This window comes from Lutjanus erythropterus, chromosome 18, assembly GCF_056507025.1.
Source record: "Lutjanus erythropterus isolate fLutEry1 chromosome 18, fLutEry1.hap2, whole genome shotgun sequence".
Classification (NCBI taxonomy): Eukaryota; Metazoa; Chordata; class Actinopteri; order Lutjaniformes; family Lutjanidae; genus Lutjanus; species Lutjanus erythropterus.
The window spans coordinates 32,816,091-32,945,575 of NC_139334.1; the positions used below are offsets into that span (position 1 = coordinate 32,816,091).

A 129,485-nucleotide genomic window follows, 5' to 3' on the forward strand; every position below is an offset into this window, starting at 1 on the left:
TAAAATGTAATAAATTCAACAGAAATCGTCAAAAAGTTTAAATAAGCTAGGCTGTACCGTTTTAATCGGTTTTCCTCACGTTTGAGGTTATGTTTGGCTTCTTTGATACTAATATATCAATGGTAATAACTCCACCGTAGTGTTCACGTGCTGCATTCCACCGATGTAGCAACGTGTGTGATTGGTTTAGACAAGATTCCTTTCGTGGCTCTGTCCAATCAGCTTCGTTGTTTTATCAAGCTACTGGCATGTTGTCCCCGCCCCCTGTCTGGAGTTGGAAATGACAGTCTGAGAGGAGAAGGAGGCGAGAGAGGTCTGCCGCTGCGTCCGACAAGCGAGCAACAAGTCTGTTAGAGTGAAACTGTGAATTAGAAGACTAAAGGCCGAAGTGCGACTGCCTGGATTAAAACTAACACTTCTTTACGAGTTCCAAGTTGGATTTAGCAGCTGAAGGAGTACGTGGCTGGCTTAGAAACAGAGTGAGTATTCCAGTGTTTTCTGTCCGGTCTGAAGCGGCTTTGTTATCAACAGGTGCTGCCTGCAGGAAGGAGCAAGCTAGCTAGTTAGCTGCTAGCATTAGCTTGATAACGTGAAGTGAAATAAACCCACACTTGCTAGATAAAGTAAGTTTTTTGTGTGTGGCTACTCGCTAAAATGATACGATAGTTTACACGAACTGAAGGCACCTTATTTCTACTGAAAATGAAGCCAATTAGCTTATAGCTCAGCTACTTGTGGGTTACTTTGATAGTGGCAGTGGCTAACCAAAACAGTCATCTCTCATAGCTAACGTTATCTGACATTCCGCCCTGTCAAATTCACAAAGAAACTAACTTATTAAAATTAAATGCAGACTTTATGTATCTGCTTACAGTTACAACAGAGAGGTGTGTTTAGTTTGTGTTTTATCATAATGTCAATGTGTAGCATTGGCCAAAATGAGAGTATTTTAATCAATACTTAAGTTACATTGGTATTATGAAGGATACTAGTTTTGATCATGCCACCTTTTAACTAATACGTGTTGTTTAAAATGAGTGTCAACACTTCCAGACTGAACTCCACTTTAACTAAAAATTTAAGGTGGTCTGTGATAATCAGAACAGACAAACGCCCACTGAAGTAAGACGTTAAGACTGTCTAACACGATAGTTTCCTATTCAGTATAAATGTACACTACAATGAATTGCTCCGGGAAATGAAGAATCTACAGCTTACCTGCCATGTACATACAGTATGCCATAAAGAACAGCCTGTAACAGCTGTAGTTCTCAAATAGAGCAACTTTCGATCGTATCTCTGATAGAGAAGTGAGAGAGCTGTACTGGGCTGTGCCAACATGAGATTCCACTCCTGAAAGCAGTATTAATGGCAAGAGAGTGATCTGTGACTTATCACAGTGTTCTTTCTTGATGTTTTCCTTCGGGCTGCTAATAACGATCATTCTCATAGTCAAGTAATCAGTCGATTATTATCTTGATTAATAGCTGTTTGTCTTGAAATGTCGGAGAATGGTGAAGAATGTCAATCAGTGGTTCCCAAGGCTTAAGATGACGTCCTCACACGTCTTATTTTACACACAACTCAAAGATGTTTAGTTTACTGCCATAATAAAGAGTTTTGACTTTTTTCTGAATAAAAGAGAAAAAATGACAAAACAATTCATTGATCATCAAACTAGTTGGTGATTCATTTAATCATCAATTAATAAGTTTCCCTGTGTTTTCACCTCATTTCAAATTAGGGCTGGACAGTAAAACAAAATATGATCAAAAATGCAATATAACCAAGTACATTATCCAAAGTGCAGGAGCTGGAACTTTTTGATAAATGCAAAATGTGTAACAGCACAACATTATAAGTAAAGCATTGTGGTGCTACATAGATGCCTTGAGGGAATGAGCGTGTGTGGCGCAGATCCCAGCAAAAATCGCATCATCATCATCGTTTTTTTCAGTGAAAATCAAATGCAAAAATTACTGCTTGAACTGTGCCACTAATTACAGGTATGCAGTTTGTCATTTTAAAACAGAATTTTGCAGGCCAAGACAGTCTCACTTTGTCGTAGGCGTGTCATAGTTGTAGTTTAGTTTTGTGTGAAACTGCTCAGTGAACTGCATCCCTTGTCTCACACAGTACACATCATCAACAGCAATCTTGCTGCCCCTTGCAACGTTATCTTACCTGAAGTGTTTTGTCACCTGGTGCTTTTATTAACTGTGAAGAGAAAGAACAAGTAAGACCCACTGTTGTGTGACTGCATCCCAATATGAAAACACACAGGTATTGTAGCCTCAGCAGCTACAGTAAGCTTTTAGAGGGAGAAAATCATGATGTCACTTACATGATTTCTGGCTGTGTCATTGTTTTAATTATGTATCTTCACTGCCTGATACTTCAACAGTTTTACAACCAGCTGCGGCTTTCTTGACTTTTAAGATTATCCTTTAAATATACAAACATCATATGTGTGATTAATGGCAAAAGCTAATTTGTTGCCATTGACTACAGTTCATATTTTTTCCAAAGTTAGGTCCCATGGTGGTCCACTGGAAGGGGTGTGACTTTGGCTCTCTATTTCAAGTCCTCAGATTATTCTGGATTGTAAATGTCAGACAGTAAAATGTTACAGTATCACACATCTTTTGACTGTTTTAAGTACCTCCATGATCAAGGGTGAAAAGCATATGTTATGTTTCTCAGATACTAACATTTTGGTTGGGATGCAAACAAGGATATGTTTGAGGACATACAGACACATATGTAAAGACAGAGGAGGAGAAGGGCAAACACGTTACCTAATGACTGTATCATTAGTCACAAGTTGCTGTCTTGAACAGCACTGACACTGAAACCACCTGCAGTATTGTCAGTGAGTGAATTCTGTCTTTGCAGTGTCATGATGTTAGCGTGAATTTGATGATAACACTGTACCACTTTGGCATTTTGTCTGAGACATGGTTCAGCCGTTCTTTTTAAAGCCAGTTTGTGTGGTGTGATTGGGGAAAGCTTACACATCAAACACAGTTGGAGTGCCTTTGGGCCAGAAAACTACTTTTGAAGAATTTAAGAATGTAAACTTTATCTCAGTCTGCCTGACAGGCCTGTCCTGTTAGATGAAAGTGAGAGCAGGAATGTAGGAATGAAACCGTCTCATGTCACAATGCTGTGGTTCAGCATGGCTACAACTAGCTGAGAGGACTCCAAACTGAATGTGTAACTGTATAACTGTGCAATACGATGCCAACTAGTGACAGAGAACACAAGACCCAACAGACACTGAGAACATCAATCATTCACTTTTTCAAAGGTCTTAACAGATTTATTTTGTGTTGTAAATTCTTTATAATCCATTGGATTTATTGAACAAACTAGGGTTAGTAGTATCAACACATATTAGACGATAAATATCAGATGTAATAATATGTGATGCAACAGATATTATTGTTGTTATTATTAAATTGTTCTGTAAAATCTGTCCTTTGTTTTTGTTGTAATAGTGATGTCAGATTTGGTGGAATATGAAATCATACATCTTTGCTGACTGCATCGTCTTTTTAAAGTACAAACGCGAAATGAGAAGCGGGTAATTATCATGATTTGTATTGGCTAAAAAAAATTAGCCATAAATTACATATTGTGTATCCCTGCACGAGATTTAGAGAACACATATCTGATGGCCGGTTGGCTTTAGGAACACACATGTGGCACCAGGAAAAAAATGTGAAAACATTTTTGTAAAGTGTGTGTTTGCATTCAGTCCAAAATTGGTTGGTTTGCATATTTTGTCTTGCAGTGAATTCCAGATAGTAGCATAGCTTTTTTTTGAAAGCAGGAAGCCTGTGTTATGACAAAAGATGATGCAAAACAAGCTGGACCAATGAAATGGTTCACACTTCTTGTTTCCTAAGTGATCATGGCCAGGGAGCTATAATATTAACATTTAATTTACTGATCACCTGTCTGCATCCTTTGGAAAAGGAAAAACAGATAATTTATTCCTTTTATTACAGCCTATTGCTGCACAAAGCATTGGTATTTTTCACACTAATGCATTACTAATGGACTATTACTTGTCCATGTCAAAGCAATACAACAGTGGGGGTGTAAATCACAAGTCATGATATGATATCATATTGATTGTTATGACAGTGATACAGTATTTGCTGACATCATAAAGTCTGCCATGATAGGGTTTCGATTTGATTCATTCAGGGGTCTGCGATTGATAACAGATGATATCATATGTCCATTTAACAGTCAGTTTCAAAATACAGGTCTGTCTTAAATATGATGATACAGACTTTGCGTCGTTTGTTGAACACTGAATTTATATATCAATCGAAATCGATATTGTTACACCCCAACAAGATACAGTACATATTTCATGTTTGCATATTATTTTGCTGTTTGCTTCTATCTGTGACCTTAATATGCTTAATATTGCTGTAGAAAATGTTTGGAAGAGATAACTCTGTTGCCAGTCTTTGTGAGAGTGTGTTCCTGAGACAGAAAGTAAAATTTCCCCTGATTTGTCTGTCTGAAAAAGCCATGTTAGTGTCAGAATGTATAGAAGATATGTGGCTTGTTAAAAAATGGATCCAGTATTTGCTTCAGTGAGTATAGGGTGAAAGAATCAGTTATAATCTGCGCCCACATTCACATCTCCTATTGGAGTGAATTGACTAAGGACCTGCCACTAGTCTCCTACAGGGACAGGCAGTGGTGAAACCCACGTTACGCAGATACAGTAAATGACTCTGTGCCATCTTCTTTCTGAACCGTCCCTGACTGTATCTGTGTCATATAAGGGCAGGGTTTTTCAAATGTTGCACAGTGCCAGAAATATTAGTGGCTGATGTTACTGACAAGTGTAGACTTGACCTTAACTTTGATATTCCCTGTTGCTTTTAACAGCAGCTACGGAGCCTTTTCATGTGTCATATTTCACAAGTTATTACAGTGAAAATAATTCTTGGTAAAGTATTTGGTGTTACAAAATGAGGAACAGGTTATTATAGGATAGGAATATGTTTTTAGATACATGGGAGAAATATCTGAACCTACTGAACCTTCCTTCCCTTCAGGTCTAGGCTGTGTTGTGAGTCTAGCCGCTGAGCTCCAGGTGCCTGTGTTTCTTCACCTACAGCTGTATATGTGAACACACTTGTACTTTAAAGCTGAACTGACCTTTAGATAGGCTGTAGTGCCAGGTATGAGGTCACATCGCTATGGTGACAGGGTCGAAGCTGACGTTTTACGGACACACCCATACACACACAGCGAGCTGGTGAAGTGGAGAGGTGAGGACGGGCACATTGGGCCACAGGCCAGCAAAATACAGAAGTCCTCTGTTCTCTGGAATGCTCTCTTGCTCACTCTCAGTCTCACTCTGGATCTCTGACCTGATTGGGAACCACTGCTAGACTGCTGCCAAATCAAAATGCGTCGCCAAATCAGGATTAGACAGCCACTGGGGCTGACATTGTCACCTGGTCAGTGTTGTTCACTGTGAATGTGTTGAAGGTTCCTTCCAGGCTGTGGCTCATCAGTGTTTAAGCAATAGTGGAGCAGTTTCTGGCTGTCAGTCAGCCTGCTTCAGCTAGCTCAAACAACAGTCACGTCATCTTAACGAACTGCTTAGCTTAGCTTTCAGTAGAGTTAAATATTGTAAAAACTAAATGCTGTTTCTGAGCATTTTTTCACCATTCATAAAAGAAAATTTTATTTTATTTTGTATTGTATTTGTTTGTTGTTCTTTATTATTTTATGTATTATTTTATTCTAGCCCTACCATCTAATGGTCACACAGCCAAATTAGGATCATAAACCCTGATAGTTCTGATAGTTTAAAGAACTAAGACGAGCTTAATTGGTTCGTTAACTCCTCGGAAAACACACTTAATTCAAACTTGACAGAAAAACATGTAAAACCATCTTTGTTAGTTTGTCCAGCAATCACCAACTGTGGTTGGGTCAAAATAAATCCTTAATTCACCATGTGAAAACAGCGCAAAGAGTCTGACTCTGCGGGCTGTTTTCCTCTCACTCGTCACCCAGCTCAGCAAACTCGTGGTCAGCTGAGTGGGTGTGTACTTCGCCACTAAATGAGAGCGCAGTGTAGAGCAGAGCTTGTCACTCCATAGACTATTACATTAGCAGAAGAAAATGACAAATGTCACCCTAAAAATCAGCCAAAAAAGCAATTGGCGATGGATTCAGCCCATTGTCGATAGACGATATATTTGTCCAAATGCCCAACCCTACTATACACTGAATTAATAAAAAAGGGTATGTCATTAACTAAAATATGTTCTATAGTCTCCGTCTCCAGCTTTGTGCCCTTTCCTCTAAATTTTTCCAGTTCCTAGTCTTAAGTCTCCCTAGGCTAGCTATGTATGCAAAATCCAAAAAACAAAAGGGAAAAGAGAATTTAATAGTTGTGGTTCTGGTTATTTTTATTATTATTTATTTATTTAATTATTTATTTTTGGCCAAAAAGGGCTTGGGAATGAGACTTGACAGTCAACTATCTCAGTGTTTCTCAACCCACACCTGATTCAAATGATCAGAGGCAGAGGCTTGATGACGAGCTGATCATTTGAATCAGGTGTGTTGGAGCAGGGAAACATCTAAAACATGCAGGGCAGGGGTCCCTGAGGACCAGGGTTGAGAAACACTGAACTATCTTACTGAACTGTGATTAGCCAAAGACTCCTGTCACAGGCTACATTTTCTAAAGCTTGAAAGCAAAACCAAGAGGAGGAGCTGAAGTCTACTTTTGTTTCAGACTACTTGAATTACAATATACAGAGAGTTTATTCTGGAAATATTTTCCACCTGGCACGAAAAAACTGCGTACCCCAGTTTTAAGTATGTCCAAGTGTTTTGATGACATTGACAAAAGATTATTGATTGAGATCTGTTAACTCTATTCATCTTTTCTAATTCAGTAAACCATAAATGACTTCAGGTATTCAAATAGAAACCCAGCTTGTGTCTGTATCCCCCCCCCCCCCCCTCCATTCTCTTTGTCTGGTACAGGGTGGTACAGCCCTTTTTGAGAATGTGTGTGTGTGCACACATGTGTGTTTTAGAGTGTACTGTTAAAAGCAAGATAAGAGGCAGCTCTGCTTCTGCTCCCAATGACAGTCAGTATTTACACACACAGACTCACTGCTTTACTATTCTCTTTGTGTCACATAATGATGGGTGATTTTTTAAAAAGAGTTGTCGTGCACTTTCTACTGTACATACACTTAAGTTGGGCATATATTTAGAGTTGGCTGCCCCTGACTAATTTTAGAATTGGGCCAAACTGTAGCCTGGACTGTTGTTGTTTGACATGCAGTTTTACAGTTTCACAACAGCTGACTAATTGCCTGAATCAACAGTGGCTGTCAGATGACCAGCTGGATTTGTGGCAGGTCAGAAATTTTTGTCAGTTTTCTGCAGGTTGAGCAGTTGTGCAGCCTGATTTCTCTCATGGATGCTGTCAGATGTTCCCTTAAGAACTGCATTGAGCTTGTTTTAATATTATTGGAGTGGTATTTTACATGTTGTGGCTATAGCTGTAATCTCAACTGAGACTGTGTTGTAACAAAAATAAAATTCCCAGCAGAAGAGAGAGTCCTTACCATTTGCATCTTCCACCCATCTACCCCTCCATTTTCTTTTTTCTTTTTCCTTTCTGCAAAAACAGCATTTTCTTTTGTCAGCATTGTTGAGAATTGAGTTTCAATAAACTTAATTGTAACTGACAATGGACAAAATTGATCTGACATTTTACAGACCAAACCAGTAATTGATAATGAAAATAATCGGTAGTTGCACCCTTACCAAGGAGATTCCTAATAATGTACAATGTCTGCTCAGTTGTTATTGCCATGTTCTTCATTAGAATGTTTATGGCTGCAAAATCTGAAACAATGATATTGATGATGAGTTCATCTGTTCATTATTGTTGTGTTTAATGATCGATAAGCAACAGAACCTGTAGAATTAACATGAAATCATTATTAATTTGTTGTTATTGCTTGCTAGCATAAAGAATAATGTAGTAGTAGTTGAAAATACCAGATTTTGTTCTCCTCCCCTCAGAAGAGGCCAGTTGCTGCTTTTCATTGTTAGACAGCTTAAAGAAACAAATTCCACAGTGAGATAATGCTCTACAGTATCAAGCCTTGAGTTTACACATCAATCCTGTTTTACGTCAGGCTTTGCGTCATGTCAATCACCCGACACCCACAGGAGGAAATGGAAGTTATATAAGCAATCATTGCAAAATCTATGCAGTGGAATGTAGCCTAAACTGGGTATAGGAATTTGTTGTGGAATTTTGTTGGTGCTTACAGTATATTGCCCTGAATGTTAACCTCCACTTATATGGATTCAAGGTGGCACGCAGGTTTAGTGTTGAGCACATCATTTACACACTATTTTCCCCTATATCTCACTGTAGTGCCGCATGATGAAGTAATTAATTTCCTGAGCACTTTTGAGCATTGTAGTTGAGTGGAACAGAAAACAGCTCTGAGCTCCTGATCCCCAAGGGAATCAAAATGAACACAGTTGGTTGACTCTGGGTTTTCACTTCAGTGGGTCAGACCATATATGCTTGACATTGGAACTTTATCACATTCTCCAGGTTGCACTACTAGGTGACTTTTGAGTCTTCAGTCACAGTGGGCAACACCAGGATTCACAATGAATACCATCCTGTGTGGGGCATTCCAGTCCTTAAGACTTTTTTTAAAATTTTTAAATTATTTTTCTTAGAGAATTTGTTTCTTAGTCCGCTATTCCTGGCCAACTTGGCCTAAAACTGTGGGCATAGATGGCAGCAAAAGACAGACTTTTGAAACATCATTGCCTGATATTATTTCATTTTATTATATTTTGAACAAACTGACTTTGATTATATATGATGAACAAAGTCATATGTCATATGTTGGTACATTTTTTTCATTGTAATTATATTATTTATTTTATTATCATTAACAAATCGACACTAAAATATATTTGTTTGCTATTTTGTCATAAATCTTACTGAATAATCATTTTACAGTAAACTATACACTAAACTAGAATTGCAGTGATTAGCCAATGAATCAGTTAGCTGTCAGGTATTAAATTAATCCCCAGCTATTTTGATAATTGATTTATTGTTTAGAGTCATTCTTTAAGAAAATATGTCAAATTTCTCTGATATCAGCTTCTCATATGTGAGTACTTTTTGGTTAGTTCTCTACTACAGTGAACTGAATATGTCTGTGTTGTGGACAAATGGAGGACAAGGACATTACCTTGGACCTTGAAAAACATTGATTGACACTTTTCACATTTTTCACGATTTTCTGACATTTAATTGACCAAACAACCAATCGAGAAATTGATTGACAGATTTATTGATAATGAAAATAAGTGTTAGTCGCAGCCCATAAACCGAGTGTAGGGACAGAAATAACTGCTGCAGATGGAAGCTGAAGTACGAATTTATATTGAGCAGGCAGGAAATACAAGGCAGACGATAAACAGACTCAGACAAACCGCCTGAAGCTTGAAGGACTAAAACTGAATCACTAGAGCTTTTGCAGTGTTCTCAACCCTTTATTCGCAGGGCTTTTTGTTTCCCATAGCTTTTCCTTGAACTGTTGCCTCAGCAAGACACATGCAAACACACATTCATACGTGCGCACCAGGGGGTAAGCTCTGGCAGCAGATGGTGTTGTGTGTATGGGGAGGGTACTCATGTTAGATTATAGCTTATCAACTCTGTGTGTGTTTCTTTAGCAGTGTGTAGGCCAGCAGGTCCTCAGATAGAGGCTTATTTAACTAAGTGACTGGTCTGAGGGTAGGGATCCAGTAGGAAACAGCTGCAGCTGCATCAGCAATAATACAGGATTTTCCAGCCAAACTGGGTGTCAAAACCAAACCCCGCCTCATCCTTTCCCCCGCATCTACAGCACATTCAGCCACAAACAGTGATCTTTAGAAGACAGCTTTCACTCAGAATGTATGGATCACTGCTCAAAGTAGGTCACGGCTCTGTTTCTGCTGGCTCTCCACATCATTAGAACAATAGTATTTTAATGAGCATGCCTCTGAGGAGGAGAAAACATCCATTCAGCTCAGGCACCTGCTGGTTAAGTGGCTTCATTTACATTTACGGGCAGTACAACTCTTAACCTGCCTCAATGTCCAAAATCAACACTCTAGCTCACTTACTAAGGGTTAGTGAATTGCACAACTATAGAAAATTCATTATAAAAGCCAACTTAAGGGGGAATCTGTAATTCATTCACTGTAATAAATCATAAAATGGTGATGATATGTCATCAGAAATCAAGGAAACAGGATACATTGAAATACTTGCTTCATTGACATCAACGTTACAGCTGCAGTGTCCTTTTAAATTTCTAGTTCAGGCTGCAATACCCGTTTTTGTCTGCCCTTTTCACATTAATTAAAGTTCAAATTAGTGCCGAATGATCGCTAAATGAGTCATTGTCTGTTTATGAGTTGCAAGAAATCATTAATAATCTTTTAGGAGCAGTAGATGTTTGTAATGGTTAAATTGAGCAATATGTTAATGGGTGTCTGGCAGGCAGTGAGACAGGCAGCCACTTAACTCAAACTCCAGAGTGTGTATTTTCGTAGCAATGGGCTTCTGTTTTCATGATAACGGGCTTAACTTTGCTTTAACAAGACAACTGTCACTTATAAACAACAAATCAACTTTCAATGCACGACTCATCCTCGCTTGTTATTGTCAATTTAAGATGCTGTGTGTGTCCTGAGCTCCTGTGGTGTTCCTGAAGCCTGCCTGAGAATCCCCAAGTCTGGGGAGGAGGGGTTGGTGGGAAAACCGCTCACTTCAACCATAGTTCATATATTAAATAGGATTTCTACCTGTTTAATATATAGTCTATGGCTTCAACTCGCTATTTTTTTTACTGCTGTCCTCATTTTTGCTTGTGCAATTGTTTTGTATTTCTCCTTTAATCCATACATGTATCTTCTAAAATGCATTCAACTCACTGTCAGTCTTGTTTAGTGTATAAAATCAGGTACCTTGTATTAAAACTTTAATATACATACACACACACACACACACATTTGAAAGAGAAATGTTTGACAGTTAAATAATAAATCCTTCTGCATTTTGATGAAGTGTAACATAGCCAATCACACCTTTGTCACAGCTATTTTGCTTTGATATGATTTTCTCTAAATCAGAGTGAGTGCAACGTGGACAGCAGACACAGACCAAAGGCTGTATATAAGTGATGGCTATGCCATTGTAATTTTAATGTAATTTGTGCTAATGTCAGACCCTGGCCTGGTTACTCAGGAAACGGCTCACATCAACATCATAAGTGGGATTGAATAACCCTGGAAACCTTGTATTCCAGTTGTAGTACTAAGATGCTGGCCCTGTTTCTATTAAACAGCTTACTGTGTCTTGGAAACAGCTTCTCACCATGTGCACAAACTCAGGCTTGCATAATATTATGAAGACCTTTAAATGTCAGCCTAGAAAAGAAAACATGCCTGTCTAATTAGATTATTTGTCAGTAATGCCAAGAACAAACATTTTCCCACTCAGGGAATCTAAGAAAAGTAAAGTAAAAGAAATGATCAAGGTTGATACAAACTCCAGCTGAATAGAGCTGTGTTCAGGACTTTACTGAGGTCAGTTAACACATGTTATGTCCAGATTCCATACTAAAGGCACGATCTGTGTCTATGACTATCACCAGCAGAGGCGTTCGCAGGCGTCAACCACACACATTTCCTTGCTATTGCTTGAGGCTATGACTTCGCCAGTCAAGATCAACAAAGTTGAACTCCATGCAAAGCAAAGATGTGAATTTGGGCATGTGTGACCAAAGCATAATTTTCATTCTTCTTTAAACTAGTGGTGTAACTAACAGTTACTTTCATGGTTGATTAATCTGTTGATTTATTTCTTGATCAGTTAAATGATAAAAAATGTTGATTATTGTTACCCAAAGCCCAAGATGATGTTTTTAAATGTCTTGTTTTGTTTACAGCCCAAAGATATTTAGTTTACTGTCATAAAGGAGTAAAGAAACACAAGACATTTACATTTAAGAAGTTGAAAGCAGAGAATTGACTTTTTTTCTTAAAAAATTACCCAAACCAATTAATCGATTTTCTGAATAGTTTGTGATAAATTTAATAATTGATCAATCATTGGAGCTCCAGTTTAACCTGGAAAAGTGACCTTATTAAATGTGCTCTGTGGAGTTTTATTGTACACAAAAAGTTAGGTTTACATTCATGATGTAGTACTCTCCAAACATATCGTGTGTATCTTTGAAGCCAGACAAACATGTTGAACAGAGCTGTTTTTTATGTGCTAAATCCTGCATTGTGTATGTTCTTCTTTTCTAGTTTCCAGTCTATCAGTCTAACTGTCAGTCCGTGAAATAGCATGAAACTAGCAGCAGGACTGTGAATAGCATCATGTGGCTTCTTGTGCACGTGCATTTAAAATACTGACTCACTCATTAAAACATTGGTCCAAAGTGCTACTAGAGTTTACGGGGAAACCCTCCACATTGTACCTTTAAGGATGCTCAGAAAAAGGCATGTTGCAAACTAAAGCACTTGATTTTTGAGAGTGGTTTTGGTAAAAATTTATAATTAATGTAAATGGATGAGATTGCTCCACAAACTATTCAGTCTTTCTATTATTTGCTTTCTTTGTAAAGTTTATTTGGCAATGTAATACCAAAGCAGTGTCCCAAACCTGCACCACATACTAATTCTGAGCAGGTCTTGAGCATATATTGTGTTCACACTGTAAAAAGCTGGTATGCATACTAAAAAAAGATTGATTTTGTGGGTGTTTTTTGTATTTCACAACAGACTTGTTGACTTGATACACACGTGCAACTAATATTGTTAATGATAGCTCTTTTCCTTTTAAGTGGCCCTGTAAGAGAAGCCATTGAGCATGCACGATACCTAGACCTCGCTACTGACACATGTGCTTTTGATACTCAAACTACTACTGCTGTGAAAATTTCTGCTGCAAAAATGACATATAAGTACACATATCATCACTGTCCAGTGAAAAACACTGAGTTCCAAAATGTCCTCTTTTTAGGAGCTAAGAAGAACAGCTGTGTTTTCAGCTTAGTGGCAATGCGTTTTTCAGATTTTCACAGACAGATTTTCATAAAGAGTATAAAAGTATAAAAAACAAGGTAAAGTATGTTGATATCTTGTATTCTAACTTTAAAACAATACACTGTTAAGATTATAATATAGTATCTACTAGGGTTAGGTAGGTATCTAAATCATAAGTTTCATCATGACATGATATTATATCAATTCAGTATTTGATTCACTGGTCACTGATCAATATCAGATGATATTATCATATGTCCATTTAAGATAATCCATTACATTCATATCATCTCACAAAAAGCAACAAAATTATGATGCAACAATTTTATGACTGAACTCTTCCAGATACAGACATGCCATGGGAATTTCAAAATAAAGGCATACCTTTAAGATGACAGTAGAGAGTGATATTTTCACTTTGCATTCCAAGTAATGGATTGTTGAACATTTAATCAATATATCAATTCAGACTGATTAATCATTACACTCTTAGTACCTACTGTATAGCAGTATGCAATTGTGACGCAGCAACAATGTCATAAAGCAGTAAAAGATGCAAACGAAAGTAGAAACACCTGTTGGTGGGTCTTGCTTGTGTTGCTGAGTATAATAAGCTTGTTTTTAATGGACTTTGTCTCTCTAAACTTTCACTCTGTTAACCATTGTTTCACAACTTTCAGCTGTTATTACCAACTGTTTTCACAATTTTAGTTTTTAAAGTTTTAAAGTTCAAAGTTAAATTGAACTTGCAGTAGCCTAATAACAGAGAATTATAAAGTTTTTTTGAGCTGGGTTTTTTGGAACTGCTGATATCCAGTTTCATCCCTTTGTTAAAACTTTTTTACAAGGGCTGTTACTGGCAACTAATTTACCTGTTGATTAAACACAAAATTTAATTTGGACTAGACAACTAGTCTAATAGAAACACTAAACACTGTCTGCAAAAATACTGTGTGTTAAGAGCCATTTGGAGCCGTTAATCACAGTCTACAATCGCTAAATTGTATTTTAAATGCCGCTGAAATGCACGCCATTTTGCGCTGTGCAATTCAAACATTAATAACAGTAACCTACAAAACATGAAAACTCACTAAATGCTTTACCTTTTCAGACCGAAGAGGATCACAGTATCGGTGGTAAATGACCCAGAGCTGACGTTAGCTGCCAGCCTGCTACACAGTGTGGCTAACGTTCGCAGTGCTAGCAACAGCACCTGCTCTGCTTACAGGTTAATGTCCGTGTCTGTGCTGAATGTGATCACATGTTGCTCCAATCGAGTGATTATATATCAGTGTATTTTGTCACAATCTAGATTCAACGTTATTTCCATTTTCTGTATCAAAACACTGCCAGACCACACTGGTTTAATGAGATGCTATCGTTCCAACTCTGCTGATTAAAACATCCAGGGTTGCCTGGACCATCGGGGCATACACGCTTACAGCGAGAGTGGCTACCTTCTGAGAGGACTGCAGCCTCGACTAGTGGCGGGTGGCTGCAGAACATCTTAGAGGCAACACTTAACTGGCATTGTGCATGAATAAAATATTGATAAATAGTTTAACCCACTAGGATTTCTGGTGCCAGCTAGCAAGGGTGGCGACATTTAATAATGTAGCTGACTAATCACACACATCCCTAGTTTTTACCTGATTATTTCAGTCGAAACAAACTTGAACAGCTGAGTTCAAAGCTTCACATACATAGCTTAAGTTAAATTATGTGCTAACAAGGTGCTAATGCATGGTCATGACCCATGTACACATTTCCAGTAGTTCTCATAACATGCTTAGCTCAGGCTGTTGACGTCTTTTTGTTTTTTGGAAACTAGTAATCCACTGGGATGATTTCCAGTCATTTATTTTCCTTGCCTAAGGCCCCTGACTGTGTTCAACAGCCTCATTTTGATCCACACTGTAGATTGTATCCCTCATAGTGGTGTTAGCAGCATACTGTTTATTGTTATAGGAGGATGGCTGACCCCCTCTGATGAGCTGCTTAAATCCTCCTGCTCTTACCTCTGCTCAGTGATGTCTGAGCATCAGACACTGACTACTCAGACTGCAGGGCCTTTATCACTCTGTTATGGCTCCACTGGCTCTTAGACAGAAACCTTATCACAGGCTTCCTTCACCTCAATTAACCTGCTACCATTTTAAGTCATGGCAACAGAACATGAGGTATTTCAGGCTGTGTAGTAACTGCATGGTGATTCACAGCTCTACAATAAAATATGCAAAATATTTCAAGTGCAAAATGTCTATTATTACATTTTATGCAAAACATATTGCTGAAAAAAAAACAAAGGTTTGCCCATAACAATGGCACTGACTAATTTAAAAACAGCACTGGCAGCAGTCACGTCAGAATTTAGAAATGCGAACTAGGACTAGTCTTTTATTTGGATTACACCAACTGTGCAGATACAAGTTCTCTAGAGGCTGGTTGACATCTCCGAGAGGGATAGGGTGAGAAGCCCAGTCATCCGTGAGCCGCTGCTGTTTTGCGTAGAAAGGAGCCAGTTGAGGTGGTTTGGGCATCTTGTTAGGATGCCTCTTGGTCGAGGCGTTCCAGGCACGTCCAGCTGATAACCAGGTGGGATTATATCTCCACCCTAGCCTGGGAATGCCTCAGGATCCCCCAGGCAGAGCTGGTTAATGTGGCCAGGAAAAGGATAGTCTGGGATACCCTGCTGGAACTGTTAGCTCTGCGACCCGACTTCGGGTAAGCGTTTGAAGATGGATGTACGTGCAAACACCAACTGTCCTGCTTCAACCCAAAATATAACAATAGTAATGCACCTCTCTAATAGACTGGATTTGTGTTGATGGTATTGATTGACCAAATATGATATGACCACACCTAATATGATTTCTTGGTCAGGAGAATAGTCAAATACTGTCATTTTTAAAATCTTCTTGAGCAATGAACATTAGACATTGTATCTTCAGCCTCATGTTAGCGTAAATATAGGGGAATGATCACAATCAGGAGCACACAGTGTGGAAGTATTTTTTAAATTTAGGAAAAAAAAGAACTGTGAATCAGTACTGGAAGAGAGAATTGTGTGGAATTACGCCTACTTTAAAGTACTATTTTTATATATTCTTACAGTGTTAATACTCACAGTTATCAATGCAAAAACACTGAGAATGTTAGAGTAGTGTGTTTTGATCGCTTGCTCACACACGGGCATACACGCGCGCACACACACTCCCCTCCCCCATCCGTGGAATTTTGTTCCCAGGGCTGCCTGGCATTCCTCACTGCTGCATCATGGGACCTCTGCCGTGTGTGTGTGTGTGTGTGTGTGTGTGTGTGTGTGTGTGTGTGTGTGTGTATGTGTGTGTGTATGTGTGTGTGTATGTGTATGTGTATGTGTATACAGTCCTGTTGGTTAGAGATAGCATATCAGACATGCTGTTGTTATTGTGGCTCTGACAGATAAGGCATCCATCCATCCCTCACCTGTTTATTTTTATCTCCCCTCTCTCTCCCCATTCATTTCTACCTTGCTTGCCCTCTCTTGTCCCTCCCTCTGTTTTGTCATCCATCCATCCACACTTCCCTCCCACCACCTCCCTACATTGTACTCCCGTCCTCTAGTATGTGTGTAGGTGGCAGGGGGACCACCCGGTCACTGACAAAGCCGTTGTCATGGTTATGTATGGAAAGTGGGGGGAGCTCTGATGATGTTGCCCCTGAACTACTAAACAGAAGGCAAGCAGTGGTGGTAGATATGATTAAGATGGAGGTAACATGGTATTAAACTAGTCTGTTAATCAGTCATCCTTATACAGACAGTCATACTCGGCCAATAAACCAGTTGGTTATGTAGTACACTAACTAGGTAAGGCTGTAAACCAGTAGTCAGTAGACCAGCAAACTAGTCAGATGTTTAACATTGCAGTCACTTCACTAGTTTGGTAACCATCAAAGGATAATTCTAATTTATTAGACCTTGGGCATAATTTTTGGTAGTTTGGGCTATCTCGCAAGGCTCAACAATAGGGTTTGCCTGCTTGCCCAGGGCAAGCGAAATGCCATGTCATGCAAGTAAATCTGGCAACTTAATTGCCAGACTGGGCAAGAGGTTGAACCCTTGTCTTGTCTAATCTATGCAAAGTCTAAAGATAAGTGAAATGGCCTGTGAGGCTGGAGCATGGGTGTGTAAACTGATCATTTGCAAGAAAATAATAAATCACGGTGCTGTATGTTAAGGCCCTGAAACTCATTGCTCTTGTTTGTTTTGGGGCGGGGCTAAATTCTTTAAAAAAATGACGTCATATACTTGTGTGCAACAATTACAGTATGTTGCGTTCCAGTCAAAGTTAGAGTTTGGAATTTCCCCACTTGAAGTTTCCAACGTCCAACCTCCAAGCATTCCAGTTACACTGCACCAAACATAAACGAAAACATTTCTTTTGCAAACATACATATAACTTAACAGGTTTTACCATATTATCTATTGTTTTAATTAGATATAGTAAAATATAATTTACATACCTTTTAGTCAATGGTTTACCATTGACAGTGAGCACTATCACTGCCATTACTTCCTTGTGAAGTTGGGGTAGATGAATTTGCTCCGAGTTCACAAACTCCGACTTTGAGTGACGTTCCATTGTTCTTTTTCTAGTAGGAGGTCAGACATGGTGAGTTCAAAGCATTAGTGTTGAGCAACATTTTAATCAAAATGTGATGACACTTGTGTAGTTGTTTACTACGGTTGCCAGGCCACTGTAGATCAAATTTGACACTTTAATTTTGCTGGTTGTTTATTTCTGTTAAGAAATACTTGAATGTGATTTGGAAATGAGTTTTCAAGGGGTATAATCTCTGTTTTTGACATGTCACAATGGGAAAAGTGCAGGTCTAAGTGAAAAAATTAATGGTGGCTGAATTCCACTTGGCTGCTTCAGGTATGGTTCGTACACTGTCATGGCTTGCAGTGTCACTTAACATCCCATTGTTAATATTAGCCTCTGTGCTTTTCCTACATTGTCCAGCCTGCTGGAAAGGCCTACTTTCAGCTGTCTCAACCAACTTTATTTTTATTTTCTTCATTTTCTCATGGCAATAATAACATTGTATTCACCAGGTTAATTGCTGAGATCTGAAAACACCTAAAACTAGCCACTTATTAGGTAGCTACATCATTTAATCAGTGAACTAATAAGCCATAATAGAGACCGGTCATTTGTGTGGTTTGCTTTAAATTTTGCTGAGCACAGTGCTAAAGCCACTTCTTCACGCAAACTGTTTTTGTTGTGGGTGACTGAACACTCAGTCATCCTGTGTTTGACCAATCATACCAGACTGTTGGTCACAGGTAAATCCAGCACTATCAGACCTGGGGCTGATAGTGTGCCTTCACAGCTCTTATTGTATAGCTGTCTTTTAATCCATATTGGAGGAATGTTGGGATGCAGAATGACAATAGTCAGACTAGATTAATGACATAGTTTTCCTGCTTTCTCCATAGGTGAAGGTATCATGGCCATCCTGTTTACAGAACTGCCCTCCTAGACCTGTCTGATATATTGAGATACATACCTAAACATCTCTGGAATCCACACAAACACACCCACGTTTGCCTCTTGGTGTGTGTTTGTGAGGGATGACAACCTCCCATCTGAACGGCCATGTGGCTGGGGAGGGAGGAGGAGGAGGAGGAGGAGGAGGAGATGAAGACCTGAGGGGAGGACAGCAGCACCGGGAAATGGCCGTCGACTGTCCAGGAGAGCTGGGGAGTCGAACGCTACCGGTCCGCCGGTCTGCACAGCTGGAGAGGATACGACAGCACCAGGTATGTACACACATGTGCACACACACACACACACACACACACACACACACACACACACACACACACACACACACACACACACACACACACACACACACATACACACACACACACACATAATCCACACACTTACTTGTTGATTTATCAAGTACACTGAATTATGGGGCTGAATTATGAAGGGAATTAATAGGTTAGCGAGGTATGTTGAGTCTTAGAGTTTTCATTGTCACAATGGTGGCTCTTTTTTTACCTGGCTAGATCACCGTGGTAACTTAGAACTCATAACCTGGTCTGGAGCAGGTTATGTTCAGAGTTTTGATTTTAAACCAGCTCTAAAATGCACCACTCATTAACTAATTCCTCTCCTGATGATGTTCTTTGTGAGCAATATAGATTCTCAGCTGCAGGAAGATGCCATATATACAAAGTTGCTGAGCTGTACTATAGTGATGTCACAGAACGTAGGCGTGTAATGTAATTACAGGTGTACAAACTATGCATCAGGTTACCATGGGAACCTCAACTGGTGATGCAGAAAATCATTTTTCCCCATTTGTTTCAGGTCATTTTAATACTTTAACTATCCTCATACTAACAGAATGATGAAGCAACTACAGACACTTTCAGCGATGTTTTTAAGCTTGATCCTCATTTGCTGCCAAGTCCATTTTGTACTGCTGATATCGTGGGGGGTGATCCATTCAGACCGCAGACCAGTGATGATCCATTACAACCCTTCTTGAAACTCCCTTTATCATTAAATCTTGTTCGGTTGTGTAAAATGTTTGTGGTCAGCTCAGATAATCATAATCATACGAATTGTGACTAATCTAGGAAGCATTTGCAAAAGAGTTAATCATAATGATATAAATAGTCCAGCAAAGCAGACAGGCTTTAACAAATTAAAAACCTCATATCACTTAAAATGGTATCTGTGATGCATTTGCTTGTTCGTGTGCATCAGGAGGATCTCCGTCGTCGCAGAGAGGAGGAGGGACGGCAGCTGGACCTGAACGCCTCGCTCAGACTCAGGAAGCTCTCCCAGCATCCCCACATCGGCATCGACAACCCCACATTCCTGCAAGACACATACACACCACAGCAGCCTGCGCTCGGCAGCCAGCACACACACGCATTGCTGGGTAAAAAATACACACACACACACACACACACACACAGATGAGAGCAGAACTGCTGATCGCTGGTGTTGTGAAGCTCTCAAGGGGAGAGGAAAATATAAAGAGGGAGATGTGAGAGGGATGTTAAAAGATCATTTAAATAAAAAAGGAGTGATGAAGAAGAGGAAGAAAGAAGAGAAGGGTGGAATAAAGAGATGGAGAGAGAGAGAGAGAGAGAGAAAGCTGGCTGGGAGGGAAAGGAATGTAAGGAAGTCATGGCTGCCATCAGGGAGGGAATTCCTCAGGGAGGGAGAGAAGGACACGAGAGGCTCTTGAGGGCGACTTAATTAAAACTTTGTTAGGGGTGGTAATGTTGACACACACAGACCATCACACAAACAGGAACACACACTGTAGAACAAAAGTATTAAGTAGGAAATGAGATGCAGTCTTTCACACACACAATCAGAAGCCTGGACAAGCAGGCTGTCTTCTGATAGGATCTGATTGTAAAGTGAATCTCTCTCTTTTTTTCATCTTTTTATCATTTTTGTCTTTAGGTAGTTTGAAGTATAAATGTCAGAGGTTATTCATGTGAGCGCATGTGTTTTCTTGCAGAGTTGGAGGAGCTGCTGCTGTCACTGAAGCAGGTCCGCGGCTGCCTGTCCGACCAGCAGAGTCAGAATGACATCGAGCTGGTTCTTGCACTACTAAACAAGGTAATATAAAAGGAATTAGACAGAAAGAGCTTGGAGACAATAAGTAATTGTGGTATTTTTCTGGCCTGTGAGGTAGAGGGGATTTACAAAGACGGAGCAGTGTAGTCACCGCTGTCTGAGCAGGAGCATCCATGACAACAGGGGCCTCACAAAGATTCTCACTGCTGGAATGAACGCTTCAGTATGGGGAGAGGAGGCTGGAGGCTATAGACACATGAATCAAATATTTTTGGATTTAAATTTACTGATGGGTGCTTTTTTGTGCCAGTATTAAATATTTTTAAGTTAGATATTTTTCTACCGAAAGCCAACAAATAATTCAGAGTTTCTGCTGGAACATTGTTCCCTTTATCAGAGTTAAAAAGCCTCAAATGGTCCTTCTTAGGAATATTTCCAGGAGCCTTTTTGAGGAAATCAGAAATGTTATCTGTATTTCAAAACCTAGTTTCCGTTTGGTTTCCCCAACATATCCTGTTAGAGTATAGTTTGCAGTACTGAATATCAGAGACTAATGAAACACAAAATATTAATATCAAATAATCAAAGTCTTTACTTAAAGGAGAAATCTGTCATTTGTTTACTGTAATGAATCATAAAATTACCATGTTGAGTCATCAGAGATCAAGGAATCATTTTAAGTTGGAATACTCACTGCACTTTACATGAATGCTGCAGGCATGGTGTCCCTCTTTTGTATATCTGTTTTACATACATTAATTCGTTCAAATTAATGCTGAATTAGTAAGTGTCTGTTTATGAGTCATAAGAAATCATTAATAAGCTTGTGGAAGCCATAGATGTTCATAGCTGTTAAACTGAGCAAAATGTTAATGGATTTGGCAGGCAGTGAGACAGGCAGCCACTTAACTCGTCATCCAGAGTGTTATTTCAGAGTAGTGGGCTTTTGTTTTCAGGATAACTGTACATTGAGAGACAACTGACAGTTATAAATAGCTGATCAACTTACAGTGGAGGACTCGTCATCACTTATTTTTGCCAATTTATGAGGTTGCTTGCATCTTGGGTCTTGTAGCGTTCATGCAGCTTGTCTGTCTCTGCTGTGTCTGGGGAGGAGGGGGCAGGGAAATGACTTACTTTAACCATAGATCGTACATTAAACAGAATTACAACCTATTTAATATACAGTCTAAGGCTCCAACTCGCTATTTGGACTGCTGTACTTATTTTTGCACACACACATTGCTCCTCTAACCTGCATTTAGGTTTGTTTAGTCAGACAACTTTGTGAATGTGAAATGGCCACGTCAGCAGAGCAGAAATTACTGCTGGTCAACAGGTAGCATTTATGAGCTCAGATTAAATCACTGTTTATTATGCTCATTCAGGTGTCTGACAACCAAAACATAAAAATAACGTAGTTGTGAGTTGGACTGTACTGAAACACAGTGTGAGTGATTACTGAACCAGTAGACTTATCACAATACTTGAATTTAAAACTTTGATGAAAAACTAGTTTTAAAAAATGATTCTTGATATAGCTTTTGACAGTATGGCAAAGAAAGTCCTCAGCACACAAAACAGGATAATTTTCTTCTTTCTTTTTTTCCATTAACAATGCGCTGTTACAGAAAAAGTCACCAAACACTGTCTAGTTTTGCTGCTGCAAACCAAATTTCAAGCAGCACTATAAAGCCTGAACTCAAAAGGTTCAAATGAGTGCTTTGGTCTTTTTTTTAATAGCTTTTGATACTATAATTAAAGCATAATGTATAGTTTTAAACGTGGTATTGAAAAAATATGGAAGTGTCAATACTTTTGGCAACCTTCGGAGCAAGTGGGGACAGGTGAAATTTTGCTCCATCAAAAAAAAGCGCAGTGACCTCCAGCGAAAAAGTTGGAACTTTTGCCACAGTGCAATGCAACATCATTTGTCAATGCAGTGCTTTGACCAATCACATGCATGCAGTCATATACCCATGGTAAATAACTTTGTAAAAGTAATTTCATAATAGTACCATTTATGTGGATGTTAAGTTTCTTGGGTTAAATCCTTCCTCAGAGCCGCAGCCTGGGTCATGTTTGGTCCTTTCACTGGTGTGCCTGTCACACTTCTTACCAGATGATGGCTGTGAGCCAAGATTTTGTTGTTTCCCAAGAAAGGAAGGAGAAGAAAAGATAAATTTCTATTATTTTGACATTTTGCTGTTTTTAAAATTAACTGAACATCCAGTTGATGGTTCAGGAGATCCACTGAACTATCAACTAACATGCAGCTGTGTTTCTAATGCAAACTCAAAGCTTTATTTGCAGCTACACAAAACTGTATCAACTCCGTGATGGGAGCAGTGAATGGTTTTCGAATGAAATGTACAGGCCTGGTGAAACTCACTCTGTTGTCGCCACAACAGTTGTATCTATTGAATTTTTAGTTCGATTAGCAGTGAGGCGGCAGCTTTTCTGTGCTCAGTCATGGTTGGTTAGTTAACAATGTCCCTCTCTAACTACTCTGTTATTCTGTTGTTGTAATTTTCCAAAAGAACTGCTAATGATCAAAACAAGTATTTCTGAGAAATGCATATTGGCTCATGAATAGTTTATAACCCAAAAACTTGTTTAATCGGTCAGTGATACATAGTAACAAAATTATTATATTTTCATTGCACTTTGATTTTACTTTTAAAGCTACTACAAGGACCTTTCATGTTTTGTTGATTTTTGAGGCCCCCCAAAAATACATTTAAAGACTTGTTGGATCTGATTGCAAGGAGAATCTGTCCCAGTGGTAGACATTAAGAATAACAATATAGAAATAGCTAATCTTCTCGCAGATGGTCTCATTTATATTTAGGTCATTTTGATGCATCAATATTAAAGTGAGACAGGTTCATAACCAGTAAAAGACTCCTTGTAGTAGCTTTAAACAACATAAATAAAAGGAGAACATGCATAAACTTAATGTGTGAGTTGACTGAAATCTGATTGGTGTCTTTTTTTCCCCCCCTTTAGTCTGACTTCCAGTCAGCGCTGAAGATCCATAATGCAGTTGCTACCAGCATGCACCGACCCTCTCCTCCATACCCACACACACAGCAGGCACTTCCGCTGGCCATGGAGGTAACACTTGGTTAACAAGATCTGTTTTATTTCAAATAAATGTCCAAATGGCTCCATGTTGTTCTGACAGTAAGCTAACACAATCACACACACACAGTGACAGTGACAGTCTAGGTCAGTGAGTGTATAATAACGAGGTTAGAGACAGAGCAGCTCTGTTCAGCATCAATTAGAGCTGAAACACTGGTGCTTACAGTATGCACATGTACATACACACACATACAGACATTCCTGTCAGCCAACTCTTTGATTTTGTCATCATATTTTGAAACAACAGCCTTTGATACCAATATCAGGTTTACCTCAAACTTTAGTTCATTCACCAAAAAGACTAAGTCTGCTCCACTAACTTCTAAAGCAAAGCAGAAAGTCTAACTCTGGTGACAGCAGGTTGATGATAACCAGTTAAAGTTAAGTCAGCATCTACGATGCTAGTCCGATCAGTGCTGTAATTATGGTCCTGCCCCAGTGTTGAGTTGGCTAGCTGTAAGAGCTATTCATGGCTCATTTCAGTGGAATCTCATTAAAAGAGCAACACATTATTTCTGCTCCATGTTGGCATCTCCGCCCACTGCCCTGCATTTGGCTTTACAGAAGAAAAACTTCGGTTCATACTTTATGAACTCCTACAAACATGTTCCTTTGTCACTGTTCATGGAGTGGAGAAGAAGTTTTTACAAAATAAAAACAGTCACAGTGGGCAGGATGAGCTTTAAGTAGTCAGATTTCACAGATCTTCTTCTCTGTCTTCACACACACATTCTCACGACATAAATGCATTCTTATTCCAACATGTTGTCTCTTTGTTGTTGCAATTTCAAAGCCTTCTTCCTTTACTTGTCTGTCACTGGAGCCTTCGCTACCAGTTTTAATCCAGTTTGGGTTTTTTTTTTGTTTGTTTGGTTGTTTGTTTTTGAGGTGGTCCTGATTGTTCTCTCAGTTCTTCAAGAGAGATCTTGTTTGTCAACCCCTCACATGATCACATCCTCTGTTCCTAACAATAATAAAGATCAAGGCCCCAGACCAGATTACTGGAGTGCTGTTAAAGCTGTAAACTGATCATTTGTGCCCTAGCCCTTTTCGTTCCTTGTGATTTATAATGTTTGACTTAAATAAATGAAATTGATTCTGAGTGAAGCTTTAGACAAACCTCATTATTTTGTACAAATTTGGTTTTGGGACATTTAACAGCAGTGAAATATTTTCAGTCAGAGAATCACTTACTGCGAAATCAGAAATATCTGAAGTTGCTACAGAGATAATATATGATGAGGATACCAATGATGTTTTATGTTGCCATGGTTTCAGGTCAGGAATCTCCTCCAGCCAAGTCAGAACAAAGAGGGACTTGAACTGCACAGCCTGCTGTCAGACACACACATCCAGGTATAGAGACACACAAACACAAACACAAAGCTGTATTAACAAATAAACAAAAGAATCCCATAGTGACTGTCATTGCTCCAATCTTGATGCTGAGTTGTGTGTGTGTGTGTGTTTTGCAGTCACTGCTCCTGGCCCATGACAGCATAGCGGAGAGGGAGATGCAGCCTGAGCCGCTGCCCGCCCAAGGAGAAACACTGACCCAGTGGGGAGGAGAGACTGTCAAGATAGTTCGCATAGAGAAGGCCCAAGACATCCCACTGGTAAGACCAACACTCACTCACTTAAAATCAAGGAGAAAGCTGTTCATATACAGAGCCGACACCCTGCCAAACGTCCACTTCAGCTTTAATTCCACCTGCTTTAAAAGAACACTTCATCCCAAAATCAAACATTTATATTTTTCCTTTGGCCTGTAGTGCTGTTTAGTCATCTAGATTTTTTTTTGTGTGAGTTGCAGAATTTTGGAGGTATTGGACATACAGATGTCTGCCTTCTCTCCAATTTAATGGAACCCAATGGCTTCTTCTTGTTGTGAACAGTTTGATGTGGGAACTGCTTTCTTTTTGTAGTAGAATCTTCCAGAACTATTTTTCTTCTATTAGAAAAAGAGAGAGAAGACAGACATCTCTTTGGCAGATATGTCTCAAACTCTGGAACAATCTAGCTGGACAAATAGCACTACAGGGCTGGGGAAAAATATGTGTTTTTGATTTTGGGGTGAACTGTTCAACTGTTCAATGTAATGACTCATTTAAGGATGACTGAGTTCCATGTTTTTCCACTGCCTGCTTGGGGTTCCTCCCACAGGCAGGTTAGATTCATTGGAGTGCAGTGAAATGGTAGTATGTCCATATATGGCAGCCCTGTGATGTCCAGGGGTCCCCCTGCCTCTTGCCCAATGTGAGCTGGAATCAGCTCCCACCCCTCTGTGACCCTTCAATGGATGGGTGGTTATAGATAATGTGATAAACAAAACCACCATGCGTCCATTCATATTTCAATTCTACTACTATACTGGCTAGCACAATTTGAACACTATCATTTTAACAAAAATAAAACACAAATTAATTTAGTTAGCCATGTAAAAAGCACTGTGCAAATTGAATTCACCTTTTAAGTAAATCCAGGGAAAAGAATTCCTTTTTGTCTGGAATGTTTTTGTTACAAACGCTAGAACCGCCAGGCCATAACCCAGATAGAGAAAACAACTCAAAATGTTTGCCCTGTCAGTCATGTGCACACCCCGTGGCTTTGGATAACGTGATACAGGACAAAGTGAAGCTAAATGTAACCGCTGTTGGAAAATAGTTGTGGCCTTAAAGGAAACCGGAGCAGTTTGTTCCATCACTTGAAACCCAATCATACAGAATAAAGAATGACCAAGAAAATCTTCAGATGCAGCAGTCTCTGACAGAGTCTTTGCTAATGTCACTCAAAACGCTAACATACAGATGGGATGAAATGACAGAAGCCATTTTAGCAAACAAATGTGTAAAGTGTGAAACTCAGTATGCCACAGTAATGTCTCCCAGAGTCATAATTATGATTTTTTTCTGATGTTAAATGAAAAGTAATGTCAGCAGTACGTGAACTCAGGATAACACAGAAAAATGCATTCTCTGCCTTCTAATAAATATTATACTCTGTTTTTTGCTTTGGCATAAGTGCACTAAGTAATGTCCCTGTAAAAAATGTATTTCATATAATAGAATCTTATTTTTAGCAAGGTAGAATCTTTTCCTTCCCTGGGGCCAGTACACTGTAAATAATCCACTGTAAATAACACATTGATGCAGTCATGTTAACCTATCTGTCTTTGTGCGTGTGCTGTGTAGGGTGCAACTGTTCGGAACGAAATGGACAGTGTAGTGATCAGTCGTATTGTTCGAGGTGGAGCAGCTGAGCGGAGTGGACTTTTATCAGAAGGAGATGAAATATTGGAGATAAATGGCATCGAGATCAGAGGGAAAGATGTCAACCAAGTATTTGATATTCTGGTAAGTATGTCCAAATAAATAGCCTTTCTAACATCAACATTGTACCTCCATCCCACTGATTTGTAATTAAATGTCCTATATATTGATATATTGATCAGCATTATCTGACACTTTGATTACATAGACTACAACACTAAAAGAGCAAAAGGACAATAGGATTCAATACAAAATTGAATTGAAGGCAAGCAGATAATAAAAGGTGTTTTTCTGTTTCTCTTTTTGTGTGTGTGTGTGTGTGTGTGTGTGTGTGTGTGTGTGTGTGTGTGTGTGTGTGTGTGTGTGTGTGTGTGTGTGTGTGTGTGTGTGTGTCATGTCAGGCGGACATGCACGGCCTCCTGACCTTTGTCCTTATTCCCAGCACTCAGACTAAACCTCCTCCTGTCAAAGAGAATGTGGTGAGTTCTGAGTCGGAGCAAGAATTCTGTCAAAGAACGGATCAAAAATGTGTTGACAGAAATGAGATTTGAAAATGTCTTTCTTTTACTCCATGTCACTTCTGTCTCTCCTTCAGATCCATGTGAAGGCACATTTCGACTATGACCCATCAGATGACCCCTACGTGCCGTGCAGAGAGCTGGGCTTGTCCTTCCAGAAAGGAGATATTCTCCACATTATCAGCCAGTCAGACCCCAACTGGTGGCAGGCTTACAGGGACGGAGATGAAGACAACCAGCCACTGGCTGGACTTGTACCAGGTACTACTGTCTGTCTGTCTGCAGCTGGAATCTTGGGTATATTTGTTCCAACATTTCAAGACTGCTTAGTCATACTTTTTTGGTCAAATGCATAAGATGGTTGGCTCTGACATGCCACTGTATAAAATTGTGTTTATTGCGCCATATGAATCAGGGTTCCTGTGCCGTGTAAAAAATATCATATGTGATTTTAGTAATTTCCAGGTCTGGATAAGTATGAAAAAAAGAAGAGAAATATTTGAGCTTGCATCTGTTTTGTTTTCTAATATCTAAAATTCAGAATTTGTAAAAAATAAATTGATCACACAAAAGGAGAGTTTAGGTGTGTGGAGCAGTCAGCCAGCCAAAAAGTTTACCAGTATGTGAGAGAGTGTCAGCCAGAGCACACTCTTTCACCGAGCTGCCTCTATACCTGTATGTCACAAGTCTGCAAAGAGCTCTGCCCCAAGTGTCCTATAACTGTAGAAACCCAGAAATCCAAGACCAGATTAGTTCAGGTTTGAATCACTCATATATCATCACAAATAACCAGATATTTAGCTTGTCTGAACATGTATTGGTCATGCAGTGATGTAGGTGTCAGAAAAGTAAGCTCTTTTCTAAGTAAGGAAACTATTATTGCTGCATTTATTGTTTCCATGAAGACAGTGAATAAACAAGGCTGTTTTTCCAACACATTTTCTGTTTGTATTTATGAAAGAGACTAAAAGCAGTTAATAAATTAAACTAAATACGTGAATATAGGTAGGGCTGGTTAGTTTTCTTCCTCTTTGAGAAAATGTTTGACAGTGGAACTTTGTCCAACTTTCTGCTTGGGAATGTGTGGACTGAACAGTCACAGTGGATAAATGGTAATAAGTTTTCCGAGGTCTGGCTTGGCAGTCCCAAATATAAAGCCTTGTTGGCCCAGGAATATAAATTTGAAAAGAAAGCTCGATTCAAACTTTGTATAAAATTGTTGACAACTCCAACATGGGTGAGACAGCTGTTGTAACTTGGAAGTCTGTAAATCTATGGAATTTTGAAATGGAAACTGTAGGAACCTGGCTGCTCTTTGTTTCCTCTCATATTCTCTTTTTTTCCACAGGGAAGAGTTTCCAGCAGCAGAGAGAAGCCATGAAACAGACCATAGAAGAAGACAAGGAGCCTGAGAAGTCTGGTCAGTTCCTCTATAATCTGATGACTGTGAATGACTAGTTTAAGCTTATAGTGTGATGATAGTTTAAATAGTTGACAGTGTGATGTATTTGATGTTTGGGTAAATATCCTGAGGGACTGCAGGAAATAAACAGCGAGTTTGTTGGTGTCACAGCCCAGCATTTAGCTGAAGCATGTTCTTCCACGACCACACATAAATTCCAAGCACAAGATGACATTGGGCTCAAATTCTCATGCCAAAATGAAATAATAGATGAAGTAAAATGGCTGTTGTTTCTATACAGTAAAACCAATAAGCCCTGTGGTTCAAAAGCATGTTTGAAATTGTCTGCTTGTTTACAGGGAAGCTGTGGTGTGCTAAGAAGAACAAGAGGAAGAGAAAGAAGCTGCTGTACAACGCTCACAGAAACGATGGTACGACCTGTTTGCCCGTCCTCCCGTGACTCTCAACAAAACATCATTGAATGTAAAATTGGGGAACAACTCTAACCTTCATAAGCTGCCAGTACTTGTAGTCATGCAGTCATGGATGAGGGGACTGAATTATGCAATGATGGCTGTTCTTTTTTTCACTTTAACAGACTAATATTTCTCCAAACAATATCATATTTCTTATTTCATTTTATCGTCATTCCCTCTTACAGTTTTTCCTCGGTACCTTATTGTAACTTTTTCATTTGGCTCTTTCTTTCCATTGGCCCAGATGTTGATAACGATGAAATTCTCACCTATGAGGAGATGGCTCTGTACCACCAGCCGGCCAATAGAAAGCGGCCGATTGCACTCATCGGTCCAACCAGCTGTGGGCAGGCAGAGCTCAGACAGAGACTGCTCAACAACCAACCAGAACGCTTCGCTGGAGCTGTGCCTCGTACGATTTAATACACACACACATGCAGTGTACCCTGGAGCTTCTGTGTGTGTATGTGTAGTAACCTTTGTGTGTTCATGTGTGTTGCAGACACCACACGGAGCCGGCGAGAAGGCGAGCTGAGCGGTCGAGATTATCACTTTGTGTCTCGTCAGACCTTTGAGGCTGAACTGGCAGCAGGTATGTTTTCTTGTTACTGAATCCTCATACTGACATACTGTTTATAAATGGATTATTTGCTCTGACATTCTTCTGTCAGTATGAGGACAGTGAGCGCTGTGACAGATGGGGTGGAAAGAGCGCTGCACCCGTGTACACAGATGTAGTGTATATGAAAGTGTTGGCACAAGTTCCTGTCTCTCCTGCCTCATAATACTCAAATTTAGATGATTTCTTCATTATCACTAACAAAAACATTAATCCAGTGTTTGTTGTGTGTGTATCCATGGTGATAATGCAAACAGGAACCGCTAGTTGCAAATACAGATGACTTTCAGTGGTGTAGATGAAACAAAATATGAACAAATTTAAGCATTAAAGTTGGAATTAGGTGTAACCCATTCTATAATTTTATACTCACTATTGTTAATGACAACGACCGCGGCAAGCAATATCACTAGAATCACTTTCACAGTGATTTCAATCAAAATATTGCAGTTTACAACTTAGTCATTAAATGCTAAAATAACCTAATATCAGACTGCAAATTACAAATAAATAAGTGTCATTTTAACTGAGACATGCTGCCAAAAAATGGTCTTTGGCGTTGATGAGGCCTCTGATATCCTTGTTGACGATTTCCAGGATACCATCAAATACAAAAGTATGAGTAAACTCTGACTTCAGATTTTCATGATCCCACTTCATTCTGGCTTTCTTATTTTGTTTCTCAGCGCAAAGCACAGCAGCAACAGATCATTAAAGGGATAGTAAATGAAAATTCAGTTGTTATCTACTCAACCTGTTTCAGATTGAAGTGGAGTGTCACAGGAAAACTGTTGCAGAATCTCCCAAACAATTTAAATGAATAGTGGAAAAAAAAAACAGAAAATGCCTCCCTACTGCTCGTCTGGTGTAATCCAAGTCTTTTAAAGCCCCAACATGCCAAGTTGACTTGTCATTGACACCATGTTTTTAGCCTGAATCTTCACTGTAGATCCACCGTCTGAACTGGTAGTGTGTGGTGTGACGGTGGTAATAAATTGACATCTTGGATCTGGCAGTTGTCCTGGTGTGATGTTAACACTTAAACCAAATGCGACAAATGACATTTTCCCTGCTTTTCCAGGAAAGCTGATCGAGTCTGGAGAGTTTGAGAAGAACCTGTACGGGACGAGTACGGACTCTGTGAGACAGGTCATCAACACTGGAAAAATCTGTGTGCTCTGTCTGCACACACAGGTTGGTACACACACACACACTCGCACACTGAACAGGGTGGCAGAGTGAGGGGAGAGTGTGTCTTTACATAGGTCAAGAAGTTCACTCCTAATGTGTTTGTTTCTGTGTGTGTGTGTGTGTGTGTGTCCACAGGCTCTAAAAGTGCTGAGGAGTTCAGATTTGAAGCCTTACATTATCTTCATAGCTCCGCCCTCCCAGGAAAGACTCCGAGCCCTATTGGCTAAAGACAACAAGAACCCCAAGGTTCCTGTCTCTCTGTCTACTTTGCCTGTTTACACTCGCTCAAAGATAAATATCACCGCTGTTTACATCTCCAAAATGTCTGCCTCAATAACGTGTGTCTCTGTGTGTGTGTTTTGTGGACAGCCCGAGGAGCTGCGTGACATCATCGAGAAGGCGCGAGAGATGGAGCAGACCTGCGGTCACTTGTTCGACGCTGTCATCGTGAACACGGACCAGGACAAAGCCTACAACGAGCTGCTACGACTCATCAACAAACTGGACACTGAACCGCAGTGGGTGCCCTGCTCCTGGCTGCGCTGAACACACACACACACACACACACACACACACACACACACACACACACACACACACACACACCAGTCATAAAGTAGACAATGGAGGACATTCTAGAGGTTTAACTGGAACCTGTCACCACCTTGCAGCAGAGTATCAGGACCACTGTGAAGAGAAAACGAATCTGAGATTTTAAGAGTTGCAATTTTATGTAATAAAGTTGTAATTTTATGAGAAATTATCACAGTTGTAACTTCCAGTAAAAGTCATAATATTACAAGATAAATCTAAAATTTTATGAAAACAACTGGAATGTTGCAAAATTGTAATACTGTGTGAGGAAAAGTTGCAATATTATGAGATAGATTTTTAAAATTTTCAATTTCATTTAAAAGGCAAGTCATAATATTACAAAATAAAGTTGTAATTTCTACAAAATTCCTAAAAATTTGGGAATTTAGTTGTGATTTCATGATAAAAAAGACATAATATAATATAATAGCATGGAAAAGGTGGTTATTTTGAGAACAAAATGCTGTATGTTATGATACATTTCCTGACAGTCCATGAATTCATACTGGACAGTTATTATATTTTACACAGGTCTGGAGACTCAAATTGCAGTGTCACTTTTCTATGATTTTCTAAGATTATTGTCTACTTGAGCTTATTTACAAGCAGAGCATCAGTGTTCACACAGTGCACAGCGTGCTGTGATAACAGTTGTTTGTGGCTGCCTTTCATATTTTTCTCTGATGCCATGAACATGTGTTCTGAGAGCTCAGCTGTCTGAAGTCCCAACCGTGCCTCAGCAGCTGTCTCAAACACGCCCAGTTGTGTGACCTGTGTATCATGGAACTGGTTTTATTTCATTATCCTGCGACCTGTGATATTTCAGGTTTTTTTGAAGTGATGTTGTATGAGGTACTTCTCCATAGTCAGTGTATTAACTACAGTAGATGGTGGTCGACACGCCCCCAGTTTGTAGAAGCAGCAGGAGTGCTGGTGTAGGAAGCTAAGCGCTGTACTGCTAAAAAGATCAACATCAGTTTATGTGTATGCTATATTAAGAATATTTTCACTGCTTTGCCTTACTGTCAGCCGGCCTTTTCCAGTGGGAAACTACTGTTTCACAAGCCAGATATCCCTCTCGGATGTTTACTATGGCTGGCTAAAAGTCTTGAAATTTTACAAGATAATTCTTCAAATATTTTTTGTAAAATTGCCATAGTATCCCAAATTAGGACTTTTTCTTGTAATCTATGACATAATTCTGTTACTGTATTCATAACATGGGACAATCTGTTCTCAAAATAACCACCTTTTTATTATACTTTATTCTCAAAATATTACAGTTTTTCCAAGTATTTATAAATCATTGCAGTCTGGATTTATTTACTTTTTACATCTTTGAAATTGAGGTTGTAGATAAAGACTGTACTGTATCTCATGATATTGTGAAAAAATACAACTCTATCTTCAAACATTGATACCACAAAGAAAACACTTAAATTACAGCCTTTTTCTTGTAGTTGTGTGACTTTTTAAAACAAAACTACAACTTTCTTGTAATGTCATGACTTGTTTTCTCCTACAACTGTAATCATAATGTTAGACATTATTAATAAAGTGACTATTTTTACTTATAAAACAACTTAATTGACATTATTTTGACCTTTTCTTGTTTTATTATGTCATTTTCTCATGGACCTATGACTTAATTCCATAGCAGAAATCTCAACATACATTCTATCTTCAAAATAACTTCTTGTAATGCTGCACTAATAATCTGAAAATGATAAAAATTACTGTATGTCAAGAGTTTTGCCTCATAAAACTGTGGTGTTTAGTGTTGCACTTTTTTATGACTTTTCCTGTAATTTAAACTTTATTTTCATGACATTGCTTTTTCTTGAAGTCTCAGATTTTAGTGTTGTTGTTTTTTTATTCACTGACCCTGATCCTCTGCTGCACTGCAAAGCACACAATCAGCATCTTCTAGAATGTATTGAGCTGGTGAAACTGGTGATGATAAATAAACACACTTTAGAGTTTTAGTCTATTGACTGTCCTGAAAGGGAGGAAAGCCTCAACAAACTGATGTTGGATGGTGCCTAACTGACCCATCATGTTTTTATAAATGACACTGATCTCTTTCTTATCACACTTCCTCTTAGTGAGACCAAAATATGGACCTTTTTTTTTCCTTTTTTGTTGTCGTTTGTTTTACTTTAAGAGTTGTTCTTTCTCAGAGATGTGGGGCCTCACTCATGACGCATCCTTTGACTTTATCCTGTGATCATTTCAATCATTATGATTAAAACTATTTAAATTATGACAGTCAATTATTTTATTTTTACTTTCACTCTTTTTGCAGTGCCGAGAATCAGTGTAAACATTTGATTTTGTATTCAAGCTTAATTTTTTATTAAATAACTCTGACTTGGAGGACAGAATGTGTACCACTGAGGCCCCTGATGAGTAGTAAATGTGAAAATAACACACACACACTGACATCAAGTACAAACTTAAATCCACACTGAGCCACCGCATTTATTGCTATGAAGAACACTCACTAACACACCACAACAGTGCATTAGACGCTGACTTTCCTGACAAATTTGTGGCCTGAAGCTGCAGCCTTCTGCACCCTGACTGACTGACTGACTGACTGACTTGTTGAGCGACTGGTTAAAATGTACACTATTGCAATAAACACTAAAATAAAGGACACAGCACTTGATATTTCCTAACTGACACATGACAGACTTTGTTGTCAGCCGACTCTTTCTGTCCCTGTCTGATCACATTGAGTAGAAACGACCTCTGAGCCTGACGAGGTAACGAAAACCTGAGAGTTGTAGTTTTTAGTCGTGTTCCTGATCGGCACGTGATGCTGAATTTATTATATATTTAGTGTGTGTGCGTGTGCGTGAATGTTCTGTATGCGTGTGTGTACCTGTCTCTGAAGACAGTGAAGTATTATTGTGACCTGAAGTAGACCTGACACCATATCACTGTTATCACTGGGTAGAGCATTTATATATTTGTAATATTAAAAATAGATTTATTAAGTCCAGAAAGCACCAATAGGATCGCAGGTTTTGCCTCCCTGCCATTGGTCCAGGAGGAAGACAGGAGGGTGGGGCTAAGTGGAATTAACTGTATTGAATGTAAAGTTTATTGATACCACTTCTTGTTTATCAGACATCACTTCTTCCTGAGAAAATCTGCTTTTTGTATGAATATTCACAATGAATAAATAAATAGATGATTGATAGAAAATGACTGACTGAGTTTTTTTCTTGATTTTTTTTGTTTGTTTGCTTCTGCCATATTGGCTGCCCTATATACTAAAAATGATTTGGCCTCTACGTTCCTTTAAACAGTTAAATAGTTCCCTGTGTGTTTTTATTACATACTTGTAGTAGTTGCACAGTAAAACAGTTTTAATCTAAATTAGGAGTTGGAACTTTTTCACTTTAATTGCCTAACGATTTTTCATCAGAATGCCATGGACAAATTTAAAATCTGAAAATCTTTTGCTGCTCGCCCAAACCTTGAATCACAGCTCTGATCAACAGCCAATGATGAGATATAAGATACATTCTGGTGTTAAAAGGATAGTTCACCCAAAAATTTAAATTGAGTCATTATCTACTCATCCTTACGCCGATTGAAGGTTGGGTTTAGGTTTTTAGTCCCTAAAACACTGCAGCAGTTTCTCAGGAAAACAGTTGAAGTGAATGGTGACCAATTTTCAAATGTAAAAAACATAAAATGCCTCCATACTGCTCATCTGGTGTAATCCAAGTCTCCTAAAGCAGTTACAGCCAAAGTTGACTTCAAATACATAATTTACAACATATTTTTAGCCTGAATCTTCACTGTACATCCTTAGCTTGCAAATGCACACTGTCTAAACTGGGTGTGTGTGGTGTGACAGTGTCTGAACCACATGTCAGGGCTTTAGGAGACTTGGATTATGCCAAACAAGCAGGATGGAGGCATTTTATGTTTTTTCTTTTGGTTTTATCCATTTGAAAACTGGTCACCATTCACTTAAATTGTTTAGCAGATTCTGTAACACTGTTTCCTGTGTCTGGTAGGAGATGTAGTAACAAGCAGAAGCCACAAAGTGGAGCTGTTCTCTGAGTTATCGATGCCATGTGTGATCCTGAAGTGGAACAATAAACACTGCCATGTTTACTCACTGTTAACTTCTAGATCCACTACTTCAACAAAAAAAAAAGCTCTGTTTCCACAAATAATTAACTTTTTTCTGCTCAGAAGAAACAGACCCTCATGCACTTAGGTGTTACTTATATATTGCAACATTTGTGTTAGCTACATGTTTGGTCTGGTTCTGGACATGAAGCTGGTAAACTTGCTGTTTCCTGTCTGATCCTGTAAAATCCAAAAACACACTATGGATGTGAGCAGAGTCTTCCAAATAAATGACTATTACAACAGAGATCTCCAGGTCTGATTCACACTCCACCCTCCACTCCTCCACATTCAGCACACTCTCACACCACTTTCCCACCAAATTCCTCTGGAAAGCTCAGCTACACTTGGACCAGGCCAGAGGAACGTGTTCACTACATGTTTCACTTTACAAGACAAAGACTTCAAGCCTCCAGAAACATTCTGAAGACTTTATAAAGAGTGCATTTGTGATAGAAATATTCCAGCGTCTATTCAGTTACAGCTTCCTCATGAATTTTCTGGGCATTTTGGTGAAAGTTCTTCATGATGCCCCTGACATGTCATCAGTTAGTGCTGCTTTGCATTTGGCCTTTGTGTCCTTTTGATCTGAGGTGATCTTTGGTTTCCTTTTCAACCTGTTTGAAGAGAAGTCAGAGATTTTCAAGGCAACAAGATAGTTATCCCCAACCGCTGTGTGTGTTGGCTTAAAGGGAAAGCCCACCTTAAAAACTCCAGAACTGTTAAAAACTTGACTTTGAAGCTTAAAAACTCTGTCAGACATAAGAAACACATCATGTGGGAAGAAGGACAAATTTAGATTTTTCTGGACTACTCTGAAGTGATTTTATTTTTGTTAGTGGAAGAAGAATTAGAATTGTCAGGTGTATAGTTATGGACCTTAGAAGTGGTTCACTGACTGGTGTTTTTTTTTTATGATTATTATTCTGTCTTTTCCCTCTGCTAAGAAAATTGTTCCTGTTTCAAAAAGGTGCTCATCACTTTCTCCTTCCTTACTGGGGATGTCAGTGGTCTGCAAGCAAGTAGTTTCCCCAAGCTGTGCTGTTTGATCCAGTGTCTCTATCAGCACCCCATGCTACTGTTTCTAACGGTTTGATAAGATAAGACAGGATTTTCTGTGGAGCAGGAAAAGACCCAGAATAAACCTGGAGAAACTACAGACCATCTCACATCCTACACATCACATCGGGTCTCATCTACAGGCAATATGGAAAAAAGTCTAATATATTTCATATAAATCTATATTTTAATTCTGACTCCACTATTATACAGACACAGCACCCATTCTATGAAGAGAGTGGTGAATTCATGGACTGTTTAGATTAGATGAGCTCAATGAAAATTGCGTTATAAAGTAAAAATCAGATTTACCTTTTCATTTTATATCAGGCAATGGTAACTATGCTTCCTATTTTTACTCAAAGATTTTTCAGCAATCATCTATAATATGTGCTTCCAACAGTATTGGTTAATGTTACATTTGAAGATTTGAAGATGAGGACGGTTCTTGTCAAAATAATGTTATAAATATACGTGGAGTTGGACAAAAAGAATCCTACAACAATATATAAACATTAGGCTTTACAGTCAGACCTTAGTGTAAGACAAAAGTGATAAAGAAAAAGATAATAGATTATAGATAAATTAACCTTTCTGGAAGATTTTCAAGAAAAAAATAACTCTCTTGCTATGATAATAATATAGACGTTTTTTCCACAGCAGAAATGTTGATATCTCTAGCAAGAAAAGTACAGGTGTAATGAAAAACTTCAACTGCATTCCATTTAGACTTCTCCATTCCTTATCCCTACACACATGCAATGACGTAATATACCTTTTTCATTGCAGCCATATTGAAATAACTGGCTAACCACAGGTGTTAGCAATGATATTAATCAAAGTCCTGTTCCATTTAATGTAGCAGAACCTTTCCACTGAACCAACATGCACAAGAGCTGCACCCTGACTGTTTGTTCTGAATGGAACAGAACCCTAATTAGCATCACTGATCACACCTGTGTTTACCCTAATATTTAATGTAAACATGGCTGCTTTGAAAACGGTCTAGTAGCTCTATATTGGCTGATAAACATATGATAAAAGTTGCTTTACTGGATAAAATTACAATTTAGCTAACCAGCTAACACAAGAAAAATCTAACTAGGAATGGAGCTGTAATTAATATGGCAGCATATCAAGATGATGTGCATTTTCATCCAATATTTTGTCAAAGTGCAGACACTCATATCATGATACGTCCATGGTTTGTTATGGTTATCTTTTGTAATGTGTTTTACAACATAAGAAAACTTTATTTATTCTATTAAAAATCTGAAAAGCCAACTTTGACATTCACTATAAAATTACTTAATCAACACTTCCTACATCACCTAACAGAAAAATCCATTAAGAGTAAGTAAGTCAAGAGTATCAAGTTACCAACAAACTTAAATTTCTCAGTTGGAAACTTTCGCTTGGTAGGCTTTATCTTGTTCCGTATAAACTCTTTGGCCGCTTCAGTCTGTGTGGTGGCGACGTCAGACTCAGAGCAAACGCTCCCAAATACTGCACTGTGATTGGCTGATTCATCGAAAGGGGCGGGAAATGCGCCTGCCCTGGTAGCGGACTGGTCGTTGCTCCTGTCAATCAAACCTCCCTTGCCTCTGGGTCTCACAGTCAGGTTGATGGAGAGAAGCACAGGAGAGAGGTAGAGAGACACGGGGGAAATGTCGCAAACAACGGAAACTACTTTTTTGAACGCTCCCTGCTCTCCTCTACCGTGCATTTGACTTTTCCCACTTAGTTTACTTTTCTTTTTTCAATTTCACGGCGGTTTCGCCGCTTTACGTTCCGAGTCGTGTATCCTTGGCAACGCGAACAACTGTCCTGCGAAGTTTGGATCAAGTGTTGAACCTTCAGCCTGAAAATAAACTGGATATTTACCCTCTAAACTAACGGAACTGACTCTGGTGTGGACGCGACCGTCTGGGAAAGTATTTTCAAGAGTTTGTACAAATTTTTAACCTGCTTTTTAATTTATACCCGGTGTTTAGGGAAACGGGACAGCGCGAGACAATAGTGGTGAGAGAGAGAGCTCGTGCAGGGGGGGATCGATGCCTCGCGGGGCTTTGTTCTGTCCTGTGTGGAGACCCAGCGCGAGCCCACTGTGGAGGACATCGACTGATTGATTGACCGCTGGATTGATGGTTGGTTGGTGATTAATAAGCGGACAAACATGGATGTGACTCTGTCCGAGTTGCTGGCTGCTTTCATGGAGTCACCGCTCGTGCTGTGGGTGAGTGGGAGCCGCACGCGCAAACACAGTTGCGCGAGGATGATGCACGAGCTCATGACCTCTGACTCTTTTTCACTTTCTCTGCTCTCTTTCGCTCAGCTGGGGGACATTTGATGAATTACAAGAACAAACTGACTAACAGACAGACAAGTTTAACCTCGACTGTACCATTCTACAATAGTTATTATTAACCCCTTTTATTGACACTTTTACGCTGCAGTGGAGGAGGAAGGACATTTCAGTGTAAAAGCCTCAGATTAAGTAACCATTGACATTAGATGGTATCTCTGGGACTTTCCAAATTTAAACCTCACACTAAGTATGAAACAAAAAGTTTATTCTGTCTGTTCTGCTTCATTGGTTACAGCTGCACGTCTTGGGTTGCTGCTGTTTCTTCAACTCTTCATTAATCAGAAATGCACATTTTCCTCTTACCTGTAGTGCTGTTTATCTGTCTAGATTGTTTTGGTGTGAGTTGCAGAGTTTTGGAGATATCAGCAGTAGAGATGTCTGTCTTTTCTTGAATATAATGGAACTAGATGGTATTTTAAAAAAGATACTCGATACCTCTTTAGATACCGTGACAAAAAAAAGTCCCAGGCACTCAAAAAAAGCAAACATGATTTTCTTTACTAACATAGATATAGACACAGTCACTGAACACTGTCTGGTTATGCCATGTTGCAAATTTCAGGCAGGACAATAAAGACTAAATTGAACTTTTGGTCTTAAAGGAGCATGTTGATAAATTTTTAACAGTTTCAGCACTTTCAGTACTATCAAATGTTAGTATTGTATTATTTTTAAACATAGTATTTAAAAGTAACACTACTTTGACACTTTTGACAACCTTATGAGGGGTGGATGCTATGGCTGCACAGTTAATCACAATCGCAATGAAACTGCAATATGGCCAAGGCCAATATCCAAATTGCAGGCCATTGAAAAGGGAAAAAGAGATGCCCTGGCCTAAAAATCTTATTCTCCACATGAAAGAAAACATGTTTGTTTGGTACAAAACTCAATAAATATTGCATCATCATCATTTAAGTTTCAGTCAGTGAGTATGGAAATTGTAAAGCAAAACTGATCATTTCCACTAAACGGACTGCGTATCACAATAGCAATTTCAGTCAAAATAACTGCAATGTGACTTTTTTGCAAAATTGTGCACTGCAAAATTGTGCAGTGCCCCAGGAGACACTAATATTTTTATGCCACAAGCCAAATTACATGTCCAGAATACATTTTTGGTGGTCCAAATGTAAACTTCTGTAAAGACAATACAGAAAAGGCAATTTAACATAGCCTTCTTAAACCGTGACACACTATGAATTGTGATGTAGTGTTTCTAATGAAAAATGAGCTTGACCTCTCGGCTAATTGAGGAAAGTGGTGTTACCTTTTGTGTTTCTGGTTATTCTGTAAAAGGATCATGCTAGCAGTTTGAGTAGGTTTAGGAAACCTAGATTTCAATAGTCCCAATATATCGGTGGTTAGCCAGCGATGAGTACTGCTCACTGTTTTTGTAGGATGTTGAACTAAAAACTGTGGGGATAAAACTTGGTGGCCACGAGGGGCCATCTACATGGAATATTTGGTGGCCAAAGATTAACTTCTTGTGGCCACAATGTAAAATCCTACACTCAGCTTGTGGTGTTCAAAGTGACAATACATTTGAAGTTGACAGCAGTGTCTCCTTTCAGAAATTCTGTCCTGGTTAGGCAAGACCACGATGTGAGCAGTTTCATGTAGGAACTATTTTCCTTCTATGGTAGACAGTAGTCTTGTACACAAGAATTTTCCCCTGCAGACCCAAATATTCTCACTGACTTGTGATTTTAGTTGTCTTGCTGATGTCCAAGAGGTGAATGTGTTAAAAAGCAGCAACTTTCTTCATCATAATAAGCAGCACTGCAGCTGATTCCACTAATCTGTCAAAGCTTTAAGCACAGACTGAGCAAATAATTGGTTAAAACTATTTCAAAACAAGTCCAGAGTAATAGAGCATCCCTTATCCCATAAAACATCAGAAATGTAAATTTTGTGCAGCCTATTTTATGCTTACTTTCATTTACAGGCAGATTTAACTATAATGATAATATATTTGTTTTATGGTGCTTTTCTGTGTTGTTAAACATGCATGACAACTAGGACCGGGTTTCTTTCAGATTTTATTGATAACACTATGACACTGCTTATTGATGGTCCTGTTGATACTCTTATTGATGCTACTTGCCATAATTTTGTGCACAAAATAGACATGGCATATGAAGATGTGAAAAAACTGGACACTGGAAGTTAAATTTTTGGAGTTACTGTATTTATTTTCATGGAATTTAGCACAGTGAGCCCACACTTTTTAGTTTTTACCTGTCAGCTGTTTATGTAACAATACATAAATGTTGATAGCAGTATCGTTTGTCCAGGCCACAGGAGCTAATTGTCATTTTGGTAATGGCTAGTAAGTTATACAACATTAAAAGAAAGCAAAATATAGAAAATATAAATCTTCAACTGAATTCATTGATTCTTTACCAGTGTCTTCAAAGTTTGCTTCTGATCCATTTTAATCTTCCTGCTGCCCAATATGGGTTCCAGCCCAGATTATCACAAGCAGCAGAGCAGCCAACAGCTTATTAACGCTGTGGTTCTTCCTGTTTCCCTGTGACCTCACATCCTGTTGACCTGATCAGTCTACCAACAACTTTTCCCTTCTTTGTTGCTCGCAGACAAACACAATGAATGCAGCCGCACAGTAGAAAGGCTTTCACCTTCATACTTTCTCATTCTGCTTTTTCTTTATTTGAAACTCCAAAGGTTAGACAGAAGGGTTTTGTGACCAGAACCTCTCTCTCTGATCTCTGGACCAGATTTCAGGACATGTTTGCGTGGAGAATATGAAAGAGTGGTACTTGCCTTTAGCAAGGCCCTTAATCCTCAACTGCTCCAGTGGAGTTGCTCAGTGGCCAGCAGATCAGACTGTGGTTGTACTGGGCAGCTTCCAGCTGTGTTACTGTGTGAGTGAGTGTGTGTGAGCAGGGCGTTTCGCAAGAAGAGAGCGGTACTCTCAGCAAAGCCCCCTGAACGACTAAAGATTGAAAAATAGCACTGTACAGTATATATTTGTGCTGTTATATTTGGCATTTTAATGCCAGTGTAGCTCTTTAGGGAATGGTTGATATTTTTCAAGCCTGACATGGTCATATGCACATTGAAAGGGTTATTGTTCCTGCTGCCCATACTGGCCACAAAGAGGTCCCTTCCAGAAACAATTTCAACTGAAAGGGGGAGAAAGCGATTATGGAGAAAGACAGTTGATTCTTAAGTCTCATTCTCTGTTTTTCAAATTACTGGTACTTTGGATTGGGCCCTCAAAGATGGTTGAATGTAAAGTCTCATTCCCAGGCCATCAAATACTGACTTTTTGGGAGTGAGACTTAACAATCAATGATCTTTCCGACCTGCGATCAGCCAAAGTCTCCTTCTAAAGTGGAAAAAAGAGCCAAGAGGAGCAGCAGAAGTCTAGTTTCCTCAAAACCTAGGGACAAAATCCGTAGTCCTTGTTTGTAGAAAACTTTAATTTGTGATACAGCACAGAACTCTTAGATACACTGAAAGCACATAAGATAAACAAGATAATCTTTAACAACTATTGTAAGTGTCATCACAGTCCAGGCAGGTGTTTTAAGTGCATGTCAGTAACTGTATATCAACAATTATTATAAAGCCAAATCATAAGTATACTGCACAGCCACTAGTTCTTGTATTTCCCCAGGTTTCTCATGTCAACTGCATCTTTAAATTGAGCTATTTCCATTGGGGATACATGAGTTGTTTGCTTGGTTGGTTCTGATCCTGGAGAATCTGTACCTCTGACAAGAAAGGGGTGGTTGGAACTCCACTGAAATTGGATGGGATGCATCCATGTGTTCTTAGTCAGCCTGATCAGAAAAACGTTTTTCCCACAGGGCTTCACAATTTTTACTAATAGTGTTCCTCCGAGTGATTTTGGAATGTCCATGTTTCATGTTGTTTTGTGCAAAAATGCAATCAGCTTTAACTGTCTGAGTTAATCATATCAAGTGGGTATCCCCCAAATTTATTGTCTTTTATTACCCAATTTCCTCTTTGTGTCACTGTCATTTTGCTGAAGCTCAGCTCAACAAGAAAATTCTGTTAGCGGAAGCCTAAAAAGATACCCTGTTGATTCAGAAATCTTGATTGAAAACTCAGCAGGAAGTTGAGCAGCATTGTCAAAAGTGTTCAGTGGATATTTGTAGGTGTCATGTACAGTAGTTGACCTCTCTGTCTGTCTCTAGGTGCGGACGTTGGGTCCTTTAGGTTCATGTGATGACGTGGGCTCAGAGGAGCGGGTCAACATGTTCATGGAGCTGGTGGACGGCGTCTTCCTGCACAAGATCATGACACACATGTAAGTAACACCCTACAGCAGAGAGGGAGAGTGAAAACCGTTCTTTTGGTGTGTGTTTGCGTGTGTCTGGACCGGGTATATGAGCGGCAAATGAGTTCATCCAGTGTTTCCGGTGTGTGTCTGTTAGTGTGTTTGCGCAACCACATCCTGACTCGCTGGTTTCAGGTTGTAAACGTCACAGCCAGATGTGCCGGTGAAGTCTGCATCAAGAACTACAGCAGAGCATAAGAGGGAGCCCGAGTTAGATCATTAGCAGTTACTTTAGACCTCATCTCCTGTCAGTTTGTGCAGTGACTCAGAATTTGCACAGGTGAATGCAGGTAGAACTGTGGTGCAACAACTCTCAACACATTCAGTGTATGCATATTTACTGACTGACTGTCCAGAAATGGGATCAAAAAGCTGATACTGCAGAGAGAGAATCAGTCCCAAATATGAAGGTGGTGCAACGCTAACTGACATCAAACATGAGCACAGGATGCATGTGTCAGACAGCAGAGTATGGTTTCCTAGACCTGCAACAATTAGCAGTGTTTCCCTTATAGTGTATTTGGCAGGGCACCCCACCCTCCCAACAGATGCCCCTGCCCTGCCAACAGGACCCCCACACAGAAATTCAAGTTGTAGATTTTTTCAAATTTCATTATTTAATTTATATTTTAAAAGGGCCTATAACAGGTGTTCTTTTTATCAAATAAAAAAAGCTAACTCTAATTTGTGCGATTTCAGAGTTGGATGCGTTTCTATCGTTTCATTACATTCATTACAGTGCATTTTTCCTCTCCTCTGTGACAGGTGGGTCTCCCCCCCCTCGCACCTCTCTCACAGCACACACCCATGAGCCGGTACAGACACACCCACCCACACTCAGAGAGTGGAGGAGAGAGAGTTTCCCACCATTACAGTAAAAAACAACAACAAACAAAAATTGTAAATGGACGACCGGAGGTTCCCCAACTGTTCGCAAAAATATCTGTGTTTTTTAAACGAACCGTATGTGGCGAGGCGGGAAGCACATGTAGCTCTGCGGCCAGTGTTAGCCAAAATGAGAGCATCTCTTCCAGCCTCGACCACAGCGCTTGCCAATCTCCTGCCCCTGTTAACGTCGCCACAACTAGACCCAAACACACCTGTTCAGCCCTCCAACCGAAGCACGCAGTAAAAAGCTGCAGACGGGTCACCACTGTCAGTCTGGCTTTGATCCAGCATGGCTGTCAGACTGTAGATACTCTGCATGGCTGTACAAGAGCGAACTTGGTGAGTGAATTGATTAATGAAGATGGATGGATGGATGGATGGCAGGCAAGGCACCAGGATTTTAATTTTGGGTAGGCCACGGTAACTTCGGTTGGGCCTTTTAATTACAAAAGTTAATACTGTTTCCAACTGGTAATCTCACTTTAACAAAAATCACTGGTATCATACTGTGGATGGCGACGAGCACTTCACTTGATTATGACACTTAAAATCTTTCGAACAGTTTCAATCTGCAGTTTATATTTATTTCAAATGGCACAGGATATCTCCTTATCTCAAGTAGATCAGTACATCAATCCATTAAGAAAACTGTCATTTTATTCCTTTTAATGCATTTTCATTTGATCTGGCTGGATTACTCTTTAAATTGATTGTAAGGAGAGAGAGAAACGAAGTGATCAGAATGACGGTTGAGCTACAACGACTTGACTCGATGTGAGCTACGACGAGAGAGAGTGGGTGGGCCCAGGCCTGTTAGGCCCACCCATAAAGCTGCGCCTGATGGATGGGTGGATGGATAGATGCATAAATAAATAAATAAGTAAATGTTCCATTGCTAAAATAAAAAAATGTGAACACAAATCAGTGTTAACTGTTTATTCAGGTCCAAATGCTCTGTAATCATGGTAAAGAGGTCGAGAGGGTCCACGTTCATTCCAGCCCAGGCATCTTGCATCTTGGTTTGGTTTATACACCAAAAAATACTTACAAGGTTTGGTAAACGATCATGTTGGTGATAGGAGAGCTGTGGGATAGATGCATGGCTCAGTCACATGACTTTCACGCAGGAGACTGAAGTTCGATTCCCATGTAAAGCCAAATTATTTTTATTTAAACCGTGATCTCTTTCTCTTTTCCGCCATTTTTAAATATCCTACAATTTTCACTAGAAACAGAAGTACAAATCTACTGTGTGTAGAACCAATCATTTGCATACTAATTAGGTAGAGTTAACGTGTTGTCGCCCTGTAACACAGCCACAGCCATGACTCCTACATACAGTCTGTCAGAGCCACTATTATGGCTGTTGACCACATTAAACTTCTCTTTTTTGTTCTTAACACAACTATTTTTATGTCACTTTTCATGCAATGGATGGCATATGGAACACCATGAATGTCTTTCAGGAGAGCCTGTCCCCATATTTAAGTGATAGTTTGTCCCCCTATTCTCAGTGACGTCTCATTCCACCTTCCTTTTGAACAACTATAAACACTTCTGTTTTCCAACATGGTTGGACTGCACGCCCTTCAAACTAGTCCTGATTGAGTACAACCCAGCACTGAGTCATGTTTAACCAGAATCAGTAATGCTTTATTGATCCCAGCGGGGAACTTGACCAAAACCCTGGGCTCGTCCGGGATTTGAACCCGGGACCTCTCGCACCCAAAGCGAGAATCATACCCCTAGACCAACGAGCCACATGTAGTTTTTTTATCAAGTTAATAGAACAGCCAAGCCTTACAGGTTTTAGCAGATGTAACTCCAAAAGAGTAAATAATGCACTTCTTAAGGACTATTTTAAGTTGTGGAAAGTGGATGTATCAGCATATATACACAATACTTGTTAAATATTCTACAAATTATTGTTGGGTTTGGTCTTTTCATTTGTTGCCAAAAAATCCTTTAAGCCTTTCTGGAGTCGACAGACAACATTTGGATCGCAGGGCACTAATGCTGTCCACACTAATAACAATGAAACATACCTACTTGTGTGGAATCTGAACCTTTTTACATCCAGACGGTCCTCTGTCCCCAATCACACCACATGTTCATATGTCAGTTATTGTCTTCAGAAACAATGGTAATCACTCTATTGTTCTCCACACACTGAATGTAGGCTGGGCTAACTGGGGGGGTGATTAGGACTTGGTAGGGGTTTATGGGAAAGTGGGTTACAGAGGAGGAGGAGACCAGGATGGAAGAGCTGTGAGGAATATTAAAGGAAAGCCACTCAGAGGCAGTTGGTAAACCAGTCAGTCAGAGAACCAGTCAGCTGTTAAATCTGTCAGTCTGTAAGCTTATTATTTTCTCTGACCTTTCAAAACATAGATTCTGAGCTGGGGCAGAAATTTGCAAAAAATTGCGATTTAAAGGACCAGTTTGTAAGATTTGCAGCAGGGGTGTCAAACTCATTTTGGTTCAGGGGCCACATACAGCTCAATTTGATCTCAAGTGGGCCGACCAGTGAAATTAAAGCATCATCTATCGATCGAGTAATCAGATAAGAAATATTATGTTCTGCGTTTTTTTCTATTACATTACTTTTGCTTTTTTAAGACCAATGGTAATATACAAAAGAGAAGATAAGACAGGTCTATTAAATGAACAACTATAAATTGCTAAAGTAAAAATACTCAGTAAAGTAACTTTATTTTTACTGTAGATTTACTTTTACTGTTTTTACTTTACTTTCTACTTTTTTTTCAAGTGCAAAGGTAAAAGTAAAGGTAGTAATGTCTGCAGAAACCACAAACAGAAGAGTGAACTAACTCTTTTAACTGAAGGAAAACAGCGCTGCAGAATCGTCCAAACAATTTAAGTGCATGGTGGCCAGTTTTCAGACATATAAAAACAACGGCAAACAAATTAAAATGCACACCGTCACACTGTTTAGATGGTATGCACACACACTTAAATGTGGCTCCAAGCTAAGGATCTACAGTAAAGAGTCTACTGCTGCCTCAATCTGTTAGTTTTTTTTGTGTTATTGTGTAACATTAGTGAATCAGAGTCTGGTGTCTTTGGAGAGAATGATATCTGGCAATTGTTTTTGTTTTCTTTTTTGGGTAGGACTTTTTTTTAAGTTGCTAAAACACATATCCCTTGAATGAATTGATGCATTCAAATGAATTGAACTATCCCTTGAATGTGAACACCATTATAGGATTGTGTTGAATTACTTGATGACTGGGAGTAAAAATATAAAAGGCGTGTTCATTGCTAATAATTTGCAGTTGAGGCATTAGAAATAATTAAAAAACAGTTGAGATGACTGAGCTGAGCTGAGAAAGGTTGAAACCTGAAACGTGAAAGAGTTTAAAATGTCAATTGAAGTGAAAGCATTTAAATGAACTCTTGGTTAAAGAATTCAGTCGTCTTGGCTTCATTTCAGTGAGAAAAACAGCTTGCCAAGCAAAAAACAGTCTTGTTCCTAGCCTCTTTATGTTTAGAATAGTTTCCGTTAGAGGTGAATTGAGCTCCGATATCGAACTGACGTCATGATGTCATAGCCAGACAGAGTTACACACCCCCTGTTCACATGCAAATCAGTCTGGCACAGGCTGACGTGTGTTAATGTGGGCATAAATCCGTCTCCAGCACAATAGTTACCCTGCACTTGGGATGTGTGTTTGTATGTGTGTGTAATGATCTTTGTCCTAAATAGCCACGAATAATGTTGATTTGTGTGTGTATGTGTGTGTGCGTGTGTGTGTGTGTGTGTGTGTGTCTCCGTGTCTCCATAGTGACCCCAGCCCGACCCATCAGAGGTTGAACAAGAATGTGAACAATGACGTCTCGCTTCGCCTTCACAACCTGACTGTTCTCACCAGGCACATCAGGACATACTACCAGGTAAACACACAAACACACACACACTCGCAGACCCAACATTTAGGGGTCAAACTGTACTACAGTGTCCAAGCAGTCCACATTGTCCCCACTGAAGTCTTTCTTTTTCACCCATGCAAAAACAGTCTTAACCGAGCAGGATGAGATCATTACCCGTAGATCAGTTGCTCCACATTGTGGCATTTGGAGATCATACTTATAATATTTTTACCAATATTACTGAACTGTTCCTTAGTTTGCATCTCTGTCTTTCTATTTAGGGATGCAGCTGTTATTGTAACATCAGCTGATTTACGCTCGCTGTGGGCTGCAAATGTGTTTTAGTATGTGTTTAGTTTGTCTCTGATCCATCATTATTGTTGTGTGTGTCTTCTGACATGTCAATTTCAGTTTGTATGTTACAAACATCTACAGACCCTGATGGCAAACTCACACAGCAACACATTCATATACATTCCTAAACCGCATCAGCATGTGCTTGTGTTTCACTTATGGGTATATTGATGACATTATACATCAGTATTGCTCAAACTTGAACTTTAGCTAGTTTACTGGCCTAACGACCAATAATCTGAAGTGATCAATACTAGCAGGACCTAACACAGTATGATCAGATCATTGGTAATACATTTTATGCAAATTTTCAGTGTGGGGCGATTTGTTATTTACTATTGTATAACATGAATATCTAATGCCACATGACTAGGCTTTTCACTTCTCTTGTTTTCTTTGATGTTTGAGTAAATTCACATAGGTGAGTTTGCAGTTGGGTTTTCTGTAAAACACTAACAGTTTCCAAGAGGTTTCTCATAAAGGAAAACATAACTAAAACTTTAGCCCTAATCTGTTTGCACAGGAAGACATGACAAGATAAGCAACTTTCAGTGTCTCTAAAGACTTGTTACATGCTCTTCTGCTACAGGATTCACTAATTGCAGCTTCAACTGTTAAGGTTGTGTTCGGCTTGGATTCACAGAGGTTACAGTACAATGGATTCTAAAAGTGGCATGTTTTCACAGTGGGGGAACAAGCAGGCTATCCTTAGAAACTCCCTGCAGTATAAACCACTTCTCCATTCCTTTCATGCTCAGTGTATCATTTTACAGAATGTAGTATAATATAGTATAAATTAAATTGTTTTTCCCCCATGAAGTGAATGAACAGTTTTACAGACCACTTACTATGTGACATGCTTCTTCACATACCTCCTTGAAAAAGGGGGCCAGTTAACCTAGATCAAATTTCAAAAACTCAGGATAAGGTGTCAGTATACTTTGTGCAAGCACTTACGAGTGATTCTTCTTGCTGATGGCAAACGCAAGATGTTCCTGGCAACAAATTTGTTGATTAAATGCAAATTTTAATCTAGACTATTCGACTCATCGAACAGTAGGAAAACACTCAGAGGGCAGTTGAAACTTGGCCAAGAGGAGCTTCTGTCTGTTGGGGCTGCAGCAGCTGCATAACATCTTAGACGCAACAATGGAAAGCTGACACAGAGGGGTTCTCAAGTGGCCACCCTCCTACCTGGATATTTCTTGGATGTGTGCATGACGCCTCGGGAGGGCTCAACAGTGAGTTCTGGTGTCCCTGAAACACCCCCCTCTGTGTCATCCTGGCCGTTGCAGGGGCCTTGCATTTTCATCCAAAGCCACTGGCTGCTTCTCTCTGCTGCCTCCAACATGGCTTTCATGGCCCTGCGCTGGCTCTGGCCTCAGATCAGCAGGCCAGCAATCTGGTGGTAGATGTTGCCATGAAACGTCCACACCCCACGTCCACAGGTTGGACTTCAGTGTTCCAGCCTCGCTTCAGTGGTGTGGAGCTGCTTGTGGTTAGCTTATCCCCCTCGTGGATAAAGGTAACTGTTCTCAGGGGGCTGGATGCTGCTGGTGGCAGTACGTTTGATTTCCAGGTTGGAGGCAAGAACCTTTCGGATTTTCTATAAGCCAGAAAGGGTTTCCATATTGTATCAATGGTTTTTAGAGAGACCTAAATTTGTATCTTGTGTTCACATCCTTCAAATTAAGAGGGTGAAGCATATTTTCATTTCAAAATAAGATGCCAAGCCAGGAAAATAGTGAACGCAAAGGCCCTTTGCAGTAGAACAGGATGATTATCATTATACATTTAATAATTATCATTACTAAAGGTACATCTACCTTAAAAAATGAATTTAGGTGAAATATCACTTTGAACAATTGGCTGTAAAAGAAAGAACGAAATGGCTGGCAGTAGCTTCAACAGGTTACTGTTGGCTACTAGATAACTTGTGGGATATACACTGAGTTGTGTTGTACTGTCATACACATCAGATAGGTGAGAAATTAGATCTCAGTGCAGCTGTGTTTGTCCACGTTATAGTATTATATCCAATCACATAACACACATAGTGAGTGACAACTGCCTCAAGACCCTGGCAGACTTAGAGGCAGAGAGAGGAGTGACTTTTGCTCCAAGAAAGAAGAAAAGACACGTCGATAAAACTATGAGAAGTGCTTGTGTGTGTGTGTGTACTGTCTTTAGTTTGTGCATGTTAACTGATGTCTGGATGGCAGGTCAGGCCCTGATGTAATGCGGCCTAATCACAGCCATTGGTCAGAGACATAAATCCTCTGTGCAAGTGTGTGCATGAACACAACATGTCTTTTGTATAAATCAGAGATAAGGAGCTCAGATGCAGTTGATTTGGCTGAGCTGCAGTCATGTCCTGCTGACACACAGACTCACAGACACGAACACTTCCTCTAAGCTCTAACCCCACACAGTGATGGGAATGTAGGCTTTTTCTTGCCTGTAGTTGTTGGTGTTTTAATCTCTAGGAAGATAGTGATAGTCTTTCCCTGTTGTGTCTATTGGCCTGTTACGCATGTTTCACTAAGTTAAAGGGACAGTTCACCCCAAAATCTGTAGTACTGTTTATCCACCTAAACTTTTTTGGTGTGAGTTGCAGACTTTTTGCGATATTGGCTGTAGAGATGTTTACCTTCTCTCCAATATAATGGGACTAAGTAGCACTTGGTTTGTGGTGCTCAAACAACCTCTTTCCAAAATCATGACCCAGTTACTCAAGGTAATCCAGACCTTGTTGTGAGCAGTTTCATGTAGGAACTACTTTCTTCCTAGTTGAAAGAAAGGGTCAGGATAGATTATAAAGTCGTTTGGGAGATTTTAATGCAGAAAGAAGGTAGTTCCTACTTGGAACTGCCCCTAACATCTGGACTAGGTTAAGACAGAGGCCACAGAACCAACATTAATTTAATTTAATCAGTTTACCTGGATTAATCAAGTTGGCTTGGGTGTTGCTGTGAAAATATCCCATGTCATGTTTTATTTTCCATGTATATCTGTGATCCACCCATACAGGTGTTTTCACTTTTGTCTGGATAGATGTGTGACCTGCACTGTGAGAACATATACAGACTGTGATTGGTTGACTTACGTCTCTCTGACTGCTCTGTTAGTTTTGCTGCACCTGTCATGGCAGGATAAGTTGTGTAGCTCTGCCCAGCTCCTTCCTTCCTGAGCTGAGGTCTGTTCATTCAATCAATGTTTTACAAACTGCAAACTGAAACTCTGGCCTGTTGTCATGCCCGTTGTGTGTATGCTGGTGTCTGTACTGTTTACACTGTGGCACGGATGGTTTCCAAAGAATGAATCACTGTTGTGTATGCCATTTTTAGACAATTAGGGTTAATATCTAGCTCATCGCGTCATTTTCTTGCAGGTGGTTAGCAGGTGTCTGAACAGTGGGTTTACTGTGAATCACCATCCATCCACTCGCTTAACCACAGCTACATAACACAACTGTATCAATTCAGGTTTGTCAGTCAGATGTCATTAAGCTGATTTCATGTTGTCATGTGACCAGCAGTTACTACTGTAAGCAGACAAGCTGTCCACTCATGGTAATAGTAACTTTACTGCTACACTGTTCAAAAACACTGAGTAATGTCAAGAATGCCACTAATTTAATATCACTAAATCTGAGCTACATTTGATCTAAGTCACAGTTTAAAGGAGCAGTGTGTAGCCATTGTGCATGCAAAAATTAGTACTGCTGTTTAATATACAATCTATGGTTGAAGCGAGTTGTTGCCTGCCTGCCTATCCTCATTTACATTTTGCTTGATTTAACAGTTGTAAACATCTTTGCCTTCTACAAAATTAAGAATTATTTCTAATAACTCATAAACAGACACTTACTCATTCGTTGAAAAGTCAGAATTAATTTGAACTCTGAAATGGACAAATAAAACAGTTATTTGGTCCGGAGTGGAAATTTTCAAGGGGGACACAGCAGCTGTAGCAGTCATGTCGAGTGAAGTGAGTATTTCAACTTAACACATTTCCTCGATCTCTGATGACACATCGTGGTCATTTTAAGATGTATTGCAGTAAATATATCACAGATTTCTCCTTTAAATTGGTCAGATGAATCACATTTAGATATAATCCTTCAGTCCTACCGAAACAAAGATGGTCATTGTTTGGTTCATGGTGCTACAAAACAAAAAGTGCCTCGGATAACATGGAATATTCAGTGTAACATTAATCATGTGTCGCTCTCATGCAGGTCAGACACAAAGGCCACATCTGCTGCAGACTGTGTGTGTGTGTTTGTGTGTGTGCGTGTGCACTGTGCACTCTATGAAGTGGGTCATTCTGGGCAGTATGGGGTTAATCTGTCCATGATGGTTAATCTCTAACCACAGTCAAACATCGTGGCCTTGACACACACTCAACCACATCCACGTGCATGCACACACCTCATAGTGTAACCTTAAGTCAATGAGTTATGAGCCTTAGTGTAGGGCTTAGTTTAGGATCAGCTGTAAGAACAAAACACACACACACACGTACACACAGATATCCAGCTGTTCATATGGGGCTGGGTGTTGGCTTTCTCCTAATTAGGCGAGGTCTCAGCAGACATACAGGCTGGTCCAGTGAATCCTCTCTGTCTCCCCAGTGACAAAGCACTAACCGTTTGTGTGTGTGTGAGTGAGGGGAGGGGGTATTCATCACCTCCCTTCTGTTCCCTCTCTGTTCCCTCTGTATTAAGACACAGTACACAGGCAGTAACCTGATATCACAAGCTCTGAACTATTTACTCTTTTCACACTCTTCCTGGGTTTTCTGCCTAACTGGTCGGTGGTTGATTGTTAAGACAATTTTGACGTTTGCCATTTTTTTTGACACTTGACAGGCTAATGGTTAGACTGTTACTAAGAAAAACCTGAAAATTAAAGTGGTGGTTCTCAAATTTCAGTTTCAGTTCAGGGATCCCTCAGGGTTCTTGAGGGGTTTCTAGGGCTTTCCAAGCAAAAAGGTGAATCATTTATTTTCATTGCAGTTCCAACCACAAGTAACACAATGAGAGTGTGTTAACGTTATGGTCATGCATTTCATACAATAGTGTTTCCTCTGTCTTCATTTAGCAGTGATGCATCATCACAGCAAGGGACCCTGTAAACGTGTATAAACTTGGATAAGACCCAAACTGCAACAGATATGAAACAAAACTAGAATTATTGCCCAGAGTGCCACAGCTGCATTAAAAATACAAAGAAAACACCGTACGCTTTCAGCAAAAAAGCAAAAATCTTATCAGACATGAGGGTCCATGGTCTCATTTGTGTCGACATTGGGGTCCTCAACGTGAAAAAGTTTGCGAACCACTGGATTAATAGATAATAAAAATAACTGATACATGCAGCCTACGGATACATACTGTCTTTTTAACATGGTAACATTAAAGGGGAAATCAGAAGATATGTCTGCATACTAAGATGGCAATTAACTACTTTCATTGGTTGGTTTTAGTAAATATGTGTAAATATGATATAAAACAGAGGGAGGCAACAAATCCTGGAGAAGCTGGAACTAGAGAATATTTTTTTTTTCCAGCTCTAGTTCATACTGTTGTATACTCAGTTCTTTAGTTCAGCACTCAGCACAATCTGATACACAGTAGTTTAAAGTGCATGAGAATTAATGTCTTGTCACAGTTGCCTAATTGCGATCATTTGAGCTGACTGCAATCATTCTGCGTAATTGTAAGAATGCTTGCCTTTCACCTGGACAGAAACAGCTGGATGAACAGAATTGTCATATTTCCATCGCTATTTTCATGTCGTTTTCAACCATTTGAAGTTTAGCTGGTGCTCTTTTAATCTGCCACCAACTGTTTATCTTGAGGTATCAAGATCATGAATTTGCATTTTCTTCCACAGATTTTCTGTGAATTTGTTTAAATTTAGCCCTACATTGTTGTGGATGATAAGGATCTGGCTTCTTTTGGCCATAGTACATTGTTTATCTTGATTATTGATGCCTGTATATTTCAGTATTAGGCTGTGTATATTTAAGTCATTATTTTCTGCCCTGGGCAATTTATGTTTGTAAGGAAAGCTATTAAATCAGTAATTGCAAATGTTTGACAGTTATAATAGTTTTTATAGTATATATTGTCAACTAGCATTTCATAATAATGACTGCCTTAGTCATTTCACATAATAGCACAAGTCACAGCGTGTTAATCTGTTGGAGTAAGCTTCACTTTTCCAGTGAAACAGATTTTCATGTCAGGGATAGGAGGGGTATAGAAGTTGAGACAGACAGAGCTACACCAACAGGACCGAATGACAAAGAATTAAATTGTTGGAACAGGGATGCTTTATCCATTGGTTGGTCAGATCACAAGTATTTACAGTCTGCAAATGGCAGGCAATACAAGCGTGCTCTTTTATCACCTCAAAATGAAACATGCATGAGTATGGGGAGTTTTTAAGAATGTACTCCAGTTCTGACACAAGTAGCTCAATTGTTGGTGCAAAAAAAAAAATCATCACATTGCAGAAATTAGTGTGTCAGTCAGTGAGTAGCTGATAGGAAGTGTCTGTAAAACTATGACAGTGTGTGATGCTGACAGCTTGAGCATTTAGCAGTGTGAAGCTCTGGCTCATGTGAAAGAGATTTGATTGTTGTGTAGTAACTTAAGCAGAACTCTTTTTCTCGCCCCTCTCCACTCTCACTTTACCCCTCCTTGGTTACCGTGGGAACTGCAGAACAAAGCCCTGAACCTACATGGGATGTTTTGAACTGCATATCCTCTGGCCTACTTCGTACACACACACACACACACACACACACACCCCGGCCGGATGGATTGTAATTTTCAGTCTGTGTGTGTTATGTGTGTGTGGGCATGCACATTGACCCTGGTCAAACTTGTCGACAGTGTTATATTGCCCTAACAGGAATCACTTGTGTGTGTGTGTGTGTGTGTGTTGGAGGGTTGAGGCCTGACCATGACGTTATTAGAGTGTTTGATTTTTCCCTAACTTGAGCTACTGTGTGTGACTGTGTGTATGTGGTCATCTCCAGCTCTTTAGCTGGTAGAGGGGAACGACTGTGGGCTCAGAAACAGTGCTAATGTTCTCTGTGTCAATAGAAGAAACACAAAGAGAAGAAAGGACAGAAGAGGAGTAACTATGGAGGAAGGAATGAGCCTTCACTTGTCCCCCTGTTTCGGTTAGCCACCCTTTGAAAACCCCACTCTCCACCCTCTGAAAAAAAAATTTGATAAACTAGTCTTTAAGGAACAAATTAGCAAATTTTTATTTTGAAGACACCAGCAGGTCTTGTAACAGTTTACAGGAGTCTTTCACAAAGTCCTGTGCTACATGTCATCTGTTGTGAAATGAGATTCAACCAAAATTTTGCTGTTTTGACTTCTGCAAAGAAAGTTATAATTTTGGTCCTTTTTGTCTGTCAGTCAGTAGAATGTCTCAAGACATCAGATTTCAGATAAAAGAGATGGAACATTAGGAATAAAGGCCTTGCTTTTATTTTAGCTTTGCATATAATGACACTGTGGGACTGTTTATAGGAGTATTTGTAAAAATGGGTTAGGTTTTTCCTCATAACTTCAAAACTGTGAGGCACAGAAACATACATTTTCTCTTCCTACAAATTTCATCCAGACTTAATATCCTCATTTGTCGTCTGTCCTGATGAATAGTTATGTATTTGTTATTTTGATATTTCATGCATTTTCCTGCAACTGTGTCTTGTAGGCTTGGTCAGAGCAGAAGGGTTGAGTTAGGCTGACTCACCAGATGTAGACTGTTGAAATAAGCCTGCCATTGGCTGCCTATTTCAGGTCAGCATTCTCCTCCCCATCCGTAGTCTGTGTGTTCAAAATCTCTGCCACTATGTGAAACAACTTGCGCCAAAATAAGTTCTTCCCGACACTATTTTGTTGGAGCACTGCCGCTGCATCCTGGACTTTGTACCGCCCAAGATGACTGTGAATGGTTTAAAGAAATACAGACCAGCTGGAGCATTTTACCCCTAGAGCAGAATAATCATCTGTAGAGCCACATGTTTCTCCTGCATTGATATTGCGCTGTGGAAACTGGTTTGGCTATGCGAGACTACGTGATTAACATGTTTGTCTTTGATACTTGAGAATAGTCATTCTTTTACTTTTAGTTACCTTAATGCCTTCAACACATTGTGCAAATGCAGGCGATTTTAGATAACAAGTACAGTGATCACGTAAAAATGTGATAGTAGTAGCACTATGGCAGTAAGTGTAAATAAATGGCTGTAAGTTTGATCCACATACAATTTTGCCCCTTCATATTCCCAGTAAAATCAGCATTATTTTCCATGATTGTCATCTCTATCTTTGGACCTTAGTCAATTTATTTATGTACTGCAGTGAAGTATTTTTTTATTCTTCTCCTGTCCCTTTTAGGTTGTATTCAGATCACATTAGGTGTTCCGGTGATTAGTGCAGGGTTATACTGTGCTGTGGAGGGGTGTGGGTGTCTTTATTTGCATTGAGAACATAACCAAACAACCACCACTACGTTGTTTCTCTTTCTTTTTGTCAAACAAACATGTAGACACAAACCAAAGGAAGCTTTTCGATGTTGCTATTTAAATATAAAGCTATAAAGCTATAAACCAAGTGAGGACACAACTAGGAGAATATCATCCATTTGGCCATGAAGATTGCCTGGTTTTAGCAATATTCCAGGCTGACTGTGGAACAGTCTTGTCAGCGACTCGGGTCGAGTTTCTCCAAAAGTTGACTCAACTTTTCGGCATCCCCTGTGGTTCCCACCGCTGCAGCCTACCCCCACTCTGCCCCCTTTCAAACGAATGAGATGACTGGCATTTTCATTGCAACGCCTGATTTGGTCTGAATACAGCCTTAGACCACGGGGTCACCAGTTTGCCCAACAGTGGTGAGATTTTGAGACTTTTTGGGCAGAGAGCCTGGATGGATCAGGACACATTCCTGGTGTTGGCCTGTAAAACCCACTGAGATATTTTATCTGACATTTGGCTGTCTAAATCAATGTGACTAGATCTAACTAAAAGGAAACCAGCACAAAACTTCTTAGGAGGAGAGGAGAGGGATCAGTTTGTATTTTTTAAGTGGTGAGAAAGATGTGGACCTCTGAAACTAGCAGCTTAGTTAAAGTCAGTTCTGCTGTTAGCTGCCACCATTATATTGATCTGGGATTAGAAATGTGAGCCCAGTGTGTTAGTGGGCCATGGATTTAGGCCCTGTGTGTCTGTGTGTGTCTAAATGGGTCATGTAACAGGCTTTATTGATCCCTTGTCAGTTTTAAGTGTTAGATCCTGCTGGTGATGTTGCTGCAGGAGAATATCTATAGATCAGAGCTGGCACTACTATACACACACTCACACACACAGCAAAAGTCAGAAACAGAGTGCATTTTGATTAGACATTCACCTCACTCACTCTGACTTGGGATTTAATGTGTGAATGCTGACACATTGCTTGCACAAAAATAATACACCATAATTCTAGTATATATAATGCAGATGCAGGTGGTATTAGCCAGAGAGCAGAGTGTAAGTCTATCTGTCTCATCTATAATAAAAAACCAGCTTGTTAGCACTGACCTTAGCCATGGTATAATTCCCTGTCACAGTCCTGTCTTAACAACTTTCTGGAGAGCAAGAATATCCATATGTTTGACCAATAACACTGACCCCTCATATCTGATTAGAAAGTTTATTAAAAGCTAAATTTATAGAGGCTATTAGTTTCACTGCAACTCCTGTCATACATTATTATGGAGCTGAGGGTGACATCATATTCTAAGATTGAAGATGATCTTTTGGGGAGACACGTTCTTCATCTCTTCCACGTTTTTGTCCCTTATGAGTGCTCTCTACCACTATTAAGTGCAAACAAATTTCCTGTGCATTCAGCAGCCTTGTGGTCAGTTCCTGAGTGATATGTTATTCCCTGGGGGGGGGGGGGGGGGGCATCTTTATAACAGCACCTACAGCATCTGTTTTCACACTGCGCTCACACTATGTAGCGTCTGCTGACAAAGTTGCCAAAACCACACAAACGCTCTGTCTGGACTAACTTTAAACCATTGAGTCTAAATTTGTACAGTGTGTGATTTGTAGGCTGAGTCAAAACAACAAAGGAAGATGGACTCATAAAGGAACCATACAAACATTTTTGCATGCTTTCATATCGTGTTGCAAGAATCAACCCTTAAAGATGACAAAGTATAAAGCTTATTTATACTTCTTCTTATATTTATGCATTGAAAGGTGCATGTGTTGTTGCCCTTTTTATCTGATGGCACAAACCTACAAACAGAATGATAAATTATTCATTTTACAACACTGACTGATTATTCAACCATGAAAAATTAAAGCAGTAATCAAACAGTATTGTACTCTCACAGCCTGTTGTTTGAGCACAGACAATTTTTAGACACAAGAGTGTTACAAAATTTTACATCTTCATATTTCGTCTGTTATAATTCTCATGTTTGCAAGTTTTTATGCTAAGCATTAAGTTATCATGTCCTGATGATAGATGACCTAAAGCGAATAAACCATTCTTCATATAACAATATAGATTTTTCTCTGGTGCCACACATGACATTTTTTGCCCCACTAATGCTAATAATCTAAGAAAAGCAAAACTGTTTAATTCTATTTTCGTTCATTTTTATTGTCTTTATTCTCAGAAAAGGCAATTTAACTCATCCTAACAGGCTGTGACGTTGTGTTCCCTGCGAAAGATTTTTCTGATGAGAAACAAGCCAGGCTTTTTGGCTAGTTGAGGAAACTGGCAACACACACCGCAGTGCACTATGTCTGTAGAGATGTCAGATTCTATCCAATTAAAACTATTTATTACATCCATCCTAAATTTTCACTGCTATTATGTTTTTTCATAGTCCTTCTTTTGTGTTTTTGGTTCTTCTTCTTCTTGTTGTTCTTTAATGTTGTGTTGGAGAAGGCTCACAGTGTGGGAATAACGTTGAACCCTGACAGCTCATGCAAAATTTCATCTCACATTCTTTTTGAGACTTAACTGTATTTAGTCTTTAGTTAATGAGTGTCGTTAGGGCTATGAGATATGAAAATATTATATCAGTATTGTGATGTGAGACTCGATATCATCTTAGATTTTGGTTTTATTGTGAAATGGCATAAGTGTTGTCATCCCTTGGTTTTAAAGGGAGCATTACAGTGAAGTGATGTAATTTTCTGAACTTATCAGACTCTGGACAGGTATTTGATTTTGTCCATATCTCCCAGCCATACTTTATACGCTGTTGGGTCAATTAATCTACAGCAATGCATCCTATTCTATAAGATCATCACTATTTGAGAAGTTTATATTGAGATATATATTGTATAATGTGGCATAGCCTAAAAATATCGAGATGTTATTTATGAGTCATGTCACCTAGCACTAATTGTTGTTGACCTCATGTGCAGTGTGTCTTGACGAAACAAACAAAAACTTGCTGGCAAACCTTCCAGACTAACGGTGTGTTACAGCTGAATTCCTGCTGTGCCTTAAAGACATCTGGTAGCCAGCTCCCATGTTTTATTCACACGGTACAGTGTGTTTGTGTGTTTGTGTGTTTGTGTGTGTGTGTGTGTGTGTTTGTGTGTGTGTGTGTGTGTGTGTGTGTGTGTGTGTGTGTGTGTGTAAGACAGAGAGACTGGTGGGTCTCTCGTTACCTCCTAGTGTATAGGCCAGTGTAACAGTATCTGCAGGTATTGCAGTACCTCAAAGCTGCCCGTGCAGCTCAGCTGGAACCGTACTGTAAGCTGATAGTGCGTTTATTTGCCTGGTTAGCAGATGACATTCTACACCAGAGCCCTATATCTCATTAAGTTGTGACAGTGACCAAATACTTGAAATACATGAGAAATGTGACTGGGATTTTCCAGTCCATGCCTGCTTTGGAAACAGCTCACATGTGAATTTTGATATCTTTATCTATTGTGAGAAGGTGTGTGTGAGGCTGTGTGCAGGTGTGTGCTATGTTTTTGAGTTTTATTCCAGCCAGCCCTTCCCTGCTGACAGTCACTTCCCTCATCTCAGAACACCCAGAACACACACACACACACGCACGCACGCACGCACGCACGCACGCACGCACGCACGCACGCACGCACGCACGCACACGCGCACACACACACACACACACACACACACACACACACACACACACACACTCCCATTAGAACATTTCCCTTCTCCTCAGGTCATCAGCATGTCTCCTCCCATGTGTCCCCTCTCTAAATCAAATGTCTTCCTATGTGACCTTATTCTCCTGTCATATTTCCTCATCTAAAAAAACAACTTGCTTTGGCAGACAAATTAAATGTTTTGATAAAGACACTGCACCTCTGCCTGTCTCCCCGCAGTGCTTTCTGTGACAGCATTTGATGTATTCAGGTTAATAAGAAAATGTTGAAAGTATCTCATATTTTCTCAGCCTGTCTGTGTTTTGGGAGACAGGAGAGGATATTCTGGAATGGAAAGCATGCCCTCCTAGTGGGCTGTTTCTTTCCTGATGCAGACACACACACACGCACACACACACACACACACACACACGCACACACACACACACACACACACACACACACACACACACACACACACACACACTCTCTTTGTCGACAGCAGGGTGTTTCCTGTTGGCTGCTTGCCTGTGCACACATGCAAACATGTAGGCACACAAGTCTGGGTCAGTAGGTGGCTGGACTTTGATTTATTTCTACAAAATGTGTTTTAGTCGAAGCTGAGCAGCTCTGGTGAAAACAAGAACTGCTGTGCTTCCTCAACACCACAGTAAACACACTGCTGTGAGAGAAGCAACTACTAGTTAAAATACTCAACATATTTTTGTCTTCTTCTCTGCTCAGTGTTATGATGGTGATAAGATTCACTGTACTTTACAGAAGTCACTTGTCAGGTAAACAGCGGGCAAAGTCCTGACATCCTGTTTGTGTTTTTTCCTGATGGAGATTGAGTTTCTGCAGGTGGCATCAATCTTTATTTTATAGCCTACAGAAATCAAAATAGCTCCTGTGTGCTACACAAGTTCACACTTTCAATTTTAGAAACTTACATACAAATGTCAGAGTAAGTTTGGGGACCAGATTTCATGCAAAGTTTACAGGGTTCATGGAAAGTCTTGAAAGTTTAGAAAATGTTTAATTTTAAACATTGGTTTTCAAGGTTTGGAATATGTTTGAATTTGATTTTATCATTAGCTGGTGTTTTATCAAGTTTTATCAAGTATGGCATGACAATTTGCCCCTTGCACCCCTTGTGCTGTGGGGTATTTTTGGACCCCAGAGCACGATGAACGTTACTAAATTTAAAAAAAACACTCATAATTCAATCAAATTACTGCATGCAACAGAAGTCCCAGACTTGAATCAAACCAGCAGTGTTCTTCAAATTTAAGGGGTCCCAGTTGAAGATGACAAGGACCCACCTTAATGCTTCTGTTCTCCCCAGTTGGCTACTGACAGACAGTGTTTATCAATCTTGTGCACAGTCATAGTTATGACCATGGAATAGAAAATGTATTTGTTCTTGTTTTCTCTGACCCCGCCCCACCTCTTCTCTACTACAGGAGACCTTACAGCAGTTAATAGTCATGCCCCTTCCCAACATCCTCGGCATCGCCAAGGATCCACTATCAGGTAACACACTCCCACACATCGTACACTCAGTTACATATTTCCAGACCTCCTTGCAGGATGTTAATATGTGAGACATTGCAAAGAACTCACTCATAACCATACAGTGTATATGTACAGTATTTATGTAATTACATTCACCACAGTGAAGTCAACTTTGGGAGAATTGTTTTGGCAGTAGTGCACATGTTAAAAGTGTCAATATTGTCTTTGCAAATTTAAAAACTGTGCTGTTGCTGTTAAATTGACTATCAATAGAGAGTCTGTAGTCAGGAACGAAAGGTTAGCTGCAGCATGGTACACTGTAACACTGTCTGAGGTGTGAACCAGCCTCAGTCACCATCAACCTTAAGATCATTTCTTCAAACATTATGTTCAAAGACACACTTAAAGGCTGAAGGACTGTGTGTCCCTGTGATTTGTTTTGTGCAGCTAAGAGCATGGAGGATCTGAAGAGACTGTTGTTGCTGATACTAGGCTGTGCTGTCCAGGTAACACACATACTAACACACACACACACACACACACACACACACACACACACGCCCAAACACAGCAGCGTATTGTACCATCCAGTCTCACTTAGGAAGTGTATTTCTGTCTGTTTAGTTTTGCATGTCTGAGCACAGCCGTTCACTGTGCCTGCTGATAAGGTGCAGGGTGGGACTGGATGTGGGTCAAAATGGACATAGTCATGATTTATATACAGTAATAACCATCAGCATTATGGTGCTACTGTATATAATGTTTGGTTTTAGATGGTTGAGTGCAAAAATAACTTTGGGAGTATAGACAAAAACAACATTTTGAAAGGCATTCTTATGAAACCTGAATTTAATTTAATATCAGACAGACGTGGCGAGTTAAGAGTTAATTGGGTGAGGTGTAATTAAAGAGGAGGGGCAAGTCATGTGGGAGGTTGGGTGCAGGTGTGTTTGTTTGTTCAGTGCTTTGTTGTCTTTTATTTCCACCTCTCCCGTGGCTCTGAACCCACCTAACAGTTTTTTTTTTCATCTTGCCTTTTTCTTATCTTCCTTCGCCTGTGGCTGTTCTGTTTCTTCTCCTCTCCCTCCTTCCTAATTTCCCTCCCTTTCTTTCAGTCTTCCCTCCTTTTGTCTCCCTGCCTACCTGTACTGGTTCTACTGGTTCCAGGAAAAGAGGAAGGCCATGAGGGAGGGATGAATGGAAAGACAGAGGAAGGGAGGGGTGGATATAGCCACATGAAAATGTTGTTGATGCTGTACAAAATAATTCTCCACCCCAGTAGTGGTTGGACATGTTAGCGTCCATAGTTTCTGTCAGAAAGCATTCTGCTAGAATGATCTCTTTTAACCCAAACCATGAAGTCTTCTTAAGCCTAACCAAGTAGTTTTGTTGGCTAAATCTAACCAAACAGAGACAAAAAACTGACAACATGAATGAAAATGAAGATAATAAGTCAGTTAAGTCTAAAAGTGCTTCACACACAAGACAAAACCCAGTCACATGGCTGAAAGTCCAGTGTTTGACCCAGTCATATACCATGACCTGCTCGCCACACACACTTTGTTGTTCTTTATATCGTGTCGCCTGACTTCCTAAAGCCTTGTATGCCAGAAAGCCTTGAAGGCCAAGTTTTCCCAGGACAGCAGTGGTCAAATAACCCTTTGCCATTTACAGTGTTCATCAAACTAAATTCCCCATAGTCCTGTTTTGCTTGGCACAAAGAGAATCATTAACAACCATGATTTTATTCAAATGTGTTTCCTTTGTGTTTGTGTGTGTGTGTGTGTGTGTGTGTGTGTGTGTGTGTGTGTGTGTGTGTGTCAGTGTGAGCGTAAAGAGGAGATGATAGAGAAGATCAAGCTGCTGGACATCGAGACCCAAGCTGCCATCGTCTCTCACATCCAGGAGGTCAGTAGAGCACAATCGCTCTATGATAGAAATAAACCAGTAATATGTATGTTAATCACAAATTCAAATATTTGTTGTTCGTCAGCTTGACTAAAATCCTCACTGAAAATGATGAATACCAATGATATAAATTATAAAGAAGAAAACTGATGAAATAATTGACAGTTGACTTTTTCTTGGGCTATGGTTACCATATCTCACATTCTTCTTCGGCGGATGGAGTTATCTACTCTTACATCTTAAATCTTCTTCCTGTTCACTAGTCAACATAATGTGTTGGTAGATGTTACTGATTTGTTGATACTGGAGCAACACATTTCGGTTAATGTGTCATTCAGATACCACTATCAGATATGAGAAGAAACCCTTGTTACATTCAGTTATTGTTTCCTTCAAAGATAGTTTTGATTTTTTGAAGTGCGGTTGTATGAGTTACTTATCTAGTCATTGTATTACCTGCAGTAGATGGTGGTCAGCACAACTCAAGTTTGGAGAAGGAGCAGGAGTACCACCACTGTAGGAAGCTTAACAATGTACTACTGTGGACAGGGTCAACAACACGTTATAGCCTAAAAAATCTAAATCAGTTTAAGTGTACACTATACTTACAATATTTTCCACTGCTTTACCTTCAGTCAGACAGACTTTTCTGCCAGGAAACTGCTGTTATATAACCCAAATTTTGCTCTCTGCAAACTAACCAGACAGCCAGTTTAGCTGACAGAACACAGGAGATGCTGGTCTACTGCTGCCTCCATCTGTTAGTTTGTTTGTGTTATTGTGTGACTTTAGTGAACGCACAGAATACACAGTCACACAATGACCCAAACAAAACTAACAGATTGAGGCAGCAGTAGACTGCCGTCTACTGTACACTGACTATGGGTAAGTACCTCACTTCAAGAAATCAGAACTGTATCTTTAAGTCTGGTCAGTACAACCTCCTAGAAATGCCCGAAACCATGTGCAGTGTTTTATATCCATGCAGCATGAAAACATGTCTGACATCAGCTGACATTAAAGGACAATAACAGCTTGATCAGCAATAATCAATTTCAGAACTCTTGTCAGTTTCGATTTGTATATTCTGGACCCTTCATAATTTCAGACAGCTTGTTTATTTAGCCTTTTACTTCCCTTTATTTCTGGATAACTTGGATGATGACATTAGGCTAATGATGATGCCATTTTAGTTCAAAACAAACAAGATTTCCAGATGCATCAAACAAGTCAAGCAGATTTACAGTGGTAATAAGTATAAAAGAAATAACCGAAAAATGGCCCAGTAAAATGTTTTGAATTTGAAGCTACTTAAGCTAACCCTTGAAGGGAAATTTTAGAAAACATAAAAATTCTAGTGGTTAAGTAAACAGTTGTCCTACTTTATGCAAGGAGGAAGTCACTATGCTACATACAACCTCCCGTCTGCTTTATTTTGCCACATTACATTTTGTGTGTGTTTGTTTGTTGCAGGTGACTCATAACCAGCTTAATGTTCTGGACCTGTCCTGGCTGGAGGAGGGCTCAGAGATCACACATGAAGAACTGGAACCCATGTCCCGCAACATGGCTGTGTCGCTACGGCAACTGATTGACCAGAGAGACAAAGCCAGTGAGGTAATGTACACAGAACAACCACTGCCAGGCTGATATTAATATTTTATTAATATTATCCAGTAATATTCTCTATATATAAAATTCGTTTTTCAAAATCTCTAATAAAGATCAACCATTATTGTCTACTTCGTTTATGTTGGATATGTTGTAGTGAATTTGATTACATATCTACTGAAACACACTAATTGATACATTTATGTTTTGTGTGAAAATTGGTCCAATTTAAAGACATTAATAGTTTGCAGAAGTCTGCCTGTGACATTGTTTCAATGAGAAAACAAGACTTTAAGAATTCATTAAAAATGCCTCTGCCCTCCAGGTGATTGTGGATCTGACCCAGGAGAGGGACTATCTGTCTAGTCAGCAGTCCCCAGAAGGGTGCAGGAACCTGGGTTTGAGCAGCCCGGAGCGTGGGCAGAGCTCTGGAGGAGGTGTGGGAGTGAATAACAGCGGCTCAGCTGTGACTGTGCCTGGGCTGACCAAAGAGGAGAAGCAGCACCTGTCTGTGGAGCTTGCTGATACCAAGGCCAAGCTCCGCAGATACAGACAAGAACTGTGAGTCTGCTACAACTTAACCAAAACTGTGATGTTACACAAACTATCAGATCATTTCAAGCTGCTCTCATGTTTTTACATCAGCAGTGTAATTTTATGATTACTAATACAAAAGCTGCAGCTCACAGTGAAGACCACACACACAAATCTTCACGTGGCTAAAGCAGTAGCTCATTTCATATTGTTACGCATCAGAGTCCAAAAGGTCTGTAGAATGAGTTTAAGGCTGAACTGTGGTGACACAAGCAGCAGCCAGCTGGAAGTCATTGTACATCCAACACAGCTTATTACGCTGTCTAGTTCTGATAGATCTACAATGTAATTACATAGGGGCTCCATCTATTTGGAAGTAAACCGTGTGCTCCCACTTTACACACAGCAACTTGAAATCATGAAGACTTACAGTAAAACAAGTCTGCTGTGTGTTTCTCTAGTTCCATTACTGTTAGTTGTCAAACTCTTCAATTACTATCAACCTATCTAGAAATTAGCAGGGTGTGGGGCTGATTATACAGTACAACTGGAGGGATTGTAAATTTTTTATTGAAGCTGGACTGTTATTTGTGTGTGTGTTTTGTAGGGAGGAGAAGACGGAGCAGCTGATGGATTCAAAACATGAGGTGGAGCGTCTGGATCAGGAGTTACAGAGACTGAAACAAGAGGTCAGGACCAGCTTATAACCAGTAGTGTAAGATCTGTTTGATTAGAAGAAAATAATGGGAAATAATGGAGGAAAAGCAGATTGGACTGCATAGTTTCTGTCTAAGGCTGGAGATACCCTACACAATCTTTGTTTGGATTCTACACAGGGTTTTTCTCATTGCTTACTGGCAGTTTTCTGCTGTTAATTGTAGTAAAGATGGTTCATTCAAGTTATGTGAGTTTCTTAATACTGACTATCTTTTGAGTCTGAGTCTGATTAGATGTTTTTATTTTCATCTGCAACTCCCTGTCCTCAATGTATGGAAGTTTCCCTGTACTGGCAGGAAGGTTTGGACCAGGTTTGAACAGGCTCTCTTCGTGCCCAGCATGAACAAAGTGCTGAAGTTTGAATGTAGTTTTCATGTAACCACAGAATGAAAGTATTTTTTAGGGCCTTTCACACTGCAGCTGGCCCACGGCTAAGAGATTCTTAGACCTTCTTAGCACCAGGGAAAGGGAGTCCTGCTCTGGAGAAGGGTTAGCCTTGAGTTTGCAGGGTTATCCCTTAAAAATTGACCAAATATAGGCAGAAAGGTGTCAGTGTCAAACTTGGCCAAAGGCTGTTAAAGAGCAGCTATGTGTCATTCCAGATTATAAACATTACACTGTGTCCTAACTGAACATGAGCATCCGACTATGCAGTCACATCACAGAACATCAGATACTCTCTGCTTACACTGAATCTGTAAAATATACACTTCTGTCATGTGATCAAACCATGTATTTATTAGCTGTGCACTGTAGATCAGAAATTAGTACTTACTATGGTCCTATGTTCATACTTTTTTAAACAGAAAACATGTTTTATATTGTGATAATTATATCTTTCTTTACTGAAAATGACAGTAAAACCAACAGCAAGGAGGTTGTTATTTATGATGGTCACTCATCTTGATTAGCCAGCTTCTTGGCAGTTTCCCACCAATCATCTGTCACCTTATTTAGGTTTTTGTAGTTAAATGAGGAGGCATCGTACAAATTACTCCTTAACCGTTTTGCAGCGCTTTCAACACAGGAAAAATAGTACATCTAACAAAAGTTAAGCTGAAAACAGTGTGCCTCATCATGCTGTGCAGCACTGCGTTGCTTGTGGCCAGTTTGGACATTTCCATTGAAAATCATAAAAAAATTTGAGCATTCTCCTTAACTGATAGTTGAAAACACTAATAATCAGTTACTCATTCTTAATTAATAAGAAAATACACATTTTTTTTGTCATTCTCATTTTTTTCTCATTTTAACTTTAAATTTACTAATTCAACAAATGTCTCCACCAGACAAAACTGGTGCAAGGTGCAATTATTTTTAATCTGTTAAATTCTTAAAAGCAGTTAATCATTCATTGTCCATAACCGCTAATCCTTGAAGGGTCGTGGGGGGCTGGAGTCTATCCCAGCTGATATTGGGTGAGAGGTGGGGTTCACCCTGGACAAGTCGCCAGTTCATCACAGGGCTGACACATAGAGACAGACAACCACTCACTCCCACATTCACATCTATGGGCAATTTAGAATTACCAATTGCTTGCTTTTGGACTGTGGGAGGAAGCCAGTGTACCTGGAGAGAACATGCAGACACAGAAAGGTCCTGTCCCAGCACCCCAGCTGGCTGGGGGATTCGAACTCGGAACCTTTTTGCTGTGAGGCAGCAGTCCTAACCACTGCTCCACCATGCCACCCCCAGCAATACATCGGTTAATGATTAAACATTAACATCCTTAAAAATGATGCAATCAAACTGATTTATACTCTGACGCACACTCACATCACATTCAATCAGGGCACAGAGCTGTGAGTCATGCAGTGTGAATCTTATAGCCCTGGGCTAAGGTTAACCCTGAGTTAAGTTAAGTTAAGTTGAATGAGTTAACAGTGTGTGAAAAGGGGCCCAGGGTAATTTCTTAGTCCAGGGCTAAGCATACCCCTAAAAGCAAATCAATTCTGCTCACTTCACATGCTCAATCACACTGCTAGTGTGATTGTCACCAAGACAAACTGCTGAATGCTGTTTATTTATTTGCACATGCTGCCTCGATGGGTGACCTGCCTTTAGCACAATAAATTTAAATAATCCGAACATCAGAAATGGATTGTAGTTGTTACTGACCGATTTAATAATGACATCATTACACCTACAGTCTTGTTGATTGACTTGAAACACTCTTGCTCCTTATAGTAGCATTATAACACTATAATAGCTTGTTGACTAATAAGGGAATAAGGGACACACTAAACATTTACCTAAACATAAACATAAACCTAAGAGCTGAAATTGTTTTGTATTAGCTTTCAATTCAGCTGTATTGTCATTATATGATTTATTTAGGAAATCAACCCAACAGTGCAGATCAAAATCCTGAGACTACAGTTGTCATTTTTCTGTCATTAGAATTAGAGCTGTTAAATGGCAATCAATCTTGCAGTCATTAATGACCATAAAGCTCTGCACAGATGCTGAAGGCAGAAGGTAGATGTCAGTGTGTTTCCTGACCTTTCTTAATGGCTTTGTCCTTGTCTGTGTGTTCATGGTTCAGAACCAGTCGCTGTCTTGTGAGGCTCGTTCGGTCAGAGCATACCGGGACGAGGTCGACTCACTGAGGGAAAGAGCGGCCCGGGTTGACCGACTGGAGACTGAACTGACCAGATGTAAAGAGAAACTCAACGATGTTCACTTCTACAAAACCAGAGTGGAGGTACAAACACATCAGTCTGCACTTCACTATCATATTAAGGACTACTACCCTGTTACTACCACATAGTTCTACTTTGATTAATATATTTTGACATATTATTTTCCATGCCTGGTTTACTTACATGACACTTTCTGCAGGATCTTAAACTACATTTATACCTATCCATACTGAAACACATAGACAGAAGAGGCACACTATGAAGCCAGAGTGACTCAGCAGCTGGTCCTGGCAGTCCAGTGAGTGTGTGTTCAATGTGTGTGTATGTGGCGTCATTCAGGAGCTTCGCGAGGACAACTTGACTCTGATGGAGACAAAGGTGCTGTTGGAGGAGCAGCTGTCAGCCTCCAGGGGGCGCTGTGATAAACTGCACACACTGGAGAAGGACAACCTGTTACTACGAGCTAAAATACACGACCTGGAAATGGTAATACACTCTGCCACTATCAACAATTTCTAAGTCAAAATGTCATGTAGAGACTATTTTAAAAGCTTTTCCACATAATACTAGACATTTATAAGTTATATCACGTCTGTGGTTTTATCAGGTATCATATTTTATGAATGAGGGCTTACTGTATGTGTCAGAGGTTTTGTGTTGTTTTGTGTTTTTTTCATTGGTGGAAGAAGTACTCTAAAAATGTATTTAAGTAAAACCAGCAATACCATGGTGTAGAGATACTCTGTTACAAGTAAAAGCACAAAAATATTAGTATCAAAAATATACTTAAAGTACAAAAGTAAAAGTACTCGTTCTGCAGAATGACCCATTTCAGAATAGTTAATATTGTATTGAGTTATAATTATTAATGCATTAATATTTACATCATTTTAGTGTTGCACTTGGAAGTAAATGTAACCTGTTTAACAGCTAGATATCTTGTGAATTTCCATTCCAAGGGATCAGTAACAATTTTCTTTATCCACAATAATAAATCATAATATATTTGTTGGTTATATTTTGTTAGGATGTAAGTCGGACTGGAACTAACCATTATTTTCATTACTAATTGATCTGACAATTATTTCACGATTGATTGATTAATTGTTTCATCTAAAAAAATGTGAAAATGTTGCTTATCACAATTTTGCAGAGCCCAAAATGGCGTCTTCATATTGCTTTTTTTTTTTTCCAACTAACAGTCCAAAACCCAAAGACTCTAAATTTTCTGTCATTGAAAAAAAACAAAAGAAAAGCAGCAAATCCTCACATTTAAGAAGCTGGAGCAAATGTTTGACATTTTTGAAAATAGTTGGAAACTAATTTTCCTTAAATTGACTAATCAAGTAATCAGTGCGACTATAAAAAATAAATTACAATTACCTACACTACTTGAGTAAATGTACTTAGTTGCTATCAGCCACTGTTTACCCATTTTGTTCATTTCATATCAGCACAAAATATTGCCTGTTACTGTTTTTATACTGCTTGTGAAAATACTCGTCACTGTTAGGTTTGCTGATGTAGGTTTGTGTGTGTTGTGCAGGAGAGGGACAGTGAACGCAGGCGGCTGGAGGAGCTGGTGGAGGAGAATATGCTGCTGGAGATCGGACAGAAACAGAGTATGAATGAGTCAGCTCATCTCGGCTGGGAGCTGGAACAGCTGACCAAGAACCATGACAACACTAACACAGAGAGTAAGACACGTACTTTTGTTCTATGATATTGTTACGTCCTGTTACATTACTCTCTATATTTTGCTGAGCCCGAAGTATTTTTCTCTGCTGCAGCTCGTAAGTCGTTGGTCCATGAGCTGAACGAGTGTGTTTCCAGCCGGGTGTTAAAGCTAGAGAAGGAGAACCGGGAGCTGCAGTCCTCTATAGAGAGACTGAAAGAAGAGAACCACACCCTGCAGGAGAAGCAGCTCCACAGCCAGGAGCTGGACAGGGAGAACCAAAGCCTCAGCAAAAAGGTAGGCAGACTGAATGTGTCTAAGTCCCTGTCTATGAATAGTTACAGTTTTAAATGTTTAAGTTATATATTACTTTTTATACTTGTAGGTTACTAATAACTGCAGCATCTTTATTTTCTTTCGTTGTTTGTTTGTTTAGTTGGAGCGTCTTCAGGGTTTATTGGACCAGGAGAGGCTAACCAATCAGGACATGGAGTCTCTGGGCGAGGAAATATTGAAGGAAAAACAGAGTCTGGAGAGAGAATTGCACACTCTGAGAGCAGAGAAGGACAGACAGGTATGAAGAATATGAAATATTACATTATTAAGTATAGCTATAATTATACAGTGCTAGATATCATAGAAAGTGTAACTGACATGGTAAACATTCATTATAAGAGACTTGTTTGACGCCCTGTCCCACTCGTGCTCTCCAATCAGATCTCAGAGCTGGAGAGCGAGAAGCAGCACCTCTCTGACGCGGTGGCATCACTCCAGGAGCGCGCTCAGTCTAACAACGTGGCGCGGGTCCGCGAGGTGGAAGCCGAAAACCGCCTGCTGCACCAGAGCATCACCGACACCAGCTCCCGACTGGCCAGCTTAGAAACGCAACTCAAACAAGCCAGTGAGGAGGCAGAGAGGCTGAGGGAGAGGGCGGCGCGGTGTGAGGAGGTGGAGAGAGAGGCGGCGAGGTTGGAGAGGAACAGGGACGCCCTGAACAGAGAGGTCATAAACATAAACTATTTTATATATAGTTTATAGATTATATGTACAGTTAATTCATGTATTTTTTCTTAAAAGTTAACTCAGTTGATTAAAAATGTACTTCTTTATTTTGCCTCCAGGTGGAGTCTCTGCGAGCATGCAGCGAGCGGTCGGAGGCATTAGAAAAGCAGATGTCGTCCATGGAGCAGGAGGTGCACAGGCTGAAGCGGGAGGCAGAGGAGGCCCAGCGGGAGGCGCAGCGACTGGCGAGGCACGAGGCGGAGAGCAGCCTGCTATCTAAGGAGAACCTGGAACTGCGTTGCTCCTTGGAAAACCTGCGCTCCTCATCCGCCCGCCTGGCCACCCTGCAGGAGGAGCATCAGGAGGCACAGAAGGAGACACAGGAGCTGCAGAGGAGGCTGGAGGAGGCCAGAGAGGAGGTGCAAGGAGAGAGGAAGAGGGTGGAGAGGCTGGAGCTGAATGTGGCAGCTTTGAACCAGGAGAAGCACCGCTTAGAGGAGGAAGTCCAGAGGAGCAAAGAGGAAAAGGAAGAGGTGGAGAGGGAGAGGCAGGAGACGCAGGCCAAGGAAGAAGAAGTGAGAAGGGAAGTGGAAGAACTGAAAGAGGAGCGGAGAAGGAGAGAGGAAGTTGACAAGGAGAGGAGGAAGCTCCAGTTGGATCTGGAGCAGTCAGAGAAGGGGAGGAAGCACCTGGAGAAGGAAAGCTGGAGGATGAGGACACTGCTTGAGGGCAAAGAGACAGAGCTGGAAGAAAAAGGCAGACGATTGGCTACAGTGCAGAAAGAGGGCGCTGCTCTGAGTAAAGAGGTGGAGAGGCTGAAGGAGGTGGCAGTCAAAGCCAAGGAGCTGGAGAGGGAGAACAAGGAGCTGCAAAAACAGGCAACTATTGACAAGAGGACTCTGGCTACTCTGAGAGAGGTGAGAAGGAAAAGCCTCAAGACTTGTCACACAAAAACATCTTTAGAAATTATTCTTTATATCCTACATGAGGAAGATTTTCATGGAGCGAACATGTTCATTTTATATCATGTCTAAATGAAGAACAGACTTAAAATAATTTTCTGCTCGTCAGGATGAAAGAGCTGAAACAATATTTAGGTTAAAGGGATACTTCAGATTTTTTTTAGGTGAGGTTGTTTGAGGTATTTATCCATAGTAAGTGTAGGAGAAGTAGCAGCACAGAAGCTAATCAGTGTACTGCTGTGGACAGGGTCAGCAGAAAAACATATTTTAGCTACTGTAAAAATAAATATCAGTATAAATGTATGTTATATTTAGTATATTTTTAACACTTCACCTTGCTATGAGACTGCTCTTCATCCGATGGGACTCCGCTGTTATCATAGCCAACTGTTGCTGCTGAAAGCAAGCAGACTCCTTTGGCAAAAACGGCCTTGATCAGTTTGTTGACTTGTCTTGTGTTTTCAAGGGTTAGTCTGATTCACTGAAATCAAAACACTGCTTTATCTCCAGTTTTAATACAAGATTAACATCAGGTATCCTAAAGTATGCATGCTTCTAACCCCAACATGCACTTCTGTGTGAACATGTGTATGTGTTTGTTGAGTTATATATCATTTTATCTTTGTGTGCACAGGAGCTGGTGTCCGAGAAGCTGAGTGTTCAGCAGCAAAGTGTTGAGTTAGAGCGGCTCAGTGAAGAATTGGAGAAGATCGGACTGAACAGAGAAAAACTACTGCAGCAGGAACACACACTGGAGGACAGGTAGCTTTCTCTTGCGTGCTGCTATTTTGGCCCCATTACAGGGCTAGTGATCAGATTAAAATGATTTTGTGTGTAGAACTGAATCTCAGATGAGTGACTGATTTATTGTTGTGTGTATGTCAGCAGGTACAAGCTGCTAGAGTCTCGACTGGAGGAGACGGTCCAACAGACAATGAAGGTTAAAGAGGAGAAAATCTCCAGTTTAGAAAAGAAAGTACAAGAGAGCACCGCACTCCACGCTGCGTTACGTGCTGAACTGGCTACTGTAAGGACATGTGTACAGATGTTTGGAGAAAAACTTTCATTCCTTTCCTTTCATTTCCTTACATGTATTTTTATACATGTTTTGAAGTATGACATCAAAATTTGAGAGAAACATCCTGAATTTTACAAAAAAGTTTTTCCTTTTTTGAAAAAGAATTAATATGGTTAATGGGAAATTGAAGCACTTTCTAATATTTCTAATATTTAACTCACCTGGGTGATTAGCTCTTTCTCCTCTGACAGTGTCCTCATTTCTTCCATGGTTCTATGACATGTCCATCATGGCTCCACATAGATCTGGTGTGACCATTCTCACATGAATACATGAATCTAACAGACATGAGAAATTTCCATCTTGTTTTCTACTTTTTTTTTCACCATTTGAAGTTTGGCTGGCAGTCCTTTACTTACATCATGTTATTGTGCCATTCTCCTCTGCAATGGTATAATGGCTTTGCAACTGGAGAATTGGCGCCACCCACTGCTTATCTCGCTGAGCCAACTAATATTTTCACAATGTAGTGAATGGAAAGAAGCATTTGTTCCCATTTTCTTTTTGCCTTTTATCCAAAATTTGATTAAAATTAGAAAAAAATTGAATGCAGACACAGCTGATGAGTAAATAAAACAAACCTGTATTGTTAAACCAAATATCTACTGTCATCCTCTGTGCTGTAATGAGACTCAGAGATGAAGTCATCATCATTTCCTCATCCTTCATTCACTCCCACTTATCCATCTCAGTGCTTCACTTAACCACGTGAACATTGAAGTGGATTAGTGATTTCCTACATCAGTGTGATGTTGAAATGCCATTAACAGATCATAAAGCATACTCCTTGTGTTTTGTAGGCAAGATATATGCACTAACCCATATTTATAACATAAATTTTCATTTATTTAAAGAACTAATTTTTTGAGGAAAGTTAATTTACTAAATAGTCACAGTCTTAATCAAACAATCAACCAAAGATTACATGTCAAGGACTAAAATTGAGTTGACATCATTATTTCGTAATATCGTTTAGGAATTGTTTAGATGTGCACTGTATTATTAGAAGATGTTGTAGACTGTGTCACAATATTTTGTTTTCTGCTGTAGGCTCGTCAGACTGCTGCTGCCCTGCGTCAGCAACAGGAGGAGGAAGAAAATCACAACTCCCAGCAGCGCTCTGGGAGCGGCAGGGGTCAAGTGTCAGCCACTGCTGAACTGCTCCGAATCAAAGATCATCTTATTGATGTAGAAAAGAATGTAAGATTTTCCTTTTTTAATTCCTGAATAAAAATCTCACAGGTCAGGTTTTAATTGTTGGGTATCCCATATATTTAGATTGACAACTTATTCTGTGTTTGTGTGTTAATCCATATTTTATGTAGCATATTTAATGTTCATTTATCTGCTTATTTGCCTATTAAATAATTAATTCTTAATTCACCTTTATGAATCCTTTTTGGTGTCATTATTTTCCCCAGAATGCCTCCCTGCAGACAGAAAGCCTTCTACTAAAGGAGCAGCTCAAACAGCTGGAGAACCAAAACACATCTCTCAACAGTCAGATGGTGGCACAGCAGCGACACACCACCACCCTGCAGGAGCAGAATTCAGCATTACACACACAGACAGCTAAACTACAGGTAAACTGTAAAACAGTAGCAGAATTTTTAGTACATTTCTCCACACCGTGCTTTTTTTTTTGTTGTTGTTGTTTTACTACCACTGAGTTCTAATGGATCTCACTGTTTCTTAGGTGGAGAACTCCACGCTCTCCTCCCAGAGTGCATCTCTCATGGCCCAGAATACTGTGCTGCAGGGCCAGGTCAACGCCTTGGAGACGGAGGTGGAGTCGTGGCAGCGGCAGCGCGAGGAGGCGTGGCGAGGCAGAGAGAGCGTGCTCAGCGACCACGAACGCCTGCTGAGCGTTCATGAGAGGCAGGCGCACGAATACGAGCAGCTCATCAGTCAGCACACTACACTGAAAAGCAAACAGAGGGCGCTGGAGGGTGAACACAGGACGCTGCAGAGCAAGTAAGTGAAGAACGTTACTAAACCTTCCCAACAGTCTTTAATAATCCTCAGCTTGCAGAATCCTCTACAATAACCCTGTGAGATAAACACATTAACAAAAAATTATCATTGAGGAAATTAATTTTGTGTGACTGACAGAAATGGTGTGAGTCAGACAACAAATTAACTCAAATGAAACTGTTTTTTATAAGCATTTCATTAGCTTTTAATGGGGGAAGCTCAAACAAATGTAGTCCTCTGTCACAGTGAAATGCTGATTAGAACATATTTAGTTTCTCTAATGTGACTTATTTCCCAGTGAGACAATGACTATGTAAGCTGTGTGTAGTTACGAAAGGGATTTAAATCAAACCCTTCAGCTCTGATAACAACAAATGAAAGCAGGTCAGCGAATACATTGGATGAATATGGAGTTGGAGCATCTCCAGCCCTACCTGCCTCACCTGTTATATCAGCAGGAAGAGGATATAGGTTAAATGAACACATTAGACCTCAATCACTTTTTTAAACAGAGTTTTTGCCAACTAAAACCCAAACACAATTGTACTGCAACAGTCAAATGTTGTTTTATAAGATAAGCTGGCAGCAAAACATCTCAAATCATATTTATTGGACATGAGTTCATGATTAGTCATCAAAAATATTTTTACATTTTACAGGAGGAGAAAACAGAGCATTTTGATATATTTCTTATAACATATTTAGCATCTAACAAGATATTATTAAGGACTGAGGCAAAATAACATTTATTGCAACTTCATACTGAACAACAGATGCATGGAGTCACATGAAACACACGTGTGAACACAAACATACAGTGTTTCTAGCATTCGAGTGTAGTGAGTTGACTATTGACAGCTTGTACACACATTGTATTTTACCACCACCAGTGGCTGTAGGTCACAGTATGATTGCCACCATATAACCACAGCTCAACACTCCTTGAAACTCAGACAATTCTCTGGAATCATTTGGTCAATCTTGTTACCAGTGTATGATCTGATACCTGTATTTACCTAAATGCTGATTTTTAAAATGTATCTACTATATTAAAATAACAGCTGAAGCCAATTAAGGCACACCTTAATTTTTCCACAAGCTACGTGAACCAAATACCGAAAGTCCTGGTTCAAGTTGCTAAGCTCAAATTATTGATATGATTTTAAAGAAAAGTTTAACTGGCTGGATAAAAATTAGACATAACGTGATGCACCAGAGAGAGGACATCTCACTCTGTTGAAATCGTTGACACCACAGCAGCTTGCAGAGAGCACACAAACCTGACAACAACTACATTTTATTTTGGCTTGTCCCGAAGTTACTCACAGAATTAACATAAGTTGGCCACAGCTGATATGACCTGTTGATGGTGCTGTTTGTCATCTTTAGCTGGTCACAGTGATGGTCAGTGCCTGCTGAAAGTAAGAAGCTGCTAGCAGAATGTTTAGCACACTGATCTTTGCTAATGAGAAATAGAGAGGAGAAATTTGAGAGAAATTTGTTACCATCAGAGCACAGTGAATTTTGCAAACCCGTTTGTCAGAATACGGTCTGTCACTGATTCGACCAAATCATTTTTCACATTCGCTATTCCTAATTTCCACTCGCATATGTATTAAAATGTAGGCAGATATAACTTGTAAAGCTGAGAAATCCAGAAAATAATCAACAGATTCATCTATAATGAATTCATTTTAGCTGATACCATCTATTAAAATACCTCGATTGGCCCTAATACTGTTAATTAGGTTCGACTTGAGACATTTCTGTACTAAGCATTGTAGAGCTAGTACAGAAGCCAGAGCTCATACAGAGAATAAGCCGTCTCCATTATTGTAGTAAAAGTTTCAGAAATAGTTCAGCATGTGCGGCTGTTAATGATAGAGAACAATGTGGATTTGATTCTAGATTACTGTTACACTTACTGAACTGCAGTGTGTGTTAATGTGAGTTGACTCTGAACTCGTTTACCCCACAATGGTAACAGAGCTGCCAGTGTTTAACAAACCACAAAAATGAAAGCTCTGTTTGATGACCTCCTCATCTGCAACTGATAATCAGCAAGTGAACAACATCCTCACACTGCCAACCTGACTCATGTTGCATCATGTTTTAGAGATTCAGCTGATGCTCCTTTCCCAAGGAACTTAGTTTACTTCCCTGCTCACTTTTTCTTGTATTTGCATGTGGGAAAATTGTGCAGTCTTGGAGAATTACAGGTGAAGAAAAATACATGCTATCAAAGGTTTATTTAATTCAGTGCTGCCATCTGGTTGTTCAGTGTGACCAAACAGCACCATCAGTCTTGCTCGAGTTGTGATCACACACCCAATCAAAAGATGAGAAATAACCCCTCTACTCTCTCTGTCTGTCTGCCTGCAGGTATTGTATTTTGGTGCAGCAGAAGGAGAAGTGGGAGGAGCAGGAAGGACGTGGCCGCAAAGAGAAGGAGGAGCTAAACCAGCAGATCCAAAAGAATCGACTACTACAGCAAGAGAATCTGCAGCTGAAAGAAGAAGTGGACAGGTACTATATTTTTAGACATTGTCAGACCTTGACAGAAAGATAGTTTGTGTTCATTAGTTGGGAAACTGATCAGAGTTTGTACAAGTCTTGGTCAAGTCATGGCAAGAATTTGAAAGAATGACTGTGTGACACAGTGATGTTGTGAAAGAAAAATTATAGTCTGATCCTGGTGTTACTGCTTGTGAGAACACGAATGGAACAGTATATCACTTCAGTGTCAGAGAGCAGAAGGGTAGAATTAAAATCAAACTAGACCAGTGTCTGCTGCAAAAAACACCACAAACTCCAGTATGATGACTACATGAAGGCGAAGAAAAATAGCATCACTACATTACATTACTGAATCCCCTTCCTTGTCATTAAAGATTAAAGTGAAAGTAGTGCTCTGTTGATTTAATTTTGGGGAAAAAAAGAATTTTGCTTATATTTTGCTTCTTATTTTGATGCACAGTACCTTGTTTATATGAATGTTCAGCTGCAATTAAATAGTTTGCCCCTAAAATCAATGAGTAATCGTAATCTTAGTATTAATATATCAAAATAATCCTGATTACCATTTTGGCTGTAATTGTTAGTCAAGTGATCAACTCGGGTCAGTTTAAAATCAGTAACTGTCCTTTCTTTACCCGTCTTTTTGACTTCCTTCTAGATTGACGGCGAGCCAATCACAGCAGTCAGAGCAGAGCGAGGGGCTCCAGCAGCGCATGAATGATCTGAAGAGCTCACTAAGCACCGCCCAGCTGGAAGTGAGTCGATGGATGGCGCGATACGATACGCTGATGGAGCAGCACCAGGGCCTGGATCTAACCATGACCAAACTGGACAACCACTGTGAGGTAAACACGGCCTCAGACTGGGGGGAAACAAATGACAAATATTTCTTGTAGCACAGCAACTCTTCAGCTTTCCCCTTGGAGTCTGGATCACCATTCCTTTGTTACTTTTGTTACTTTGCTGACGTGACTCCTGTGTGTGTGTTTAGCTGTTGAGCCGATTAAAAGGGAACCTGGAAGAGGAGAACCACCACCTCCTGAGTCAGATCAACCTGCTGAGTCAGCAGAACCACACTCTGCTGGAGAGGAGCATGGAGAGCAAAGAGCTGTATCATCAGGAACAGAAGCTATACATGTAAGTGTACACAACACCTCACCCGCAATATGAACTACATATGTAACTACCAACACCATTTATAATTAGTAATTATTCAGAACTGCTTTTAAAGAATTGATGTATAAATACTCATATGTTGAAAATGTTCAGAAAGACGACAATCTGTGTTTCTGTCCATCTCTGTCCCTCTTCATTCAGTGATAAGCTGAACGCTCTTCGTCGTCAGAAAGAGAAACTAGAGGAGAAGATCATGGACCAGTACAAGTTCTACGACCCCACACCTAAGAAGTAATGCTTCAACACCTTTATTTTTCTTTTTACAGAAAATATGGAACAGCTGTGTTTAGTCTTGCAATTTTCTGCAGTATCAGCCCCATGTGGAGGCTTAAAGAGACGGTTGGTTCATTTGAAGTGGGGTTGTATGAGGTACTTATCCATAGTCAGGGTATTACCTACAGTAGATGGCAGTCAACAATCCCCCCCGTTTGGAGAAGCAGAGAGGAGTAACAGCAAGCTGCAAAATGTATTTTAATCACTTAAAAACAAGAATATTTTCTCCACTGTACCTTGCCGTCAGAGAGCCTTTTCTGATGGGAAACTGCCATTATGTTCAAATCAGCCAGACTCCTTTTGGCAAAAACAGTAAGTTGCATGAGTTGCTGGTCTACTGCTGCCTCAGTCTGTTAGTTTGTTTGTTTGCATGCTCTACCAACTGAGCTACAGGGATGCCCTGCTGATTCTTTTTTTGGTTGATAAAATACATTCTGCTGCTGACCCTGTCCACAGCAGTACATTGCTTAACTTCCATTCTGGCAGCCCTCTCTGGGGGCTCGTCGGTGACAACCTACTCTAGATAATACACTGACTATGGATAAGTATCACATACAATCCCACTTCAAATAATCCAAATTATCCTTTCAGTTTATTCCAGATATAGACATTTTAAACATGATAGATATACATGTTGTTGTGTGCTCTTAGGAGGAGTCAGTGGTCTGGAGCCAAAGCTTTAGCCAAACTGATCAAACCCAGAAAGGAGAGCAGCAGGGAGCGAGGGAGCGACCGAGACAAGGAAGCAGCCAAAGACAGGGAGCGAGCAAAGAGCGCCCCTGACATCCCACTGCCCGCCCCACCTCCCCTCCTCCCCCCTGAGACTCCGCCCCCACTCCCCCAACGGACAATAAGTGACACGCAGGACGGCGGACACGCCCACAGTAACCATAACAACCACACCAGCAGCCCCGGTTTGGGACCCCAGAGTCCAGCACTCACGCCCATCAGCCGAGGTAAACACACACTCACAGACACAGACACATTCCAAAAATAACAAAGCCTCTCTTCATATAGCGTTAATTACCAGGAGATGTCTTGTGGTGGGTAATTATCATCTCAGCCAAGAGACACAAAGAGTGCACAACTTCAAATTAAGAGAAAATATTTGTTTCAGACATCACAGCAGAAATTCATGTCTATGTTTGCTCTTTATTTATAGTTTTCCTCTCTAAAATACACCATAAAGTGTTGTAATTTTCAAATATATTGATACATATTTCAAATACATCTAGTTGATCAATACATCCACAAAGCTGATTGAACATGGTGACTTGGATCAGGCGCACCTCCCTATCTGCTCCTCTAGAGGGTGCTGCTGACCACCACATAACTGACTGACTTACAGTTCCTTTACACTTCTGTCTCTCACATCTGTAACATCCACTGTATCTGTTCTCTTGTTAACCAGACTTTGCTCCTACAGTAGAAATACTAATAACACATTTTTTATTTATTTATCTTTTTATTTGCATGCATATAAAACTACAATAAATAAAGTTAATAAGTTAATAAACATGGGGGTATTATTGAATGTTCTAAAGAAGGTTTCTACTGCATTTTTTCCAAACTTTAAAATTTGTTTAGAATATCAGGTAAAGTTCTATTTCACACATTCAGCTGTCTATGTAAAATATCTGTAATAGTTCCCATTGAGTTTCAGTTCTAGTTTTACACATAGTTCATACAAAAAACACAAATTCAGAAATGAATGTACACAGCTTTTGGGCTGCAACAAACTACTGTTTTCATAGTGGATTAATTGTTTGATTCTGTCAGAAAATGTAAGAAAATGTCAATCAGGGTTTGCCAGAGCCTAAAGTGAGCCCTTATTTGTCTTGTTTTGTCCAGAACTCAAAGATATTCAGTTTACTGCCATAGAAGACTAAAAAAAAAATCTAATTATTATATTTAAGAAGCTGGAATCAGAGAATTTTGGATTTTCTTCTTTAAAAAAAAAAAATCAAAAAACTACTTAACTATCAAAATTGTAGCAAATAATTTCATAATCAATTAACCATTAATTAATAGTGCCACAATAAATGGAAATAAAAAAAAACAACAACTTGATAATAATTGTAAAACTGAGATTAAAAAAAGCAGCAAGCCATTTTTGGACACCTTGCATTTGCCTTTTGGTAACTGAAGTATTTTTTAAACCTACCATATTTTCCCACGTTTTTGTGACAAATGACAAATGGGCACAACAGTTTTTAAAATTGGTCCAGTATTGCGCCAGACCACTCAGCCGTCACCCATGAAATGGACTGCAATGTCATTTTTATGGGCAATTACAGCCATTAAAGTGCGTATCCACTTAAAGTGCTTGTTTTGTCACTGACAGACTGAGATTGTGATCTAAGTGTCTGACAAGATTATGAAAAGGATCCGTAAAGAGACAGACAGAGAAAGAACTAGATAGATAAAGATGGAAAATATCAAGAGAGGAGTCATCTGAGAAGCTGTGGGCAGAAACCGCATATACAGCCAGAATATTTACACATCCAATACAGTGAATTGAGGGTCTCTTTCAGTAGTCTTAAATACTATTTTTTGTGACACAGTAAGCTTAAGTCCCTAGACAGATACATAGATTACTGACAACAAAAATAGTGCAATGGTTGGGACCTTTGTGCCTTCACAATACTCTTGTGACTCTAGTGAAATGCTGCTAAAAGTAACTGTTAGTGGAATGAAAAATAATAGATGCTAGCCATCCAAGAGACTTGAGTCACTGTTATTTTTAGTATGGTTTTAATACACACACACTGAAACTGTAACACTTGTATATCCTCTCCTGCAAAAAAAAATCAAAATCCAGTTTGGGCTTTTCTTGGCCTGTGATGTATGTGATGTCACTGGATGTCACTTTTTTAGTTTGGGACCATCGGTCACTGAGGACAGCTCAAGAGGAACGGAATGCTGGCAGGCTTTTAGAATAACTCTAAAACATCTGAAATGGTAACAGCAACCCTTCCCAGATCGCTGTTGCTGCTTTGCAGTGACAGACAATTATTCTTGTGTCAACACAATAGGTCAGTATACTGAAAATCCAATGAAAACATTAAAACATCTGGTTTAGATGAACAGATAATTTGAAATATTGTTTTGTGCTGTAGTCTGTACTATATAGTCAATACTACAGGTAGGAAACAAAATTAAACTAAACTATGAGACATAAAATTCCATCCATCCTTGAATGAATCTGACCTTATGAAAGGACGTAACGTGAGGGATTCTGAGGCAGCGAGTTTCCTGTTTGTCAGTCACATAAAACACATCCTTTCTTGCTTAACATTATAACAACAACACAAAACCGGCCACTAAGCTTATCATAGCAAACTGTGGCCACAGTGTAACTATGGCCAGCTTCACTTTCCCTGCTGTGGCTTCTCTGCCTCAATTTGACGGAAGAAAGTGTTGACGGTCAGGAAGCAAGATATTTGATTTTTACTGATATCCCACATGCTGATATTTCCTAACTAATTTTTTGCCAATATTGACATGTGCACATGTATTTTTTTTCATCTAATTTTAGAGAACATCAGGTCTTTCTTGTAGTTGAATTAACATATTATTATGCCTACTTTTATTGTGATGGTCCACTAGCAGATTCAGACTGGGCAAAATCTAAAAATTACAACTGAGAGTGTTTTTTTTCCCCCACTGGTGTTTGTTTCTCTTTGTTCTTCTCAAATTCATGCAGTGATCAGGATGACAGCTCTTACAATGAGCAATTAAATTTAGGGCTGCAACTAACGATTAGTTTCATAGTTGATTAATCAATCGATTATTTTCTTGATTAACTGATGAATAGTTGTTTGCCTATAAAATGTCAGAAAATGGTGAAAAATGTCAATCAGTGTTTCCAAAAGCCCAAGATGACGTCTTCAAATGTCTTGTTTTGTCTACAACCCAAAGATATTCAGTGTACTGTCAGAGAGGAAAAAAAAAAAAACAGAAAATCACATTTCAAACACTGGAATCAGAGAATTTTAACTTTTCTTTCTTTAAAAAATACTCAAACTGATTAATTGAATGTTAATAGTTGTCAATTAATGTCATAATTGATTAATAATGATGTAATTGTTGCAGCTCTAATTGAATTTGTAGTGTTGAGTAAGATTTTCCTTTTCATCGAAAAACCTCCACTCTGCAGGCATACTTGCATCACATGCACACAATTAATGCATCTTTTTTTTTTTATCTGTCTGTCAAATCAGCAGAAATGTTTGGGTGTTGAAGCCTTTATCAGCCAATAAGGATGACGTGCCGATATTATCATACATCCTAAGATGTTCTGTACTTTATGGTCACATACAAAAAAGTTTGAGAGCCACTACACACTGTTGCTACCTCCATCATCCTGTCTTCATAGTACAACTGTGCTCTAATGCATGCATAAAACTGTTTTTATTTCCATGGGTTTTCTTTTTTTTACTGCTCTTTGAAGTGGGATTCTACTCATGGCTGAGCTCAGTTCACCCTTAGCTCAACAAGTGGCTAAATTCTAAATTCAGTGACACTGGCATGTGAAAGTTATTTAATGGATAACTTGAAACATAAACAGTAATGTAATTGCTCTTATATGTCTTGTTTGCCTACATAAATAACTCTCCAGCATAAGTTCTGCCTACAGTCAGTCATTTCCTGATCTTTACAACTGCACCAGTTCTCATACTTTGTTTATCTCAGAGTGAGTTGAGCTCAGTCTTGAGTCTAATGCATGGATTTTACTTGGTAATGGATTTCTATTTTCTTGTTTTATTCTAATGATTTTCTTGCATGATATCTATTGTTTTACATTCTGTCAATCACATTTCTTAACCAGCTGTTTTCTTTGATTTACTCACTGTCATTGTTTCATCATTTTCTTTACTTTTCTCCATGTCTCCCTCCCGTCTCTCTCCATTCTCTCATCTCAGCACCTCCTGCCCCAAAACGCTTCCGTTTCCTCCGCAGTAAAAGTCAAGACAAACTCCTCTCCCCAACTTCCTCCTCCTCCTCATCCACCTCCTCCTCGACCTCCTCCTCCCGTCCCTCCCTCTCTCTCACCAGAAAGCTGCGATTCTGGTCTTCCACTGACATCACAGCTGACGGCATCAGTAGCCAGCCGCTGTCAGCCAACGGAGTATTCTAGAATCCTCCTCCTCATCGTCCTTTTTAACCATTATCATCATCCTCACTGCCACCTCCACGTGTTCAACAACACTCATCACTGTGACTCTCAGCACTTCACACAAGAACGCACATATCACACACACACTTAACACACACACACTTTACAACACTAATACATGCACAAGTTGCACACTCCTCAAGCATACATGACACACATAAAAGCAGGTGTGTGTTGCGGTTGTGAGCCAGCCTTTATTAATAGTAAGTAGTGTGTGCAGAGATGGCTTATGTGTGTGTGAGTGTGCGCGCACATGCTCATGTTTTGAAGTACGCCAGGCTTGCCTGCATACATCTGCATGTCTTTGAAGAGTATTTTTGATTGTTATCTGCATAAAAAAATATGCGTGTGTGTGTTTGTGCCGTCGTCTCTGTTCTGAGCTGCGAGTTGCTTGAAGACAGATGAGTTTTTTTGTTTGCTTCACACGGCTTTGCTTTATTCACTCAGCAGTGATGGCACACCATAGGAACCACTGCAAAGTTGTCACCTCGTATCTCTCTTTAAAGTTGGGTCACTTGAGAAGAAATGACACTGCCTTCCTCACGCAAATGAGAAGTTGAATTTAAAAGCAATAAAACACACACACACACACACACACACACACACACACACACACACACACACACACACACACACACACACACACACACACACACCACATCTCATCTAAATTTAGTACATTTTGTCTCGACAGCTTTACATAGTCTGGTATGACCAGTTACTTGTGGTGGCTGATACCAACTAGTGTGTCAGTCAGGACCTTATTTGGGTACAGTGGATATTTTTTCCCATGTTTTTGTGAGTGGGTGATGGCGACAAAAGTTTTAAAACTGGTCCAGTATTGAGCTAGTTTGATGCAGCTGTCAGCTATGAAATGGGCTACAATGTAATCTAGGAGGGGCAATTTTGCCCCGTCGAGGTATGCCCACTAAAAGTGCTTCTTTTGCCGCTCACAGGCTCAGATTGTTATCCTCTTAGTGTCTGGCAACATTATGGAAAAGACCCCTGCAGAGACAGACCTTTTTGTGAAAGAGTAGGATATGTTTTCTTTAACCAGAAACAGCTGTTTTACAGCTCTCGCCAAAGCCACCAGACTCCATTTACAGAAGCACTAATTTTATCATAGTCTTTGTCATTCAAACCCCAAAAAAACCAACAACAAAAAAAAACTCATTAAAGCCATCTTGGTTTGTCTTTTCACTACTCCATCAATCACCAACTCTGGTTTGGCCAAAATAAACCCTTAGTCCACTGACTTAGATGTGAAAATATATAAATAAATATTCTGGTCCACACGCTGTACAGTGGAAAAGATGATCCAATATATTTTTGCTGAGTTTTATTATTTTCCTGTTAAGTTTGAATAGAATTACTGCTTCTGTAAATGGAGTCTGGTGGCTTTGGCGAGATAATGAAATAGGTGTTTCTGATTAAACAAAAAGATCTTAATCAATCTGAGTCTGTCTGTGGCAAAAACAAATACTTTCAGTGGAAACAGTTTGACAAGTTCAGGATCACATTGCAGCCTTTTTCATGGCTAAAGGCTGCAGCAGTCTCACTCAAGACTGGACCATTTTTAAAAAATCCCGTCCCTGTTCGTCACTTAGACACAAAAAATGAGAGAACAGATCCAGGTTGAAAAATACAGAAGTAACCCTTTCAGACTGTCTGAGCTCTAGCTTCTGCCTGGTGCACCAGTGCACACAGTGCAGCACAGTTGTCATTTCTATTTTCTGACTGATGCAGATGCCATTTTCTTACCCAGTGCCCATGTTGTGTGAGTAGCAAATGTACTTGCGCCCATTGTGCGCCCAGGGTGTGTTGGTCTTAAGATAGAAATGCACCTGACCCACACCTCGTATTGAGGCAGCAGGAAGTGACTGCACCTTTAACCAATAAAAAACCTGGTCTAAAATCAATGGTGCAGTATTTTTCTGCTATTTAAAAGATGCAATTTTCAGATAGTAGGATCCACACACATAGACAGGTGCTTCTAGGACACTGCAGTTTATCTGGGGGTCATGAAAATTAACATTCTGATTAATAGTAGATGATTACATTTGGGTGAATTAGGATGATGTTGTGTGTGCATAACAGAGACACTGTTCCAATTACGCATGGATCTTTAACTTCATTGATTGTTTAAATCTGACACGATCACCAGGATCTGATAATTAATGTCCTGTCTTCTACACATCCAAAAATGTCTCACACACAGTCACAGTTCATTCAGCAAAACAGTGACTGTGACTTCTTCATTATGTGTTGTCTTGCAACAGTTTACCTTAATGATCAGAGAAGCTGCTGTCAGTACTTAACGTACTGTAGTAATGTTTTCAATGGGCGCTGTAATATAATCCTTTTCTGCCTCAGATCATGTGTAAAGCGCACACACAGTTAGGAGAGGGGGAGATGCTCCATCCTATTTCACCCACCTGCAGCCCATCCGCTTTTTATAATGTTAATTTTTATTATCCTGCGTGCCTGAATCACTACATTTGGGTAATTTCAGCATCTTTGTTTGCCCCTCTAACTTGCCAAATTCGTCATTTTAATATCACTGTGCCACAGGCAGGTGCACCTGGCTTGTAAAAGGAACACGAGATGACTCTGGTTTCATTCATGTTATGTCCAAAACACACTTATGATTAATTCAGAGAAATACAACTTCTTTGCGCCCACATTTTGTGCCACTGAAATAGCAAGGTGGAGTTGGACACACCCTAAATGCCCTTATGCCATGCATTATGCACTATAGCTCATCTAAATGGGGCCTTCTACTTTTGCTATTGTCACTCTGTGTTGTAGCATGTCCCAGATAAACACAACAATACATTTGTTGTCACCTGCTTGGGCTCCCACACCATTTGATCTCACCTAATGAGAATGTAGTAAAAGAACTAAAGGGGGGATTTAAATTTTCTGTAACTCATTCATAATAATTGAGGCATAACAGATTTCCCCACTTTGCCAAAATTGTCTTTTGATATTAGATCTTATTGTTGGAAAGTGTCCAAAAGAACCATAAGAGCAAAGTTCGAGATTGTCTCTCAACAGACAGCAAAGTGCTACAGTACATCCAGCCAAATTTAGTCTCACTGGGAATGATTGATTTTCATAACTACTTCTAGTATTACTTTACAGTTGCTTGATCATGAAATTCTTTAAACAGGTGCCTGCTGTTGCTGTTTGCAGCCATCAGTATGTCATATTGCATAGTGCAGCATTTATTTTAATTTATTAAACTTTACAAAAAGGATTTAGTGTTTGACTCGGATTTTTGCTTTTTCAGGACTTTGCACCAGCTGCCTTTTTCTTGTGTGCATCTGTGTTCACATCTTCATTCATGTGATATTTAAATGAGTCACTGTGACCACCCAAGATGTCAGTGACCCCTGTTCTGAACTTCCAGAATTCCTTAAAATGTGAATGAGTCAAAGTAGAATCAGACACATTTGTAATTTTCCAGTGTGTCTGAATCGATGAACTGACCTCAGATGTCTTGCTTGGCTTTCTTGCTCCTCTATGTTATGCACACCATGTGTCTTATGTTCACACCATGGCATACTGCTCCAGAATGGTTCCTTACAGCTTTCTGATTGGTCTGCAGGTTTGACTGACCGGAGCCGGGGTGCTTATCGCAGCAGTACCCCAGGAGGAAGCAACGAGAGTATCAATGGAGAAGACGGTCAAGGTAATTCATATGTTATGGTTAATGCTGATAACATCCAATGAATATGTTTTGATTTTCTAAAAGCTGCTTTGTAGTTTAATATGAGTTAATTATTTCTCGATAAGACATCGGTTTGCGCTGGCAAAGTAACCTGTTTGTGTTTCCTGCCACAGGCCTTAAAGCTCTAAGCTCCACTCCGAGCCACCAGTCATCCTCACTGGGTCTGACCAACAACTCCAGCTCCAGACTGGGACCAGGCCCCAGCCGCAGGCCCAGAGGTAAGTTGGGTTATTAATACATCTAACCTATTCAGAAGTCAGTATGAGCCAAAGTGTATTTACGATGGTGTGTAAAAAAAATTCAGGTCTGTTATTTGATGAAGACTCTCGCCACAACACTTCTGACTTTGGTCACCATGGCAACCCGGGAGGTCGCCCAGGGTCGGCAGACTACAGCCACAACACCTCCAGCTCCAATTCACCTGTCAACGGCAGAGGTACATACACAGTTGCTTAAAGCAATATTTAGCAGCATCTTTGTATAAATAGATAAACATTTAGCTATCTATTGCTGATAATAAAAAATTGGACTGAAATGACTCTAGATACAGTTCATACAAATACTTACCAACCCTCCCGACTTTACACAGAGACTACTGTTTTTCACTTCCTGTTTCCTCCCAGCATCACAATTCTCCTGTATTTCTGACAAATTTTCACTTTTTTTTTCCTTTTCATGATTAAAGCCTGTGTCTGACACTGTACAGCGAATTAAGCCCTGTACAACTCTAATAGTCTACTGTTTCCACTATACATCAATAGAGCTACACCAAACCAAACTTCCTAAAAAGAATTCCTTTAGGGAAGTTTAAAAGGGAAAAAAGTTTAAAAATACATTTTGTAAAATCTGCCTTGTCAGCTTTCTTTTAGGGACAGACCAAAGAGAAAGAAGAATGAAAGAAAAGTAATTAATATTAGTTTATGCCACAGATTTACACAAATTCATGTTAGAGGGAGGAATTATTCTGTGTTCTTCCCTGAAAACTAAAAGTAAATTTGAAGTCATTCGACATAAAAAAGGTTGATGTAGTGCACTTGTTATTTTGTTATCTTCATTCTATAAAAATCACAAGAACGCACGAAAAACAAAGTCACTGAAAAACATTTTTTTGGTGTTGAAATCCTCCCTATTTTTGACATCTCAACATTGGCAAGTGTGTTCTTACAGAATTCTCTACTAAAAACCCCAGTGTGAACAGGTGATACCCAGTTTCACTGACAATAACACTGATATTTCTCTCTGTCCCAGACACATCAGATCGTCAGGGTCGCTCAGCCAGCCTCTCGAGTGATGACGTCATGGGCCTCAGCCAATCACAACAGACTCTGTCACGTAGTTCCACCCTCCCATATGACCACGCACCCCAGAGGGCCCAACCACAGCGTGGAGCCGGTGTTAGGAGTAAGACCCGCCCAGCTTCTCCTGGAAGTGAAATGGTGACGCTGGAGGAGTTTCTACAAGAGAGCAACATACAGTCACCTCCTATGGTAATTAAGCACATATCATATGTATATACACAAGAAATATAGTGGTATTATATATGTTGTGGTAATAAACACAATCATATGGAAATACATTCATGTACTGAAATAATAACACACATACCTATCTCCATGTTTACACATCTCATCTCATCCCGTGAGACAGTGAAACATAATTATAATACAGACACAGTAAAAAAACATTACAAGTGCTATTTCATACATATATACCTCTTCAGTTCTGGCTGTGAGAGCAGTTAACGTGGTGGGTTTAACTTTGCAGAAGGTGTTAAAGAGAGCTGCTTCACAGTGAGTAACAAACAGTCACCAGTGAGAGAATAATTCATTAGAGATTTCCTATGAGTCATTGATTTTCCACACAAGGGTATCTGCATAGGTCAAGTCAGGGAATAAGATAAATGATTAGGGGAAGTCTTAGGAAATTGGGAATGAATCAGCTTAAAAGAAAATAACACAATGTGTTTTTTTCATGTGAATCAAAAGTTCATTACATTTGATGGTGTTTTTTTTAGCCCAGCTCGATTTTGGACTGTTCACACACCAAGAAAGAAAAGAAACTACGAACAAACCAGAAGGAATTCAATTTTTATGTCATGGAATCACTCTGAATCTTAAAGACATTTTGAATCAGCCTCATCTCATGGTGGAAACAGCTATACAGTCTTATTACTCTTTAAATAATGCATAAAACTAAACAAAATGTAATGATGCTTTTCTTTATGCTGTCACACGTTACTGATCTTAAGCTCCCTCCCTTGGCAAGGTTCAGGATCATCTTAAGGACCAGTGTGTATCACATGTTGAGTTTACAAATCGCAAACACCTTGTCTTGTACAAAATACCACAGGTTACAAGGGTGGGTCAAGTGACAAAGGCAGAGTAAGTGTTGATGACTCTCAGAAAGACTGCGTGCAGTAGTCCTCTTTCCTCCTTTCTTTTCTTCTCTCTGTTCCCCTCTCACTCAAACACACACACACACACACACACACACACACACACACACACACACACGTTGGCTGCAGCGGTGTGCACAACAGCACATCCAGTGCGCTCTGTCAGCTCAGCTGATCACCGCTCAAAGCACAACACAGAAGGTTAAATCTTGAAACTGTGGAGTTCGTTTTCTACACCGTGCAGTTTAACACCAGGCTAAAAATACAGCGTAGACTTACAGATGCGTCCTACTGTTCTGTTTTAACTGTTAAAATCTAAATGGAAAAAGAGGGAGAGAGTGAGAGTGAAAAAGCAACAGACTTAGTATCTGAGCAGAAATCCTTACTACATCACTTTCCAGACATGGCAACATGCTCTCCTGACAGTGATTTGTGGCTCAGCAAATCTCCCCCTCAATCTTTTGTCCAAGAACCTCTGAAGAGTTTTTATTTCAGGTGGCAAAAAAAACAGCAACTCATTTTGTCTTTTACCATGGTATCAAATTAGGTATGCAGAATCATGGAAATATAGTGGTATTAGTATCAGCTACTAAAGAGGCAGTGGTTTGTCTGTTCTGGGCTACTGTGGCCTCTATGGAAGAGGACCCACACCCTCTGTAGATATAAAGTGCTCATTCTAAGGTAGTGAAAACAATTCTTATTTTCAGTGATTTTACATTAATGAAAACAAACTTATGAATATTATGTTCCATGTCTGCCACTTTCTGCCAGTACATCCACCTAAATCTTACACACTGGACTTTAAAACCAGCTGCTGTTGACCATTTTGCTCACTGCTCTGAAAATCTTCGTGTCCAACAGTGACTTTTTAGATTGATCATTAGGCCTGCAGATATAAGACAGCAACTTGATTACCTGTCATCAGAGCCTCAGGCCCCTGAAATCTGCTGCTGTTTGGTTCTTAGCTGCAGGAGGGGAATAAATCACACATGAAGAAGAGTCACACCACAGCCATGAGAACAAAACAGAAAATAATGCACATTACCTTGCAGACTGCATTTCCATAGAGTCAACAAAGCCATTTGCAGTAATGAAAATGACTGAAAACTATATTTAAGGAAAAAACAGAAATAACAGTGTGGTGCAAATCATGCAGTTAATCTCAAGATAAATGGTAAAACAGAAACAGTCCATTTTTCTTTACTGGATCATTACTTCACAGAGTAAAGAAAAGAGGTTTTCTCCCTGAAGCTGTACCTTTCTTATATAGAAATTGACTTGTATTTCTGCAGGTTTTGCTGCTTTTAACTCTACAAACAATCCATGCATGCATTTATTTAAAATGATCTGAAACCATCACGAATGACTGACATTGAAATCTGCTCTGATATTGTTTTTTATTGTCTTTCTGAATTCTATTGGAAATTTTCACTTTAAAGGACAAGCCTGTTTGTGGTCTATTCTATCCGTCCATCAATCTTCAACCGCTTATCCAAAATCGGGTCACAGGGGTAACAGTTCCACCAGTTTTTAAAAATGAAAACTCCAATTCAGGCTTTAGCAAAAAGCGGTGACATAGGTTAGAACACTGGTGTCCTAGCCTCCCCTCCTCTACCTCACCCCCAGGGGGTTTATATGTAGCAAGCAGAAGCCTATGCCAGGTCATGTGGGAAAGTGTTTTAGAAGACCTTGGGAAAATACCATTTTCATGCTAAAACATGTGCTTTGACCACAATGATTTGAATACATAAAGAACACTCCTGGGAAGCTGCAGAATGATGTAAAACCTAAAAAAAATGCACTAGCCCTTTAATAGACTGCATATTCTGAGTTACAATGCTGCAGTTTCAGTATTAACTTCTCTGACAGAGGGGAGCCTGTTTGGCTTGTACAGCCCAATAGATATTAGATAATAGATGTCCCTCAAGTGATTATTTGAAGTTTTTTTTTTCTGTAAACCAGCGTTACTTTGAGTTATTTTGCAACTTACACATATCATCTCACAGGAAGAGAGAAATAACATATTCAGATCAGATCTAGACTCAGCGTAGAGTTCCCAGCCTCTGATCATTATTAATAAATGCAGTTTATTCTGCCAATGATCGATATCACTGCAGAGCTTATCACACAACTGGCTCATGAAGTGACGTTTTGAGAGTTTCCAACTGAGCAACAGGAGACTCATTTACTCGTCATTGTGCAAATATACGAAAGTGCATCTTCTCACCTCTTATCTAACTTTAGTTAGTCAGACTCCTGCCTACAAATCACATGTTCCATTCCAGCCTGTCAGCAATATATTCACACACTAAGCCAGATGTGAAATCGGCGTGAGAATATTACTTGATGTCAGAGGAAATCTCACTGTTATCAAGTCCAGACAGATATCCTGTTTTACCGAAAGAACTTAAACACCCATAATAATGTTTATTGATGATGGGGAGAGGTTTTTGTAGTTTCCTCTAAAAGACACATTCCTATGACAAAAAAAAAATTAAATACAGGATTATCCATATAACAAACACTGTAATATATGAATGAACACTGATTCCCACCCTCACATCAAAGGGTTTTGTTTCACAATTATTGACCAATGTCAAACGCATGCAAGTTCATTCATTCCATCAGAAATAATAATTTTTTCCGCACCTGGTCACAAAAGAGGTTTTAATAATAGTGAAATAAGTATAAGTATGTAGTAGAATTAGGGCGTGGTCTTTTAAAAATACATGATATGGAAGTAGATACACAGTTTATATTTGACATAAATCTGTTCACTGGTGGAGTCGCCTAAGACAGGAAAATCCAGCAGGGAGGAGGTTGGAAAAAAATCAGTTATCATATCCTTTCTGGCTTTGTTGGCGTGTCCCAATTCTTAGCTACAAATAGCACTTATAAAGACGTGTCCTGCTGGAAGATACCACTCCCCATAGGCGTACAGTGAATCTCACTGGCATAAGCCATTGCTTACAGTAGTTATCACAATGCTGTGGTGCCATGTGCCTCTCTAACAATTTACCATAAAATGTAAAAATGTTTTAGTTTGGTCAGTCAAACTTTGTCCAAGGCTATGTTAATTAGCCGTGGCTACAGCTAGCACCACCTACTTAGCTACCATAAATGTATAAAAAGATTAATTATACATATCTTATGATAATTTGAAGCATATAAAGTTGAAACTTAATTAATTAACTTTATTTTTTAAACTTAAACATGCCAACCTGCAGTGTCTTCAGCCCACGCTTTGGGGATCACTGTTCAAAGACAAATCATGTTTCACTACAGTAGTTTCTATAAGAAATATAAGAGTTAAATGTTTACTTGATGCACACAGAAAACTGCAGCTCCCATGAAAAGAACCTTAAAGCAAAACTTTCTAGCTATAATCGCTGCTGAACAAAAACTTTTACACCTCAGAGTCATTTGGAGAATCAGTGTTAGCTAAACCTTAACTAATTTCCCTCATTTATTCTCTCTTTTTGTTTTTTCTTTGTCCAGGTGTCCACAGGAAGCAGGGAGGACTTGATGACAGAATATTTCACCAGAAGTCCCGCCCCCTCTGCACCAGCCGGCAGAGACCAGGTGACTCCCACCAGCTACGTCACGCCCACTGTCCAGTCATCCAACCAGAGGCCAGGTCAGAGCGTCAAGCCCTCGCCTCGCCAGCCTGTGGGCCAGTCCCCAGCCTCGGGCCAGCCTGTCACCCAGAGAAGCGGCCAATCACTGAGCAGGGCTTTCAGCCTGGCCTCTGCTGATTTGCTACGCTCCAACGGACCAGACAGCTTCCGCGGAAATGAAGGCCAATCAGATGTGGTCGTTCGTAGACAGGGCGGAGGGGCTAACGGGAGAGAGCGGCCTCTCTCTGCTCGGCTGGCTGCGCCGACCAATCAGCATGGAGACGGCAGCTTCCTGAACCCACCTATCCACCACTCATCCTCTCTCAACCTGCAGACAGAGAGATACGCAGAGAGAGAACGAGACAGAGGGAGGACTCCCGTCTCTCGCAACGGCCCCTCCTCATCCTCGCCCTACCACCACCGCGGAGAGGTCGCCATGGTCACCCCCGTCAGGGCTGTGCCTGCCACACGCCCTGATGAAGCTGCCTCTGAGCATGGGGAAGCATTGAGGGAGGGGCGGTTAGGTGACTCCTCCCACTTAAAGAAAGAAGGTGACAGAGCGAGGTGTAGCTCTGTGGAGCGGCCAAAAAGCACGCCTGCGTCACCTGACCCCAACAACGACCCCCAGACTGTGTGGTATGAGTACGGCTGTGTCTAAATGCTGCAGTTAATGGCCATCTATGGGTGTGGCTGTGTCTAAAGCCTGAAACAGAATACTGAAACTACAGTCTGCTGGGGCTGAATACTGGAGCTTTATGGGCTGAGTCCAAACCCTCAGACACAAGTCATCAGTCTCTGGACTTTGCATTATGGATAAATGACAGTTATGCTTTGCTGATATACATCATCATTAAGAATCTGTCTAAATCCTGGAAAGCAAAGCCACATTTACAAACATCTCTTTATAAAGAAGACAGTTTGTATTTTCTCTGACAAATTTTTGCAGATGAACAAGTAAACACCACCTGCCAACAGGAGCTAAAGAGCTGCCAGGGATTTCACACGCAAACAATCGCACCTCAGCTACCGGCTCTGTGGACTCACCATTTTTCATCGCAAGCTGAATCTCTGTGTGGCAGATTTGAGCTCAGTCATTGATGGTCTTTTTAAGGATTGAACTTTAACACCACAACACTATAAATCATCTGAGAATACTGGAATTCATCGGCCTCAGCTGTTTTATTATCACCGTGTTTACTGTGATTCAGCAAGCAGCCTGAGCCCACAGGAGGGGTTTTGTCCAGAGGCAAAGGAGCCACCAAAATATTATTTTAAATTGTGGATGTTTTGACCAGATGATGATCCAAATGTGTGCTAATTTTAACACATACAGAAATGGAGATGGAAGCTGAGAATCTATAACACTTAAAGCCTGCGGGAACAGAGGACAAGTGGACCAGAATACTAAGGATGGGCTCAGTCTATGAGCTGGAACTCTGCGACTGCTGACCGACATGCTGTCTGGCCCTGCTAATTTTTTTTACCTGGATTCCACCAATTCTTAAAAACTGTACTCCAGGAATTAAAAGGGGTGATTGAACTTAAAGTGAAGGCAACCAGAAGCACCAGAGCGATTGAATGTATCAGATCTGTCCTCCTCCTCCTCTCCTCCGTTATCTCAAACACTGGAAAAGACAAGAAAGGAGGGAAGGAACCAGAGGAATTCAAGCAAAGAGAGTTGAAGCAAGTGAAGGGGAACAAAGGATAGAGAGAGAGAGATTAGGTGGAGGGATGCTGGTGGACAGATGAGAGACAGATATAGTGACGGGAGGACGGATAGATAAACAGGACAGAGATGGAGGGACTCCTCCCAGTTAAATTACAGTCTTTCTCCCTCCATCTTTAGATTTTTGTCCCAGCATGCAACACTCTTGACACTTTACTGGAAATGTTGCCGGGCCCGAGCCAACACTAGTTTCACAAACACACACACATTTATATAATGATATACACACACAGAGGCATTGTCCTTGAGGGGGTTGGTTGTGGCTTCGCTAACCATTGAGCTGGACTTAATTCACACACACACACACACACACACACACACACACACACACACACACACACACACCAGTGGGTAAACCACTGTGTTTTGGTAGAGTGAACTGCTGCATGCTACGTTAGCCAGACAGTTTGTAAGCACTGCAGAACACAGAGAGAGTCAGGCTGAATCCAGAACCACTGTGATCTGGATCATTAAGAGTTTGCATGTAATGAATCAGCTTTGGCACTAGTTTGAGTTTTATGACTGAACCGAACCCACCAAGTGTTTGTAGATCATTCTGTTGGTAAACACACCCATAATTTATGTAAGGACACAAAATCATCCAAGTGTCAACCAAGTGAATCTGTGACTTTCGTGCACCATTCTAACATTTTACAGTATTTACTGTATTTTCATGAATTAATTGTATTAGTTTTTTAATATATCACGTTACTAGGTCGGATGTAGTTTTCCAGCATGGGTCACTGAATTTATTGCCATCACATTAAATCAGTGTTTCCCAACCTTTTTTTTTTTTTTTTTTAATGGGGCCAACTTTTTAAAATGACAAACCATCACAACCCAACCTACAACAGGCCATTTCAGTAAATCTTTGTAAGTTATTTTGTGCATAAATGAGCATTCCTGACCATTTTTAGTGCTATTTCTGCATCACCTAATATTATCTGGACATCCTATTGAAAATATATACATGTTAAATGCTTTATGAATGAGAAATAAATACGTGTAGGGTGAGTTAACAGGCCATCTCAGGCTGTTTTTATTTCTTCACATAAGGAAAACAGTATAGGACATTTTAGCCTTCTTCATAAGCGAGACAAACAAAGTGTATTAAGGCAGAATAACAGACACATTTTAAATGCTTTATAAAAGGTGTACTGCAGTTATAAATCTTGAATTTGCTAAATTTTCTTTCATTGTCTTTTATTTATTAGGCGATCCAAATAAAATCTCCTGTGATCCACCTGTGGGTCGCGATCCAGTCTGTGGGAATGACTGCATTAGACTACAGAAACACAAGGTTAAATACACACAAAGATATTAAACACACGATCTTGTTCACCTTGTTAAGAGTGCTTCATTTGCACACAGACAATAAGATTCATTTCATGTAAATTAAATGATCAGTGAAACAGTGTAAATGAGCCATTGACATAAATTGTAGCTGAGCTGGTATTATGAATCAAATCCTCACGGTAAATATTGTTGTTCTACTTGTACCAGTGTATATTATGATAAAAGCTGTTTGTTTCAGAAGAAAATTAGATACTTGACAGATTTAAAGGGATAGTTCAGGTTTTTTGAAGTGGGTTAAACGAGGTACAGTCAGTGTATTACCTCCAATAGAAGGTCATCAACACGCTCCCAGTTTGGAGGAGCAGCAGGAGTACTGGTGTAAGAAGCTAAGCAATGTTCTGCTGTGGACAGAGTCAGCAGCAAAACAAAAAATCAAGATCAGTTTAAGTGTTCACTAGGTTCAAAGGGAACTGAGTAAACTGTCGCCCATCTGTATAAAAAGGCTGATTTAAGAAAATTAAATGAGTTATGAATAAATAAGTCCCCTAATGTACTCATTTACAGAGGGAGGAATGTTAGTTGTTTGCTTGCATTGCTTCTAGTTATAAAGTGGAATTACCTCATAACTTTTGATTTGGTCCAAAGGTTTCACCAAATAATCTGTGAACGCTTTTATTTCATATTGTTAGCAAATGACCATGATTTAAGTGGGATAATCAACTTGTGGGAGTGTGTTAAACCGCTTTTAGTCACTTCATATCAGATGGTTCTTCGCCCCCATGTTGTGCGTTCAAACCATTTAACACACACCTACTCAATTATCCTTTACACATTTCTTTACACTGTCACATTTCACTGAATTTGTCTAAATCACTCACACAAATGCACATTTTCACACGTCAAATTCTGTCCTAATCTTTTCACTCATCTTCCTGTCTGAAACTCATGACGGGAAGATGGACGCGAGGAGTCATGGTTCTACTGAAACCACATGGATGGTTTTGGTCTCGGGGGGTAATTTACAAATACTTGGTGTATTCTTTTAAGCCCATTTGAACAGAGAAAAGAGGAAGAGGAGGATGAAGATGATGAAAAAAATGAATTTCAACTGACCCTTTGTCTGTACTGCTGTTTGTAAATACAAACCTGTCCTCCCTGCATTATTAATGACTGACAGCAGAGGCATTCCTAAAAGCACTAGAAGCACTAGAAGAGGAGGAGGAGGAGGAGGAAGATGTAACACTGGAGTTATGAAAATGAAGACTGGAATCCATCACTAACCTTTCTGCTCACATTTGGAACAAATTTTTAATATGCAACAAGCTAAATTATTGCCTGTAACATTTGTACATGATGATAGATTTTATAAACTGGGATCCTTTTTGTAAAATCTGCTGGAACTTTTTACCTGGAAATGTTTGTTGATACCAAAAAAAAACCACAATCTAGATCAATTCCTGTAAACTGGTTTAAAAAACAACCCTGTGATTCCACTGTAAAGATGAAATATTTGTAGATTATTTTTTAAAAATGACAGTAGTGAGATCATGTCTGCAGATGTTATGATAGGATGTGAGACACTGTGGGCCGATTCTCAGTCTGTTGACTTGTTGCGTTGGTGTGTGTTGCCTTTGTTTTTGTCTGCACTTAAAGGCATCTCTGCATTATTAGTTCCCAAAGCCCTGCAGGATGTGTGTGTGTGTGTGTGTGTGTGTGTGTGTGTGTGTGTGTGTGTGTGTGTGTGTGTGTGTGTTTGTGTGTGTCAGTCAGTCAGTTTCAGTTTGCTGATGTCAGAAGAAAGAAAATATTGGATTGGCAGAAACAATTTTTCTTTTATTGCAACACCATCACACGCTCCTGTGCACAAATGCGCGTCACATTATTACTGTCACCGACTGTCTGAAAAGTGTGTGAATGTTTCTGTCCTGCCTGTCTGTCTCCCTGCTTTGCTGACCACCTGAGTGTCTGTTCACCTGTCTTACTGTCCCTTTATCCCCTTCCTGTTTCACGAGTTTGGGAGAGATCGATGTTAAGAGCAGAAACACCAAAATCAGTAGCATGACTCAGAGGACCGACAGGCCGATTTCCTTAAAACTCTGTGTCCTCCGTCTTGCGAGTCTTTGTGGGCACCATTGTGCAACCTCCAGCACACTGAATAAAGAGACGAACACAAGGACACCAAATAGCTGCAGATAATGAAACGCAGCCTCTCATGATGGAAGTGAAAGCAGAAGGTGAAATGTATCTGACGTCATGGACATTTCCTGCTGTAACTGAAATAAATGCTATTTTAGTTCACTTTATGACTTGCTGACTGCTCTGCTGTGATGTGACTACTGTTTAAAAGGCTACTAGTGTGATTCAGTAGAAATGATGTTATTCCCCTCCAAAAGCTTTTTGGTAATAAAGATTTATAAACATGAACTGATGCCGTCATGTGTCTTTCATACTGTAGGTGCCAACTGACATTAGCAGGGTGCTGAATCTTTTTCACACAACAAAGTGTCATTAATAGTAACATTAATGATGGCTTAGCATTATTCAAGCGTCCCAGTAAATCATGAGTGCACAGTAAAAACCAAATAACTAAGCAGTACTCCAAAAAATTGAGGGAATCAGTTGCCACAATTTTCTTGGGTTCATTAGGTCCAAAGTTGGAGGTAATCAGATCTTAAATATTTGGAGTTAGTACATGTACTCTTTGATTACAGTTAAATTAAAATTATTGATTGGGCCAATTTCAGTATTTTAAGTAATTGCTACTCAGAATTTTCATCCGCAGTAAGTGAACAAAACTGAATAAGTATAAAAACATTTTATTTTCAGTAAACTTATTATAGTTATATATTTTTAGTTGCCAAAATATTTGAGAGGCGGAGTGAGCAGAGGTGGGATGAATGTAAAAGTACTGGTTGAAGGAGAGCAGGGCAGGCAGAACTGTGACAGATAATATTTTATAAAAGTCAAAATATGATAAAAGTCAAAATTATAAGCTATAAAGTCAAAATTATGAGATTAAAAAGGGAAGTTTGTGAGATAAATAGTCAAAATTATCAGATAAAATTTTAAAAAGACAAAAAAAGTATCAGAATTATAAGATATAAAGTTGAAATTATGAGATAAATATACAGAATTGTAAGATGTAAAGTCAAAATTAAGTGTCGTAATTTGTCCCAAGTCTTAAGAATGAGTAAATATTGATTAGTGAAGCTTTAAAGTTGTCAAATTTAAATATATTGGGTCTAAAAATGCTGGAATTTAACTATAAAATACCCACCAAGTGTAGGTGCACATGGATTCTTTCCTTTATGGAGATTATAATCAGTTCTTGTTGAAAGTGTTTTCATTCACTCGTCTGTTGAACTGTATTGTGTCATAAGATATTTCCAGTATTTTTAATATGAGTGAGGTTAAACCCCTCTCAGTATAACAGCCTATGTATATGAAGTAACTTTATCTATACATATATATTTCAGCTTGGCATTGCCTGTCTGTACATACACTCTTTACATTTACTGAATGTTTGCACCATAAATTATTTCTATTTTAAATCAATATAGTCGAGTGCGACTCTCCTACTAAGTGTGGTGTGACTTTTTGTCATACTATGGACTTTTTATCTCACAGTTTTGACTTTTTGTGTAATATTGTCTGTCACAGTTTTGTTTGCCCGGCGCTCCTTCACTCAGTACTTTTCCACTGACCCTGCCTCTGCTCACTCTACCTGTCAGCCACGCCCACTTCTTCTTCTTCTTCTCCTCACCTGTGCTCACAGCTGCAGCTCATCACCAGTCAAACCAGTATGTAAACTCCTGCTCAGTCACTCCCAGATTGTTCTTTGCCACTCATGACTCTTCATTACTACTTTCAGGACTGATTTCCTACTGCTGACCCCGCTTGCCTCTGATCTACCAGCCTCCTGTCCCTGACCACGGGATCTAGTTTGGCGTTCCTGTTCATCTGTGGCTGCCTGGTGTTTGGTGTTTGGACATACGCCATCACCCACTCACCTGTTTCCCCGCTTCAGTTCAGCCTGCTGATCAAACCGCATCACCTGACTCTGAGGACATTCCTTGTGTGACGAACTGTAATGTGCGCTGCCTTACCTACCCCGCCATGTTCTTACTGAGTCTGGCATTAAAGGGATAGTTCACTCAAAAATGAAAATTGAGTCATTATCTATTTACCCTCATGCCATCTGAGGGTCAGGGTCAGTTGTTTTTTACATTTGCAGACTGATCCCCATTCACTTCCACTGTTTCGGAGATTCCGTTTTCCTCAGAAACTCCAGCAGTTTTTTGTGGACTAACAAAATAAACCTGACCCTCAATCGGCATGAAGGTGAGTAAATAATGACGGAATTTTCATTTTTGGGTGAACTCTCCCTTTAAAAGTTATTACCAACTGTTCCTGGTCTTTGGATCCCACCACTACCCGTTACATGGCACCACTGGGCCCTGCTCACCAACTGTCAGGTGCTTGTACCTTTGAGTAATTCTTGTAAAATGCAGCCTGATATCGCTGGAAATTTGTAAAGCCAACTAATCTTTGCCTGATACCTGAACAGACTCGATTCTTTTCTTTTTTTTTTACAAGGCGGTGAAACTATGACTAAAATCAGAAGTTAACTTCAAACACGATTCAACCATAAAACCAACAGGTTTCAGTTGTGTGCAGTCACCTCTTGTTACCCACTGAGGAAACAGCTTGGCAGCATCTTCATATTAGTGCTTAAGAAGAGCACCTGCTGTTATATGTGTATGAGGGTTTCCTTGGAACTCAGTGGTTTGATTAGCTGGCCCACACGTCACTTTAATGTCATCCTGTTTATCTCAAAATGTCAGCTTTCACTGAAGAGTTCCTCATACCAAATAAGATTTAATGTCTATTTCCCAGAGCACCTGAAGGCACCGTGAGTCTCCATCTCCCAGGCTGCTACAGATGTTGATCTAATGATGTTGACATGCACCCATTTATTTTTATTCCTCTTTACTGACCCTAACAACACAGTAGAATGGAAATGTGGATATGTGTGTGTGTGTGTGTGTGTGTGTGTGTGTGTGTGTGTGTGTGTGTGTGTGTGTGTTTGAGGGAAAGACCCTTTACACTCTCACTGCAGAGGGAAAGTTGTTGCAGTAGGAAAGTCTGAATCACTGGAGCTTCTTCACATCTCCTACACACTCAACTATACTGATTTAAAACAAACAGGATTTGACTCTGGTGGCAAACATTCAGTAAATGTCAGGAGTGTGTGTACAAGCAGGCGATGCCAAGATAAAAATATGTATAGATGAAATTACTTCATACACATATAGGTTATTATACTGTGAGGGATTTAACCTCACTGATATAAATACTGGAAATATCTTATATATTGAGTATAAGATGATACACTTCAACACACAGAAAACACTTTGAACATGAATTAAACATTATAATCTCCACGTTTTTTTTTTTTTTATCTCATGACTTGTTATCACATATTTTTGACCGTCTCATAATATCAACTCTATCAACTCAAAATTCTTACTTTTTATTTCATACTATCAACATTTTCTTTTATCTCATAATTTGGACTTTTCGTCTCATTATTTCTACCTTTTATCTCAGGACATTTTCCCCTCATAATTCATTAACATTAATTTCCTACATCTTAGAATTATGACTTAATGATTTACCGCGGATGTTTTTTATCATACAGGTGGAAATGGGCTTCTATAGATGACATACAGGCTGGTTTGCATTTTGACACGTTTTTTTTAATATAATTGCGGTCTCTCTCTCTCTCTCTCTCTCTCTCTCTCTCTCTCTCTCTCTCTCTCTCTGTGTGTGTGTGTGTGTGTGTGTGTGTGTGTGTGTGTGTGTGTGTGTGTGTGTGTGTAGGCAGAAAGCGTGCTCTTCAGGAAGCGAGACAAACCACGCTTATTTGTGAGCGACAGAGCCGGAGAGAGAAACAGAGAGAGGAGGGAGCTGCTGGTCAGTTTGATGCAGATCTTCACAAGGAACAGATCCGGTAAGAAACCAGCGTCTCTGTCTGTCTGTCTGTCTCTGTAAAGAACTGCTGTGTGTGTCTGTCTGTGTGTGTGTGTTTTTTTTTACCTCTGCAGAACAATCAGGGGGAGTTTTGTTAATAGTTCTGTCACTGAAGGGCTTTTTTTTTTATTACTGATCCTGTTGAATGTGGATCATCACAGAGCGGACGGACAGTCAAAGCCACCATTTATTATTTATTTATTATAACGAGTTGTGGTTAGAAGTGATCAGAATACCTATACAGGCTTCAGTTATTAATTATTGATCAGAACCACCAGGTCCTGTCAGCTGCAGTGTTGGAATCAGTCACAGAAACACTTTCCATCACTGACTGGACTTCATTTACTGTGAGCTGCAGCAGCTGACTCAATCTAAACAGACCCTCTTATTTTCACTGGTTGGACTGTAGAGCTTCATGTAATATTCATACAGGGACTGAACAAGTGTGGGATGTAGCTCTACCTCACGTCCACCTGATGTTCTCCATTAGCTGCTCCATTTTATTCTACATCAAACCATACAGATACTGTAGAAATATCACAGGACTCTGCTGATCTGAGGCACAGCTCTTCTGGAAATATCACAGGAATTTAATGAAGATGCTATTTGCTCCCTGACATCACAGACATATTTTGTAGTCTCTGCATTTTTGTGTTGATGTTGGGAGTGTTTATTGTACAGCTGTGGTATTAAAGAGGAGCTGGATTCAGACACATGTGGCTGCAGGCAGGAGATGACTGCTGCTTCACCTCAGCAGCTCTTTCTGCCTCGCAGACTGACTGACTGATGCGTGGCTGAGCAGAAACTACTCTGAGTTTATGATTGTCAGACTCTCAGAAGACAAGACCAGTAACTGAGTGACTGATTAAATGGAGGGATGACTGACTGGACTACAATCTTAAAGGGCCACTTCACCCACAGCACAAAATTGAAGCTTTAGTTTCCACTTGGTGGGGATATAAGCCGATTCAGGTTGCGATTTGATCAGCTGCTTTAAAGCTGCATTAATCCATATTTTCAATATTAATGAATCAGAGGACTGTGTGTGATGTGACAGGGTTCATCCACAGAAAATTACAGTGGTGGAAAGTAACTAAGTACACCTACTCAAATACTGTACTTTTTGCTGGTAATATTTCTGTACTTTTAGTCCAGTAGAACTTGGCAGGCAGGACTTTAACTTCTAACAGTGTTTCTACTCTGTATTGTTACTTTTATTTAAGTTAACAAACTAGAGCTGCAACAGTCTCATTCATCATTATTAAAGTAATTGCCAGCAATTCTGATAATCGATTTTGGTTGGTTTGAGTTCATTTTTAAGGGAAAAAAAGTCTTCAATGTGAATATTTTACTCCTCCTGAGAGTAAACTGAATATCTTTAAGTTGTGAACAAAAAAAGACATTTGAGGACGTCATCCTGGGTTTTGGGAAATGCTGATTGAGATTTTTCGTAATTATCTGACATTTTATGGACCAAACAACTAACTGATTAATCAAGAAAATACTGTACTCTTTCTACCACTTGAGAGTTATCATGGCACTCATCAGTTCCCCTCAGACCTATGGAGCAGGTTTGGGCAGCATATCAATATTACATTGATATCATGATAACAGATATTTATATATTTTTGATACTGTTATAATGTGATATGACATTTTTTTCCTGTTTTAAAAGCTGTATTACAGTAGAATTGTCATTTTCTGAACTCACCAGACCATTGTAGCTGTTCTATTATTTGCATTTACCCTCTTAGTCATTATATCCTCATTACTAATGATTATTTATTGAAAATCCTCTTGTGTTAATATTGTGTTAAAATTGTCTACTGTGCAATAACTGTTAATACTTTGATATAGCTGTTTAAACACTGCAAACTGTTGACAGTGTGCAACACAGGGTGTTGACAGTTTATTTCTACACTTTCATTATTATTATTTAGAATATTTATCTGATGAGTGCCTGTGGACTGTAAAATCTTTTTTTTCAGAGATCCAGAGCAAATGTTGTTGTAGGCATTGTATTCTAAAACACCAATATTTGTCCATACAATACTGTCACAATATTGTGATATTTGATTTTGTCCGTATTGTCAAGCCCTACTCTGTAACTTCACTGTTTACTGTATGTGTACTGAGCCACTGTTTGCTGACATGTTAGGTATGTTAACTTTTTAAAAAACTTAAAATAATGATGAATCCACATCTCTTTAAAATGTCTTTAAAAAACAAAAACAAAAAAACAAAACAAAAAAAACTGGTGTATGTTTACTGTCATGCGAGTTTCGGTATCCAGGGCAACAGTGCTGTTGAGTGACAGATACCCTGCTTGTCATTCTGATTTAATACTTCTCTGCTACGTCTCATGAATCTCTTCTGCCTTTTATTATTTATCATTTCGCTCCAGGCATGTGAAAATGTAGCGTATGCATTAGAGCAGGTGTGCATGAAAATACAAAATGCATTCTGTATTGATTCAGTGAGGGACGGTGCATTTTATTTTTCATGGGTGATCTAAACTAAAATGTTTCTGAAAACATTTGATGTAAGAAATATGAAATGCAGTTGATCCATATTTGATCTGCGCGAGTGTGTGTTCAGATGGCACTTTATTGACTAAATGATGCGTTCATATGATCTGATCTGAGATGCTGTTGCTCTAGTGTGGTACTGAATGTCATATAGAACCTTTAACTTGAATTTAAAATAAAGTTCTGTGGGTTTGAACAAAGTTCGGCTGTACAGTATGAGTCTGAAGGAAGCGAATGACATTTATAAATAAGCTGGTTTTAGTTTTCCAGGAAGCCGTCTGCTAGCTCGCAGGTTGTTGTTTAGTTCTTAACTTTGACTCCTTGCCCACAAAAACAGAGAATCAGTCCAGCGGCTCTGTTAATTTAGTCTGTATTTAGACTTCTCATCCATCATATAGACACATTTTTATCAGCCGCTTTTACACTGACTGACTCTAGTAAGCTGGACTCACATGAATGGTGGAGCAGCGGCATTGTCAAAGCATTTCAGCGCACCGCAAATCATTAGCGTCAACACTCCCAGCACAGAGAGAATGAAATCAAGACATGACTATAGCCAGTCACAAGAAAGCAGCAAACAAAAGCAACTGGCAACACAAACATTAGCTGTAAATGTAATTGATTTCTCCTCATCCTGAGGTTTTTCTGATTGCCACTCAGAGCAGAACTCCGACCACACAAACAATAATTGATCACGATGTAATTACTTCTGACTTGTGCTCTTACCGCACAATTCAGCCACCCTTTTTTTTAATCTCCTTACAGCCCGCTCTTGGGTCCAGTCCCAGACGTTGGGCACCAGTTGGACAGAAAGCAGTGGCTCTTTGTGTACACTAACCTCATTCATCCATGAAAAGCTCTCAGGGCTCTGCAGACATTAGTAGAAAGGCAGAAAAAGCCAACCCCTGTGGCTTTACATACAGAATTCAGCTGAAGCGGAAGTGCTAAATGTAGAGGCCGAGGACTGCCAAGGCCCTCACAGGGTGCCCAAGGGCCCTTTGAGACTGTGTGAGAGGCCCACAAGGGGGTTCACTGGCCCTAGCAGAGGTTCCCCAGTGTTCTTAAGGGGGGTTCACAATCTCAGAAAGGACCTTTGATGATGGATCTTGGTCTTCAATGTTAGTTCTGGTGATTTGGAACTCCTTGCAGACCCCTGACACCTCAACTGGGCCCTCAAGAAAAGTTTGAGTCCTGCCAAAGACCTGCTGGGTTCCACTCAAGGCCCTATGAGTGACAATCCCAGGACTCTTCTAGTAGGACCTGTGGCCTGGTATACTGTAGGTCTACCATCTCTTCAAGACTGTTCACAGGCCCTAGTAGTAGCCTTGAAGACCCAGTAGCACCATTAAGGCTCCACCTACTGACCCTGGAACCCTCATTACAAAAACATTAGCTGGTAGTCCCCCTTGAGCATCTGGTGGAGGTCCCAGACCTAAAGGAAGTTTTGCAGAGAGACCCTGGAACAACCTGCACTTGGGCCACAGGGGAGTCCAGTAGTCCTAATGCAAGTTTCACAGGCCTTCAGTTGTTATCCTAGGACTCTCACACTGGACCTTCTTGTGGCCCTTGTGGATGTCTCTTGGGTTCTTTCCCTCCAGCAGGGCAACAAGGGTCTCAGGGTCCATCCAGGGAGTCCCAGGGATTGTATCTAGAAGGTGATTTGCAAAACTCTCATGAGAACTGTACATGTTGTTTCTTCATCGTGCAAACTAATTATGTTTTAGACTGTGGTTAAGATATGGATGGTGTTAGGGACGTAAACACTTGGTTACGGTCTGGGAAGGATCATAGTTTTGGGTTTCAATGAGCACTCTCACAGGATCCTTTGTGGGTCTGGTGTTCCCTTCTGGACACGACCAGCCCATGGAGGTTTCTAGCAAGATTCAGCAAGATTTAAATTCCATGACATGATTTGACAGAATTTTACAGCGTCACTATCATAATTAGATTCAGTTTAGTCATGCAGTGCTAACAGTTAACAGTACAAATGCTTAATGTCACCCTGAATAAAAATCTTTTGGAAGTCCTGCTATGGGCCTGGATGAAGTTGTAGGAATGAGAAGATTAAAAATGGTTCTCAAGTAAGGTTGGGTATCATTTGGGTTTTTTCCAGTCCCGGTGCTATTGTACTTGTAAAATAATACTTCTTTAAAAAAGAAGCATAATATGATGGTCAGCGACATAAAAAAAAAATGGGCTCGTCTTTGTCTTTCACATATGTAAAACCTAACTGAAATGCACTATTTTAACACTACGTAACAGTTGGTTCTAAAACTAGTAAAATAAATTTGGAGTTTGTATTCATATTGTAGAAACTTAAGTTTAAAACTTCAGCTTTAATTCTTACATAATACAAATATGAAATATGATCATATTTCCTAACGTGACTACAGGCTGCTGTGATTATCATCAGTGTTGTCATCAGACAAGTCGTATCTAGTGTTTGTGTGACCACATGCCGACTGATCAGCTCGGCATGGGGTCACACAAGCAGCCAGCACGTTCTATATCTCTGCTGTCAAGTGTGTCCCTGTGTCACCAGATGCTGCCCCTCTTTACACACAACAGTGAATTTTTTAAACTAAAATACAGCCACACTTTAGCTACCAGCTAACAGAAGGCTACAGTCATGTCACCACCTGCTGCCAGAGACATGAGTGTTGTGGTGATGTCAACTAGCGCGTTTGGTGATGTGTCTGTCATGTTTTGCACCAGAGGGCAACTATTTAAGTCTGCAGCTCAGACATGCAACACTGGAATGAGGCACGGTAATCTGCGTTGCGATGTGGTCCGATAGGTACCGCTCATAAAAGAACTGATGCCATGCTGGCACCGAGTTTTAGTACCGAACACTATCCTTACATTATTTTGAAAATTATTCTTTCTCCTCTCACTCTCTGCTTCTTCCTTTCTCTTCCTACCTGATAAGCTTCTTGTTAAGAGTCTCCTGAGGAGAGGCAGCGAGCAATTAGATCTCTGGCTAAACACCTCAGAGAATACCTTAGTTAATATTCTGTGTGAGTGTTTACTGGTGGCAGAGGTTTGGGGTCCGGCATAAACCAGCAGCAGACCAAAGTGTTTTGTTGTTAAACTTAAGTATTCTTTTGCTCGTCCATCGCTCAGGACACTAGACTATTAAAAAGTGAGTCTGGCAAGTGCAAAGCTCATATCTTGAATTACAATAAGCTGGATAGACTTTCATCCTCATTAGAAGAATACCACAGATAAGATTGTGTGGAACGCGAGGCGTGTGTTCACCCTATCACCCTATCACATTTACTGCTGCTTTCTACAGTGGAGGCATGATCACACTGTATATGGGGATATTTGGAAGCAGATTATGCCTATAAATAATGCACTGTTTTCTCTGCTCTCTGTGACCGGCACATAATAAAGGCATCTTGGCGTATTGTGTTACCTTATTGTTGCGTTGCGGTCATAGCTTATCGCCTTGAGCAAGGCTGAATTTCCATGCAGACAGCTGCCCCACGGCTCCAGACCCTCAGAGGCTCCAAAAGCCCCAGGTTCATCGTGTGTATTGTTTGTGGTCATTTTATTTACTAAAGATTTGTTTGTGACTGTGTCTCTGTATTGCATTTTCAAATGAAATTTAATTTCAAAGGCCACCTCATCATTTCTTGTTGGGCCATGTGTCAATTAGTTTCAGTACTTTCATTTCTTAAGGTCACATTGTTCTGTCATGGTTCATATTGTGATCGTGATGTTTTGAATTTGTTGACCTATAGATGACAGGATACATGCACAGTGCACATTCACTCCCATTTGTGTTTTTGATTTAATAAAGACAGCAGAGTGATTTAGGCATCTGTGATTTTGAACACTTATGGAATCTCTTATCCAAACACAACCTGTCCAAAGTAAGAGTCTGGCAACCATATCATCCTCAGAAGAAATTTTATTTCAAAATAAATAGAAGAATAACTCTGTAGTTAGGATGGCTGACCAGAGAAAACAAAAGAGTGAATTATGTCTCACTGTTGCTTTGTGGGCAGGTGATCTCTGGGAAATGCAGTGCAAAAAAACAGCAATTAGCAGCAGCAGAAAAAGATGGATACAAAAAGCCACAGAGGGTTTTGCAAAACACCACCTACTAAATACTGGCAAGGACATGTCTTATTAAAGCTGACCATACTCATCATCAGAGGTTGTTGTGATGTTTGTGATCCAACCGCACATTTTCCTTTGATTTAAGACAGTGATGACAGCTGTCGGTCTTGACCTCTAAGTGGTCCAAATCAGAATTTGACCAGTAGTCTCTCAAGTCTGAGACGCTTAATTCTACCTGCTATTATTTTGAGCCTATTGTTGCCATGTAGCCATGTGTTGCTGTGACAATCAACCTCTTTGGTCCAGACTAAAATACCTGCACAAATATTGAACGGATTGCCATAAAATTCTCAAACATCCATGGTCCCCAGAGGGGGGGGGGGGGGACTTCCTCTGGATCACCAAATTATTTTTTTGATCCAAGAAGCAACAAGAAAGAATAAACAAGGTGCTCACAGTTGTAGACTAGTAAGCTCCAGGTGAATGCAAGGTGAAGCTGGTCAACTAGGAAAAAGCATGCATTTATTGCATTTATGCACTTATTTCTTCTATATCGCTGTTACTGTGAATCTGGACTGTTTTGCCACATAGCTGACTTATTGTAGGTGTATTGTGGGATATGCTGATGAAATCTGGCCACATGGTCAGTAATTGTTTGTATGACGTGTCTTCAATGTGTGATAAACTGGAGGGATTTAACCACCTGGCCACTATTTGTCTAAATGAGGTGTATTCAGCGTGTGATTGGCTGGTGTGATTTGACCACCTGCCCACTAATTGTCTACATAAGGAATCACAACTCTCCACTCTTGCTGGCTCCTCTTTCCATTCACGCCCAGTGTGGGTCAAAACCAGTTGGCGTCTTGTGAGGTTTTTAACCTTGATATGCGCTAACCAGTAAAGACTTTTAAAAATATATCTTTGGCTCAGTGGAAGAGTGCTTGAAGTAAACCTGGTGGCTCCCTCCTTTTTCCTACTTTTTGATCCCGTTTGAATTGTGCTGCGTATCACACAGAGGATATTTATCAATTTAAAATATATTTTTTCAAGTCAAGAAAGTTGCAATTTGTCATAAAACTGTTGAAGTATCAGACTGTGAAGATACAGAATTAGAAACACTACGCACCCAGAAGTCAACTTCCTGATTTTTTTTGCATGTTTTGCCCTTTAATGATGTCTTCTCAAAAAAATGCATTTGATTCAAAGCTAAGTCTGACATAGGTTAAACTAAGGCCTGGGTGAAACAGCTGACAAACCTATAAAGATAGTAAAGTTTCATATCAGTCAACATCGATAATTATTGATCATGTAAGTTGTGACGGTGATAAGATGAGTAAATGTAACCACAGAGATGACTATTGGTGCTTTTGCAAAATATTAACCCAATGAGATTTTTTTGATAAATAATCATCAGTAGTGTGGATATAATTCAGAAAATTACTTTACTGTATGCAGCCTTTAAAACAAGGAAAAAGCACTTATGACATATCATGATATAACAATATGCAAAATCCATGATAAATCTTTAGAAAAATGCAAATAGTTAGTTTAAAAACGTCAGGCCCTCTCCAGTTATTTGTCTCAAGTCCAAGTCAAACCTCAAGACATAAATCAAAGTCCAGTTTTTACATCAAAGTTAGTCAAGCGAGTCTCAAGTCCTCAGGTCATTTGACTCAAATCTCCCACCTCTGCTACATGTGAGAATCATGCATGGATTGTCATTGTGAATGTGTGTAAAAGCACTACGTCAACACAATTCATTCTGTTAGCTTACAGCAGTTTTGTTGCAGAAGTGTGAACAATTGCAGCCATTTTCAGGAAGGAAATGACACATTTGATACTTTTGTAGCATGTGAATACATCAAGCTTTAGTGTATGAAGACTACCTTAAAATGGCAAGTCCTAAAATAAAAAGTATCTGTGTTGGTTTTCAAAAACGGAAGAACGGGGACCAGTTCAGCCTCTTTTCCACGCTAGTTTCATCATGGTTTCTGTCGCCGCTCTAACCAAACACCACAAATGGCAAACACTGACTTTGTACATCCTTGTCTGTATCAGAAAAGCAAACGGAGTAATATGTTGATGTTATTCAGAGTGATGGTTTCATCAGCCTCAGAGGCACTCGTCTGGCTGCGATGGCCAAGCACTGCTGTGAACATATTATCAAACGGCGGCATGAAGGCGGTGCATGGAGCTAGATGATGATGCAGCACACATAAAATCATATTTAATGTCATCTGTGAGGTCGGATCTCTGTGAGATACAATTTCAGGAGCTAAACACACAATTTCAGTTGATTTAGCTTTACAGTGAGTCATGAGTAAGACTGTTTGACATAAATTGGATGAAAATCTGATAATGTGTGACCCAGATCTGATAGTTGCTCTGTGATAAACTGATTACTAATCAACTGTCTGAAGCTGACATGAATTTAGATGATGTTAATTTTAGAAGGTTATGATGGGAAAGCAGATTGTTTTGAGACATCCTGTGTGTAGTCTGAACTTTAAAATATGTGATTAAGAGTGACTCACCCCTGCACGTGTGAATGCAGTGGGACAGACCAGCGGAGGACTCATCACACAACACCTTATGTTTGTGTTGAACACGTGTTTCTTGATTGATATGACAAAGGTTGATGAAGGAGGACACATGTCACCCTGCTATCAGGACATGTAGACACTGAATCATGTTTGTTGGAGAGCACATACCGAAAAAGAGTGTAAATCAAAGACCTGAGATGGAAGCTGATTTACAACTTGCTGGACAGAATGAGGATATTTTCCCTGAAGGGGAGGATGAAGGAAGTCATACAGTAGGGGAGTTTTTTTTTTCAGATTAGTTACATCAACAGTTGGAAAATGTTTTTATTTTACGTCACAAAGTATGATGAGGTGATGATGGTGGAAACTAGAGACCATCTTGCGATGAAATCCCACCAGCCCAGACGTCTGTCAACATGTTGCTGTTCCAGCCCGTGAGTAGTCATTATCAGGCCCACATGGAAAGTGTGCCCACACAATTCTGCTGACACCTCCACAGATTTTAATGGATGCTGCTGGTAAAACTCAGAAGATTATTCAGCACCTAGCAAGTTATTTATTAATGTGTAGTGGAAACCTTGAGACCACTTGTATGGATCAAAAAGCTTGGGACAGAATCATTCCTATACAAATGCTGAAATAATTCACTTATAGTAATCAAGTAGTCCACTTACACTGTTCTTTTTGGGTCTTTCATACATGATAATGTACAGAAAACAATTCTAAAACTACATGTAAATGTGTCTTTGTGATTCTGATGAAGACACAGACAGTGTTGAAGTAGTCCTCCAAAAAATCTTTTTGCATGAAAATCCGTGGGCTCAAGTAATACTTTAAACAAGTTATCCGAAGTTTGTCCTCTCACAAGAACAGCCCTATTCTGAGAAGTGCCAGACAGCTGATTGCTGCTGTGTGTGGGCTGATTTGAGTGCCTCTAACCTTTTCCTTAATTTACTTCTATGATACGTTGCTTCACGGTGACCCGTCTGCTTCCAGCTGGCTACCTGACGCTGGACACTGAAATCATGGTGGTGAAAAAGAGTAATTTACTCTCGAGAAAAATTGGTGTCAGCTTGAAGCTCATGACAAAACAAGCCAATGAGATTCAGCTGTGTAGTCAACTCAAACAACAAGAGACAGTCTGGAACTGATGGAGACAAAAAAAGTCACGTAATGCCCCCTTGAGTGAGCCCTTGATGAGTTGTCTGTATAATTCCTTTATATTCATGTCAGAAATATACAATTTTCAATTAGATGATAATCTAATTGATTACCAGTTTGATTATAGTAATCATCCAACACAAATGAACTTTTTTCAGTCTGCTCCTTACTTGCGTTTTAGTGGTCGAGTCCAACATGCATGCCGGTTAAATTTTTTAACAAATATTGTTTTGAACTGTAGTTTTTACCAAGATTTACTAAATATTTCTTCCAGTCTTGCTTTAGGTAAATTTAAGTTGTTTTTCTGTCCTGTGGTTTTTTTTTTATTTCATCAATTAAGATTTTCTATCATTTTACAAGCAAAAGTTTGGGCTTGGTCATTAATGTAGCGACACCTGCGAGCTAGTTCAGGCAGTCAACTTGAGCTGCACCGCAATCACACATAACACGCCTCACACACTGTAGTACACACCAAACACATCCTTCCAATATGGCGGTCTACATACATTATTAAACATGAGTTGTCTGACTTAACTACATTATATGTGCTCATGTCAGACCTCATCCACCTTTGAACTCAATGTATAAATACTACAACTCCTCAAGACTCAAGCCAAGTTCCCATGTTTTGCTTGCCACCAGCTGATTAAAGTGAAGAGGGTTAGCCCAGATTCAGTGACAACCTCAGCCCAGGTTGGTGGACTGACCTATAAGGTGGACCAGCTGTTCCCTCAAGTTTTCCTCAATACTTTGATGTCAACTACACACTTTTTTAATTGTGTGTAGTTGTGCTGCTATCACACTGACAACAGGTATTCATGTGATAGGAATTATATACAGCGTACCAGGACTTAAAACAAACATGTGCCATGTCATGTAATGGCAGTGTTTGGTATTCTTATGATTACTTAAAACTTCTGGATTTTTTTTCATTAAATAGACATGTGCAAAGAATTTTACTGTTGCTGTTTCTAAGGACAATAATGAACCTTCAAGCTCAAATTCACACACTTTAATAAACCAGTTCCTGTAGAGAGACATTAGGCCTGAAGTCTGTTACTACTCAGCCATTCACTGCTCATTTAGGCATAACACAGTATATCGTCTTTTTTAAAACTAAGATCTATGAAAAATCAGTACGACCATGCTTAGCTCAGGTTTCCCCACATGGCGCTCTGTAACATGTTCCTAACAGACTGTTAGTGGTCTTTTTGTCTCATGTTACAGGATAATGAAGTTATCATAAAACATTGCTGTCAGATTCACTTGGAGAAAATAATGTTTTGAGTTTGAGATCATTTTTAGTGCTTCAAATTGCACGGACATAAATACATTCTAACTGTTACAGTGTTGGACCCAGGTACAGGACACAGACATGGGAGATTAAGATGACAGAAGTTGGCAGGGAACAAAGGAGCGACGGTGAGTGATGAGGAACAATCCAATGTAGCTGAAGCAATGAACTTGCGACAAGTGGGAGAAGAGCTGCGGCTGATACACTTAGGCACGGCTGTGACAAAAACATTAACCACAACATGGAGTTGTGAGCGTATTTGTCATTATGACCTACAGTAATTTAATAAAACTCGCGTAACGGAATCAGAATCCGTGACTAATTTGGGGTCGCTGTGATGAGTTCGACACTGCACTGGACCAGAGCCTAAAGACATTTCACATCAGCCTGCGTTGTTATACAACTTCTCATTCCAGGAACTTAGGCATAATTGGTGCTGTCCGGTAAACTCAAACAAACACTGAGCGTGTGGTTTGCCTCAAAGTTTATGAGTAAGGAGTGAGCAAGTGAAAAGTGATGCAGTTATGTAAAGCAGCACACAAACACACTGTGATTTGCATCTACATGTCTATCAGGATATGTTTGATATATGTGTATATTATGGTACATTAATATTCACTAACACTTTAAATTAAGGTGCGTGTAATAACTGTTAGTTAATAGGTAATAAGGCCCCTATGAGATACTGATTAACATTACTATATAGCTGTCAACAACAATAATCTGCATATTATGTCAGATGACAGTGGTTTCAAGAGGAGGTAGTACATGATATACTTGAGGAAAGGTTTTGTATTTTTTTTTTAATTTATTTTATTCCAGGTTTGCACAGTGGATGTTCTTTAAATAGCCCCGCTTTGGGCTGCATGTTTGTAAAAAGACCCTCAGTAGCTCACCTGGTAAAGAACATTCTTCATATGCAGAGTCATGGGTTCAGTTCCAGTGTGAAGCATCCTCGCTCTCTACCGCCCCACCCCCTTCTTTGTGTAGGTGTCACCATCCAATAAAGACAAAAAGCTTGAAATATAATTATAAGAAACTCATAAGGATTTTATTAACATTCATAAACATTCTATGAACTGTTAACAAGTTTCTTATAAGTGTCTATACATGTTTAATAATCTCACAACAAACATGTATATTATGCTAAAATTATATAGTCTTATTAAAACATATGAATATTAATAAGTATCTTATGAGGGCCTTATTATCTATTAACTAATGCTTTTTAATATAAAGTGTTACCTAATATTCTAATAGATGATTATATAATGGGGCTGAGGACGGTGGTGGTGATGATGGTGTATGGTGACAGTGATGGTTAAATATGATGATGATGATGATGATGATGAAGGTGAAGGCAGTAAAGGTGGCAGTAGCTGCTGATGAAGATAATTCAAGTGATGTGAAAGAGTTAGAGGGTGGCTGTGGAACCAGTATATTCCTTCTAGTGATAACAGGACACTCGTTGGTGGGTGATTTATGACTTACTGCTGTTGCCATGGTTACCATTGTCAGGGTCACTGATCATGAAGCAGCAATGGCATTCTGGTTGCCTTAGGGAATAAAGTTAATGTATTGATCACAGGGTACGCTGTTAACTCATTGATCCTGCTGGTGTGTGGGAGATTGATTAAGATTAAAAAGTCAACGATGTACAGTGACCAGGCTGTTTACTGGGGACGGCGTATGTACAGTGTGGTCATGAAGTCATGTGAACCTGCACAGTTTGGCATACAGCATGGTGGCAGCTGCAGCTGTGGATGGCAAGTGTTCAGGATGTGCACTGGCTTACAACTAGAGTGGGCCCCCGGGTGCTGCACAGCAGCTGACCACTGCTCCTAATGCTAGGATGGATTAATGCAGAGACGGGATCTCACTGTACCATGTGACGGTAAAGTTGACCTTTACCTTTATTGGGTCTTTTTTATATGGTCTAACCAAAACCACAGAGCAAAAGTTTACTGAATGGATTAAACTGTGTGTTCGTCTGCTCTAATGCTGCCAACATTTGCATGCCTGCTTAACTTGTCACGTATTGTAACTCCAATAATGAATGTAAACTTTTCAGTCTAACGCCTGGGTTTATCTCTTGTGCACACCAGGCGCAGCTGCTGTGTGAGCCTCACCTTGGTCTCACCTTGTGTATTTTGAGCTGAGACTGGACAGTCAGCTCTCAAAACCAGCTTTTTCTTCAGGGTGTCACCCTTGCTGATTAGCCTGTCAGTTCAACTTTCCATGCCACATAAATGCATTTGCAGCAAAAACATTAGCTTTCCTCTGATTCCAAATCCAAGAATTTCCATATCATTAGCTAACTACATTATTATGTTGGCCTGGGCAGCATCAAGTTTTCATACCGTCCTGATATTTTAGTGGGGTATATGGTTTGGCGGCATTATTTGTAAAAAATTGTGTAAAATGGCTCAACTTGACTCTACTCCACTTAGTATTCTATCAACGCAGGTGGAGCTGATTGCCATAGCAACACACACTCGGGAGCTCTGCTTTGGTCTTGAGAAGCTGCCGCCTTTATTTACTGACAAACTCAAACCTAAACGGTACATTTACTGCCAGTCTGACAACTTCACTGCTCACCTTTTCCTCTGCTCAGGATGCATTCACCCCCCAGACGCCATGTTTCTCAGCCCCGCTGCAGGGCTCTGTCCATCAGTAGAGAAACTGACCTCTGGTGGCGGATGCTGTGCACTACCATACATCACCTCAATACAGCATTTCCATATTTGTTAAATAGAAATAGGAGTATCTGCATTTTTGATGATACTGAAAATCATACTGTCAGGATTTCTTAATACCCTCCTATACTGTAATACCCTTACACTGTCCAAGCCTAATATTATGTAGTATTAAAGTGTGTGTGCAGTGAATGTATGCAGTGTATGTTATTTCTTTCACTTGAGCATCTGTAAAAAAAATATGCATTCTTGTTTAAATGTATCAGTAATATGATATTGATATTTTTTATATATGCTATTAATTTAGATCAATATATATTTTTTTCATAATAGTTAATGTGCATAACATAACAAATACATAGAAAGCCAGCCATGCTTGTAGAGTTTTGTTTCCTGTCACTCAGATTTCACTCAGATTGTGTGTCAACTCCAGAGTAAAGCTGAGAAATCTTTCAACTGTAAAATTGCACAGCACATCTTAGAGTACTTTCTCTCTAAATCTCTCTCTCTCTCTCTCTCTCTCTCTCGCTCTCTGGCCTGTTCACACTCCCCTGTGCTCTGTTATCAATGGATCACTGATCACCGATCAAGCGCCTACCTCTGCTCTGCTTTTTCCATACATCTCCTCTCTGTGTGTTCTGTTGTACCACCATCTGTACAGGGACTGAACGTCCTCACAGCATCACAAAATCCTCTGCAGTCGGGACGAGTGTGTCTGTCCTCAGTATAATCCCTGCTTCCTTCTGGAGGAGCAGTGAGCTGTGAGGCTGAGGTTACGAGTGGGGTTGTACAATTTCTAATCAGGTAGATGTGGGGTCATTTTGAAATGCTAATCTGAAATATGGGGTAGATTTCAGGCTTGTGTGTCCAGTTTAGGGTTCGGGGTCATTTTTTGAGACAGGTATTAAGAAAATAATATTTCATATTCAATGTAAATATGGTTCTTATTAAAGACAGAGGAGCAAGTAAAATATCAGAAGCATCATCCAACTCATTGTCTTGGTTTTAGAGCTTTCCTGCTTAACTTCACAGCTCAGTATCGAAACAGAAAACCTCTGATAAACCCCACTGTTGCCATGAGCACCAAACAGTGAGCAGTTGAACTTGGAGACACGCTGGTGAACACATTGGAGCATATTTTTGGAGAATATTTTACTTCAGAGATAGTGGAAACCAACTGTAGTATGCAGTACAGAATTGTGGAGTTGGACCGTTAAATTGTTGCTCATGATTTCTGTGTTGAGGATCTTTTGGGCGGACCTGAAATATGGCTTGGTGACATGCCAGAGCCACGGTCCCCTTCAGTTCCAACAACCACCGTCACCGTCCTCTATGTTTGACAGGTCTCAAAATCCTGACAAAAAAAAAGATCAGAAACATGGACCCTCTTATTTTATATTAAAAAAAATAATTTAATCATTGAACTTTGGCTGGATGGTTAATAACATGTTTCTGTGGTGTGACAAACTGAGAACACACATTTATTGTCACTTCTCACACACTTTAAACATCTTAATCCAAGGCTTCTACTTTTGTGCGTTCAGCTATTTGCTGCTGCTCTCTGAGGTGTTGATGACTGAAATTGTTTCATGACAGATGCAGATTGTGATAAGCAGAGAAACCACACCAAGGAAATGGTGAGGAGCAAATTTAACTGCTGTATGAGTTTCTTGAATTTTACACCTCCTCACTACATCAGCTTAGGTTGGTCTGAGCCAATAAACAGTCTCTATATATCGTGCCATATTGCTAATCATTTCCTTAGCATAGCATCAACATGCAACATACAGCACAGTACCATTAGTAGGATCAGATATAGCTGGTGGTGGAGTTGTGCCCCTTTGCTGTGTGCTTAAAATACAGAACACCAATATAAGTGAAATTAAAAAAAAAGTTCCTTATCCTTAATTCTATAAAAATTCTAAAGATTAGCTGAATATCATGCATGCAGCTCTGACGGTTTAGGTCAATGACTGTTTTCAGAGTCTCCACAAAAATACAGACTGGTTTGTTTTCTAAGAGAAAAATCAGATGTGAAGTCATATCGATCGTCAGTTAAAATGATCTGTGGCAGAATTTTTGCACATTTCAATGTAACACTGCATTACATGCTGTTTTTATTTGCTCAGGGCACCATAGGACACAAATTATGAGTGGAGAAAAACAGTTTGCGGACTCTCCAGGACCCATTTAATCCATGATGTCATGGCTTAATGCATGATGATGTGATAACATAATTGGGTTGTTTTCCATTATACCTTTATATAACAGTTTGTACAAGAATTATCCCCCTACTACTGTATATATAACACACACATACACACACCCACCCCACTCACAGTTTAACCCCCTTCCAATTATCCCAGATAAACTCATGTAATTTAATTACTTTATTAAATCCAGCTCTCACAGCTGTACAATGAGCAGAGGCTCTGTTACAGTCTGGATGTTGCTGGGGGTCAGAACAAAAGGCCATTAACTCTCGCATGAGCAGCAGAAATGTTTTATTACTGTAAATAACAAGTGAAAATTGAGTTATTATTATGAACGTCATCTACACTATTATCCAGTTTTCATTTATTTAATTACAGTATACTCAGTAAAGGGTGTTGAATCTGGAGTTAGTCAGCAGGATAATAAAAGTCAACTCATGTTTCACCAGTTAAATGCTTTTAATGTGAAGCTGCAGCAGTAGGAAATGTTCGGTTTGCATTAGCAGTAACTTAATACAGAATTTTGGTCTCAGAATGTCGCCACAGACACCCAGTTCATAATGACGTGTATTAGCAGAATAAACTCCTTGAGATGAAGCATATCATTTTAAAGGGGGTCATGCACATAAAAACAAGTAAATATAATAGAATGAAACAAGTATGATGGAAAAAAGTTCTGGAAACTCAATGTAAGAGAGTAAAAATTAAAGACTAGTATACATTAGGTTAAAGGGAATGTTTAACTCAAGTAAGGACAATGTTTGCATTTACAGTGTGCTGATAGAGGACAACTACTTCCATAACTTAAGTTCAATCAGGAGAGAATTGTTCTGAGTGTGCAAAATATATTTAATTGACATGAGTCCATTGTGACATCATCATGTATAAAGGGGGCAGTGAAGCCGTCCAATCACGGCAAAGAAGCTGTCTAGAATCTAGACACTGGTAGCGGTGAAGGGACGGCTGAAGATCAGGATGAGATGAGGACTGGACTTCTGATGAGCTCAGCCCGGGCACTCGATTAGAAGAAGTGGAGGAGAACGCAGTGGAGGAGGGTCAAAGGAGCAGACAGGAGAACAGATTCAAAGTTTTGACACAATGACACGATTGGCTGATGGAGACTGCGGTTAAATCTGGTTGGTTGACTTAAAGAGTGAACACCCATGGACAGCTGATTAAGAATAAGTGAGAAAAGAGAGAGCAGGGACAGAAAGACAGTTAGGGATGAATGAGGCATAAAGACAGTCATCCTGATTGAACTTATTCTGAGCTTCATTATAACTAGAAGCTAGAGCATCTTGTTTGAAGATCGGTATAAAAGATGCCTCAAAGACATGGAAGGAGGCCAAAGATCTAAGTGAACTGGACAGCTTGTTCCAATCAGATGGAGCTTAAATTTAAAGGCACATCACCCAATTTCTTTGTATGGAACTAAAAACTGTATTAAGTGATAGCTGACGAAAATCCACCTAAAAATAAATTGCAACTCATGAAAACTTGTCTTCTAGAATTAGGTGTTAGATGAGTTCAACAACTCGTACACAAACGATGAGTTCCACACCTCAAAATAATACTGCAGAGATTGTAAACTACATTAAGAGGACAAATAATTTTTTCTGAGGTGTTCTGACAGGAAAGATCTGCATCATGTAGTGCTGGTAAGAATACCTGTGTAGTCATGTTCTGACATGTAGGGTGAAACAATTTCAAATGACCAGGTTACAATTTATTTATCAATAAATTAAGATGTGACTGAAAAGAAAGTGACCAAAATTAAAATTAAATGGATCAACCTTGCTTAAAGAAGTGATTTCAGGGTTACATCTTGAGAAGCTTTAAAACAACACACATGGCTGTCATGAAAAATTTGAGAGCACCTGGGGTCCAGTTATTAGATATCCTAATTTGCTAGACTGTTAGTTGCTGTCCCTATACTGTGTAATATCCAGTTGTGTGATTTCTTGTTTTTTCTTGCTGAAAACAGATCTAGTGCTGAACAACATACTGTAAGATTTTCTTCTTATTCAACAGAAGCTTGTTAAAACAAAGCTAATTTTTATTTTATTTTAAACCGCCTGTAAAGTACACTAAAATCTGTGGAGTGTTAATCTTAGAAGAGTAAATCATAGTATCTGTCACCATCTGACATCTAACGTCTAAACACTGTCAGTAGGTGGATACCAAAATCAGAATGCATGCAGTTTTTGGACACCGTACTTCCTGAACTCATCATAAGGGCTCTTCACACTGCATATTCTTAGCCCAGGGCCATCCTCAACCCTGGGATAACTTAGCCCCCTTTCACATACACAGTCTTTTCTCAGGCTTTTGCATGTAACCCCAGGCTAAGAAAGTTTTCACGCTGACACATTCCAAAGTGGGCAAACCCTGACTTCAGGGTCATGCCCTGAAAATCGACTAAACCCAGAGCTAAGAACTGCCCGTGTTAAACAGGGCTAAAAGACCTTTCTTCTTATTCAGCACAAATTCGATAAAGGAACAGTAGAAACAAAACATTAGAAACAATATTTGCTAGTGTGACTGTCAGTCTGTCATTTAAATAGATGAAGAAACTGTACAGTTTTATGTATGAGTGTGAGTTTGCTGTGTAAAAAGTTGAATTTAACCGTCTTAATTTGAATTAAACCACTTCATTCATCAAAGCACATAGGTAATAACTTAAATGTTAACACAACAATGAAAAGCACAAAAAATTAATTTACACATACAATAAAGTAATAAGAATAAATGAATGATTTCAGCTTAATACACATTAAACAGTGAGCAGGCCTGTCCTCTTTATTAACCATTTCCCCAACGATCTGCCCTCTTTTTCTGACTCTATTTAATGCATTTAAGTCAAACTATTGAACATTCGATTGAACAGTTTTGTTATTTCTATTGATGACATGTTTCGTGATGATACTGCTGTTGTTTTATTGGCCAGGCTGTTTCCCAACTCTCCCATCATCCCATAAAATGTGAATGCAGTATTATGTAGTATTGGCAACTGAATAGGAAAGAGATGTTTATTTATTTATTTTTTTATGTCATTTTTGATGCTGTGAGTGCCATAAACAGGCAAATCAACCTCCATTGTATTTGGTTGGAGGTAAAAATCTCTAACAAGTGTTCCAGATCAAAGAACAAAATGTTATTTGACCATGTGTTTTCAGATCTGAAGCCCCCATCAGCGGGATGATGTCACTTGTCTATGACTTCCTGTTACAAACCCCTGTCAAGTCAAGTCAATTATACACCATAACAGATGTTATCGCAGGGCACTTTTCAAATAGAGCAGGTCTAAACATTACTCTTTATAATATTATTTACAGACAGTTCTTACCACGAGTAACCTCTTGGCAACAGTTGCAAGGAAAAACTGCCTTTTAACAGTCAAAAACATCAAGCAATGTTGAGCAATAAATCTGTTTTATGGAACCACACTATGGTTAAGGTCTGGTCAGGTTCAGACACAAAACAGCTCGGTTAGGTTTAGGGCAAGATAATAGGTCGGTTTAAAATAAATGCTTCGTTAAGGTCAGGGGACCTTCACCACTGTGGTCACAATGATAACCAAGTGGTTAAGGTTATGGGACAATCACAGCCATGCTTTGTAGAAGCGGTAGGAAGCAGGAAATGAACAGCGGTCTGTAAAATCTGATGTTTTCTTAAGCAGTATATTAGTTTTATAGGTGACTTTATTGACAGATTAAGACCTTTCTGTCACTTTAACTGTCAAGAAACATGACATACACCTCACAGAATATAATAGTTTGGAATGGAAATGAAGTGAGGCTGCTGTCTCGTGACAAGTGATTTAGATAAGGATCAGCTTCAGAAGGGGAAGTGATGATCTGAAAGACGAGTGTTGAAAATTAAAATGATTGATTTCTAAGTAACATTCAGATTAAGATGTTTATTGTGTAATGGCGTTGTATCCAGGTTTATTGTTTATGCTTTTGTATTTTGTCCACCTAAATTCTGAGTGCTTGGAATCAGTACTGACTGTTGTGTGATGCTGAGAGCTTATTTACTGTAGCATGACAATATCATGCTTTGACAGCATCTGTGTCTTTGAGCTGCAGTAGGACAGTTACGTTGGCAGCTGGGACACTATAGTCAAGGTCATATCAGCACTGGCTGGCTGCCTTAGTGAATACGTCTGACAGAGGTGTCAAGCTCAGTTTCATCCTGGACCACATCAGTATTATGACTGGTCGTAAATGTAAGACTACTATATAAATCTATCTGCTTGTTATCATTTTACATAACTGCCTCTGCATTCAATTATTATTGGTTTTATGAAACAGAAGCATATGAAAAATAATAACAAGCATATATTCAACTCTTAAACAGTTTACAGTTTTTCTTTCACGTCTGGTGAATACCAAAATCAGAATGCATGCAGTACTTCCTGAACATATGTATATATATGTATATATATATATATATATATATATATATATATATATATATATATATATATATATATATATATATATATATATATATATATACATATATATATATATATATATGTACATAGCAAACCCTTGGCAGGATTAGCCCACTTTGGGATTTGCCAGGATTTTTCCAGTGTGAAAGTCTTCTTAACCTGGGACTAGCAGCTCTTTTAGCCTGAGGCTAAGTGCAGGGTGAAAAGCCCTGTAAAATGTTATTGCAGACATTATATTATCTTGTAGGCCACATTAAATAAGGTGGTGGTCCTTGAGGTTGGCACATGTGGTGGAAGACCTTGAAAGACCCACCAATGACCTGAGGTAACATCACTGATGATGTGTCCCAGATACATCCATGAATGTATCTTTGAGTCATTTGAATCATGCTATGAATTTTTATACTGTGTGTCTTTAAACATGTCTGAAGGAGATCTTTAAATGTGGGAAAAGAGAGCAGTGGAACCAGCTATACTGAGAGAGAAAAAGCTGCATCAGTGCTTCCCTACATTTATGACGAGTAATTCAATCTTCTTTGATGGTTACTCAGGCCTTGACTCCTCTTTGCAGTATACCTATCTGTTCCTCAGACTGCTTCACTGTAGACTTATAATCATTTGACACTGTGACATCAATCTGCAGGTCAGATGGCACAGTGTTTACGGAGGCAACACTTCCTGGATCATAATTTTGGTCACTGACCTTGCTGACATTCAAGTGCATGACGGGATATGACAAGTCCTTTAAACATTTAATCAGTAGCAGTAGTAGCAGTTGTAGATATAAATAATTGCTTTTTGACTAGTTAGAATGCCAACCCAACATATCCATAATGCTATTTTGACCACTAGCAATTCTAATGAAAAATATCTGTAACCTCATAGCTAATTAGTCAACTTTTACCATTGACATAGACATCTTATAATTATGACATGTAATAATTCCAAGTTGACACATCCATAATGTCATTTGACTAGTTGCAATTCCAATTAATAATAACAACTCAACCCTTTCTAGTCAAACTGTTAATCATTGATATGCATGAGGGTGGCACAGTGGTTGAGGAGTTTGTAGCTGGGGCAGGGCCTTTCTGTGAGGAGTTTGCACGTTCTCTCTGGGTTCTCCAGCTTCCTCCCACAGTCCAAAGACATGCATGCTAGGTTAATTGGTGACTCTAAATTGCCCGTAGGTGTGAATGTGTGTGAATGGTTGTCTGTCTCTATGTCTTAGCCCTGCGATGAACTGGCGACTGTCCAGGGTGAACCCCGCCTCTCGCCCAATGTCAGCTGGGATAGACTCCAGCAGCCCGCGACCCTTCAAGGATAAGTGGTTACAGACAATGAATGCATGAGTGATATTCATAAATATCTACAGTTGTTCTTGATTTATAGATATCGTAAATGTATCTTCTGACTTGTCAAAATTAAATTATCATAATTATTATTAGAAATTAAATCAGCTTGGAATTGTAACTCTAACTAAGAATGTCATTTCATATATCTACATTCCTTTTATAACTAGTCAGAACTGAATTTAGTTACCAAAAAAGGAAAGTGTTATTGTAGATTTATTCAATGCCATAGGCCTACATATCTGAAATAACAGTACATTGTCACAATCCTCTGTCAGCATGTGTAAATTTAATTGTTGACATAGTCTTACTAGTGGAAAAAGGGATTGTGACAACTGTAAATCAGTTTTGACTAGCTGAAATGTAATTTCTACATGTGAAACTAAATTGCCACCAGTCAGCCCTACTGATAAAATGTTTAAAAGAGCTTGCCATAGTTGAGAATTAATCTCTAATATCACATCCATCTATGACTCAAACAAGTGGTACAAATGTTTCAGTCAGTGTGCTTGTGCTTGTTATTGCTGGCTATAAGGGAGTTAGTATGTCAACCAGATGGCTGATGTTATGATATGGTGTTGGTGGTGGTTACCCATCTCATCTGTGTCACTTTTTCTGTTATAGAGCTGATCTGATCTGGGTGTATCTGCACATTTTGCTCACTACATCTGTTTACACCTGTGTATGCACGTGGTTACAGTACTCTGGCACACATTGTGGTTAGATTGTGCACTAACCACACAGGACAGTGTGAGATTAGGTGCAGGCTGAAGGATGCTGACCTTCTTTTGCTGCAGGACACAAAACCACAGTTTACACCTCTGTGCAGCATCAACAGGTGAAGGTGTACAGAGCAAATGTGTTTTTGTAAGTATGTGTGTGAATAAACACTTGGTTGGATAAGGGTTAAACGCGTGGGTTAGCTTGACTCTTAAAGAATGTACAGTAAATCCAGCTGGGCCTTAATCTGACTGTGGTTTATTTAGGAGGACCAGAGAGCGTCACAGAGAAGGACAGAGTGAGTGAATGAGAGAAAGAAGGATGATGCCTGTGGTTTAAGTGTTGTGTGTTGAAGTGGCTCTAAATGGTTTTATAGTGTGTGATTACGGGGCCGTTCTAAAGATGCTGGGATGCCAAAGCAAAGAAATGTAGTGGAGGGTATACTCAGAGGCTTCACTGTCCAGTTCACGGAGAGGAAGCAACGCTGCATTTAGATGCTATTCATAAATCCAGCTCATTTTCTCTGACCGGTTCATTCTAACAGCCTGTCCACTACGCTCCGCTCCTGCCAATCAGCTTCCTGCTCTTTCAATACGAAGAGGGCCCGCCTAACCCTTAACAAAATCACAACATTGCTTGCTGTCCTGGTTTCACGATAGTGGAACAAACTCCACACAACCATGTTTTGTAAAAAGAATGTTTCATTTGTGTGTCCAAACAGAGACAGCATGACCTGTAAATTACTGCTCTTGGGACGTACTAATAGCAGCACGTGCAAGCAAATATACTATCCGTGTGATGACAGGCAGTGCTAAATTTTAATCACTGACACGATCACCGTTACTGAAATGAATATGATAGGGTAATATCAGAGGATGCAGTTGTGGCAAAGACAGGAAGTCAGTGCACCTCACCCTAGATTCTCGCCTGTGTCTCAAACACACAGAGATCAGTTTAAATCAACCTAAGCCTACTGGATATGATTACTGAATGAGTGCAGTGTTGTGTATTTATATATAAACCCAATTCCAAGAAAGTTGGGATGCTGTGTAAAACATAAATAGAATGCAATGATTTGCAAAAACTTTCGATCTATAGTCAATTGAATAAAGTACACAATTAATATTTTTAATGATCAAAATGATTAACTTTATTGCTTTTTGTAAATATACACTCAGTCTGAATTTGATGCCTGCAAAAAAGTTTGGACAGGAGCATGTTACCTCTGTGGTACATCAGCTTTTCTTTTAACAACACTCAGTTTGGGAACCGAGGACATTAATTGATGAAGTTAATTCTTTCCCATTCATGCTTGATATACGACTTCAGGTGCTCAACAGTCCACAGTCTCTGTTGTCGTCTTTTATGCTTCATAATGCACCACACATTTTCAGTGGGAGACAGGTCTGGACTGCAGGCAGGTCAGTCTAGTACCTGAACTCTTTTGCTACGAAGCCATGCCATTGGAACAAATGCAAAATTTGTCTTTATATTGTCTTGCTGAAATAAGGAGGGACGTCTCTGAAAAAGATGTCATCTGGATGGCAGCATATGTCGCTCCAAAACCTGTACATACCTTTCAGCATTGAAGTTAGTGCTGGTAACAATCTGGATGGTCCTTTCCCTCTTTAGCCAGGAGGACACGACGTCCATGTTTTCCAAAAACAGCCTGAAATGTGGACTCATCA

At 39.7% G+C, this 129,485-nt stretch overlaps 2 protein-coding genes and 1 non-coding gene across 3 annotated transcripts; 2 read left to right on the top strand and 1 right to left on the bottom strand.

Moving 5' to 3' along the window:
* The first annotated feature begins 294 nt into the window (after positions 1-294).
* Positions 295-35,198, top strand: pals1a (protein associated with LIN7 1, MAGUK p55 family member a). The gene is made up of 17 exons (XM_084742260.1): positions 295-479; positions 18,647-18,970; positions 19,935-20,112; positions 20,707-20,807; positions 23,775-23,882; positions 25,191-25,268; positions 25,388-25,528; positions 27,104-27,265; positions 27,583-27,660; positions 27,777-27,960; positions 29,048-29,119; positions 29,461-29,532; positions 29,822-29,989; positions 30,080-30,169; positions 31,278-31,390; positions 31,523-31,633; positions 31,757-35,198. Exons 2-17 carry the CDS (start codon positions 18,782-18,784, stop codon positions 31,931-31,933), a joined length of 2,022 nt encoding a protein of 673 aa, XP_084598386.1. The 5' UTR covers positions 295-479; positions 18,647-18,781; the 3' UTR covers positions 31,934-35,198.
* A 3,627-nt stretch (positions 35,199-38,825) lies between these two features.
* ccdc88c (coiled-coil and HOOK domain protein 88C) lies at positions 38,826-97,613 on the top strand. The gene is made up of 31 exons (XM_084742201.1): positions 38,826-39,431; positions 43,754-43,866; positions 48,591-48,699; positions 62,664-62,733; positions 63,163-63,221; positions 64,540-64,623; positions 66,097-66,240; positions 66,560-66,795; positions 67,376-67,457; positions 70,031-70,189; positions 70,467-70,613; positions 71,674-71,824; positions 71,918-72,099; positions 72,239-72,376; positions 72,520-72,804; positions 72,924-73,721; positions 74,401-74,528; positions 74,652-74,793; positions 75,895-76,044; positions 76,266-76,427; positions 76,541-76,818; positions 79,201-79,344; positions 79,994-80,180; positions 80,327-80,472; positions 80,653-80,742; positions 81,436-81,740; positions 89,574-89,657; positions 89,810-89,914; positions 90,001-90,132; positions 90,945-91,183; positions 95,590-97,613. The coding sequence occupies exons 1-31, from the start codon at positions 39,372-39,374 to the stop codon at positions 96,364-96,366; spliced, it is 5,886 nt and encodes a 1,961-aa protein (XP_084598327.1). The 5' UTR covers positions 38,826-39,371; the 3' UTR covers positions 96,367-97,613.
* trnap-ugg (transfer RNA proline (anticodon UGG)) lies at positions 46,473-46,544 on the bottom strand. Its single transcript has one exon. It is a non-coding gene; the product is annotated as a tRNA-Pro (tRNA).
* Positions 97,614-129,485: the final 31,872 nt, after the last annotated feature.

What these genes read in the sequence shown, in the direction of transcription:
- pals1a (XM_084742260.1), top strand. Translation starts at nt 18,782, where the DNA reads ATGACAACCTCCCATCTGAACGGCCATGTGGCTGGGGAGGGAGGAGGA. An exon ending in CAAGGAGCCTGAGAAGTCTG is followed by an intron (nt 29,120 to 29,460) that starts GTCAGTTCCTCT and finishes GCTTGTTTACAG; the next exon opens with GGAAGCTGTGGTGTGCTAAG. An exon ending in TGAGGCTGAACTGGCAGCAG is followed by an intron (nt 30,170 to 31,277) that starts GTATGTTTTCTT and finishes CTGCTTTTCCAG; the next exon opens with GAAAGCTGATCGAGTCTGGA.
- ccdc88c (XM_084742201.1), top strand. Translation starts at nt 39,372, where the DNA reads ATGGATGTGACTCTGTCCGAGTTGCTGGCTGCTTTCATGGAGTCACCG. An exon ending in GGGACGCCCTGAACAGAGAG is followed by an intron (nt 72,805 to 72,923) that starts GTCATAAACATA and finishes TTTTGCCTCCAG; the next exon opens with GTGGAGTCTCTGCGAGCATG. An exon ending in CTCTGGCTACTCTGAGAGAG is followed by an intron (nt 73,722 to 74,400) that starts GTGAGAAGGAAA and finishes TTGTGTGCACAG; the next exon opens with GAGCTGGTGTCCGAGAAGCT.